We start from the raw sequence: 144,179 nt of genomic DNA on the forward strand, positions 1-144,179 counted from the left end.
TGGGAGTCAAACCTGGGTTGGCCGCGTGCAAGGCAAATGCCCTACCCACTGTGCTATCACTCCAGCCCCTGCTTTTCTTTTTTGCACACCCGGTGCTACTCAGGGTCCACTCCTGGCGGGGCTCAGGGAACATATTTGGTGCCTGGGATCAAACGGCTGATCAACAAGCGCATCCCCGCTGAACATTGCTGCGGCCCCGCTGAGACTCTTGTCCTCTAGAGACGCCTGTGTTCTCTCCCCAGCCTATGCTTCTCTCTAAACCTTTCTAAGTGACTTTCTATAGAAACTATCTTATTGGGACCCCAGGGATGGTCTAGTGGGGAGGGCACACAGCCATGCACACAGCAGACCGGGGTTCGATTGAATTCAGGTATCCTCCACCATTCCCCTGAGCACAACCAGGAGAAATTCAGGATACAGAGCCAGGAATCAGCCCTGAACATTGTGAGTTTAGTCCAAAAAGAAAAAAGAAAATGATCTTGTGTCACACACACACACACACACACAAACACACACACACTTTTTAAAAAATCCAACTAAGCTTCTCTTGACTCTGAACTGCAAGGTCTGTTCCTGCCGCTGGCACACATGTCTCTGTTTACTAACTCCAGTCACTGCTCAGGCCTCACTCAGGCTGCACTCTGTCCCCAGAGGCGTGTGGGTCCTTCCAGCATGCATGGCACCCAAACTCCCACCATATCTATGGGTCCCCCGCTGTCTCCCGTTAGACAGACTCTCTCCTTTTGGCCTGTCTGTGGCCTAATATCATAACTGACCTTCTTCACTTGTTGGAAAATGCTATAGCAGCTTCCTGGCTTCTTCCTGGACCATGGGGCCAGTTTAGTCAGAGGGATACAGGGGGTCAGTGGAACACAGGCTCTGGGTGCTTCCCACCAGTGTCGTTTTTTTTTGGGGGGGGGGTTAAAATAAGCAGTGCTCAGGGGTTTGGGGGCCCCTCCTGGTGAGAGTTAGATGCTTGGGCCTTGACATGCTGAGGGCCGCCAGTGCCATACCTGTGTGTGTTGTGGGGGGTGGGGGATATGTGGTGCCAATGACCAAAACTTGGGCTTTGCATGTAAAACGATGCTCTATGCTTCCTGAGATACCTCCCCAATCCCTGCTCTGGCTCTTGTGGCCTTGTCATCCCAGGATGAAAACTGGAGGCATCTGGGTCTCCCAGAGAGCTTGTGGGCTTTAGGAGAGGTTTGATCCAGCACATATTCTTCAAGCAATGATGGACAGATGGAGCTGGAGGGCAAACACCCATAGTTCTCAGATCCCTGTCAGCCACTGGAAGACAAATCACAAGTGCTGCCTGCCTCACATTGTCTGCCAGATGTCCCCCGTGAAACTGAGTACACCCAATGATGACAATGTCACCAAGCTCCCTTGGGGCCACTTCTCCCAGCTTATCACCACGCACCCTCCCTTCTTGCCCTCGGGGTGGTGAGATAATACTGGAGACTCCTGACTCTCACACAGCGGACCCCAGTTCCATCCCTGGTATCTCAGAGGGTCCCTAGAGCTAGGCCAGGAGTGATTCCTGAGCCTTGCTTTGTGTGGCCCGCAGACAAACAAATCTTATTATTATTAATTTTGCTTGAGTTCCATACCTGGCTGTGATCAGGGCTTACTCCTGGTGAGTCTGAGGAACCCCACAGGGTACCGGGCATCAAACCTGGATGAGCTGCATGTGAGGCACATGCCTCCCCGTTGAACTACTTGTCCGGCCTCACATATCTTTGTTCTTTTAAAGTAATAACAGCTTTATCTGCACCCTCTAAGGAAGGAAGAGAGAGAATGAGAGAGAGAGAGAGAGAGAGACAGAGACAGAGACAAAGACAGAGACAGAGACAGAGACAGAGACAGAGAATGAGATGCAAGGAGAACACGCTAATCTGGGTTCAATGCTCAGCATCCCATATGGTCCCCCAAGCACTGCCAGGCGTAATCACTGAGTGCAGAGCCAAAAGTAAACCCTTAGGATCTTTGGGTGTGACCCAAAAAGCAAAGAGAGAGAGCGAGAGAGAGAGAGAGAGAGAGAGAGAGAGAGAGAGAGAGAGAGAGAGAGAGAGAGAGAGAGAGAGATCAGACAGCCAAGAAAAATTATTCCTTCTCTGTCCTAGAAGATAAGTGTTCCCTTTGCACAGGGGACTCATGGTCTTCATGGTTGAAACATCACGGTTGTGGAGCGATAGCTCAGCGCGTAGGGCGTTTGCCTTGCATGCGGCCAACTGGGGTTCAATTCCCAGCATCCCATATGGTCCCCTGAGCACGGGCAGGAGTAATTCCTGAGTGCAGAGCCAGGAGTAACCCCTGTGCATCACTGGGTGTGATCCAAAAAGAAAAAAAAATAACAAATTTTCTTTCAGGAGCCAGAACAATGGTACAGTGGGTATGACGTTTGCCTTGCATGTAACTGACCCAGGTTTGATCCTGGCATCGCATAGAGTCCGTGAGCAACACTAAGAGTGGCCCTCCCTAAAAATTGCTCCCACCTCACTGAAAATTAAAGTAAAATTTAATCGTACAATATGTACATTTGGAGGTGGGAGACTGAATAAGACAAATTCCTACTTGGATATACCCTAGAGGATTCCCTTAAATTTCCATGCAAATTCCAATGTCTTTTTCTGAAAAATAGCAACTGTAGGATTTCAACTTACATTAGTCGTGTTCTGTTTGAAGAAAAGTAGCTATTATGTTTTCAATTTCCCACCTTCTGGTAGTTATTTACACATAGAAACAGAGAATTATACCAGAATTTCACAATCCTTCCTTCTGGAATAACCATGGGAGCCAGAATTGCAGTCCCACATCTTGAGCTGCTCCTGTCCATGTACCTGGTCACTGTCTTAGACAACCTGCTCACCACCCTGGCCATCAGTCGAGACCCCCACTTCACAAGCCCATGAACTTCTTTTTCTCTGACCTGTCCTGGGTGGACATCTGCTTCATCTCCACCACTGTCACCAAATGCTACAGAACAACCAGACAAAAAGCCAAGCCATCTCCTACAAGGGCTGCATTACCTTGAAGCATTTTCTTATTATATTGCCATACTGGACAACTTCCTGCTGGCTGTGAGATACAATGACCACTTTGTGGCCATCTACCACACCCTGCACTACACAGTCATCATGATATCCCAGCTCTGTGGGATACTGGATCACGAGCGCCCTGAACTCCATACTGCAAAGTTTCATGGTGCTGGGACTGTCTTTCTGCATGGTCCATGAAATCCTCCACTTTTTCTGTGAAATTAATTAATCAAGTGGCTTGACAGGATTGTTCCGACACTCTGCTGAATGACATCATGCTATATGCTTCCATGGGGGTGGTGGACGGTGGACCCCTCTCGGGCATCCGTTATCCCTACAGAAAGATTGTTTCCTCCATCCATGGCATGGCTAAGCTTGGGGCAAGTCTAAGGCCCTTTCTTCCCCACAAGCTTGTTCCAGGGCCCCATTGGGAATGCGGGCAGTAGACACTGTGCCCTGAGCTGTGGGAAAGAGTCATGCCTGAGCCTCACCCATGAAGGCAAGGTGCCTGCAGGCCTCCAGCATCACGTCTCTGTACAGGTGCCTCTAGGCAGGATTTAACAAAGCCCACTCAGCCCAGGTGAAATTCACAGCCACGTCTTCAAAGTATACTGATTCCTGAAACACACACAGATGCCAATCAGCCAGGGCCTCTCTGCATCCTGGGGGGCAGCGGGACTCAGAGGGGCAACTTTAGGATCCTGGGTTTTACTTTAATCTATTTTAAACAATCAGGGTCCCCACAGGAACACCAGGATGTGTGCAAAACACAGGGCTCAGTGGCAAGTGCTGGGAACCACGAACCATGACAGCACCTGGCCAGATATTTATGGAAACTCTGAGGGGTCTTTCGAAAAGAGTGACAAAGGGACAGGGCTGGAGCAAAAGCACAGCAGGGACAACACTTGCCTTGCATGTGGTGGACGTATATTTGATCTCTGGCATCCCTTAAAGCTCCCTGAGCACTGCTAGGAGTGATCCTTGAAAGCAATGCGAGGAGTAAGTCCTGATTATGTCTGGGTGTGACCCCAAAAGCAAAAGTGGGGAGTGATAAAGGGAATATTTGTACGAAGAATGTGGAAACTGACAGCGGCCTGGTGACTAGCCTTCCCCATTTACCCCCAAGAATTGGTGAGTGACCTAACTGCATCATGTGGGGAAACCCACTTCACATTACCAAGACCTAGACAATGTTCCTGTTATAAAGTGATGCCTAAGAGATGCTTCTGGGCATTGGAGAGATATTACAGTGGGTAGGGTGTTCACCTTGCACGTGGCTGACCCAGGTTCGATTCCCAGTATCCCATATGGTGCCCCAGAGCACCGCCAGGAGTAATTTCTGATTGCAAAGCCACTAGTAACCCATGTGCATCGCTGGGTGTGACACACAAAGCAAATAAATAAATAATAAATAAATAAATAAATGAGAAGTTAAAAAATAAATGAAGCTTCTGGGCAACTCCTCAGACCTGAGAGACTCACTGCTCAGACAGATAGTTCTGGGCGACCCGCAGAATTGACTAATGGCCAGGAGAGATCCTGCTGTCTGTCAATGCAGCATAAAGTGGCCTAACCAAGGCCTCTAGGAAGACTTGCTCATGCGGCAGGATAGAGTTGGAAGGACGCTGGCATTGCATGCTTCAACCCAGGTTCGATCCCCAACATGCCATTAGGTCCCTAGGAACCCCAGCCAGATCCTTGAGCTCAGAGTCAGGAGTCATTCTGATGTAGGTGGGCAGGCAGAGAGGAAAGGCTCTTCCACAGGTGATGACAGTAAATTTCCTGGGAAGGAATAGCTCTTTTTCTTTTTGGTGTATTTTTTTCTTTTTGTGTCACACCTGGCGATGCACAGAGGTTATTCCTGGCTCTGCACTCAGGAATTACTCCTGGAGGTGCTCAGGGGATCATATGGGATGCTGGGAATCGAACCCGGGTTGGCCGTATGCAAGACAAACACCCTACCCGCTGTGCTATCACTCCAGCCCCGGAAGGAATAGCTCTTAAGCTGCAAAGGCCACCTTGCAGAGAAACAGGAACTAAGGCTTGAGAGGACCCTCACCTATCTATATCAACAGACCCAGAGAAGCTCTGGAAGAAACAAAGGCCAGGAAGGGAATTTTAAAGAAGATCACCTCACTCCCAACTCCTGGCAACCTCCGTAGTAATAAACTTTTACCTAGTTTGAAGCCCCATCTGGGGACAGTTTGGAAAATCTCCATAGAGGCCACCTTGTACAAAGGAAGGGAGCTCATAGGATGCCCGAGCCCAAAAGCTGCCTGCCCCCACTTGGCCAAGCACACACGGTTCCTGAGCACATGTGTCACCAGCATCTCCCCTCTTGAGATGTGGTTTTTCCTGCTTTCCTGTCTAATGCTGGGATGTGTGTAGGGGCTCTCTCTGGCTTTGGAGAAGCCCTGGTTCTCCATAGAGCACTGTTTCTCTCCACTCTCTCCCACTTTCTCTCACTCCTCCCTTTTGAAACCTCCAAATAAAAACTATAATTTCACTGAACTTCTACTCCTGAAATTCCTCTCGGCAAGACGACACAGGATCCCAGGAACCCTTGGTCCTGGGTGGCAAAGGTGGATGGGGGTTTGATTCCTACATCCTATAGGTCACCTGAGCACCACCAGGAGTAATTCCTGAGTACAGAGCCAGGAGTAACCACTGAGCATTACCAGGTGTGGCCCAAACAAAAGGAAACAAACCAAAAAAGTTGTTCACTCTTAGGTACGTTCAAACAGTTTAATGGAATTGTCGTGCAGACAAATGGGGCAAGTTTGATTCCCTTCACACCACTGGGTCCCCATAACCCTGCTAGAAGTGATCCCGAACTGCAGAGTCAGGGAGAAGCTATGAGCATTGCTGGGTGTGACCTCCCTCCCAAACAATAGGAAAGCTCATTATGGGCCCAGAGCAATAACACAGCGAGTAGGTTGTTTGCCTTGCGTGCGGCTAACCCAGGTTCAATCCCCAGCATCCCAGATGGTCCCCCAAGCACCTCATGGTGTAATTTCTGAGTACTGCCTAAGCGTCGCTGGATGTGAGCCAAAAAAGAAGAAAACGAAAAGAAACTTCATTAATCAGTTCAGTTCTTGGGTCCAGATGCCTCACGTATGATGTCACTAATCCCTCCCCTTCGACTATTCCCACTCCCAGACTCCACCCTCACCTGGTCCCTATTACTTCTTCCTGGCCTCCTGGTCTAATGCCTCATTCCTCCCCTCCCCCTTTTCTACTCCCTACTCCACTCTCACCTGTTCTCATTACTTCTTCCTGGCCGCCTGGTCTAAAATCTAGGCTGTCTTCGTGCTCCCGGCAGTTTCCGGATCTGGAATCTGTCTGCCTTATCGCTCCTCCTTAGGAGCTGGCGTCCGCGCGGGTCCAATGGCCTTGCTTGGCAGAGTTCAGGTAGCCCAGAGCAGGTTCACAGCTGGGGCCTCTTCAGCCACGGTTATCTCCCCGCCCCCACTGCCTATTCTCTACCGCTGATTGGATGACGCTGAGGGCGGGTGAGATGGAAAGGGCCAATCAGATTCATCTTAATTACCTGGCGCCCCACCTTTTCACTTTCTTTTTTTTTTTTAATTTTAATTTTTTTTTATTTTATTAAATCACCGTGTGGAAGATTACAATGCTTTCGGGCTTAGGTCTCAGTTATACAATGCTGAAACAACCATCCCTTCACCAGTGCCCATATACCACCACCAAAAAAAAAAAAAACCCACACAGTACACCTCCCATCCCCCCCCACCCCCTACCTTGTAACTGATAAGTTTCATTTTACATTCTGTTTCCTTTGGTTACATTCAATATTTCAACACAAACCTCACTATTGTTGTTAGGAGTACCCCACTAGATTCAGACCTACTGTGAAGACAAAAAGGTCGCGCGGCCGCAGCGCGCGGTTTTGAATTTCTGTACTTCAAAAAGAAGTCCAGGGAGATTTCTTCCAGATACTAGATAATTGCAGGCTTGAAAACCCAATCTGTGGTCGTCTTAATATGGCGGCCACCACGCCCTTCATCCCCAGAGAGAAAGAGGCGAGAGAGAGAGAGAGAGAGAGAGAGAGAGAGAGAGAGAGAGAGAGAGAGAGAGAGAGAGAGAGAGAGAGAGAGAGAAATACCTTTCCCCTCCTGGGCGGGCACGGGGCCGAGGCTTAGTTCTCAGGCTGGAGACATTCTGCGAGGAGTTGCCCACGCCGAAAGAGGTTTTGCTGGGTCTGGATTCACGCTTGTGCAGCTGCGGAGAGGCCGCACATGCGTGCGGCCCCCGGGATCACATCTCAGCCTTTTTTTTTTTTTTATATATGCATGCACAGATTTAATTTAATTTAATTTATTTATTTATTTTTAAACTTTTTATTAAATCACCATGTGGAAAGTTACAAAGTTCGCAGGTTTATATGTCAGTTATACAATATTCAAACACCCATCCCTTCACCAGTGCCCATATTCCACCACCAGAAACCCCAGTATACCCCCCGCCCCCACCCACAACCCCCTACTGTATAACTAATGAATTTCACTTCATTTTTTCTTTACCTTGATTACATTCCATAATTCAACACAAAACTCACTATAGTTGTTAGAGTTTCCAAGCAAGAGAGACAGACCTACTACATTTGATAATTAGTTTTTCATTGCTGGAAATGAAGAGATATGTAGCCCCACTGCTACAAGTACATAACTCTCTCTCTCTCTCTCTTTTTTTCCCTTTTTCCTTTTCCCTTTTTTTTTTTTCCTTTTTCCCCCTCATCCTCTTTCCAGCGCCTCATAGTATGGTGTACGCCACGCCGCGTCGGCCAGCATGGGGCTTTTGCTTAGTTCACAGTCCAGAGAGCTGGCTGCTATTAAAAACCTTCAAAATTTCAACAAAAACTTACTGTTATTATTTGGAGTTTGCCCCCCAAGTCAGACCTGTTCAAAAGGAACCATTTCACATTGCTGACAATTATAAATGTTAAGTCGCGCGGACGCGGACGTGGTTTTGGATTTCTGTATAAAGTCCAGGGAAAATTCTGCCAGATGCTGGAACCCCAATTCCTAAAGCTGTCTCTGGCTCCCGCTCATTCCACATCCACCGGCTCTGCAGAGACATGGGCACCCGGGCCGAAAACCCGGCCGGCCGGAGCGGAGCCCCGGCCCTGGCGGGGGCTGGCCCTGTATCCCGTGGCTGTTTCAAGTTCAAAGCACACATTTTTTTTTTCCTTGCGCCAAAAGTTCATACCTTCTCAACGGACCCACAAAATGTCGGACACCACGCCATCTCCCGGAGGGGAGAGAGACCAAGAAGGAAGGTTATTTCCTCCATTAGCCGGCGTGGGGCAAAAGCTTAGTTCACAATCTCCATACATGGGTGCAAGCATTTGCTGGAACCCCAAACCCTAAAGCTGTCTCTGGCTCCCGCTCGTTCCACATCCACCGGCTCTGCAGGGGCATGGGCACCCGGGCCGAAAACCCGGCCGGCCCCCACCTTTTCACTTTCACAGACTCACATCCTTCCAAGTCCTTTCAGATATCAGGTAGGAAAAGGCTTAAGGAGTAATGCTTAAGGCATGAAGCATAAGGTCCAGGAAAACATGCAGACAGGCTCTCCTAGATGCTGCCGAGACCCACACCACAGCCGGGGGCCCTTTCCCTTTGTTGGACACGGAGCAGGGAAGGAGCAACTCCATCATGCTTGGTTCCTGTTTCACGTTTTGTTTTACTTAAACCTTTTTGGTTTTCTTAAAACCCTGTTTCCCGTCCCCCATGCGCCCCTCAGCCATCTTCAAGGGAAGAAGGACAACTGGACTGAGAAGTCGGCCTTGGCAAATACTTTCATAATTTCTCTTGACTGTCGATAGAAGCCACCCAGACACAAGCAGGGTGGGTAGCTGCCAGAATGTTCTGAAAACATGTCTAGATCACCTATCTGTAACTGCTTGTTTCTACTATATGAAAGTATGTTTTCTTCTGAATTATGAAATTTGCATTTTTACTTGTGTTTTTGTTAAAATTCATAAGTGCAGGCTATGATGTAAGCACTGAGTATAATATTTGCGGCTTTTTCCTTGTTCAGGGTCTTACTTTGTCCTGCGTGCCTGGAAGCTTGACCCCCACTAGCTGAATTAATAAACTCTGCTTGTGTGTTACATTACTTGCTGAACTCTTTGTGCCATTCACAGAAAGGGAAATTATTGACTCCAGACTCTAACTCCTTGCCCACAGCTGACCTGGGCTCGAGCCCTGTCACCCTACCCACGATAACCACACCAGGAGTGATCCAGGAATGCAGATGCAGGTGTTGCCAAAAACAAAAACAAAATAAAATCTGAGTCCCTGCTCACTTAATCAGTGGTGTCTGGGAAAATCTAGAAGTCCAGCCCATTGGTGAGAAAATCCCTCCAGCTCCTGGTTTCCAAGTGCGAATAGAAATGTGAATAATCACAGGTTTCTCACATGATGTTCTAGTTTGGGAGTGGAGTCAAGTTGGAACCTAAAACACTTCTCAGAATTCTCTGGGTGACATGGGGGGTTCTCAGGAATCACTCTAGGACCAAGGGACTATACGGGATTCCACTCATCGAACCTACGTTCGCTGTGTTCAGGGCAAGCACCCCCTCTCCCCCAACTCGCTATTACTCCAGCCCTCAATTTTAAATAACTGGGAGCAAAGGGTGACTTGCAGAGAATACAGACTGATGGAGAATCAAGCCCTGATCTCAGACAAGATCCTGGATGTAGAAAAGAAGGAGAAAACTGCAGGTCTGTTTATGAGTCAGACTTAGGAAGCCAAAGACTGTTCACCAAGTTGGAGCATATTGACCGACTGAGGCAGAGAAATATTTACATCTCCCTGTAATATTTACATCTTCTCATTACACTCATTTCCCACTGGTTACTCCAGTCTCAAAGGAAGAGATTACATGGGAGAAATTAGCCTACTGAGAAAGGGAGGATCATTTTTTTTTCTTAGTAACTGCAATTCCCAGTGGATAAGAAATGAAGTGGGTCTATGTATGGAAATCCTTCCTCTATCCTCTTCTGCACTTTTTCTCACCTGCCAGAGTTTTCAATTACTAACACCATTCCTTCCCTTGTTTTAAAATTATTTTTGGGAAGGTTGGAGTGATAGAGAAGTGGGTAGGGCACTTGCCTTGCGTGCTCACACTAGAGTTTGATCCCCAAGATTCATAGTGTTCTCTGAGCACTGCCAGGAGTAATTTCTGAGTGCAGATCCTTATGAAACCTACCCCTGAGCATCTCCAGATGTGGCTCAATAGAAAAAAAAAACCAAAATTTTTAAAAACTTAATCACTGCGCTGGAGCAATAGCGCAGCGGGAAGGGCGTTTGTATTGCAGCAGCAGACCCAGATTCAATTTCAAACATCCCAAATTGTCCCCTGAGCACTGCCAGGAGTAGTTCCTGACTGCGGAGCCAGGAGTAACCGCTGTACATCGCCAGGTGTGACCCCAAAAGAAAAAAATGTTGAAATAACCTGAATTTTAAAGTTACCAAGTTATTCATGATTGAGTTTCAGGCATCCAATGTTCCAATGCCAATCCCTTCACTAGTATCCATCCCTCCCCTATTTTCCCAAATGTAGAGGACACCTGTGGGCCTTCGAAGCACTGATTTCTGATGGACACAGTCCTGGTATCCCCAGAAACTCAAACTCTGCTCTTCTACAAGAAGAATAACTGTTTCTATGAGATGAACCGCAGTACCACAGTTCCTGCCTTGTCAATAGTTTCACACAGCTATGAGTTTCATACTCACAAGTTCAACGTTGTAATTTGATAAGTCATTATTTTCAAATATCAAATTCTTTTCTTCTTTATTTTTTTTTATCTTTTTTGGTCACCACATACGATGCATAGAGGTTACTCCTGATCTTTGCACTCAGGAATTATTCCTGGTGATGCTCTGGGGACCATATGGGATGCTGGGAATCAAACCCGAGTTGGCTGCATGCAAGGCAAATGCCCTACCCGCTGTGCTATAGCTCCAGCCCCAAGTTTTCTTTCTTTGGACCCTCAGTGGGAACCCTGTTCTACAATTGACACTGTACAATCTCCCTGACTTATTTTCAAACTTACACCTCCCAAACAGTAGGCACGTTTGTGCCCTTTAAATGTCTAGTGTAGGGGCTGGAGCAATAGCACAGCGGGTAGGGCGTTTGCCTTGCACGCAGCCGACCTGGGTTCAATTCCCAGCATCCCATATGGTCCCCTGAGCACCGCCAGGGGTGACTCCTGAGTGCAGAGCCAGGAGTAAACCCTGTGCATCGCCGGGTGTGACCCAAAAACCAAAATAAAATAAAATAAATGTCTAGTGTATTCATTTGATACAGCACCAATAAGTAGGGTTTGTCTTTTGGCTAACTTGTTTTGTTTAGCTGACTTATTTTGAGGTAAATGAAGAGCCAGGATATGGAAACACCCAAATATCCAATAACAGTTGATTGATAAAGAAGTTATGGTGTCAGAGCAATATTACATTGGGTTGCGCTTTTGCCTTACATACGGCTGACCTGAGTTCAGTTCCCAGCACCCTCTATAGTCCCCTGAGCCCCAGCAGGAGTGATCCCTGAGCTCAGAGACAGAAGTAAGCTCTATCATTACAGCTTGTGGCCCAATACAAAAAATTTATCCAAATTGTTTTTATTAAAAAAAACAAAAACCAGAAACTTGGGCTGGAGTGATAGCACAGCGGGTAGGGTGTTTGCCTTGCATGCGGCCGACCCGAGTTCGATTCCCAGCATCCCATATGGTCCCCCGAGCAGTGCCAGAGGTAATTCCTGAGTGCATGAGCCAGGAGTCACCCCTGTACATCGCCGGATGTGACCCAAAAACCAAAAAAAAAAAAACCAACAAACAAACCCAGAATCTAATATGAACGATATATATTACAGAAGAGTAGTGTTCTTGATTGCATAAAGCCAACGCAGGTTCAGTCTCTAGCATTCCATAGGGCTCCCTGAGCCTGACAGAAATGATCCATCAGTACAGAGTCAGGAGTTAGCCTGAACACTACAAAGCCAGGAGTAATCCCTGAGTGCATGAGCCAGTAATAACCCCTGTGCATCGCCGGGTGTGACCCCAAAAGCAATAAAAAAAATAATAATGCTAGGGGCCGGAGCGATAGCACAGCAAGTAGGGCATTTGCCTTGCACGTGGCCGACCCGGGTTCGATCCTTGGCATCCCATATGGTCCTCCAAGCACTGCCAGGAGTAACTCCTGAGTGCAAAGCCAAGAGTTACCCCTGAGCATCGCTGGGTGTGACTCAAAAAGCAAAATAATAATAATAATAATAATAATAATAATAATAATGCCGCCGAGCACCATGCTGACCTTCCTTTAAAAAAAACAATAAAAGAAAACTTCAAAATCAGAACATAAACTAGGTTGAAGTGACAGTACAGCAGGGCAGGGCTCTTGCCTTGCATGTGACTGGCACTGGTTTCATTCTCGGCACCCCAGAAAGTCCCCCTGAGCACAGAACCAGGAGAAAGCCCTGAATACTGCTGTGTATGACCCCAAAAGCAAATTTAAGAAAGGAATGCTCATTCAATGCTGGTGGGATTGTCTGATTCATTTTCCTTGGGAAATGTTTTGGTGATTTCTCAAAACATTTAAAATAGGAACTTCCATATGAGCCCTGATTCCATTCCAAGGCACCTAATCCAAGAATCCCAACATATTAATCTGAAAGGAATATACACAATCATGTTCATTGCAATATTATTGATAATAGATAAGATATTTTTTTCTTTTTGGGTCACATCCGGTGACGCTTAAGGGATACTTCTGGCTTTTCACTCAGGAATTCCTCATGGTGGTGCTGGGGGGACTATATGGTATGCTGAGAATTGAACCTGGGTCAGCCGTGTGCAAGGCAAATGCCCTACCCATTGTACTATCGCTCCAGCTCCCCCACCCCGAGTTCTTATTAAAGAAAATAAGAGGGGCTGGAGAGATAGTATAGCAGGAAAAGCACTTGCTTTGCATGACGCCAACCCAAGTTTTATCCCTGACATCCCATAGGGTCTCCTGAGCACCTACAGGAGTGATTCTTGAGTACAGAGTCAGGAGTGAAGCTTCAGCATCACTGGGTGTGGCCCCAAAACAAAAAGAAAAACAAAACATAAAAGGAGAAAATAATAGCTAAGAACTTCTCCAAGCTGAGACAGGAGTTGGACACCCAGAAATAAGAGATTCAAAGAGCTCCAAATAGAAGAGACCCAATCAGAACCACCAAGATATACTAGCATACAATGGCCAAAAGCAAAGATAAAAAGCAAACCCTAAAAGCAGCAACAGAAAAGTATTCTTTGCTTAAGAGAACCCCATGAGCACCAGCAGAATTCTCAAGAACCCTCATGAGACTGCCAGCAGAGTTCTCAAGAAACTATAGATCAGAAGGCGGGGTGGTGGTGTGGTATAAAACAGTGCTGAAAGCAGAATATGTCTAACCAAGAATACTCTACACAGTTCACTTAGAATGTAGATTTGAATGCGGACTAAAGAGTTTTTCAGTCAAATAACAGTTCAGAGCATCGATGACATCCCTCCAGATTACCTTGAGGGACTTCTAGGAAAAGAAAAGTTTCTGAACACAGTGGTATAGGAATGGAGCAAACCCCAGAGTGTTGTCTCCCCACTGTGCAAACTTGAATGAGCTCTCAGATGATCACAGGGAAAGAAGCTTAGCTTCTGTTCTCTCTGACTCTTCAATACAGGGTCATCTGGGTGTTTGGGTACACCTAGAAGGGAATGTTGAGCAGATGGTCTTCATGGGCGGGGTTGAAAGATGGGGGTTGGAGCCTAAATCTGCCCAAAACCAGACAGCAGAAAGACATCAGTCCTAAATCAGAGTTAGAATGGCAGACAAAAAAGAAAAAGGATAAACATAAAAGATAGAAGGCAAGAACTTGTTGGAAAGAAAGCACATCGGGTAGGGCACTGGCCTTACACGCTAGTGACCAGTCTTAGATCCCCTGCAATCCATGTGGTCTCCCAAGCACCAGCAGGAACAGACTTTGCAGAAGCTCAGAGTCGAGAGGCTCAGCTGGATTTTTTTAAAAAAAGTGTTTGTGGGGCCAGAGCGATAGCACAGCGGGTAGGGCGTTTGCCTTGCACATGGCCGACCCAGGTTTGATCCCCGGCATCCCATAAGGTCCCCCAAGCACCGCCAGGAGTAATTCCTGAGTGCAAAGCCAGGAGTAACCCCTGAGCATCGCTGGGTGTGACCCAAAAAGAAAAAAAAGTGTTTGTTTGTTTGTGTGCATGTGTGTGAAGCAAGATCATTTTCTATGTTTTTTCTTTCTGGGCTACACCCGCGATGCTTAGGGATAATTTCTGGATCTGCATCCTGGAATGTTTCCTGACTGTACTCAGGGAAACCTATAAGATCCCGGGAATTAAACCTGAATCTGCTGTGTGCAAGGCCAGCACTCTCCTCGCTGTACCATCGCTCAGGCTCCAACAAGAGTGTTTTTTTTTAACCTTTATTGGTAGCTTGTCTTTTATTTCCAGATTTTTTTAAGTGGATCAACATGGAAATTATCATATTATTTTTTTTCAAGTCTCAGTCATACAATGATCAAACACCCATCCCTTCACCAGTGCACATGATCCACCACCAAGAACCCCAGAGACCCTCCCTCCCTCTTCCCCTCTGCCTGTGTGGCAGATGATTTTCAATTAGCTCTCTCATTGCTCTGATAACATTCAATTTTTGACCGAAAACTCACTATCATTATTTGCAGTTTTTCCCCCAACAGTCAGACCTGTCAGAATGGCATCATTAGATAGTATGTTTTCTATTGTTGATAACAATGAGCATATGATGTTGCATGGTCGTGAAATTGGCCGCCAAGTTTTGGGATTCTGGTATTAAGTCCAGAGGTATTTCTGCCAGCAGCCACTGCATTCCAAGATTGGTTTGTGTGCCTCTGAGATCATGGCTGTTCAGGAGTGGGGGAGCTGTTCGTGGGAGGCCATGGGGTCTCATTTGGGCGGGAAACAGGGTTGGTTCTGCAACCCCCAACCCCATCAAGAGATTCCCCATGCGTCCCATTATTGCAAGGTCCTACCTCTCTGTCCATGTGGCACTAAACGGTGGTGGTCGCCATGCTGCCAAGAGGGGAAAAGGATGAGGACTTTCCCTCAACTTTCCCTCCCAGGGCTGCACAGGACCATAGTTAAGTTCAAAGACACGAGTGTAGCTACCAGCAGCCTCTGGGTTTCTGTGCCTCTGATATAATGGCTGCTTAGGTGTGGCAGAGTCATTCCTGAGTGTTTTCTTTGGATACCAAGAAAGGTTGCGTGGCCGCATAAGTGGCTGCCCGGTTTGGACAAATATCCCAGTCCCACAAATTGTAGCCGTGTTAGTAGAACTCAGTGTCGCCGGGACTCCATCTGGAGAAGGCGAGGACTCTGCACCTTCTCTGTCTGGCGTCCCGGTACCAACAAGAGTTTTTATAGACATTTACTTAGAAAGGTTTAGAGAGAAGCACGCGCTGCGGAGAGAGAGCACAGGTGTCTCCAGAGGGAAAGAGGCTCAGCGGGGCCACAGCAATGTCCAACGGGGACAGCGCTGGCCTTGCACGCGTCAACCAGGGTTCGCTCCCTGGTACCCCATGGGTACCCCTGAACCCCTCGAGGAGTGAACCCTGAGCACCGCCGGGTGTGCAAAAACAAAACTAAGTACAAACGGGAGAAATTGCTGGGGCTGGCCGGCCTGCCCCTGGCGTTCCGCTGGCCCCCGATTCCTACCAGTGCACCTGCAGTTCTCCAACGTGGACGGGGACGGCGCCCAGTGAGCGGCGTGCAGCTGACCTTCCTGTACCTGCTGAGGGCAGGCGCCTGGCAGACCTTCACCTGCTTCTGCCTGAACTCTGCCGCCTGGCTGGACGCGACCTCAGGTGAGGGTCATGTGCTGCACTTGCGGTGGCCCGCGGGCCAGACTGGGCCCCAATCAGATAGGGGGACCGTGCTCTGGGTCCCCCAGTACGACTGCCTGGTCCACAGACCATGGGGCGGGAAAGTTAAGGGGGATCCCCGCGCCCCTGTCCCACCCTGCCTGCAGCCCCGCAATTCTGGAAGGGCCACGCTGAGACCCTTCTGGAATTCAGCGCCACCAGGGAAGCGTCCTGCAGTGCTCAACAAGGCAGAAGTTCGCTTCCAGCTGGGGCCCCTCTGCTTAGGTAGCTGAGAGTCTCAGGGATTGTGGAAGTGGAGGACAGACGGGACGCCCCCACGTGGGCTCTAATGAAGCTGAGACTCAAGTCGCCCCATTTATCTTCTGCAACTCCTCACGGTCAGACGGTCAGACAAGAGGAATCTCCTTCCTTTTCAGCCCCAGGGAGATCCCAAACCTCTTCCCTCCTCTCTTGTGGGGCACACCGGAAGTTTAGCTAGAAGTTTAGCACCCCTGTACCCTAAACAAAAAACTTTCAGCTCGGAGCTGGTACAGGCCCCCCTTAACCTGCCTCCTGCCCTATCCCCCCAAAACTCTGGTGCTTCTGGACCTCCTTCTTGACCACTAGATTCCCTCCTGTTCGACAGAGACTGCTCGTTGGCTTCTCCTGACATTTGAGGGAGCTGGACTGATGCGGCGGTCCCTGAGTGAAGGACCAAAGTCGGACCCCAAAAGAATTGGGGGCCCCTGGTCAGAGCTGTGTGCCCCCAACAGCCTCAGCCCAACTCCGGAGGCTGCCACACCCCTGCCTCCGACCCCCTCCCCTGAATCACCGGGCCAGATAAGGGGATGTGGACTGGCTAAGGTGGAGTAGGGGTCAGGGGTTATCCTGGATCCCAGTGGTGCTGTCTTCACTCTTGAAGGATCCGTGTGCCAGAGGAAGCCGCCTCTGGTGGATTCAACTCGCTTACACCTGCCAAGGGCTGGAAGAGATGAAAGAGTCCAGCAACTTCCGGCCCTGCCCGTGCCCTGCCTGGCCTCGAGTCAAAGAATAAACTGGTGAACTCTGTTCAGGTGTCCATGCTGCCTGGGGCTCACCTCACTCAAACTCAGCGTGGAGGGGCACCCAGTGAGCAGTGCTCCAGAGCCAGCTGCCAGAGAATGAACAGAGAGACAGAGGAAATTCAAAATATATCACTTCTGTCTAGGATTTTTTTCTTTTTGGTTACATCCAGCGATGCTCAAGGGTTACTCCAGGCTCTGCACTCAGGAATGACTCCTGGCGGTGCTTGGGGGGTCCCTATGGGATGGCGGGTATTGAACCCGAGTCAGCTGTGTGCAAGGCAAATGCTCTACCCACTGTACTTTAGCTCCGGCACTGAGGATTTTGGGGGGGAGCTTTTGTGTGGACCCGTAGGGGTCTGGTGAGCATTGAGTACCTGGGATTGAATCTGGTCATCCATGACCAGGGCAAGATAATTTTGTTGTTCTCTTCACTTTGAACAAGAAGAGTCTGAACCCGCTTTGCTCTGTTTGACTCAGCCCTTTGGAAAGGCTTCCTGTTATAGTCAACCCCACATACCACCACCTCACGTTCTGAGGGTGGCCTAACGCTCCTCTACAAGGAAGAGGAGGCATGAATAGAGCAAGATACAACTCAGAACACTGCAAGTTGGGGTGAGGGAATCCGCCATCAAGGCTCTGACACTGTTTTGCTTGTATTTGATTTGTTCATGGTTTGGGGGGCAAAAGGCCAGCAACACTCAGGGGTTCTCCTGGCTCTGACTCAGCAATCATTCCTGCATGGAGAGTCTGTTTGGGACTGTGTGGGGAGTCAAAGAAAGAACCGGGATCCTGTGACTGCAGGCAAGAGCCCTAACTGCTCTGCTCCCTCTGCAGCAGCCCAAAATGGCTGGCTTGATCCTTAATGACCCTCTACCTAACACTAAAGCAAAGCAAAGCAAAGGGCTGGAAATCTTAAACTTGGGAAAATCGGTCCGCGTCAGTTCCGCAGAAATGCCACGAGATGGCGCTGTGGGAGTTTCCGTCCCTCCCCAGGGATGTTTCTCTAAAAACTTTTTCCCTTGGTTTTGCTTCAGTGTTAGGTATGGGGTAATTAAGGATCAAGCACACAGCTTCATGGAGTGCAGCGGTAAGCTGATAGGTTAGAACCCTTACCGTTGCCTTCACAGGACCGTCATCCATCCGTTTGCTTCCCATATGGTGCCCCAGTCGTGCCTGGCGGGATTCCTGAGTGCAGTCAGGAGTGTCCCCTGAGCATCTCTGGGTGTGGCCCGAACCGCAAACAAATAAACAGACAAGAAAATAAAAACAAAGCCCCCTCAGTCTCTTGATGGCGAATACCTCACCCGACTTTGTTTCTATTTTTTTTTCTCCTCACCCGACTTTGGGAGTTCAGCTGCACCTGTGGAAGTCGCGTGCTTTATCCTTAACGACCCTATACTAAACATTGAAGCAAAGCCAAGGGTGGAGAAATGAGTCTGGGGAGGGACAGAAACGCCCACCGCGCCATATTGTGGCATTTCAGGGTAATTACCGAGGCTCTTTTCCCACGCTTAAGATTTCCAGCCCCGTTTCTTTGAAGAATGCCATGGGTATCCTTATAGGGATCGCGTTGAATCTGTATAATGCTTTGGGGAGTATTGCCATTTTGACAATATTGATTCTCCCTATCCATGAGCAAGGTATATGTTTCCATTTTCTCATGTCCTCTTTTATTTCATGGAGTAGCGTTTTATAGTTTTCTTTGTAGAGGTCTTTTACATCCTTGGTTAGGCTGATTCCGAGGTACTTGACTTTCTGGGGCACGATTGTGAATGGGATTGCTTTTTTCGTGTCCCTTTCCTCTGCCTCATTGTTTGTATATAGGAAAGCCATGGATTTTTGGGTATTGATTTTGTAGCCTGCAACTTTACTGTATAAGTCTATTGTTTCTAAGAGTTTCTTAGTAGAGGCTTTGGGCTCCTCTAGATATAGTATCATATCATCTGCAAATAGTGAGAGTTTGATTTCTTCCTTTCCTATCTGGATGCCCTTAATCTCTTTTTCTTGTCTAACAGCTATCGCAAGCACTTCCAGTACTATATTGAAGAGAAGTGGTGAGAGTGGGCATCCTTGTCTTGTGTCTGATCTTAGAGGAAAGGCCCTTAGTTTTTCTCCATTGTGGATAATGCTTGCCGTAGGCTTGTTGTAGACGGCTTCGACTATCTTGAGGAAAGTTCCTCCAAAACCCATTTTGGTGAGAGTTTTCATCATGAACGGATGTTAAATCTTGTCAAATGCTTTCTCTGCATCTATTGATATGATCATATGGTTTTTATCTTTACTTTTGTTGATATGATGGATTATGTTGATTGATTTCCGGATTTAGCAATCCTAAAATTCATATGGAACAACAAACGTCCAAGGATAGCTAAAACAATTCTTGGGAAAAAGACGATGGGAGGCATCACCCTCCCCAACCTCAAACTTTACTACAAAGCAGTAACAATTAAAACAGCATGGTACTGGAACAAAGGCAGAGCCGTAGACCAATGGAACAGGGTGGAATATCCCTATACACAACCCCAAATGTAGGACCATCTAATCTTGGATAAGGGAGCAAGAGATGTGAAGTGGAGCAAGGAAAGTCTCTTTAACAAATGGTGCTGGCACAACTGGACAACCACATGCAAAAAAATGGGCGTAGACCTTGACCTGACACCATGCACAAAAGTCAGATCAAAATGGATTAAAGACCTCAACATTAGACCACAAACCATAAGGTACATTGAAGACAAGGTCGGCAAAACCCTCCAGGATATTGAAGATAAAGGTATCTTCAAAGGTGACACGGAACTAAGCAATCTAGTAAAAACAGAGATCAACAAATGGGACTACATTAAACTAAAAAGCTTCTGCACCGCAAAAGATACAGTGACCAGAATACAAAGACTATCCACAGAATGGGAAAGGATATTTACACAATACCCATCAGATAAGGGGTTGATATCAATGGTATATAAATCACTGGTTGAACTCTACAAGAAGAAAACATCCAACCCCATCAAAAAATGGGGTGAAGAAATGAACAGAAACTTTACCAAGGAAGAAATACGAATGGCCAAAAGGCACATGAAAAAGTGCTCTACATCACTAATCATCAGAGAGATGCAGATCAAAACAACCACGAGATACCACCTCACACCACAGAGACTAGCACACATCCAAAAGAACAAGAGCAACCGCTGTTGGAGAGGATGTGGGGAGAAAGGGACCCTTCTACACTGCTGGTGGGAATGCCGACTGGTTCAGTCCTTCTGGAAAACAGTATGGACGATTCTCAAAAAATTAGATATTGAGCTCCCATTTGACCCAGCAATACCACTGCTGGGAATATATCCCAGAGAGGCAAAAAAAGTATAATCGAAACAACATCTACACATGTATGTTCATCGCAGCACTGTTTACAATAGCCAGAATCTGGAAAAAACCCGAATGCCCTAGAACGGATGACTGGTTGAGGAAACTTTGGTACATCTATACAATGGAATACTACGCAGCTGTCAGAAAAAAGGAGGTCATGAATTTTGTATTTAAGTGGATCGGCATGAAAAGTTTCATGCTGAGTGAAATGAGTCAGAAAGAGAGAGACAGACATAGAAAGATTGCACTCATCTGTGGAATATAAAGTAACAGAATGGGAGACTAACACCCAAGAATTTTAGAAATAAGTACCAGGAGGTTGACTCCATGGCTTGGAGGCTGGCCTCACATTCTGGGGAAAGGGCAACTCAGAGAAGGGATCACCAACTATAATGTAGTCGAAGGTCATGTGGGGGAAGGGAGTTGCGGGCTGAATGGGGGCTAGAGACTGAGCACAGTGGCCACTCAACACCTTTATTGCAAACCACAACAGCTAATTAGAGAGAGAGAACAGAAGGGAATGCCCTGCCACAGTGGCAGGGTGGGGTGGGGGGAGATGGGATTGGGGAGGGTGGGAAGGATGCTGGGTTTACTGGTGGTGGAGAATGGGCATTGGTGAAGGGATGGGTTCCCGAACTTTGTATGAGGGAAGCATAAGCACAAAAGCGTATAAATCTGTAAATGTGCCCTCACGGTGATTCACTAATTAAAAATAAATAAATAAATTAAAAAAAAAAAAGATTTCCAGCCCCTCGGGGCCGGAGCGATAGCACAGCGGGTAGGGCGTTTGCCTTGCACGCGGCCGACCCGGGTTCGATCCCCGGCATCTCATATGGTCCCCCAAGCACCGCCAGGGGTGATTCCTGAGTGCAAAGCCAGGAGTAACCCCTGAGCATTGTTGGGTGTGACCCAAAAAAGCAAAAAAAAAAGATTTCCAGCCCCTTTCTTGGCTTCCATGTCAAGTATAGGGTCATTAAGGATCAAGCAAGCCGCTTGGGTCTCTGCAGTCCGAGCAGAGCCTTTAGGGCCCTTGCCTTGCATTCACAGGACCGGGGCCCATTCGTAGGCTCCCTATAGGGTTCTCCAGTCTTGCTGGTGTGATTCCTGAGTGCAGAGTCACTAGAACCCCTGAGCTTTGCTGGGTTTGTGGCCCCCAAACCATGAACAAACCAAATAAAACCAAAGCAGCCTCAGTACCGTGATGGCAGATCTCTCACCCCAACTTGGGGGGTTCTGAGCGGTATCTGGCTGTAATCATGTTCCCTCCTCAGTGTAGAAAAGTTTTGGGGCACCCTCAGAAGATGGGGTGATGGCATCTCTAACAGGAAACCTCTCCAAAGGGCTGGGTCACAGTGAGGTCAGAACTTTTTGTGCTCATAGTGAAGAGAATAGCCATGACAATAACACCCAAAATAGCCTTAATTTGTACATGGATGACTAGGTTCCATCCCACGTACTCATAAGGGTCTCCAGAACCCCACGGGCTCACACCAAACCCCCAAATGGTGTATTTAGAATTTCCAGGTATGGAGATTGCCTGGTCTTAGGCTCATTATTACTGCTTTAACCAAAGTTCTTTTTAACCAGCTCCTGATTTCTCTGATGGAAGATAGTTTCAACTGAAACTTTTAGAGATGCTGGAGTTGAGTCTGGCCTCTGCCACCCTCCTCCACAGAAAACAGAGTACATTTTTTTTTCTTTTTGTGCCACACCTGGCGATGCTCAGGGGTTACTCCAGCATCTCAGGAATTACTCCAGGTGGTGCTTAGGGGACCATATAGGATGCTTGGAATCAAACCCGGGTCGGCCGCGTGCAAGGCAAATGCCCTACCTGTTGTGCTATTGCTCCAGCCCCAGAAAACAGAGGACTTGGGCCTTCTCATATGTATGTGAGATAACTCAAAAACTCTCTCAGGAAGTAAGATGGCACACTTAGAAATGCAGGGTGCGGGCTTATGAGGATGATGGGGCTGGAGAACTATAAGAATGACTAGATTTGGAGAGTTCGCACTGCGGCAAGGCACAATTGTCTACTGTGCTCACACAGAGTTCCGTCTGTCACCATGTAATTCCCCTGAACCCCCGAGAAACTGTTGCAGCCAAGCAGAACTCACACCCCAAATATTGGAGCCTGAGCCACTAGCTTGGCCAGTCAGCGCAGTGGACTAAGGAGAGGGACGAGAATGTGGCTCCACTGTGCAAAAATTCTTTCTTGTTTTCTTATGCAGAAGTTCTGAGGGTCCTGGTAGCTATAGAGAGTTGTGAAGGGAGGTCAGGACCAGGGTGCGGTGGACATTTCTTCGAGAAACGTCCCTGGGAGGCGCAGAAATGCTCCACAGCGCCCTCTCGTGGTGCATCGGTGGAAGAGCCAGGGCCTGACTTTCCTGAGCTCAAGATTCCTAGCCTGTGGATTTGCTTCCATGTTAACGTGCAGATCATTAGGATCAAGCAGGCCGCTTCAGGCCGTGCAGTGGTAGCCGCGCATCGAGAATACTTGCCTCGCATGGGGCCACCCGGGTGTCAGGGACTGAACCCAGAATCATGGCAAGTGCTTTGCTGCAGTAGAATCTCTCCCTCCAAGCCCCAGTATGCGAATGGTTCCTGTACCGGTCATTCTCACACCCTCGCATTTTTCCGTGGAGGAAGGTGATGGAAGCAAGACTCAGCTCAGCATCCCCAAGTTTGGCATGAAGGAATACGCCATGAAAGGCTTTTGTTTGAGTTTTGGGTACCATACCCGGCGATATTCGGGTGTTACCCCTGTTCCTGCACTAAGGAATCGCTCCTGACAGTGCTTAGGGGAGTGTATGGGCTACAAGGATAGAATCCGGGTCACCCGATACAAGGCAAGACCCTTCCTGGGTCAGTATCTGATCTATGGCCCTAGGTTGTGTGCTGGATCCTTAATGACCACATACTGAACATTGAAGCAAAGCCAAGGTGGAAAATTCTTAGAGAAACGAGGCTGGGGAGGGACCGAAACACCCACAGCGCCAACCAGAACTACCGCAGCCTGAATTTTCCCATGCTCAAGATTTCCTTAAGCCCTTTTCTTTGCTTCATTGTTAAGTGTATTATCATTAAGGATCAAGCAAGTCGCTTGGGACTATGCAGTGGGAGCAGAGCGCTTAGGGCTCTTGCTTGCAGTCACATGACTCTGGTTCTTTCTTTGGTTCTCCAAACAGTTCCACCATCATGCCAGAGTGATTCCTGAGTCAGAGCCAAGAGAACCCCTGAATGTTGCTGGATTTGTGTACCCCAAACCATGAACAAAGCAAATAAAAGCAAAACAGCATCAAAGCCTTAATGGCAGATTCCCTCACCCCAACTTGGTGTGTTCTGAGCTGTATCTTGCCGTATTCATCCTCCCTCTTCCTTGTAGAAGGGGGTTGGGTCACCCTCAGAACGTGGGAAGACAGCATGTGCGGTTGAATATAACAGGAAATCTTTCCAAAGAGCTGGGTCAGACAGAGCAAAATGGGTTCAGAACTCTTCTTGTTCAAAGCAAAGAGAACAACAACAAAATAATCTAGCCCTGATCGTGGCCGACAAGGTTCAATCCCAAGTACTCAATGGTTCACTGAACCCTGCGGCTTCACACCCTCACCCCCCCAAAAAAAAAAATTGATGCCAGAGCTCTAGTAGACCGAGTAGAGCATTTGCCTTGCATGCAGCCGACCTGTGTTCAATCCCCGCTATCCCATAGGTTCCCCAAGCACTGCCAGGAGTCATCCCTGAGTGTGGATCCTGGAGTAATACCTGAGCATCGTTATCCTCGGCAGGCAGAAATAATGTTTTTAGAATTTCCATGGAAGGAGATCGCCCAGTCTTAGGCTCATTATTACTGTGTTAATTAAAATTCTAAAATTCTTCTTAACCCACCTCCAGTTCCTCTGACTACTGTGACCGTCACCCCAGACATCTGGAGATGCTGGAGTTGTATCTGGCCTCTATCACCCTCCTCCACAGAGAACAAAGGGCCTGGGACTTCTCCTATGTCTAGGAACCCCAAAACTCCCAGGAAGGAGATGGCATTCTCAAAATGTGTGGTGCTGGGGTGTGGGGCTGAGGGGTTGGAGACCTTATGAACCAGTTTCTTTGAAGGGATAGTTCTGCAGCAGGGCACAGCCTCTCCTGTGTCACCCTGTTTGCTCTCTGGCAGCTGGCACTGGAATACTGCTCACTGGGTGTCCCTCCACGCAGAGAATGAGTGGGGCGAGCTCCAGGCAGCACAGACACCCGGACACAGTTCACCAGTTTATTCTCTGACCAGCAGGGCGTGGGCAGGGGTGGAAGATGCTGGACCCTCTTCCCTTCCAGCCATTGGCGGGTGTAAGCAAGTTGAATCCACCAGAGGAGCCATTCTTTTGGCCCAGGGATCCCTCGAGAATGATAGTGGCACGTGGAATGCAGGGTCATTTCCCAACCTCCACTCCACCACCCCCCCAGGCCATACCTCCTTATCTGGCTGGGTGATTCAGGGGAGGGGTTAGAGGCAGAGGTGGGGCAGCGGCAGAGGCATTCCATCTGGAATGGGGCTGAGGTGGTGAGAGAGGGGGACACACAGCTTCAGGGGTCCCAAGTTACTTCTGGAGTTCGACTTTGGTTGCGACATTTGGGGAACCCCCACCTTCTCTGCTCCTCTAAATGTCAGGAGAAGTCTTCAGCCATCTCGGGCTTAACAGAAGGGAATCCAGTGGTCAACAAGGAGGTCCAGAAGCACCAGTTTTGGGGAAACAGGACAGGGAGGCAGGTTTGGGGGGCCCTGATCAGCTCCGATCTGGAAGTTCTACGTATGGGGCGTAGGGGTGCTAAACGTCGAGCTAAACTTTAGTTGTACCCTTCCCCCCAAAAGAGAGGAGGGGAGAGGTTTGGAGTTTCCACGGTGGCTGAGGAAGGAAGAAGATTCCTCTTGTCTGACCTTGAGGTAGTTGCAGAATATAAATAGGGAGGCTGGGGCTGGAGCGATAGCACAGCGGATAGGGCGTTTGCCTTGCACATGGCCGACCCGGGTTCGATTCCAAGCATCCCATATGGTCCCCTGAGCACCACCAGGAGTAATTCCTGAGTGCAGAGCCAGGAGTAACCCCTGTGCATCGCCAGGTGTGACCCAAAAAGCAAAATAATAATAATAATAATAATAATAATAATAATAATAATAAGGCAGCTGGAGGCCTCAGCACCATTAGTGCCCCCGTGGGGTCTTCCCGTCTGTCCCCGCTCCCATGGCTCCTGAGACTCTCAGCTACTGAAGCAGACTGGCCCCACTGGAAGCCGAACTTCTGGTCGGACTGTCCGACGCAGGTGTCTGCCACTTCGAGCAGCTGCAGGATGTGTCCCCGGGTGGCGCTGAATTCCAGCAGGGTTTCGGCCTGGCCCTTCCATAACTACAGGGGTGCAGGTAAGGGCGGGTCAGTGGCGCAGCATACGGACGCGGGAACCCACCTGCGCCCTCCCATTTCCTGCTCCGAGGACCCGGCAGCCGTCCTGGGTGGCCCGGAGCGAGGTAGCCGTTATGTGATTTAGGCCCAGCTGCTGGACTGCGGTCCCCTGCAAGCACAGTGTGGAGCCCCTGCCCCCGAGGCAGCGTTCTAGCACACCATCCGAGTTCTAGCACAGGCAGGTGAAGGTCTGCCCGTAAGCTGCACGCCGCTTACTGGGGCGCCATCAACGTCCATTTATTAGAATTGCCTGTGTCTGGGCAGGAGTATGGGACACACAGGCTGACAGGGGCAAGAGCCGGCAAGCCCCGGCTCTTCCTCCCGTTTGCACTTATTATTCTTTTTGAATACCTGGCGGTGCTCACGGATGACTCCTGGCGGGGTCAGAGGACATATGGGATCCCCAGGATCGAATCATGGTCCATGCTTGCAAGGCCAGCGCGTCCCCGCTGGACATTACAGTGGTCCTGCTGTGTTGGTCGGAGGTGCTGAGATAAGGAACACGGAAGAAATATGTCTCATGGAGGACCAAAGCTCGCTCTGACTCTTGGCAAAGGCAGAGGGCCTCGTGGATCTCCTTTTATTGATCATGGTACCTCTAAAGGGCACAATACAGTGACGTCATCAAAGGCATCAAAAGATGTTACAGGAAGAACATTGAGGCAACATTATTTCCTTGTATCTGCAGGCCAGTAATTTAGGCCTCTGGAAAGAAGATACAAAACCAAAACCAAAACCTTCTTTGGGCCAAAAGCACTTGGATTTACATCCCAAAGGCAAGGCTGGGCTGCCACAGGAAACCTACATGTCAATTACAAACTAGGCACACCTGAAATCTACATCCCAAAGACTAGGCTGGGCCAGAGCCTACAATTTACAATATCAAAGGTCAGGCCTGGCTAATACTGAGATCTGCATGTCAAAGAACAGCCAGGCTTCTGTGAGAGAAGGAAAAAGTGCCTCTTTCAATAAGCTGAAATTATTTTCTGAAGGCAGCTTGAAGGGGGAAAATGTTCCTGTCTGTAGTACAGTGGACATGGGCTCGCCCTGGTAGCTCAGTCCATTCCCAACACTGCTGCGCCTCTTTCCCTCTACAGATGCCTGTGCTCTCTCGCTAGCGCCTGCTTCTCTCTAAACCTTACTTTTTTTCATTTTTATTTTTTATTAATTCGCTGTGACATACAGTAACAAAAATTTCATGTTTGAACTTTGATCATACGTCATCCAACACCCATTCCTTCACCAGTGCACATTTTCTTTTTTTTTTCTTTTTTAATTTATTTTATTGAATCACCAAGTGGAAAGTTACAAAGTTCTCAGGCTTATATCTCAGTTACACAATGCTCAAACACCCATCCCTTAACCAGTGCCCATATTCCACCACCAATAAAAACAAAAACAAAAGCAAAAACAAAACAAACAAACAAAAGAAAAAACAGTATACATCCCACCCCTCACCCCCCAACCCACCCCGTAGGTGAGTGATAATTTCACTTCCTTTTCTCTTTACCTTGATTACATTCCGGATTTCAACACATTAGAGTTTAAAAACAGACTCACTATTTTTGTTGGAATTTATCCCCTAAGAATACAGCTCTATTAATAGGAAAATATTTGATAATAAGTTTTCCACTGATGAGAATGAAGAGATAAAATGTCGCGCGGCTGCGGTTTACAATTTCTGTATTATAGTAATTAAGTCCGCAAAGATTTAAGTTTGAAAATGAATCATTTCTCTTCCTGGAACAGCATGTAGCCAAAGTTAGTTCACAGTCTCCATACATGGGTGCAAGCACTTGCTGGAAACCCAATTCCTAAAGCTGTCTCTGGTTCCCGCTCGTTCCACATCCACCGGCTCTGCAGGGGCATGGGCGCCCGGGCCGAAAACCCGGCCGGCCGGAGCCGAGCACGGGCCCCGACCGGGGCTGGCCCTGTATCCCGCGGCTGTTTCAAGTTCAAAGCACACATTTTTTTTTTTTTCGCGCCACAAGTTCATACCTTCTCAACGCACCCACAAAATGTCGGATACCACGCCTTCTCCCGGAGGGGAGAGAGGCCAAGAAGGAAGGTTATTTCCTCCGTTAGCCGGCGTGGGGCAAAAGCTTAGTTCACAGTCTCCATACATGGGTGCAAGCACTTGCTGGAACCCCAATTCCTAAAGCTGTGTCTGGTTCCCGCTCGTTCCACATCCACCGGCTCTGCAGGGGCATGGGCGCCCGGGCTGAAAACCCGGCCGGCCGGAGCCGAGCACGGGCCCCGACCAGTGCACATTTTCCACCACCAAAATCCCCAGTATTCCCCACCCCCCTCACTTTGATACCTCCCCCTGCTTGTGTGGCAGACAATTTGCAAGATATTCTGTCTCTACTTTTGTTTCCTTCGATATTTCAAGACCAGTTCTACCTCCCCTTATATCTACTGAAAATACAATTGCTAGACAATGTGTTTTGTCTTGCTTGTTATGGATATAATATAATGTGCAGCCATGAGAGGGGCCACATGCTTTACGAATTCTACGATTTTAAAAATTAGGGTCTGAAGAAATTGCTGCCGCAAGTTGCTCGTGTCCGAGATTCATGTGTGTATCTCTGGATCACGGTCACGTGGGAACTGGTCCTTCTAGCTGGCTTCTATAAAATGGCGACCACTGGAGCTCTCAGAGGGCAGGTGGTGGGACAGCTCCTGCCCCTGACTGGAGCTGCCCAGCAGAGAAGGCCTAATGCAAAGTTCTGGGCCATCTATGCTGCAAGTTGCTCGGGTCCGAGATTTCTGTGTGTGTCTCTGGATCACGGCCACGTGGGAGCTAAACTAGACAGTGGGCAGATGTGGCGTCATCTCTGCATCCCATCAGGTAACTGGAAGGGTGGCATACTCCTCCCCTGTCTTGGAAGACTTGGGATTTACTGTGACCGCGGCTTGTACCTGGTGCTTCTTGCTGGCTTTTATAAAATGGTGAAGGCTGGAGCTCTTAGATGACAGGTGATGGGATTGGAAATGATATGGGCCCCAAACTGAGCTGATATCACTGGGGTGACCCAGATGTGACAGGTGCAGTTTCCCTGCCATCTCCAGATGGGATCCCAGCAACCATGAGCTTCTATAAGCATGGCTCCAGTATGCGGGGACCAGGACTATTTCTCCAAATCACGCGGCCGCATATGCAGCCACGTGACGTTTCCTGATATGCAAAGTGAGCAATGGAAAATAGATGATCTAGCATCTGACCCTAAAAGGCAGGCTTGAATGGTGTTGGGGATACCCAAGCAGAATATAATGCCCCAAACTACGGAGAGTATCTGAACAATCGTCTGCCGTAGAGTCAGGGTAAGGACTGAAATGGAAATGGAGGGGATAATGGGAATATTGGTGGTGGAAAGTTTGCACTGATAGAGGGATGGGCGATCAATCATTGTATTGCTGAATATCAATCATGCAGCTTTTGGCAATAATGCGTCCATTAAAGGGTTGATAACAAGGACATACAATGCACTGGTTGAACTCCACAAGAAGAAAACTGCCAACCCAGTCCAAAAATGGGGTGATGAAATGAACAGAAAATTTTCCAAAGAAGAAATCCGAATGGCTGAGAGGCACATGAGAAAATGTTCAACATCACTAATTATAAGGGAGATGCAGATCAAAACAAAAATGAGATATCATCTCACACCACAGAGACTGGCCCACATCCCAAAAAACAAAAGCAACCGGTGTTGGCGTGGATGTGGGGAGAAAGGGACTCTCCTTCACTGCTGGTGGAAATGTCGACTCGTTCAGCCCTTTTGGAAAACAATATGGACGATTCTCAAAAAGTTAGAAATTGAGCTCCCATTTGACCCAGCAATACCACTCCTGGGAATATATCCCGGAGAGGCAAAAAGGTATAGTAGAGATGACATCTGCATTTCCATGTTCATTGCCGCTCTGTTTACAATAGCCACAATATGGAAAAAACCAGAGTGCCCGAAAACAGATGATTGGCTAAAGAAACTCTGGTATATTTACACAATGGAATACTACGTAGCTGTCAGAAAACATGAAGTCATGAAATTTGCATATAAGTGGATCAACATGGAAAGTATCATGCTGAGTGAAATGAGTCAGAAAGAAAGAGACAGACATAGAAAGATCGCACTCATATGTGGAATATAAAGTAGCTGGAGGGACAAGCTTACAATGTTGCGATTCCTGGCAGACATTTCTCTGGACTTAGTTACTAAAATACAGAAATCCAAAACTATGCTGCTGCTAGTGCGGCCTCCTGACCTCATATCTCTTCATTCTCAGCAATGGAAAACAAATTACCAAATGCTTTCTTTTCAGCAGATCGACTTTAGGGGGGAGAAACTCCAAATCAATAATAGTGAATTTTTTTGTTTAAATATTGAATGTAATCAAAGTAAAGTGAAAGTAAAATGAAATTTACCAGTTACACATGCAGGGTGGGTGGCTGGGGAGGTGGGGGAAAGGGGGGAGCTATATTGTGATTCTTGGTGGTGGAATATGTGCACTGGTGAAGGGATGGGTGTTGCAGCATTGTATAACTGAGACTTTAAACTGAAAGCTTTGTAAGTTTCCACATGGTGAATCAATAAAACAATTAAAAAAATAATGCGTCCATAATATGCATTAGGTTTCCAATGCTGGATCACCCCAGGTGGGAGGGGTTTCGTGCCTTGGCCTTCTTCCCCTGGCAGGTTGGTCAACACTGCCATCTTCCAGAGGCCAAGAGACAGCCAGGCAGGGTTCCGCAGTGATGAGGAAACTGGGATCTTATGGGATGGGGACGGAGCTGGGCCTTGCCCCACTGCCACGAAACCCCGAGTTGCCGCCCACGAATGAGCCCCCTGGCTGCTCATCAAGCTGCTTATCGGCCATGATCTCACAAACTCAAAAACAAAGCTCAGAACCCAGTGGCTTTTAAAGGAAATGTGTCCGGAGTACGCATTAGGTTTCTGGCACTGAACCACCCCAGGTGGGAGTCCCAGGACTCCTGCAAGAAAGACCAGCACCTTCCTATGTGCTATCTCTCTCACAGGTCCTCGTCTTCTACCTCTTATGTTTATCCTTTCTCTTTTTTGTCTGATGTTCTAATTCTAACTCAGAACTGATGGCTTTCTGCTGTGTGGTCTTGAGAAGAAGATTTAGGTTCCATCCTCCACCTTCTAACGCTGCCATTGAAGACCATCTGTTCAATATTCCCTTCTAGGTGCATCCAAACAACCATACCAGCCTGTATTGAAGAGCCAGAGAGAACAGAAGTCAAGAATCGTTCCCTGTGATTATCTGAGAGCTCATCCAAGTTTGCACTGTGAAGACATCACTCTGGGGTTTGCTCAGTTCCTATACCAAGATAAAAACTGTACTTTGCTTTCAGCACTATTTTTATAGCACGCACTTCTACCATCCCGCCTTCTGATCTATAGTTTCTTGAGAACTCTGCTGACAGCCTTCTGGGGGTTCACTTAAGCAAAGAATACTTTTTCTCTTGCTGCTATTAGGGGTCATGCTTTATCTTTGCTTTTGGCCATTGTATGCGAATGTATCTTCTTGGGTCTGATTGGGTCTCTGTTATTTGAAGCTCTTTGAACCTTTTGATTCTGGGTGTTCAACTTCTGTCTCAGATTGGAGAAGTTCTAAGCTATTATTTTCTCCGTTTTTATTCATTTATTTTTGTTTTGGGGCCAAAATCAGTGATGTTGAAGGTTTACTCCTGACTCTGTAGTCAGGAATGACTCCTGGTGGTGCTCAGTGGAGTCTATTGGATGTCAGGGATCGAACCTGGGTTGGCCACATGCAAAGCAAGTTCCTTGCCTGTTGTACTATCTCTCCAACCCCAATTTATTGAATAAGAATTCGTGGGCCTAGAGCGATAGTACAGGGGGTAGGACATTTGCCTCGCACGTGGCCGATCCGTGTTTGATTCCCAGCATCCCATCTGGTCCACTGAGCACCAACAGGAGTTATTCCTTTTTGCAGAGCCAGTAGTAACCCCTAAACATCACTGGTGTGACTCAAAAAGAAAAAACAACAATTCTGGGGTGAGGGGTGGAGGGAGGGATACTGGGGACATTGGTGGTAGGAATTATACACTGAGGAAGGGACAGCTATTGAAACCCAATTATGAACGACTTTGTAACTGTGTACCTCACAGTGATTTAATTTAAAGAAAAGATTTTTGAGAGGGAAGGAGGGGTAACATAAAGAGCAGGATAATTGCCTTGCATGCAACCAACATGGGTTCAATCACAAGCACCCCATGTTGCCCTCCCATCAAACTCCACTAGGAGTGTTCTCTGAGTGAAGATTCAGGATTTACTAAAAAACAAAAAAAAGAGGGGCTGTAGCGATAGCACAGCGGTAGGGCGTTTGCCTTGCACGTGGCCAACCCAGGTTCAATTCCCAGCATCCCATAGGGTCCCCTGAGCACTGCCAGGAGTAATTCCTGAGTGTAGAGCCAGGAGTAACCCCTGAGCATTGCCGGATGTGACCCAAAATAAAAAAAAAAAGAGCTGTATTGATAAGTACAGTAGGGAGTGCGTTTTGTTGCATGCAAATGACCAGGATCCAATCCCCAGTATCCCATATGTTTCCCTGAACAAACCAGGAGTGATTCCTGAGTGTAGTCAGGACTAACCCTTCAGCATTAACAGGTGTGCTCCAGAACCATATATGAACTCTGCCAATTTCATCCTCTTCTTCCTCTGGAATCCCTGGGGTATAGCCTCTGGATTTCCATGTAGTTTACATGGTTTTCATTCTGATGATTTTTAATTACCTCTTTATTTTACCGGTGGGTATGGAGAATTTCCTCTACTGTGCCTTCAAGCTCACTGATTGGGTTTTTCCTTCTTCTATTTTGCTCTGTGCCCTCTATTGTGTGTTCTCAAAAGGCAGCGGGGCTCTATCTCTCCTGCAGCCCACATTCGGTAGTCTCACACAGCTTCTCCCATCCCAGGGAGGCTGATGGAGATGGGCAGGCAAAGGAAGGAACGAGTGCCAGGCTGGTCGGTATCAGTTGCAGCTTATTCCAATCTCTGTTCCCCTTCTGCTTCTCTCTCTCTCTGCTTCTCTCTCTCCCAAGCCCCTTTCGCTCTCACTTATTTCACTTTATACTCTGCTTCTGTGTCTTCCCCCTGCTTGTGTCTTCTTCCTCACTTCTTCTACAGTCTTAGTTTATATAGAAATTACATAGGACGGTAACACAAAGGTGGGTTGGAACATTAAACACATCAACAAAGAGAGGCAAGACCACTCCCCAGGGACAAAATCTCATCCAAGGTGATTACTCAAAATTACTAGGTAATCTGCTCCAGGGTGGGATCCTTGAGCTTCTACTACAATTGCCAAGAGATCATGATGTCCCCATGGCACAGCGACCCACTCTATTTCTGATACATGGAACCTTCACTTCGTTCAACACACAGAGCACAATGAAGGGTCTTTTAGCTCTGAGGGAGGGAGACTCTTCTCCCAATTCCAGGGTCGGGAGAATAAATGAAAATGCTTCCCCTGAGAAATGAAAACACTGACATTCATTATAAACGGACATTTATAGTAGAGTCACTAACATCTGTAAATGTACACACAATAGGGTAAGCAGATGCACAGGTATAAGCAGCTAGGAGGATTCTTGTCCAAATGACCAGCCAACAATGTTTACAACAGTGACCAAAGCTCATGTGACACTGATGTATCCATGATTGTGATTGAAGAAAAACGATATTCGAGGGCATATCTGTGACGAGATTCCACTCTGAGTGTTGAATCAACACCAATCCCTGGACACGTCTGTCTGCCTCCGCTGCCGGCGTTTCTCTTTGTTCGGGTCTCGTGGCAGAACATCGTACTGGCCTCTCAGGGCTGCTGTTAGTCGGTTGAGCCACGGGTATCTTCACTATGGTCAGTGCTAATTTTAATTTTTTTTTTTTTTTTTTTGCTTTTTGGGTCACATCTGGCGATGCACAGGGGTTATTCCTGGCTCTGCACTCAGGAATTACTCCTGGCGGTGCTTAGTGGACCATATGGGATGCTGGGAATCAAACCCGGGTCGGCCGTGTGCAAGGCAAACGCCCTACCCGCTGTGCTATCGCTCCAGTCCCTGGTCAGTGCTAATTTTGCCTCAATCAATGTCACCAGGGCAGTAAGATAGTGGGCAGGAGCCCAGCTTGCATGCAGCCAAACCGGGTTTGATACGAAACAACCTGAACTGTTCCCAGCACTGTCGGAGTAATCCCCGAGTCTATAACCAGAGGTAAATTCTGAGTACCAATCTGTTCCATCTAATAATAATAATAATATTAATAATAATAAAAAAACTCTGTAGTACTTGATCCTTGTAAACCCTACTTGAAACCATCGTGGATAACATGCAGCAGCTAAAATAAAATAAAATTTCAGACCCAGAGCCATATAAAGGTACTGGCCATGCAGCAATTCACCTGGTGGGAACTGGAACATATTACAGGTTCCCCAAAGGCATGCAGGATTGATCGATGAGAGCAGAGCCAGGAATCTGACTGGAGCGGCACCGGGTGTGGGCACCAAGGAAATATAACCACAAGGAACATAACATCACTCAAATAGAATTCCCCACTAGACTCTCTTCAGACGCTCCACATGTCAAAAATGACTTTACAGCATCGGAGATTAGAGTTTTCGGGGGTGATCACAATAGCACAGCAGGTAGGGCAATGGATTTCTAGGTGGTTGCCCGAGGAATGTGTGCACTGGTGAAGGGATAGGTGTTCAAGCATTGTATAACTGAGACTTAAACCTGAAAGCTTTGTAACTTTTCACATGGTGATTCAATAAAAGAATAAATTTTTTTAAAAAAGAAAAACATGATTTAAGAAAGAAATGGCTTTACCCTGAGCTTTGAGTGGGGGGTTAGAAATTGAGGCACAGAGTTGCACCCCACACACTCTTGCAACCCCTACGTTTCTTGCCCCACAGGTTAGTAGAAGACCAGGAGACTATCCTGGCATAGGGCAAAAGATACGTTCATCAGTTCTCCCCAGTGTGAGTTCGGCAGACATGGGTTGCAGCACTGCCAAAACCCTGCCTGCAGTGGTACACAAACAGCTACTCCTCAACAAGCCTTCATGTCGGCGGAGGATTTTGGGGAGGCTGAAGACTCTGCAGCACTCCCTGCGGGTGAGAGGCTGGGTCGCTTTGTGTGTCCGATGGTGGTCTCTGAAGTAGGAATGACTGCGTTACGCCTTGTTGCACTTAGGACACTGGAAGCGACTCTGGATCGAGTGCGTCACATGGTGGTCCCGGTTGGTGCACGGGCTGTGGAAACCTTTCCCACAATGTAGGCACATGTAGAGTCGCTCACACTTGTGGATGCGCGTGTGCTCAGCCCTTGTGTTGCTATGCCGGAATGCCTTCCTGCACTAGGGGCAGTCATACGGCCTCTCCCCAGTGTGGGTCCGGCAGTGCTTACGCAGGTTAGAACAACTCCTAAAGCTTTTCCCACACCGCTCACAGTCATACGGCCTCTCCCAAGTGTGGATCAAGCTGTGCTGTCGCAGACTCGAGCGAATCCTGAAGCTTTTCCCGCACTGCTCACAGTCATACGGCCTCTCCCCTGTGTGGATCATTTTGTGCTGAAGCAGAGTGAAGCGAGCCTTGAAGCTTTTCCCACACTGCTCGCAGCCATATGGCCTCTCCTCACTGTGGGTCCGGCTGTGCCTACGCAATTCCGAGAGAGTCCCGAATCTTTTCCCACACTGTTCGCAGTCATATGGCCTCTCCCCAGTGTGAATTAGTCTGTGCTGATGCAGATTGGAGCGAAACCTGAAGCTTTTCCCACACTGATCGCAGTCATACGGCCTCTCCCCCGTGTGTAACGGGTTGTGCTGATGCAGATTGGAGCGAAACCTGAAGCTTTTCCCACACTGTTCGCAGGCATATGGCCTCTCCCCGGTGTGGATCAGGCTATGCTTATGCAGGACTGAACGAGTACTGAAGCTTTTCCCACGCTGCTCGCAGTCATACGGGCTCTCCCCAGTGTGAGTGCGGCTATGATGAAGTAGAGTGAAGCGAGTCTTGAAACTCTTCCCACACAGCTCGCAGTTATATGGCCTCTCCCCGGTGTGGGTCCGGCTGTGCTGAAGCAGAGTGAAGCGAGTCTTGAAACTCTTCCCACACTGCTCGCAGTCATACGGCCTCTCCCCGGTGTGGATTCGGCTGTGCTTATGCAGGTCCGAACTAGTACTGAAGCTTTTCCCACACTGTTCACAGTCATACGGCCTCTCCCCAGTGTGGGTCCGGCTGTGACTACGCAGGTTTGAGTGAGTCCTGAAGCTTTTCCCACACTCCTCGCAATCATATGGCCTCTCCCCAGTATGAATCAGGCTGTGCCGAAGCAGATGGGAGCGATAACTGAAGCTTTTCCCACACTGCTCGCAGGCGAAAGGCCTCACCCCAGAGTGCACTTTAGCGTGGGCACGCAGCCTACAGGGATACTGGAACCTCTGTGGGCACTCAGGGCACTTAAAGGCGTTCTTGAGGTCACCTGGAGGAGAGCAGTGGGGAAGTATTGGAGGGTCTTGGGGAGAAGAACATTCCGCAGAAGAAGTAGCAGCGGGACTCTGGGGTGCAGAGAGGTTTCGAGTCTGCTTCGAGGTTCCTCTGGCTTGTGTGGGGGCTTGGTGACCATAACCGAGACTCTTTGGCAAGAGGTGTCTGCCATAGATGAGACAAAATGAGCAGAAAAGCAAGATCATACTGACTGCCACAGGAAAGCGAAAGGACAGGGACCGTGCATGAGGCTGCCCCTGATCCATCGCCTTACACCATCAGGTCCCCCAAGCCCCACAGAAGTGATTCCTGAGCATAGTACAAGGAGTCAGGACTAGGCAATGCTCAAACATAAAATAATAAATGAATATCAACAATAAATCAGTACCTTGATAATGTTTTGTTTTGGTTTTTTGGTTTGGGTTGATTTTATCCCTGCTCCTATGGGGCCACACTCTGCAGTGCTCAGGTTCTACTCCTGGCTTGGGACACAGGAATCACTTAGAAGCAAGACGTGGAGGCCCAAAACCATGCTAGAGAATAGACAATAAGCATTGTACTATAGCTTGAGGCCTGACTGTAGGGCTTTTTGGATATTCCTCTTAATAAATACTTGATTCATCATTCATCAAAACAGTACATGAAGGGCCCTGTTTAAGCTTGTAAATAGTGGAGTGGCGTGTTGGGAGTTGGAGAAGGGACTTCTCTCCGAGAAGGATACTGAGTGGAAACCACTTAAAAAGCCAGCGGGGTTGCCAGCCTTGCCCGCAGGATCCTCACCTTACATGACTCAGGGCAATTCGGAACCCATAGGGTGGCCAGAGATTCCTGAGTGCAGAGCCATGAGTCAGGCATGCTCATCACGGGTGTGGTAAATAAAAAAGGCTCTTGAGGATGAAGAGTGTGAAGGGGACACTACTCAGTCCTGCACTAGTTTGACACATGGTTTTACTTCGAAAGATATTGGAGACTCCCAAGGTCTGTCTACCAACCCGCCAACAACATCCTCCTCTCCTCCCCCCTCAGCCATTCCACTCACTTATGTTTCTGCTTCTGAGTTTGGTGCTGGTCACTAACATCAGGGTACATCTGCTTCTCTCCTAAACGATTGCAGGAATCATTGCTCATGTACCCCACAGTGCAGTTTTCACTGAACAACTTATTCTCCAAGACATGCCCAAGAGTACCATTGTCTTTTCCTGGAGATAAACCCTCTGGAAAAAGAAAGAAGACAATTTAGTCCCAAACAGAGGCTCTGGGGAGGGTCAGAAGAATAGGAAAACCGGGATGGCACTTGCCTCGGACACAACTGACCCGGATCACTCCCTAGCACCCAGTGGACTCCTCCAAACAACACGAAGCATCGGCCCTGAGCATCACCAGGTGTGTATATCAAAGAAAAAAGATGCTCTGCAGGAACAAAAAAGAACTGGAATAGGACTTATGTTGCTGGTTTCCTTCAACAGATATGGAAACAGCTGCCTTGAATGAGGTGGGTCAGATTCTCGCACCCCATGAGCACGAACAAGAGTGTCCCTGAGAATAGAGTCAGGGGTCAGCCCCGAGAACCTCCGGGTGTGGGCCCTGTGTCCTCAAGAAGAATCTCCAAGGAAGCACGATGCCTGGCATGCTCCTGGCTCCTTATATGATCGGGGGCACCATCTCCCTCACCCAGCACTGCGGGGTTCAGCCCTGGGCCCCTGATCAGTAGGGGACCAATCAGCAACAACAGGGTCACAGCAAAAGCCAGGGGTGCTGGCAGTGGCCCTGACACCTTGCTCCATCTCACTGTGGCCCCAAATCAGAGAAAAGTCCGTTAGAATCTGTCTCCTGCCCGAGAATGCTCCGAGCCTGGGCTAAAGTGCCTATAGACAGCCCCTTTTTCCCAGAGTCCTGTACTATGGCCCCAGAGAATGCGGGAAGCGGGCTCCATGCCCCGTGCTGTAAGAAAGGGTTGTGACTGAACCTTACCCACGAAGGCCAGGTGCCTGCAGGTCTCCAGCATCACGTCTCTGTACAGGCATCTCTGATCAGGATTTATCAAAGCCCATTCAGCCTGGGTGAAATTCACGGCCACGTCCTCAAAGGATACTGACTCCTGAAACACACACAGATGCCAATCCACCAGGGCCCCTCTGCATCCCGTGGGGGCAGCGGGACTCAGAGGGGCGACTTTAGGAACCTGGGTTTTACTTTAATCTACATTAAACCGTCAGGATCTTCACAGGGAACACCAGGATGTGTGCATAACGCAGAACTCAGTGGCAAGTGCTGGGAGCCATGAACCATGATAGCACCCGGCCCAGACCCGTATGGAAACTCTGAGGGTTCTTTTGAAAAGCGTGACAAAGGGATGAGACTGAAGCAAAGCAGAGCAGAGACAACACTTGCTTTGCACGTGGTGGATGTATATTTGATCTCTGGCATCCCTTAAAGGTCCCTGAGCATTGCTAGGAGTGATCCTTGAATGAAGAGTGAGGAGTAAGTCCTGAGCATCTCTGCATGTGACCCCAAAAGCAAAAGCAGAGAGTGACAAAGGGAATCTTTGTTCGAAGAATGTGGAAACTGACAGTGGCCTTGTGACTAGCCCTTCCCATTCACGCCCACGAAATGGTGGGTGACCTAATTGCATCACGTGGGAAACCCACTTCACATTACCAAGACCTAGATCAAGGTTCCTGTTATAGTGATGCAGAAGAGATGCTTCTAGGGATTGGAGATATATTACAGTGGGTAGGGTGTTCGCCTTGCATGCGGCTAACCTGGGTTCAATTCCCAGAATCCCATATAGTTCCCCTGAGCCCCGCCAGGAGTAATTCCTGAGTGCAAAGCAAGGAGCAACTTCTGTGCATCGCTGGGTGTGACACAAAATGCAAACAAACAAACAAGCAAATACATAAGAAGCTTAAAAAAAGAAACTTCTGGGCAACTCCTCAGACCCCAGAGACTTGCTGCTCAGACAGCTAATTCCGGGAGACCCGCAGGATTGCTTAAGGGACAGGAGAGATTCTGCTGTCCGTCCATGCAGCATTAAGGGGCCAAACCAAGACCTCCAGAAGACTTGCTTATGGGCAGGATAACGGCAGAGTGGGAAGGGCGCAGGCATTGCATGCTCCAACCCAGGTTCGATCCCCAACATCCTATCACATCTTCCCAGACACCCAGCCGAGATCCCTGAGCTCGGAGTCAGGAATCATTCTGATGTAGGTCGGCTGGCAGATAGGGAAGGCCCCTCCCCAGGTGATCACAGTAAATTTCCTGGGAAGTAGTAGATCTGACATCGCAATGCCACCCTTTTGGAGAAACAGGAACTAAGACTTGCCAAGACCCTAATCAATCTATACCAACAGACCCAGAGAAGCTCCTAAAGAAATAACAGGACAGGAAAGGATTTCAAAGAAGACCACCACCATTTCCAACTCCTTGGCAACCTTCTTAGCAATGGACTTTTACCTAGGTAGAAGCCCCAAGCGGGACAGTTTGGAAATCTCCATAGAGGCCACCTTGAACAAAGGAAGGGAGCTCATAGGATGCCCGAGTCCAAGTGCTGCCTGCCCCCTCAGCCACTAATCGCAGTATAGAAGCTGGGAAAAGAGGGGAAGGGCACATAGGACAGTCAGGAGGCAATTACCTTGCATGAGTCCAAAAATGGACACAGGACCCGCCAGGGGTGATCCCAGATTACAGAGCCTGGTGTCAACCCTGAGCATCGCTGTGTGAGGCCCAAAAGACACAATTATCATCATCACCATCATCATCATCATCATCATCATGAAAAACAAATGAGCCCAAACTCACCATCTTACTTGAGCAGTTTGGAAGTCAAGGAACAGCGGATCTGGGCATGTGAAGAAGCTATGTGGGGAACCTTCCAGACATGCTGCAAGAAAAATAACAAGCATGTTAGTGCGCTGGCAGACTAACTCCAGAGTGGGTGGGTTCTTCAGAACTGATCTTAGGACAAAGTTCAGATGCTTAAAAGTTCATGAGTTTTGGGCTGTAGCAATACCACAGTGGCTAGGGTGTTTGCCTTGCACTCGGCCAACCGGGGTTTGATTCACATCATCCCATATGGTACCACAGCACCGCCAAGAGTAATTCCTGACTAAAGCACCAGGAGTAACCCCTGTGCATCACCAGGTGTGACCCTACAAGAAAAAAAATGTTCATGAGGCCTGAGCAACAGTAGAATGAGGAGGGCATGGCCACCAGTTTGATTCCCACATCCTATAGGTCACCTGAGCACCACCAGGAGTAATTCCTGAGTACAGAGCCAGGAGTAACCTCTGAGCATTACTAGGTGTGGCCCAAACAAAGGAAACAAACCAAAAGAATTTGTTCACTCTTAGGTTCCCGGAAACAGGTCAAGGGAATTGTCTTGCAGAAAAATGATGCAGGTTCGATTTCCGTCACACCACTGGGTCTCCATAGCCCTGTCAGAAGTGATCCCGGACTACAGAGTCAGGGAGAAGCTCTGAGCATTGCTGGGTGTGACCTCCCCCTCAGAAAATAGGAAAGTTCATTTTGATGAGTTGCTGGATTCTATTTGCTAGTATTTTGTTGAGGATCTTCGCATCGGTGTTCATCAAGGATATTGGTTTATAGTTTTCTTTGTTAGTGGTGTCTTTGTTTGCTTTTGGTATTAGGGAGATATGTGCCTCGTAGAAACTGTTCGGAAGGGTTCCTGTCTTTTCAATTTCCTGGAAAAGCTTGAGGAGAACTGGCAACAAGTCTTCTTTAAATGTTTGGAAGAATTCGCCAGTGAGTCCGCCTGGACCTGGGCTTTTGTTTTTGGGGAGACTTTTGATTACAGTTTCGATTTCCTTGATATTTATGGGCCTATTGAGGTATTTCATGTCTTCTTGGCTCAGTCTTGGGAGATTGTAGGAGTCAAGGAATTCGTCCATTTCTTTTAGGTTCTCTTGCTTCGCGGCATACAGACTTTCAAAGTATTCTCTGATGATCCTTTGAATCTCATTGGTTTCTGTTGTGATGTCCCCCTTCTCATTTCTGATTCGGTTTATTAGGGTTTTCTCTTTTTCTTTCTTTGTGAGTCTTGCTAGCGGTTTATCGATCTTATTTATTTTCTCGAAGAACCAGCTCTTTGTTTCATTGATCTTACAGATTGTTTTTTGGGTTTCCATATCGTTAATTTCTGCTCTAAGTTTTATTATTTCTTTCCTTCGATATGGTTTGGGTTCCTTTTGCTGGTCCTCTTCTAAGATCTTGAGCTGCGAAGTCAAGCTATCTATATAGGCCCTTTCTTCCTTTCTGAGGAAGGCTTGCAGAGCTATAAATTTTCCCCTTAACACAGCTTTAGCTGCGTCCCATAGGTTCTGGTAGCTTCTGTCTTCATTCTCATTTGTTTCGAGCTATCTCTTAATTTCTTTCTTGATTTCCTCCGTGACCCACTCATTGTTCAGTGACCAGAATACAAAGACTATCTACAGAATGGGAAAGGATATTTACACAATATCCATCAGATAAGGGGTTAATATCAATGGTATATAAAGCACTGGTTGAACTCTACAAGAAGAAAACATCCAACCCCATCAAAAAATGGGGCGAAGAAATGAAGAGAAACTTTACCAAGGAAGAGATACGAATGGCCAAAAGGCACATGAAAAAATGCTCTACATCACTAATTGTCAGAGAGATGCAGATCAAAACAACCACGAGATACCACCTCACACCACAGAGACTAGCACACATCCAAAAGAACAAAAGCAACTGCTGTTGGAGAGGATGTGGGGAGAAGGGGACCCTTCTACACTGCTGGTGGGAATGCCGGCTAGTTCAGCCCTTTTGGAAAACAGTATGGACGATTCTCAAAAAACTAGAGGTTGAGCTCCCATTTGACCCAGCAATACCACTGCTGCGAATATATCCCAGAAAAGCCAAAAAGTATAGTTGAAGTGACATATGCACTTATATGTTCACCGCAGCACTGTTTACAATAGCCAGAATCTGGAATAAACCCGAGTGCCCTAGAACAGATGACTGGTTGAAGAAACTCTGGTACATCTATACAATGGAATACTATGCAGCTGTTAGAAAAAATGAGGTCATGACGTTTGCATATAAGTGGATCAACATGGAAAGTATCATGCTAAGTGAAATGAGTCAGAAAGAGAGAGACAGACATAGAAAGATTGCACTCATCTGTGGAATATAGAATAATAGACTATAAGACTAACGCCCAAGAATAGTAGACATAAGTACCAGGAGGTTGTCTCCATGGCTTGGAGGCTGGTCTCTCATTCTGGGTAACTCAGGGAAGGGACCACCAAGTAAAATGTGGTTGGAGGTCATGTGGGGGAAGGGTGATGTGGGCCAAATACAGACTAGAGACTGAACACAATGGCCACTCAACACCTTTATTGCAAGCCACAACACCTAATCAGAGAGAGAGAACAAGGGGGAATACCCTGCCATAGTGGCAGGGTGGGGTGGGGGGAGACGGGACTGGGGAGGAGGGGAGGGATGTTGGGTTTACTGGTGGTGGAGAATGGGCACTGGTGAAGGGATGGGTTATCGAACTTTGTATGGGGGAAACATGAGCACAAAGATGTATGGATCTGTAACTGTACCCTCACGATGACTCTCTAATTAAAAATAAACTAATAAAAAAAATAGGAAAGTTCATTAAGGGGCTGGAGCAATAGCACAGTGGGTAGGGCGTTTACCTTGTGTATGCCTGACTGAGGTTCAATAACCAGCATCAGTGATGGTCCCCCAGCACCGCAAGCAGAAATTTCTGAGTAATGCCTAAGCATCGCTGGGTGTGAGCCAAAATAAAAAGAAACTTCATTGAACAGTTCAGTTGTTGGGTTCAGATGCGTCGGGTATGATGTCACTCATACCTCTCCTCCCCCATTTTCCACTCCCAGACTCCACCCTCACCTGGTCAGGATCACTTCTTCCTGGCAGCGTGGTCTATTGCCTCATCCCTCTCCTCTCCCTTTCCACTCTCTGACTCCACCCTCACCTGGTCCCGATTACTACTTTTTCTTTAAATTCATTTATTTTTTAATTAGTGAGTCACAGTGAGGGTACAGTTACAGATTCACATATTTTCGTGCTTGTTTTTCCCTCATGCAATGTTTAAGAGCCCATCCCTCCACCAGTGCCCATTCTCCACCACCAATAAACCTAGTATCCCTCCCACCCCCAGTCCCATCCCCCCACCCCACCCCGCCTCTGTAGCAGGGCATTCCAGTTTGATATCTCTCTTTCCTTTTAGGTGTTGTGGTTCCAAATAGGGGTATCGAGTGGTCATTCTGTACAGTCTCTAGTCTACTTTCAGCACGCATCTACCTTCCCACACAGGATCTCCAATCACATATTACTTGGTGTTCCCCTCTCTATCTGGGATGACTTTCCCCCAGCATGTGAGGCCAGCTTCCAAGCTATGGAGCCAACCTCCTGGTATTATATACTATTATTCTTGGGTATTAGTTTCCTACTCTGTTGTTCTATATTCCACAGATGAGTGCAATCTTTCTATGTCTGTCCCTCTCTTTCTGGCTCATTTCACTTAGCATGATACTTTCCATGTTGATCCACTTATATGCAAAGTTCATGACTTCATCCTTTCTAACAGCTGCATAGTATTCGAATGTACCAAAGTTTCTTTAACCAGTCATCTGTTCTCGGTCATTCGGTTTTTTTTCCAGATTCTGGCTATTATAAACAGTGCTTTGATGAACATATAAGTGCAGATATCATTTCGACTATACTTTTTTGTTTCTCCAGGATATATTCCCAGAAGTGGTATTGCTGGATCAAATGGAAGCTCAATTTCTAATTTTTTGAGAATCGTCCATATTGTTTTCCAAAGGAGCTGGACCAGTCGGCATTCCCACCAGCAGTGGAGAAGGGTCCCCTTCTCCCCACATCCTCTCCAACAGCGGTCGGTTGCTTTTGTTCTTTTGGATGTGTGCCATTCTGTGGTGTGAGGTGGTATCTCATAGTTGTTTTGATCTGTATCTCCCTGATGATTAGTGATGCAGAGCATTTTTTCATGTGCCTTTTGGCCATTCGTCTCTCTTCCTTGGAAAAGTTTCTGTTCATTTCTTCAGCCCATGTTCTGATGGGGTTGGATGTTTCCTTCTTGTAGAGTTCAACTAGTGCTTTATATACCCTTGATATCAACCCTTTATCGAATGGGTATTGGGTGAATATCCTTTCTTATTCTGTAGATTGCCTTTGAATTCTGGTCACTGTGTCTTTTGCGGTGCAGAAGCTTTTTAGTTTAATATAGTCCTATTTGTTTATCTCTGTTTTTACTTGATTGCTTAGTTCCGTGTCATCTTTGAAGATACCTTCATCTTCAATATCGTGAAGGGTTTTGCCGACCTTGTCTAAGATGTACCTTATGGATTGTGGTCTTATGTTGAGGTCTTTAATCCATTTTGATCTGATTTTTGCGCTTGGTGTCAAGTCAAGGTCCTAGTCCATTCTTTTGCATGTGGTTGTCCAGCTATGCAAACACCATTTGTTGAAGAGACTTTCCTTGCTCCACTTCACATTTCTTGCCCCCTTATCAACGATTAGATGATCATACATTTGGGCTTTTACGTAGGGATATTCTGCTCTGTTCCATTGGTCTGCGGCTCTGCCTTTGTTCCAATACCATGCTGTTTTAATTGTTACCGTTTTGTAGTAAAGTATAAGGTTAGGGAGGGTGATGCCTACCATCATCTTTTTCCCAAGAATTGTTTTAGTTATCCGTGGGCATTTATTGTTCCATATGAATTTCAGGATTGCTTGATCCATTTCTTTGAAGAATGTCATGGGTATCCTTATAGGGATCGTGTTAAATCTGTATAATGCTTTGGGGAGTATTGCCATTTTGACAATGTTGATTCTCGCTATCCATGAGCAGGGGAAATGTTTCCACTTCCTCATGTCCTCTTTTATTTCATGGAGTAACGTTTTATAGTTTTATTTGTAGAGGTTCTTTACTTCTTTAGGTAAGCTGATTCCAAGGTATTTGATTTTCTGTGGTCCCGATTACTTCTTCCTGGCTGCCTGGTCTAATACTGAGGCTGTCTTTGCACTCCCAGCAGGGCTTCCAGATCTGGAATCTGTCAGCCTTATTTCTCCTCGTCAGGAGCTGGCGGCCCAGTGGGTCCAGTGGCTAAGCTTGGCAGAGCTCAGGGAGCCAAGAACAAGTTTGGGACTGCTGCCTTTTCATTTGCGTTTATCTCCCTGCCCCAACTGCCTATTCTCTACCTCTGATTGGATGACGGTGAGGGCGGGTGAGATAGAAAGGGCCAATCACATGCATCTTAGATTACCTGGTGCCCCACCTTTCCATTTTCGCAGACTCACATCCTTCCAGGTCCTTTCAGATATCAGGTAAGATGAGACTTTAGGAGTAATGCTTAAGGCGTAAAGCATAAAGTCTGGAAAAACATCCATACAGTCTCTCTTAGATGCTGGTGAGATCCCACACAACAGCCGGGGGCCTCCTCTTTGTTGGACACGGAGCGAGGCAGGAACACCTCCATCGTGCCTGGTTTGCTTCACGTTTTGTTTTACTTAAACCTCTTTGTTTTTCTTAAAACTCCACTTCCCCCACCCTCCCACCCCGTCCCGGCCATCTGTAAGCGAAGAACAACTGTGCTGGAAAATGGCCTGGCAAATAGTTTCATAACCTCTATTCACTGTCGATCAAAGACACCCAGACACAAGCAGGGTGGGTAGCTGCCAGAATGTTCTGAAAACATGCCTATAGCACCTATATGTAACTGCCTGTTTTTACTATTTGAAAGTATGTTTTCTTCTGAATTATCAAACTTGCATTATCACTTATGTTTTTGTTAAAATTTATAAGTGCAGGCTATGATGTAAGCACTAACAATAAAATTTGCGACTTTTCTCTTGTTCGGAGTCTTGCTTGGGCCTGTGTGCATAGAAGCTTGACCACAACTAGCCGGCTTAATAAACTCCGCTTGTGTGTTACATTACTGGCTGAACTCTTTGTGCCGATTCGGAGACGGGAAATTATCAACTCCATACACTAACACCTGGCACAGATGACCTGGGTTCGAGCCCCGGCACCCTCCAAATGAGAACCACACCAGGAGTGATCCACAAGTGCAGAACCAGGTGTGGCCCAAAAAAACAAAATGAATGCAGTGTCTGTACTCACTTTATCTGGGAAAATCTAGATGTCAAGCCCATTACAAAGAAAATTCCTCCAGCTCCTGGTCTCCAAGTGCAAATGGGAATGTGAAGAATCAGTTTCTTCACACATTTTTTCTAGGTTGAGAGCATGGTCAAGTGGGAACCTAAGACACTACTCAGAATTCTCCAAGGGAGAGGGGTTCACACTAAGCAGCACTTAGGGTTTACTCCTAGCTCTGCTCTCAGGAATCACTCTAGGACCAAGGGATTATATGGATTCCGCGCATTGAATCCAGGTCCACTGCATTCAGGAAAAGCGCTGCCTCTCCTCCAACACACTATTATTCCAGCCCTGAATTTTAAATAACTGGGAGCAAAGGGTGGCTTGCAGAGAATATGGTATCACACACCTCTTCACCATAAACCATCTTGGTAAATATGATTTCATCAGTGGTACCCAAGAGTAGTACAAATGATAGGGCAAGTGCCTTTCTTGCAACTGACTCTGACTCAATCCCCAGCATCCCTAAGGACCCTGAGCAGTGTCAGGAGTGATCCTTCAGCAGAAAGAGGCATAATACCTGAGCGCTGCTGGGTATAAGTGGAGCAATCCCCCTGACCCTTGTCTCTACTGTCCTTGGGTGTTAGTTGAGACCATCTTCAAATGACTGGTGAGTACACTGGAGTCCTTGGATACCACTGAATATATTGCGATGGGGTGATGCTGGGGACAGAGCACAGGCAGCACTTATGTATCGAGAGTGCAGGGACAATGAGAGGGGATTGGAAATGGCTCTGCAAAGAGGTTTTAATCTTTCACCTGCACCCACCGGATGGAATAGGTAGGGTTGGGAATGAGACCTGTTCCCCCTAGCGGTTTGCCCCACTGGACACACGGGTGCTCAGAGGGCATCCAAAATGGGAGAGCACGGGGGAGCTTCCCTTGTATGTGACTAGCTAGGTGGGCACAGGTGACATTTGGCAGCACCATCTCAGCTTAGGCAGCTCCCTATGCTCAGATCACAGAGCAGGGTGTGGGGAGGGCAAGAATCCTTTCCAACATGGCTCTGCCGAGGGCTTAGGGGTGGTTCAGTCATCTGAACATGGACAGCAGAGTTGTGGGGTGGCAGTCGGGGTGGGCTCAGTTCCAGCTGCTCCAGCACCTGGAGCATGGGTGAGGTAGGGGTCTGTGGTCCTCCCTGCCATCCACAGTGAGATGAAGCTCAGACAGCACTGGCTCTTCCTCTGCTCTCCCACGCTTACAACATGCTGCTGTGTCTGAAAGCCACCAGCAAGGGCCCTAGGGTCCTCCTCTTGACAGGCATGTGGTCAAGACTGAGTGGGGCAGGAGTGGTGCCAGATGGGCTAGAGAGGCTCCGGTGCATGCAGAATGTTCTGAAATGCTTCTGTCTGAAGCATCGGAGTCCTTCCTTCAGTGTCTGGGATGCCTTTAGGCCATCCGACTATGGCCAGTTTCACTCAGGCAGCCGCGGTGCACTCAGCATCCTGAATGGGGTCCTTGGGAGGGTTTGGGTGCTTATTTGAGCTCACCTGGATGAGGAGCCATTGCAGGGGGTAGGGTGGCCGAGCTGTGGTTGCTGGGCTGAGCAAGTCCAGCAAACAGAGGAGCATGTGGGAGTTGGGACACGGTTATGGCGAGCAGGCCTGAACGATAGTGCAGCAAGAAGGGCCCTGGCCTTGAACACAGCGAACCTGAGTTCGATTTTGGGCATCCCACAGGGTCCTCTGCGCACCGCCAGGCATGATTCCTGAGTGTAGGGCCAGGAGTGAGCCTGAGCATGATTATGTATGGCAGTAACTGCCCAACAACATAATAAATTAACAAAATAGATGACCGGTGATGGCTGGGAACTTACTGGCACAAAGGAAGGAAGGAGGCAATTCAGAACAAAATTCTGCATGCATTTACTGGATGAGAAGTGGGTGTGGTTGGGCTCTGCTTAGGCAGCCCAGAGCACACAGTGCAAAGGGATGCAGAGGATTTTAAAATACCGTTGGATCAGTTGCAGTTCTCTTGCAAGATAGAGCCTGGATGGGGATAGTATTTGGACAGGGCTGGACTGTCTGTGCCTGGGCAGCCCGCAGTGCTCAGTAGGGGGTTTTGCCTCCTGCCTGTGTGCTTTAGGCGAGGGGTGCAGCTGCGTAATCCTGATCTGCTGTTTCCACTCAGGCAACCTTTGCAGCCGGAGAGTGTGGGAAAATAGGGTGTCAGTGTTAAGAGGTGCCAGGAGAGGTGCTGGGGTCCTCTTCCTACAGGAGGAGGTGGGATGGAGTTAGGGGATATGGATGGGTCAGACGCTGCATTCACAGAGCGCTGGGGATGAAATGGTTTCCCATTGTGGCTCTTGTGAAGGTGTTGGGGTCATTCCCTCACGTGCACCCAGATTGCATACGAGTGGGCTGCAGAGCTGGGCATGACTCAGACCAAACCACTCAGCACAGACTGGCACAGAGCCCGGCGGAAACAGTGTTAGGTAGAGGCTACAGCAGAGGCGTTGGGGTCCCTTCTTGCATGCAGCTGGATGGGATACATTTGGGGCTGGAGGTGAGACTGCTCTGGCCCAGCACCACTTCTGCACGAAAGCTTCCTTTTTCAGTTGGTGTTTTTTTTTTTTTTGAGCATTTGTTTTTATTTTGGGTCATATCCAGTGATGCTTGGGGCTGGCTCTACACTCTAGATCAGTCCTGATGGACTCTAGGAACACCTGGAGTGCCAGAGCTCAAGGTGTATAGCCACGTGCAATGTCCAAACGAATAGACTATGTCTCTGGCCCTGCATTTTTAATTTATCGACAAAAGGGTTCAAGCTTCGCGCTGGCACCCATGGATTCTCACAGGGTAATGGGAATTTGTGGCCTCAAAAATGGCGGTTTTTTTGGGGTCCTTCATACGCTCAAACCCTCATGGGCTCCAGATGGGTCAGGCTGGGGCCAGCTCACTCAGTCACCTAAGGGTGCAGAGGGCCAGGGAGAAGGGGCTCAGAAATAGCACGGCAGGGGAGTTTGCCCCCTTCCCGCATGTTTTTGGGGAGGGAGTGCAGCTGGGTTACCCTGTTTTGCTGATTCTGCTTAGGCAACCCTGGCAACCAGAATGTGTGGGGAAATAGGGTGTCAGTGAAAGAGGTGCCAGGTAAGATGCTGGGGTCCGTTTCCTACAGACAGGACTCTAACTGGGTGGAATGGAGTTACGGGGTATGGGTAGGCCTGGCTCTGCACCAGTGGTTCTTTTTTTTTTTTTTTTAATAATTTTATTGAATCACCATGTGGAGGGTTACATAGTTCTCAGGATTATGTCGGTTATACAATTCTCAAACACCCTTCCCTTCACCAGTGCCCATCTCCCATCACCAACCCCCCTAGTATACCTGCCACCCCCTCCCACCTCCCCAGTCCCCACCCTTGTACATGATAAGTTCCACTTCGTTTATGCCTTATCTTGATTACATTCCATGTTTCAACACACAACTCACTACCGTTGTTGGGGTTTCCCCCAAAAAAGGAAAGCAGTCCTATTGCCAAGGAGGCATTTGATAGTTCTCCACTGCTAAGAATATAGAGATATTAAGTCCCGCTGTTTGTTACATAACTTTTCTTTTTCCCCCTTGCCCCGCGCCACCGAGTTCACGCCTGTTTGGTAATCGCCACGCTGCCTGACAAGGGAAAAAAAACCGAAAAGGATGGTTATTTCCCGTCATCGGCAGGCGTGGGGCTCTGGCTTAGTTGATAGACTAGTAGAGTTTCTGCAAGCAGTTTCTGGAACCGAAGGGCTTGCGCTGGTATCGGCTCCGGCTCGAGATTCCACCAGCGTCCCACTGTTCCATGTACATAATTTTTCCCCTTATATCCCACTCCCACGCCACCAGGTCTGTTTGCTTAATGGACATCACACTATGTTTGACACCACGCCGCCTTTCTTCCCGAGAAAGAAGGATATTTCTTCTCAGCCGGCGTGGGGATATAGCTTAGTTCAGTCTAGAGAGATGGCTACCACTTTGATTGCCTTCAATATTTCAGCAACAGACTTACTATTCTTGTTAGGATCTCCCACAAAAGTCCGACCCATTAAAAAGGGGCATATTACATATTGCTGATGCTAAGATGACATTAGGTTTTGGGTTTCTGTATAAAGTCCAGGGAAAGTACAACCAGAAATAACATCACTACAAACTTTTACCCTTTTATGGTGCTCATAAGATGGAGAAGCCTAGAGAGAGGCTCGGCGTCTCTATTTTGCGCTCAGGAAAACCGCGGATCCTGCGCTGTGCTCAGGGGGGAGGTGTGGAGAGAGAGAGAGGTTAAAAGAATTGGGGGATGCCCGGCTCCCACTGTTTCAGCGCACCGTGGGGTCTCTGGTCCCATGCCGGAGTTAGTTCAGTGGGCTGTTTGGAGTCCAAGGGCGCTTCCTTGGGCTCTTCCATCCTGCTCGCTCCACAGCAGGGTCCAAAGGGAGGCACACGTGGGGGAGGTGGGTTTAAGTATCTATCTGCTGTGGGCGGGGGTCGCCGCCCCCGCCCCCTGGGGCCTCCCGCAAGCGCGCGCGCCTCCTGTTTCAGCTGGATCGCCGTCTCCATTTTGCGCTCAGGAAAACCGCGGATCCTGCGCTGTGCACCAGTGGTTCTTGCACACACATGAGGGGCTGTTCGGTTTTTGTAAACAATACAAGCGTGAACGGGGAAGGATGATGTGTGTTCGTGGGCTCTTGGGGCATCTGTCTCTCTCTGTCTCTCTGTCTGTCTGTCTCTCGCTCTCTCTCGCCACTCACATTCGGTGCTCTTGAGCAATTGTATACGGACTAGATCAGAATGGCTCCGCTTTTGTGCTCAGCTTCTGTTTGTGCTGCTGTACGCTCTTCTATCTGTGTCTCTATCTCTGACTCTGCCCCTGTAGTCTCTCCTCTTGTCTCTTCCGACCTTTCTCTTTCATTGATGTCTCTCCTCTGGTCCCTTCCGATCTCTCTTCTTCAGATCTCTCTCCGTAGCCCCTCTGCTACAGTCTCTGGAACCCCACTTTCTCTCACTTCTGACTCTGACTCTCACTCCTTCGCTTTTACAGTCTTAGTTTATATAGCAATCACATAGGGTGGTGATACAACGTGGGTTGACATTAACAAACCAATAAAGAGTTGTAAGACCACTCCTCCAGAAGATTAACTCAAGGACCAAATGTCACCTAAATACATTACTCCAGATTAAAAGGAGATCTGCTTAAGTGTGGGATCCCATCCAGGGTGTGTCGCTTTTTCCTTTCCTCAACTAGTAATCCATTAAAATAGAGTAAATTTACTTCCAATATTTCTAGCAATGTCATCTGTGTGAGCACAGTAAGAGATATATCAAACTTAAACTTTGGTTCTTCCTGAGGACATGTCAGTATATTTTCCTAGATCACAGTCCTCAGGTCAGGTTAGTCTTCCTGACCCCAGCAGGGTCCTAGTTTCATCGTTACTTTTGGATCATGACAGCATTTGTCTATGATCATGCTCTCCACTTATAGTTGAGTACTGTGGCGCTTTGGCCTGGCCTATTTTGATGCCAGGGTACCTAACAGCTTGCCCTGGGTCCATTCTGTCCCCCGTTGAGATGCTGCTTTTGGGGTGCTAGGAACTAAGGGCAACTGAGTGGAGAAAGCAGATGCAAGAGTAAATATTGGAGTCAATCAGCTCCCATGTTACAAAGCATAATATTAACTGTCTTCCTGTGTCCATACAGAAAGGACATTGCTTTAAGGTAAACTAAGTTCCCTGTGGCAAGACTCAAAGGACAAACCCAATGTTATCCTACAGGTTTTGTTTGTTTTTGTTTGGGGGCCACATTCAGAGGTTGCTCAGCACTGGCTTTGAGCACAGGGATCACTGCTGACAATGCCCAGGAGTGCTAGGGATTGAACCCAGGTGTAATGGAAGTAAGTGCCCTGTCCACTTTAATATATGCTGTCTTTTTCTTTTTTTGGACTGCTGTTGAGGTTGCGGATTGCTCTACCTGGATGGGATGCAGTTGCCAGGGTCAGGCTGGGGCTGCTTGTCTGTATCCATTCAGGGAACCACAGAACATTTGGGAATGACTCTGACGATGACTATGGGACATTCACTTTTATAAGCCTGGATGAGTCCCATATCAGGTGCGGGATTGGCATGCTTGGCTCCACACAGGAATCCTCGGGCACATAATTGTGGCAGAACAGCGCACTCTGAATTATCGTTGGCGAGAATTTAGGGGGATTTTCCCGATATGCATCTGGAGCACACACAGGGACCCGGGAGAAAAAAAATGCATTATGGGGTGGTTCTTGAAAAAAGCTGTGGGACCCTTTACCAAAATACACCAAAGTGAGTGGAGGGAGATACTGACTTACCTCTGGCAGACCCCAGGGATGATTAGGGACTTCAGAATGACTCTGGCATGAGTCCTGGGATCCTGCCCATCGATGCACCTCCCTCCTTATCACACGTAAACCCACACAAGTGCATTTTCATCTCCAAAACCCGGAATCTAAATATGCAGGAAGGCCTGACTTGTCTACTTATCTCTTGGAAATCTGTATGTCATTTTTTTCACGGAGGGTTGATCCTTTGTGCAGTCGGACACATGTAAGTCTGCCCGTGCCATAGTGACCTCACACTAGCAATGTAGTGACCTTGTAGTAGCAGTGATGTTCTTCCAGGATGCTCGGCCTATTTGGCAGGACTCAGAGCTCTGCCCAGAGTCCTATAGGTAAGTGAGGGCGAGTCAGTTCATCTTAGAGACTCTGAGTATATATTTCTATATTTTTTATGATTTACACATTTATCATTGAGTTTTAGGCATAGTTTTCCAGCCCCAAACCCAGTGACAACTCTCCTCCGCTGGGACCCCCAGTTTCTCTCCTGTCCTCCAGCCTGCCTCTTTGACAGGAACATTTTGAAATTTGCTTATTGTACATTGGATCGCAAGCTTTTAGTTTTTATTGGTCCTGTGGTTCAGGTAGTTATCTCACGCCTCTACACCCCCAATGTATTTGAGGCCCTGTCCTGTTAACTGCCACTTCTCTCGCTCCTCATCTGCCTCTTCTTACTCACCTTCTCAGCCCTTAGTTTCTCCTTTTAAAAAAAATTCAGAAAAAATTTTTTTCTCTTTGGTCTATAAATGTACTAGTGTTTATTCTTATTATTGCTACGGTGTCATTCTGAAGTACAGGGGCTTCTGCTATGGACAGTCAGTCCCGCTGGGTGTGTCTCTCAGCTTGGTAAAATAGGACAAAGCTTTGTGTGGTGACCCCAAAGGATGGCAATCACATCCTGGGATGTTAGGAAACAAGAGGGCAGGTCAGGGAGTACAAAGGTCAAGAAGGTCACAGAAGCAGACTCAGTCAAGGCCTTTCTCACTGCTCAGATACTGGAGGTACCCGCTCCATCCTAAGTGAGAGGAAACATCACAGGCATTAGTTGAAGGGTATGGAGAAAGGGAAGGGTGTCTTTGCCGCTACCCCAATCTCACCAAGAGAGAATACCAGGGGCTTCCACAACTCTCACAGACTCTTATTTCCTCAGTCATTTGGTTTTGAGTGGAAAAATAATCGGGTTTTATTGATCTGATTGTTTGGGGGCCACACCATTCTTGCTCTGAGCTAACTCCTGGCCTTGAGCTCGAGGATTACTCCTGGGGTGCTCGAGCGGGATCCAACTCAGGTTGGCTGTGTGCCTGGCAAAGGCCTTACCTGCTGTACTGTCACTCTGGCCCCAGGGACTTAGGTCTGGAGGTGCATATGTCAGACATGAGAAATCTGAGCTCTGCAATAACCCCCACGGCACCTGGGTTCCCAGCTCATTAGAGGTCCAGAAACACTTGTTCCAGACTCCTGGGGGTCCTGGCTCCTGAACTTGACTAAGTTCCCCCACAAACTGATTTTCAGATCTCCCAGTGTTGTCCTGCCAGTCATAAATTATTTTACATACCTCAAGTGTCTCCCTCATGCCTGACACCCTGAGTCCTGTAACTCCAGAGAGCATCTGACCCGCTGTCAGATAAACTGGCTCAGCTGCTGTAAATAGCATCAATTTCTTGATCCGACTGTAATCAGGGAACATGGGGACCCCAGGAAAACTCAGCGCCTCCCTTTGTCAGCAGGAAGTCCATTTCGAACATGGAACTTTGCTCTTGATTCTGAAAGGAATTTGGGTGCCAGATGTCGGGGTATAGTGTGTGTGTGTGTGTGTGTGTGTGTGCATGTGTGTGTGTTTGTATGTGCGTGCGCATGCGTGTGTGTGGAGAGAATGCTTCAGTGGGAGAGAAGGTTGAAACCACCAGGACAACTGAATGTTTTAATGCGTTTTCAGTCTTGCTTGCTGTAATATTATCCTATCACAACATATCATGGAGAGATGGGAGCGGGGGACAAAGTAGCATATAACAGGAAACACCCCCTGCTCTCCAGAGCTGGGCAACACTATCTTTGCCCCTTTCCCAGAGTCACAGAGAGACCAGGGTAGCAAATGTCTGTGCCCACATGTACGTGACTGTGACTAGACAATGGGAACATCAGGGGCCAGGGAGCTTGTAGGGGACAGTCCCAGGCAGGTCCAGCAGAAGAAGCAGTAGGGGCCATCATGGGGGTCAAAGGTGACAGATTTCAGACCAGGGCAGACATGGGGACAGAGACAAGACCAGGTCATCGTGCACTGGAGACGAGCAGATGGCGAGAGACAGGACCAGGTCATCGTACTCAGGACTGGCCATCAAGGGACAGGACGAGTGATGTCCTATATGGACAGAAGGAGATACTTGGATTTTGGGGCAGGCAATGTACAGTTTTCTTTTCCTTGAATGACTTGAATGTATAGTAAGCTGGCTTCTTAAGCCTTATGAATTTTGGGTGGAAATGGTTCATTGATTTGTCAAAAACCTACAGATTCAGGAATGAATCTATAACCTAAAAGAAAAACCAAAAAAGTTTTGGGGCTGGAGCGATAGCACATCGGGTAGGGTGTTTGCCTTGCACGTGGCCGACCTGGGCTTGATTCCCAGCATCCCATATGGTCCCCTGAGTTCGGCCAGAGGTAATTCCTGAGTGCAGAGCCAGGAGTGACCCCTGAGCGTCGCTGGTTGTGACCCCAAAAGAAAAGAAAAAAAAAAAACCAAAAAAGTTTTTATCTAATTAATAGTGCCTCTGGCTTTTGCCAAATGGCTGCAGATTAGAAAGTGCTGGAAGGTCAGACCTCCAGTAACACAGAACCAGCAGGAAGATAGAAGCAAAATGAATATTCGGCCACTTTTAGGGGTTTGCTTTTGGATTTGGAATGCACACTCTGTGGAGCTCAGGTTTATGAGGGACCCTTCAATGCCCTTCCCATCACCTCTGGCTCCAGAGCACACAACAGTAAAAGCCTTTCCCCACCTGTCACTACGCCCCCTTGCTGGACACACCCGGGTCACTCCCAGCTCCAGCACAGTCTTTAGACTCGGCCAACCAGCAGAAACAGCAGCACTGGGACCCAGTTGTGAGACGGGGCCATTTAACAAACCCAGGGTCGACTCCAACTAGGCACAACAGGAATTGGGAAATAAGAGGAACTGGAGAGAAAGGCCAGCGGGGGGAGCACTGACCCTGTGGGCAGATATTTCGAGTTAGATCCCCGGTACCCACAGGATTCCCTGACCACTGTCAGGAGTGATCCCTGAGCATCCCTGAGTGTGGTGGAGACCAACAGGCCCTCCCCCCACCAGAGAAACCTCAAAGTTCTTTTCAGAAATGTCAGGTATCGGGGATGATAGTGTCCTGGTTAGGGAGCCTGCCTTACACTTGTCTCACCCCAACTCAATGCCCAGTATCCCATAGGGCCCCATGATGCCAGAGGAGTGAACTCTGAGCACAGAGCCAGGTGTCAGCTCTGATAAACTGGGTGTATATGCCCCCTCCAAAAAAATAAGAAAACTCGGCACTCAATGACTGCAGTCAGGCTGCCCCACCATAATCGGTAGGTCTGGGCTCAGGTTTCTCCTGGACCACACCCCACAAACTTATGGGTAACTCAATGTGGTCATCATTTCACTGCAATACTCATGTGCATTAGCCAATATCCAGAAAAAACAAGAAGAGGATTATTCATGGGATGCTTGAAAGGGAGCATGTTCTTTGGTGGAGACCCACAGAGAACAGAGGCTGGGGACTCTGCCCCTTGGTTTGGGGTCACATCCAGTTGCTCAAGGGAGGCTTATGAAATGCCAGGGATCGAACCTGAGGTGGCCATGTGCCAGGCCAGCACCAACCCTGCTGCACTGTCTTTCCCACCAAGAAACTCCTACCACGCTTGCCAAGAGAGCAAGTCGTCCCCCTGGCACAGGGACCAACTCCATTTCTCACACAGGCAAACTTCGCAGCGCTCAACACACATAGCACAATGAAGGGGTCTCTCTAGCTCTGGAGGGAGGGAGATTCTCTTCTCCCATATCCAGGGGCAGGAGAATAAACCAAGGTGCTTCCCCTGGGAAATGAAAACACTGACATTCTTTATCAATGGACATTTATTGGAGAGTCAGTAACGTCTCTAAACATTGACACAGTAGGCTAAGCAGATGCACAGGTCTAAGCGGTTAAGAGGATTACTGTCCAACAGACCAGCCACTGATGTTTACCTTAGTTGCCAAGCTAATGTGACATTGATGTAACAGAGACTCTATATGAAGAAAAACAAGTTTCTTCAAAGCTGAGATCTGCAAAGGGATCCCACTCAGTGTGTGATGAACACCAAGCCTGCATTGAGGTCGGCTGCACCACGCGCACCATCACTTGGTCAGTGCCAGATTTACCTCCCTCAGTGGAGCCAGAGCAATAAGACAGTACGAGAGAAGTCCAGCTTGCATCCTTCCTCCCTTCCTTCTTTCCTTCCTCCCTACCTTCCTTCATCCTTCCCTCCCTCACTCCCTCCCTCCCATTCTCCCTCCCTCCCTTCCTTCCTCCCTCCCTCCCTCCCTCCCTCCCTCCCTCCCTCCCTCCCTCCCTCCCTCCCTCCCTCCCTTCCTTCCCTTCCTTCCTTCCTTCCTTCCTTCCTTCCTTCCTTCCTTCCTTCCTTCCTTCCTTCCTTCCTTCCTATTTTCTCTCTCTCTCTTTCTTTCTTTCTTTCTTTCTTTCTTTCTTTCTTTCTTTCTTTCTTTCTTTCTTTCTTCTCTCTCTCTCTCTCTCTCTCTCTCTCTCTCTCTTTCTTTCTTTCTTTCTTTCTTTCTTTCTTTCTTTAAAAAAAGTTGAATTAGGGGCTGGAGCAATAGCACAGCGGGTAGGGCGTTTGCCTTGCATGCGGCCAACCCGGGTTCTAATCCCAGCATCCCATATGGTCCCCTGAGCACCGCCAGGGGTAATTCCTGAGTGAAGAGCCAGGAGTAACCCCTGTGCATCGCCGGGTGTGACCCAAAAACCAAAAAAAAATTTTTTTTAAAAAGTTGAATTAAAGGAGGGGATCAATAGCATAGCAGGTATGGCGTTTGCCTTGCAAGTGGCCGACACGGGTTCCATTCCCAGCATCCCGTAAGGTCCCCTGAGCACTGCCAAGAGTAATTCCTGACTGCAGAGCCAGGAGTAACCACTGTGCATCGCCGGGTGTGACCAAAATGAAAAAGAAAGTTGAATCAACCTGAATTATAAAGCTTCCATGTTATTCATGGTTGAGTTTCAGACATACAATGTTACAATGCCAATTGCTTCACTAGTGTTCACCCCTCCCTATGTCTCCAAAATGTAGTGGACACCTGTGGGTCTTCAAAGCACTGATTTGTGATGGACACGGTCCTGGTATCCCCAGAAATTCAGACTCTGCTCTTCTACAAGAGAAAAACTGTTTCTGAGATGAACCCCAGTACCACAGTTCCTGCTTTGTCAATAGTTTTACGCACTATGAGTTTCATACTCACCTGTTCAAAGTTGTCATTTGATATCGCATTATTTTCAACCACCAAATTATTTTCCACGATGTAGAATGTATGTATTTCGGGATACATCTGGTTGTGTTCAAGCTGACTCATAGCTCTATACTCAGAGATTACTCCTGGCAGACTTGGGAAACCCTTATGGGATGCTAGGGATTGAATCTGGGTTGGCAACATGCAAGGAAGAGTCCAACTCTCCTGTACTATGTATTGCTCATATCAGTTTCTGTTATTTTTTAAATAAAAACAATTAGGACGAAAGATTTTTTTTGGTATTGGGCCACAGGCTGTGATGATCAGAGTTTATTCTGGCTCTGAGCTTAGGGATCACTTCTGATGGGGCTCAGGGGACCATAGAACATGCTGGGGATTGAACTCAGGCCAGCCATATGCAAGGCAAACACCCTAACCAATGTACTATTGCTGTGACCCCATAACTTCTTTATCCATCTACTATTGTTGGCTATTTGGATTGTTTCCACATTCTGGCTCTTCATTTACTTCAAAAGAAGTGAATGAAACAAACCAAGTTGGCAAATGAGAAACCCTACTTATTGGTTGTGTATTGCATTAATCCAGTAGACATTTAAAGGGCACAAATGTGCCCACTGTTTGGGAGGTGTAAGTTTGAAAAAAATCAGGAAGTTTGTACAATGATACCCATAGAACAGGGTTTCCACTGTGGGTCCAAAGAAAGAAGTCAAAATCAGAACAGAGGAGCTGGAGTGATAGCACAGCGGGTAGGGCGTTTGCCTTGCATGTGGCCAACCCGGGTTTTGTTTCCAGCATCCCATATGGTCTCCTGAGCACCGCCAGGGGTAATTCCTGAGTGCATAGCTAGGAGTGACCCCTGTGTATCGCCGGGTGTGGCCCAAAAGGCAAAGCAAAAAAAAAAAAAAATCAGAACAGAAACCAGGTTGAAGTGATAGTACAGCAAATAGGGCTCTTGCCTTGCGTGCGACTGACAATAGTTTGATCCACAGCTTTCCATAAATTCCACCTGATCACAGAGCCAGGAGAAAGCCCTGAATACTGCTGGCTATCACCCCAAAATAAACTTTAAGAAGGAATGCTCATTCACTAGGAGCCCTGATTCCACTTCAAGGCATCTAATCCAAGAATCCCAACACATTATTGATAATAGACAAGATTCTTCTTTCCTTTTCTTTTTTCCTTTTCTATTTTTTTCTTTTTTTCCTTTCCTTTCCATTTCTTTAGTTTTTTATCCTTTTTATGGTCATACCCAGCGATGTACAGGGGTTACGGCTGGCTATGCACTCTGGAATTACTCCTGGCGGTTCCCAGGGGACCATATGGGATGCTGAGAATTAAACCTGGGTTGGCCGAGTGCAAGGCAAACATCCTATCCGATGTACTATTGCTCCAACCCTCCACCCCCAAATTCTTATTTAAACAAAAGAATTGGGGCTAGAGAGATAGTACAGCAGGCAAACCACTTGCTTTGCATGCGGCCAACCCAAGTGTGATAACTGATATCCCATAGGGTCCCCTGAGCCTCACCAGGAGTGATTCCTGAGTGCAGAGCCAGAAGTAACATGACATTGCTGTGTGTGAGACAAAACAAAAATGAACAAACAAAAAAGTTTGGAGAAAGTAACAGCTAAGAACTTTTCCAAGCTGAGACAGGAGTTGCACATCCAGAACCATAGGTTCAAAGAGCTCCAAATAGAAGAGACCCAATCAGACCCACCAAGATACATTAGCCTACAATGACAAAAAGCAAAGAGTGAACCCTACAATCAGCAAAAGAAAAGTATTCTTTCTGAAGAGAATGCCTACAAGACTGTCCACAGAGTTCTCAAGAAACTATAGATCAGAAGACAGGGTGGTGGAGGTGATGTGGTATCAAAAAGTGCTGACAGCAGAATATGTCCCACCAACAATACTCTACCCAGTTCACTAAGAACGCAGACCTCAATGAACAGTAGAGTCATTCAGTCAAATAACAGTTCAGAGGATCAATGACCACCAAACATGCCTTCCAGATTACTTTAAGGCATGTTTAGGGAAAGAAAAGTGCCCCTGGGTCATAAGGGGCAGAAATGTACATGCTGGCATAGGAACCAAGCAAACGCCAGAGTGATGTCTCACCACATTGCAAACTTGACTGAGCACTCAGATGATCATAGGGAAAGATTCTTGACTTCTGTTCTCTCTGGCTCTTCACTACAGAGCCATCTGACTCTTTGAATGTACCTAGACGGGGATTTTGAGCAGACGGTCTTCATGGGCAGGGTTAGAAGGTGGAGGATGGAGCGGAAATCTTCCCAAGACCCAGACAGCAGAAAGACATCAGTCCTGAGTCAAATTTAGAATGGCAGACAAAAAAGAGAAAGGATAAACATAGAAGATAGAAGACGAGGACCTGTCAGAAATATAGCACATTGAGGATGGCATCTGACGTACACAAAGGTGACCAGTCTTTGATCCCCACAACCCATGTGTTCTCCGAAGCACCAGCAGGAATTGTTCCTGAGGGCAGGGCCAGGAGTAAGGCCTGAGCATCACCTGGTGTGTCCGACCATCGCCCCCACTTCCAAATCAAAAGACAAAGACCTTCTCCTGCCCAGCCCAAGATGAGCTAATTGCTCACAATATTTACTCCTGCATCTGCTCATGAGAGACCTTGGTGTGTTGACCTTCAAGCCCGTGAGTCCCCAGTGCAAAGGGAGCCCTTATCTTCTAGGACAGAAAAGGAGTCTTTTCCCTTGGCCCTCTGATTTCCTCTCTCTCTTTGCATTTTGGGTCACACCCAGCAATACTCAGGGGTAACTTCTGGCTCTGCACTCAGAGTTACTCCTGGAAGTGTTTGGGGGACCATATAGGATGCTGGAGATAGAACCTAGACCCGCATGTTCTCTCTTGCATGTCTCTCTCCCTCTCTCACTCCCTTTTTCTCCCTCTCTCTCTACCTGTTCATCTTCCTCTTCCTCCTTCTCTCTCTCTCTCTCTCTCTCTCTCTCTCTCTCTCTCCTTTCTCAGATCTTTTAGATAAAACTTGTCTTTACTTTAAAAGAACAATGATATGTGGGGCCGGAGAGATACTTCAGTGGGGAGGCACTTGCCTGACATGCAGCTGGAATAGGTTTGATCCCCGGTACACTGTAGGGTCCCTCGAGTCAGCACTGAACACTGCCATGTATGGACCTCAAACAAAATTAATAATAATAAGATCTGTTTTTCTGCAGGCCGCACATAACAACGCTAAGGGATCGTTGTTATGATCCCTTCTGGCCAGGCACTGGGAACCCTCTGAGATACCAGGGATAGAACCCGAGTTGGCTGTGTGCAAGGCAGTCTCTAATATAATCAAGCCACCAGGAGGGTAAGAGGGGAATGGTGGGTGGTGACAAGCTGGGAGAAGAAGTCTTTAGGGAGTGTTGGTATACAACATCCCATAATCTCAGGCCTAGCTAGGCCTGGATGTAAACATCCTTTTCTGTTACTGTTACTGTTACTGTTACTTTAACTGACTTTGATACTGTTTCCGTTGGCTAAGTTAATTTGCATATTCTGCCTATGTGGCCGAATATCATTGGTTAGTACATCAACCTACTAAATAAAAGGGGGTTGAACAGGCTGCTCTCCTGCAGGCCATAACTCAAAAAACCTCCGGAAACAGTCATGTGATCCTCCCCCAAAAAGTATATTTCTTCTGCCAGTGAAATGCCTCGGACTGTCAAGTAAAACTGCAACATTGTTGCAACATATGGCACCCAATGTGGGAAGACTTTTGATTCCAGAGACCTAAAACATTTGGGCATCCAACGCAGCTTCTTACAGCAATGCATTGGGACTGTGAGCTGGGCTACAACTTCGTGCTGCCCGGGGATGGATCTTTCCTCTCCACCCTGTCTCTCTGCACGGAAAATGGCAGTGGCAGCAACATCCACATGGCAGGAGCCACCTTCTAAGACTCCTAACCCAGAGGTATACGGTTTTTACACTTGGGGCTCCTAGGGAATCATGGGAAGTGGGTGTAACCGGCACGCCCTGGACCCAGATAAAGCAGGAGCTGTTGAATGCTAAATGGACCCTCTGCGCCAAAAGACTTTGATTCCAGAGACCTAACACATTTGGGCATCCAGCGCAGCTTCTTACAGCAATGCACTGGGACTGTGAGATGGGCTATGCAATTTCTGGCAGAATTTTCCCTGGACTTTATACGGAAATCCAAAACCTTAACATCTCTTAATTGTCAGCAATGTGAAATGGTTCCTTTTTAGCAGTTCTGACTTGGGGGGGAAACTCCAAATAATAATGGTGAGTTTTTTGTTGAAATAGTGAAGGTAATCAAAGTAGCAGCCATTTCTCTGGACTGTGAACTAAGCAACAGCCCCACGCCAGCCGAGAAGAGGAAATATTCCTCTTTCCCGGTTGTTTCCCATTTTCGGGGAGAAACGCGGCATGGCGTCCACAATACTATGAGGCACGGGAAGGGGGATGAGGTAAAAAAAAAAAAGAAAGGAAAAGGAAAAAGGGAAAAAAAAGAGTTATGTACTTGGAGCAGTGGGGCTACATATCTCTTCATTCTCAGCAATGGAAAACTAATTATCAAATGCTTCCTTGGTAATAGGGTTCTCTTTCTTGGGGGAAAACTCCAACAACAATAATGAGTTTTGTGTTCAAATATGGAATGTAATCAAGGTAAAGAGAAAATGAAGTGAAATTCATCAGTTATGCTGTTGGGGGTGGGGAGCGGGGGCGGAAGGTATACTGGGGTTTTTGGTGGTGGGTTATGGGCACTGGTGAAGGGATGGGTGTTTGAATATTGTATAACTGAGACATAAGCCTGAGAACTCTGTAACTTTCTACATGGTGATTCAATAAAAAAAAAAACCTATAATATTAAAATAAATAAGTATAAAATAAAAAAAAGAAATGTAAAAAAAGAAAGGAAGGAAAGAAAAAGAGTAAGGGAATAAAGAAATATAGAGAGAAAGAAAGGAGAAATATAGATAAGGAAGAAGAAAAAAAGAAAGGGAGAAAGAAGAAATACAGAGAGAAAGAAAGAAAGGAAGTAAAGAAATAGGAAGGAAGAAGAAAAAGAGAAAGAGACAGAAAAGAAATAATTAAGGAAGGAAGAAGAAAGGGAGAAAGAAAAACTATAAAGGAAGAAGAAAAAGAGAAAGAAATGGAGAAAGAAATATAGATAAGGAAGGAAGAAGAAAAAGAAAGGGAGAAGGAAGAAATATAGATAGAAAGGAAGGAAGCAAAGAAAGGAAGGAAGAAGAAAAAGAGAAAGAAAGGAAAAAGAAATATACATAAGGAAGGAAGAAGAAAAAGAAAGAAAGAGAAAGAAAGATAGATTTGGAGAAAGAAAGATAGGCAGGAAGGAAGAAAGAACGAAAGAAAGAAAGAAAGAAAGAAAGAAAGAAAGAAAGAAAGAAAGAAAGAAAGAAAGAAAGAAAGAAAGAAAGAAAGAAAGAAAGGGAAAAGAAGAAAAGGAGAAAGAAAGGGAGAAAAGAAATAAAGAATAAAGGAAGAAAAAGAAAAAGGGGCAATGGGCAATTCTGTAACTTCTCAGCAGGATGCTTATGTTGACACTTTGAAATCTCTAACAAAAGCAGCTGATCTGCCTTTAAAGGAACAGATAATAAGATGCCTCCTTGAGAGGATACAAAGGTATTGTCATTGGTTTAAGCCAAAAAATATAGAACAATTCAATCTAGATTTATGGATAAAAATAGGGAGAGAACTGTGTTATGCATAGAAAAATGGAGATTTGATCCCAGCAAAGGAATGGAGGGCGTACAATTGTATTGTTGCTGCCCTGAATTTTTCAGGTTGACTTTGAGTATGAGGAGCCTTCTCTTTCATCTTCTCATAAGTCTCTCTCCACTGATTCATCAACTCTTTAGTCTTCTCATACGGCTCTCTCCACTAATTCATCAAATTCTAAGGCAAATTACAGGGAAGCTCCTGTGCTAGAGGAGAAAAGTGGGGAAGAATCTTTGATATTGCCAAAATTTTGTGCCGAGTCAACAACATCTGTCTTGTCTGGTGAATCTTACCAAATTGATGATTCACCTGCCCAGTCTGAGTGTGACAGCGTCAAGTCAGACACAGAAAATTCAGTTTTAAAAGAGGATGTACACTCCCAAGAGTTGAGAAAAGTTCATGAAAAATTAGATAAATTATTTAGACAAATGAAGTACTTTGAGATGCACCTCCCTTCTGAAAGAAGGATAAAGCCTGCTGTACAGGGTATCACTGATCCTGACCCTTTGGCAGTTCCTTCCCCTCAATTATATAAGAATAGGGAAGAGGAATCTCTGTGTTGCCATTTGAAGCTTACTCCTGAGTTGCATTCTCTGGTGCAAAAATATGAAGCTCCTTTATATAAAGCAAAGTTGAGTCAGCAGCCCCCTCAGTTTATGACTCTTCCAGTTGTTTGTAATCCTGATATACAAAGAAAAAGACAGGCAGGGGAATATGAGCCTGTTCCTTTTAAGTATCTTTCCTTGCTTTAGCAAGCTGTGACCACCTATGGTGTTCCTTCTAACTATGTGCTAGCCCTTCTAGAAAATTTTGCAGAAGCTAATACTGCAATTCCGTTTGATTGGCAAATCTTGCAAAGGCAGTCTTAGAAAATTCTCAATATGTACAATTTAAATCCTGGTGGAGAGAATAGGTTGAGAAATGTGTGAGAATTAAAACACCAAAACAAGTTGATAACACTGTGAACCAGATTTTAGGCACTGGCAAGTGGGCTGTAGCAGAAGAACAAGTCTGTTTAGAGGCAAACATTTTAGAAGCTGTCAATAAGACCTGTCTAAAGGCATGGCGTTATCTTGAGGCCTCTGCAAAACATACTATGTCATTCACAAAAATCTTTCATGATTTTATTGCCAGACCCCAAGACTCTCTTGAAAAGGCTATACCTAATGAAGGCCTTTGTGAAATGCTTATGCTAACTTTAGCAGTGGAAAATGCTACAGCAGACTGCAAAAAGTCAATTCAAACTGCTAAGCTAATGGGAAAAAACTCTCTGGATGATTTTATTAATGTATGTAGGGAAGTGGGAACACCAACTCATCAGGCGCAAATTTTTAAAGGAAGAAGAAGAACTAGACAATTAATAGGGGGCGATCCTACTGAAATTATTGTACCATTGACTAATGAGCAGATTCAAAAGCTATGGGAAATTGATGAAGATTGGCAAATTGCTTGCACTGATTATCTGGACAAAATTCATAACAACTTTCCAAAGCAAAAGATATTTCAATTTCTTAAATTTACTAATTGGATTTGGCCTAATATTATAAAGGCTGAACCTATTGAGTCCGCTGTTACATTCTTCATAGATGCTAGTAAAGAAGGAAAGGCTGCTTGTACTGATATGAAAAATGACAAGGTTTTACAAACTCCATATAAATCAGTTCAAAAGAATGAATTGCTTACATTTCTCTTTCACAAAATTATTCTGAACCAGTAAATATTGTAATGGACTCTCAATATGCATCTTGGACTGTTCACCTTGAATTTTTTGAATTGCTCTGATGAAATGACATCGGCGGAAAAACACTGGAAAACTCAGGATAGCTCAAGAAGAAATAAGTTCTAATAGAATTAAAAATGATTTAGATAAAACTAATAGGAGACTTGAGGTCCTTTACAGGGACCCAGTCTCTGGGAGTTGGATGCCAAGCCAGGTGGAAAGGTGGGGACGAGGTTTTGCTTTTATTTCAGCAAACAGAAACCACTTTTGGTGTCCTACTAAAGCTTCTCAGTGAATAATGCATAGCAAATGAAAACATTGCAGTATGGATTCCTTTTTCATGGATTTTTGCCGGCTTTGTAAAAACAGAAGCGCTTCTCTCTTTTTCTTTTTGGATCCAATTCTACAAGCAGGAGACAGGTTAGCTGGACTGAGAAACAGGGGAGAATCCCAATCAGCCGACAGGGAAATTTTTACCCTGGCGACTGCCCTTCCTTTCTCTGTCCATCAGTTTTTCTTCCCTGGTTCTTGGAGGGTCAGAATGAGGATCAGGTAGGTATGAATGCACATGCCTGTGCATGTGATTTTGTTGTCTTTCTGTATGTCTGTCTGTGTTCAGTGTTTAAATATTGAAGTCAGATTGAAATCAGAAGTGGCAATCCTACTCCAAAAAATTGTTAAAAGTTTGAGTGTTTTTTTGAGCTTATTAAGAGTTGTAAAATTAGAGCATGAAACCAAGGTGAAAACTGTTAAAGATTAATATAAAAGGTTCATGATTTAAAATATCTAAAGTATAAGAACTATTAAATGAGCTGTTAAAAGAGAATTGAAATAATTGTATATAAAATAGGTTCAAAGATATTGGTTAGAACAACAGCACAGCAGGTAGGGCATTTGCCTTGTACATGACTGACCCAGGTTCAATTCGAAGCACCCCATATGGTCCCCTGAGCACCACCAGGTGTGATTTCTGAGTAAAGAGCCAGGAGTAATCCGTAATCATTGCTGGGTGTGACCCGAAAAAGAAAAAAAAGAATTTGGGGGAGCGAAGTAGAGGGAGGGAAACTGGGGACATTGGTGGTAGGAAATGTACACTGATGTAGGGATGGCTGTTGAAACCTAACCATGAACAACTTTGTAACTGTGTTTCTCAGAATGATTTAAATTTGTTTAAAAAGAAAAGATTTTGAGAGCGATGGAGGGGTAATAAAGTGAGTGAGGCACTTGCATTTCATGCAGCCACCATGCAGTCACCAGCACCCATAATGCCCCCCCAACCAAAGCCCTCTACGAGTGATCTCTGAGTGAAGATCCAGGAGTGACTAAATAAATAGGAGCTGGAATGATATGTACAGTGGGGAGGGCGTTTGTCTTGCATGTATATATCCATTTTGGGTCACCCAGTGATGCACAGGGGTCATTCCTGGCACTGACCGTGCAAGTGAAAGCAAACATACACAAATGGGACTACATCAACCAAGAAGCTTCTGCACTTCAAAAGAAACAGTGACCAAAATACAGAAGAGTCCACAGAATGGGAAAGAATATTTACCCAATATACATCTGACAAGGGATTAATATCCAGGACATACAAGACACTAGTAGAACTGTATAGAAAAACCTCCAACTGCATCAAAAAATGGGGAGAAGAAATGAACAGAAATGTCCTCAAAAAAGAAATACAAATGGCCAAAAGGCACATGAAAAAATGCTCCACATCGCTAGTCATCAGGGAGATGCAAATCAAAACAACATTGCGATATCATCTCACACCACAGAGACTGAAACACATTCAAAAGAACAAAAGAAACCAGTGCTGAGGGGGATGTGGGGAAAAAGGGATGCTCTTTCACTGATGGTGGGAATGTGGACTGCTCTAGCCTTTCTGGAAAACAATATGGACAGTCCTTCAAAACTAGAAATTGAGCTTCCATATGACCCCCGCAATACCACTTCTGGGAATATATCCCGAGGATGCAAAAAACCATAGTAGAAATGACAACTGTACCTATATATCTTGTGTGAATGTTCCCGTGGTCAGAGGCGCTGAGACTAGGAACCTGGAAGAAATGTATTTATTTCATTGAGGGTCTGGTTCTCTCTGACTGTGAGACAAAGGTAGAGAGCCCCATGATCTCCTTTTCTTAATCATGGCACCTCTAAAGGGCACAATACAGTGATGTCACTAAAGGCATCAAAAGAAGTTACAGGAAGAACACTGAGGCAGTAGAATATGCATTATTCCCTTGCATCTGCAGGCCAGGAATCTTGGACTCCAAAAAGGAGATACAAAAACCAAGACTGAAACCTTTCTTGGGCTAAAAGCACTTGGATTTACATAACAAAGACAAAAGTGCCCCCCACCCACCTGAAATCTACACCCAAAGACTAGGCTGCACCAGAGCCAGCAATTTACAATATCAAAGGTCAGGCCTGCCTAACACAGGAGATCTGCATATCAAAGGCCAGCCAGGCTTCTGTGAGAGAAGGAAAACTGCTCTTTTCAATATACTGAAATTATTTTTCTCAAGGCAGCTTGAAGGGGGAAAATGTTCAGCTTCATCCAAACCAGTCAGGACACACAAGAAATCTCGCCCATTTTCATGGGTCTCTATGTTCCTGTCCATAGTACAGTACAGTCTACATGGGCTCGCCCTGATAGCTCAGTCCAGCCCCAACATATATATTCATTGCAGCATTGTTCACAATAGCCAAAATCTGGAAACAACCCGAGTGTCCTAAAAAGATGACTGGTTAAGGAAACTTTCGCATATCTACACAGTGGAATACTATGCAGCTGTTAGGAGAAATGAAGTCATGAAATTTCCTTATTAATGGATAGACATGGAGAGTCTCATGCTAAGTAAAAGAGTCAGAGAGAGGGACAGACATAGAAGGATTGCACTCATTGTGCAGAATAGAATAAAATGACATGAGGCTGACACCCAAGGACAGTAGATACAAGGGCCAGGAGGATTGCCCAGAGCTGGAAGACTGTTTCATGAGTGGAGGGGAAAAGACAGATGGAATAGAGAAGGGATCACTAAGAAAATGATGGCTAGAGGAACAAGTTAGGATAGGAGATGCATGCCAAAAGTAGATAATAGAACAAACATGATGACTTCTCAGTGTCTGTGTTGCAAGCCATAATGCCCAAAAGTAGAGAAAGAGAATGGGGAATATTGTCTGCCATGGAGACCGGGGGTGGGGGGTGGGAAAGGGGGGTATACCCGGGATATTGGTGGTGGGGAATGTGCACTGGTGGAGGGATGGGTGTTTGATCATCGTGAGATTGTAACCCAAAATTGAAAATTTGTAACAATCTCTCAGTGATTCAATAAAATAAAATTTAAAAAAAAAAAAGGATTTTAAGGGCTGGACCTATAGTACAGCGGATAGGGCATTGGCCTTGCACGCTTCCAAATCAAGATCAACCCCTGGTATTCCATATGGTTCCCCCAAGGAACCCCAGGAGTGACTCCTGAGTGCAAAGTGAGGAGTTAACCCTGCTGTTTGCTGGGTGTGACTCAAAATAAAGATAAAATAAAATTTATTTCAAGACTGAATGCCCTAAACAAACATGATGATCTCTTAGTACTTGTATTGCAAGCCAAAATGCAGAAAAGGAAAAGGAGAGAGAGAGCAAGAAGGAAAGTGTCTGCATGAAGGGAGGCTGGAGGTGGGATTGAGGTACTGGGGGATGGTGGGATGGCAACAGGGGACATGGTGGTGGGAAATGTACACTGGTCGAGGGATGGGTGCTGGATTATTCTACGACTGAAAGCTAATAATGAACAAATTGTAATGGTCTTGCTCACGGATATTCAATTACAAATTTTATAAAAGTTATGTGGAGTTCATGCCTGCTTTATTCTGCTTCATCAGTGGCTATTAAAGTAACAGTGCTCCTACATAAAAATCATTTTCAGAGCCAGGGTGATAGTACAGTGGCTGGAGTACTTGCCAACAGATGAGCGAGGTTTGATCCCTAGGCTCCCCTATGGTATCCCAAGCAGTGCCAGGAGTGATTCCTGAGCACAGAGGAGAAGAGTAAGCCCTGAGCACTGCCAAAGTGGTCCATGACATATCCCTTGCATGTGGCTGACTCAGGTTTCATTTGCCGCATCCCATAGGGTTTCTGAGCACCACCAGCTATGTCCCTCCCTAGAAATGGTTCCCATAGCACTGAAAATCAAAGTAAAATTTAATCATACAATACATACATTTGGAGGTGGAAGATTGTGAATAAGACAAATTCCTACTTGGATATGACCTAGGGGATTCCCTACAATTTCCATGCCAAAATGCCAATGTATTTTCCTGAAAAATCGCAACTGTAGAATTACCCTTCTTACATTAGTCATGTTCTGTTTGGAGAAAACTACCATTATGTTTTCAATTTCCAACCTTCCTGGTAGTTATCTACACATGGAAACAGAATTATACCAAAATTTCACAATTCTTTCTTCTGGAATTATCAAAGGAACGAGAATTGCAGTCCCACATCTTGAGCTGCTCCTATCCATGTATCTGGTCATGGTCTTAAGGAACCTGCTCATCATCCTGGCCATCAGTCAAGACCCCCGCTTCCACAACCCCATGTACTTCTTGCTCTCTGACCTGTCCTTGGTGGACATCTGCTTCATCTCCACCACTGTCCCCAAATACTATAGAACATCCAGACAAAAATCCAAGGGCTGCATCACTAGAAGCATTTTTCTCATCTTCTTGCCATACTGGACAACCTCCTCTGACCGTGAGGGCTGATGACCACTTTGTGGTCACTACCATACCCTGCACTACACAGTCGTCATGAACCCCAGCTCTGTGGGATACTGGATCACGTGCGCCCTGAACTCCATACTGCAAAGTTTTATGGTACTCCGATTGTCCTTCTCTATGGTCCTGGAAATCCCCCTTTATCTCTGAAACTAATCAAGTGGCTTCAGAGGCTTGTTCCCACACTCTCTTGAATGACATCCTGCTGTATGCCACCATCAGGGTGCTGGGCGGCGGATACCTCACGGGCAACCTTTACTCTTACACTAAGGTCGTTTCCTCCATCCACGGCATGGCCAGGCTCAGGGCAATCCCAAGAATCCCGTAACTTTCTGAGCAAAAGGACAGGGGTGTTACCTTAGCACTGCTGGGTGTAACCTAAAAGAAAACAGTTTGTTACACTGAGTTCCTCTGGCTGTTACCAGATTAAAAAGTGCTGCAAGTTCTCACCTCCAGCAACCCAGATCCAGCAGAGTCTGGACTTCCCAAAAAACAGAAAGAGCAGCATCTCGAACAAAGTGCAAGATGGGGTCATTTAACATCCCAGGATCACCCATCTCTAGGCACAACAGGAATTGGAAAAGAGCAGGGACTGGGGAGATAAGCCAGCGGAGGAGAGCACTGGCCAGGCAGGCAACCATTCTAAGCTAGATCCCCGGTACCCAAAGGGTTCGTGAACACTGTGATGAGAGACCCCTAAGAATCTCCGGGTGTGGGTCGCCCACAAGCCCTGAAAAAAAAAAAAAAAAACCCTCAAAGTTGTTTTCAGAAACCTCTGGGAATGGTAGTTCAGTGGTTAGGGAACATGCCCTATGCGTGGCTGACCCCAATTTAATCCCTGGCATCCCATATAGGCCCTCCATCCACCAGGAGTGATCAGTGAGCCTCAAGCCAGGAGTTAGCCCTGGAAACAGTAGGTGTGCAACGCCCTCACCCCCAAATAAGAAACCCCAGTACTAAATGACTTGCGTCAGTCTGCTCCACCCTAATCAGAGGGTCTGGGCTCAGGTTTAACCAGGCCTCCCTCCCCCACAAACCTATATGGAACTCAATGTGGCCATTATTTCACTGCAACTCACCTGAGTTAGTCAACACCCAGGAAAAACTGAAAAGGGTTTATCCCAGTTCCAAGGACAACATAGAATACAGGACAGGCAGCAAGTTCTTTGGTGGAGACTGACAGAGAAAGTGGTGGCTCTGTGCCAGGCCAGCACCCTCCCCACTGTTTTCTCTTTCAGTGAAGAAACTCCTACCACAATTGCCAAGAGAACAAGTTGTCCCCATGGCACAGCAACCCACTCCATTTCTCAAACATGGAACCTTCACTTCTTTCACACACATAGCACAATGACGGGGTCTCTCGAGCTCTAGAGGGAGGGAGATTCTCTTCTCCCATATCCAGGGTCGGGAAAATAAATCAAGAAGCTTCCCCTGGGAAATGAAAACACTGACATTCATCACGAACGGACATTTTTTGTCGAGTCACTAATGTCTCTAAATGTTCACACAATAGGGTAAGCAGATGCACAGGTCTAAGCAGCTAGGAGCATTATTGTCCAATTGACCAGTCACCAATCTTTACTATAGACCTAAGCTCATGTGACACTGGTATACCAGTGATTTGTGATTGAAGAAAAACGATCTTCTTCAAAGCCCAGAGCTGTGAGGAGATTCCACTCTGGGTGTTGAATCAATACAAATCCCTGCACACGTCTGTCTGCCTCTGCTGCAAACCTCAAATATAATTCCCCACTCTTTGTCTGGGTCCCGTGGCAGAACATCATACTGGCCTCTCATTGCTGATTTTACTCGGCTGAGCCACAGGCATCTTCACTCGGGTCAGTGCTAGCCTTGCCTCCATCAGTGTCACCAGAGCAGTAAGACAGTAGGCAGGGAGCCCAGCTTGCATGCAGACAATCCAGGTTTGATATGCAACACCCCAAACAATCCCCAAGCACTCACTGGCATGGAAATCTCAGCCACTAACTGCAGTATAGAAACTGGGTAAAGAGGGGAGGAGCAGGTAAGACAGAGGGGAGGCAATTATCTTGCAAGAGGCCAAACCAAATTCCTCTCTACCATCCCATATGGGCACTAGGACCCTACAGGGGTAATCCCCGATCACAGAGCCTGGAATCAGCCCTGAGCACCACAGTTTGAGGCCCAAAAGACACAATCATCATCATCATCATCATCATCATCATCATCATCATCATCATTATCATCATCATCAATAAGCCCAAAATCATCATCATCATCATCATCATCAATAAGCCCAAGCTCACCATTTACTAGAGCAGGTCGGTAGTCAGGGCACAGCGGATTTGGTCATATGAAGAAGCTATGTCGGGAAGTTTCCAGACTTGCTGCAAGAAAAATAACGAGGATGTTAGATGACGGCAGATTCACTCCAGAGTGGGTGGGTTCTTCAGAACAGATCTGCAGACAAAATTCAGAAGCCTAAAAGTTCATGAGTTTTGGGCTGGAGCAATAGCACAGTGGCTAGGGTGTTTGCCTTGCACGCAACCAGCCCGGATTCAATTCCAAGCAACCCTTATGTTCCCCCCCCAAAAAAAAACCACCGGAGTAATTCCTAAGTGCAATACCAGGATAATTCCTGTGCATCACCAGGTGTGACCCTACAAGCAAAAAGAATAAAAAGTTCATGAGGCCTGTGCAACAGTAGAATGAGGAGGGCTTGGCCACCAGTTTGATTCCCACATTCTATAGGTCACCTGAGCACCACCAGGAGTAATTCCTGAGTACAGAGCCAGGAATAACCTCTGAGCATTACCAGGTGTGGCCCAAACAAAAGGAAACAAACCAAAAAAAGTTGTTCACTCTTAGGTACCAGAAAACAGGTCAAAGGAATTGTCTTGCAGACAAATGAGGCGGTTCGATTACCATCACCCCACTGGGTCCCATATCCCTGCCAGAAGTGATCCTGGACTACAGAGTCAGGGAGATGGTCTCAGCATTGCTGGGTGTGACCTCCCTCCTGTAAAATAGGAAAGTTCCTTAAGGGAATAGAGCAATTGCACAGTGGATAGGGTGTTTTTTTGCCTTGCATGCGGCTGCCCCAGGTTTAATCCCCAGCATCCCAAATAGACCCCTAGCACTGCAAGGAGTAATTTCTGAGTAATACTCTTAGGGTGCGGATCGATGTCTTCCTATAATGACAAAGAGACTCCAGAGACTGCAAACAGCAAGCAGGGTTTATTGTAAGACTGGTTAGCCAGGCTCCAGCCGCCTACGTGGACACGCAGGTCCAGCAGGATGGGCAAAAGACCCCGAGCTTCTCCAAAGGAGATCTTATATAGGCCTTCCCTGGCCATTACAGCCGAGTCTTTTCATAGCCAATAGATTTGTAATGTTATAAACTTTCTTAACCAATCCATTTAAAAGGACATCACTCCTTAGCCTATGGTTTTAGAGATCAGTATTCCCACCAATATTCAGGAATGTCCCGGTTCTGGGGGCAGTCCTCAGTCTTGTGATATGGGTTTTGTGATATGGGTCTGGTTATCTGGCCTGACCACCACCCTTCTGGCTGAATTCCTTGCTCAGGGACAGAAAATCAAGTTATTCTGCCATGCGGGCTCATGTAAAAAAGAGTCTTGAGAAAGCTAAATTGATTCCTGTGGTCTGTTTTGGGCCAGTTCCTCACATTCCTCCCTTTCCCTGCTATATAGTGAGGAATCTTTCACTATGCCCAGCCTCTAGACTGAAGAATACCCTTCCCTGGGCACTGCGGGGGTCAGAGGCTGGTATTGCTGTCTCAGAACCAGCAGTTGGACTGCATTAATGAGATCCCTAAAAAACGCTACTAGCTCATTCTGGTTTCAAGGGGTCCATGGTCAGGAACAAAAGGCAGGAGTACTAGGGGTCCCAGGTGGGATGGGATCAGGGTAAACAAGTTGACTTTCCCAGTTTCCTTTCTATTACAAGATACCTGTAGGATCATCTTTGCCATAAAACACAATTCAGAAGTACTGGAATTGGCAAGGTAGGAGGGGAACAAGCAAGGGGTTACATACAAGCAAGCCAAGTATTGTTGGGGCCGGTATAGGGGTTCTTCTAGCTAACCTGTAGTATAGATGCTGGGAAGCCACTGTATAGTTCTAGTTACAATAGGCTCAATAGGTCCCTGATCCAACACACATCCCAGCATGGGTCATAACGGGCAAAGACCAAGGTTAATTTTACATGCCTCAATATCAAAAACTACCCAGTGCCAAAACTGGGGCAGTTAAGGAGCTCGCTTTACAGCTTTCGCTACGAGCATACGGAAACAGAGAATAACCCATGCCCTTCCCATGGTTCCTTTAAGTCACTTTCATCAGTCTTATCTTGAGGGGGTCGTCTCCCATTGTCTGGACATGCCACTAGTCGATGTCATTTTGATTCCAAGTGGGGAGGCAGCTTTTTGATTCCATCCTCCTTCAGAGCAGTTGGTGTGTTCGGGATCAGTGTGAGGACCTCTCCAATGAGGTTCGTGGGTGGCAGTCTTATGTCACCTGACTCAAACCAGATCTCCCAATGCATATGGTTGAGGAGTTTACTCTGGCAGTGTGCTCCAAGCCCTGCATGGAGCTGGGCCTTGATACCTGTAAATGCTAGTAATAACTGGAAGAGAGAGAGCATACATTCTGGCCTACACTTCCATTTCAAAGCGAAGTTGGAATAGTGGCAGTTGACCCAAAAGAATTTCAAAGAGAACAGAGTTCCTCCGTTAATGGGGTTCACACTCACAACAGGGCAGTTGGGATTTTCAAGGTGGGATGGGCTTCTTAATCTATCTACTTCGAATTCCCCCAGAGATTCCACCACCTTTAATCCTTTAAGGGAAAATGGTTGGAGGTCCATCTTCTGGAACTGCTTCTTGCTGACACAGGGATGCTGATGAACCCTGCCTGCACAAGGGGTGAAATCTCAAGCTGCCTTAGTTTTTAGTGGGCCCCAGGCAATGAATTTGAAAAATCACATCCGTTAGTCTAAGAAATGCTACTTCGAAATGCCCAAATCTTGGAGGCAGAAGAACAAATGACAAATGGTCAAGCGCTCAGAGTACAAGAACAAATTATCAATGACATAGGACGTACTTTACTTTCTTAGTCTAGGGGTCTGTAATTTTCAGTGTCCCTTTGGCAACCTTGCTCCAATACCTATTCTTCCTCCTCTTCTGCAGGGTGTTCTGGCTTAAGGGAGCTATTCTGTAATGGGCTATTAACCCCATGATGAAACAAGAATTGAGAGCTGTTATGTACTAACTAAGAGTGAAGACTTAGAACCAATTTAGATCACCACTCTCAGGTCTTTAATCAATTTACAGGTTGGGGAAGCAATTGATACTTTAAGCTGAAGTTCCCCCACTTTGGTAAAGCTCTGGCTCCTGCTTTTCTGGCCAGACTGGTGACAGCATGCACAACATTTGAGTATCTTTATAGACTAGACAGCTTACTTACTAAATTACCCAATTATTCAATCACCTTTGCATAACTAGAATCTGATTCTCACAAAAGAGGCAAATTACAGAAGCATGGTTTTCTCTCCTCCTCCATTTTAAATTTGCCAGACAGCTTAACAAATCTGGCTTGCTCTTTTGCATAAACATAGCAAGTTTGGAGAACTCTCCACTTGGGGTACCCCATTACTTACTGAGAAGTCCTAGGCACTAGCAAAGACAGAGCAGGAAACACACCAATAACAGCATTTAATGTCCTTAACTCACATCAGGGATAACCCAGGCTTGGCCATAAGATGTTAAGATCAGGGGGCTGGAGCGATAGCACAGCGAGTAGGGCGTTTGCCTTGCATGCGGCCGACCCGGGATTAGAATCCCAGCATCCCATATGGTCCCCTGAGCACCGCCAGGAGTAATTCCTGAGTGTAGAACCAGGAGTAACCCCTGTGCATCACTGGGTGTGACCCAAAAAGCAAAAAAAAAAAGAAAAAGAAAAAGAAAAAAAAATGTGAAGATCAGGTCCCATGAGGAACTTAAAGGTAGAGCCTTCAGGTAGAACAAAATTTGGCCTCAGGCCTCTCCCCCTCCATAGCAGTGTCCTGCAGTCAGGAGCTCATCCCATACAAGGAGGGTGGGGCTCAGGCTGAGTCAGTCATTGCAGATTTCCAGCTTCCTCATTTTCCCTGGCACAGACCATGTCCAGTCCTTCCTTGAGCCAGCCTGCCTTCAGGGTCTCCCTGAGGTTAGTAGAGTACTTGAAACAATAACTGTTAAATACCTGCTCCAGTCATTTAGACCAATCCTCTGACTCCTTCCCTGAAGGAGGGTTTTTGGGGTCCCATAGCTGGTTTTCCTGTCTGCTCCAGGATAGGCCCTATTGCAGAGAGGAAAAAGTCTTGTCTGAGTTTATGCAAACATAATACCTTTATGTTTCATGGCACTGAGGGGAGAAAAGCAAACATTTCCCTTACTCACAATGAGATCTATCCATTTACTATGGGTCCTAGTCAAATGAATGTTCTGTAGAGATAGAATATACAGTTTAACAACATCAGATCTAACTTACTTAGTCCCAAATTAAAAGCCTTGATTTTCAATTATCTAAGAGCACTGTAACAGGAGTCTTATACTAGAACTATTCTTCAGATCATTTAAGGAGTTTCTTATTAACAGTATAGTTTAATTACAGTCTTCTTTCTTAAAACACAACCTCAAACCTACACACATATTTCTTCACATACTCAAGCCTTCTACACATTCCTTTACATTCATTCTGTCCTGTTCCTCAAAACCAGTTTCACTTTTACAGGGTTCCTTTCTCCTTTTTTCCCCCCACTAATGATACCTCCAACCATCATCCTTTTAACTTAGAATACACACTTACTTCCCTTCCTTGTTGTCATATCTCTCCGGTTTTAACCTTATTTTTATTGAACTTAATATAGTTAGATCTACCAAGAAATTTGGAAACAAGTTGATAATCATTACTTCAATTACCAAGACTAAGCTATACTCTGCAGTAATCTTTTAAAAGCATTACATCAATCCCATAGATATTCAAAAGGTTCATAAAGATCTTATAACATAGGTTCCCAAATTCTTAAAATACTCACAAGATTCATATATTTCATTAACCTACATATTCCTTCAACCTTTGCCCACTTCATCACTTCCAGTGGACTGCATTTTTTATTTCATTTTCTTTTAAATGATTTTAACCTCATTTTTTACTCTCTTTCCAGTACACAACTCAAATACTCACATATGCACTTTAAATTTGTATTTTTAAACAATCCTTGAAAATTACAAAATATAGAGAAAGGGACCAAAATTTTTAATCATCTATATTTTTCTTAGTATGAGGTCAAATATTCCTTTTCATAACTTTTGAGACTAAATTCTGCCAGAATGCATTAAAACTTAAATTCTTTCCTGCCACAAATACACACACAGACACATATATATACATATATACATATTTTGGATATTTCAATTAAAAAAACATTCAAAACTTTTAACACTTAGATATTAACTTCCTAACTTCAAGCCTGGAATCAGCATAACATTGTGATAAGTCACCATTCTCAGCTCTCACTTGCCTCTGCTGAGAAGGGGAAGGGGTCGGGGGCAGCCCCTTGGATTCACAAGAAAGCCTAATATCTTTAAACTCTGATAGGATAAAAGTTTTGCAACCAATTTTATAACTTTAGAAACTCACATTTTAAACTCATTACTCTTTAAACTTGTTTTAGTATACCACAATAATTTCTACTCACATTCTGATAATATAATACAAATACAAACAAATATATATACATTAACACACTAGCATAACAAAACCCTTAAACCATCATTTCTTATGAAGCATAGGAAAACCTTCTTTGGCTTAAGTTCAATAGTTCTTATACCTTAGTTATTTCAAATCATGAGCTTTCTAACTTAAACAATTCCACAATACAAACATGCTTTTGACATAGAAAGAGCCCTTTAGGTTTTTGTTTGTTTTTTTTTTTTTACCAAACCTTTAAATTAGCATAGAAAAAAATACTTGGACTATCAATGTTTATGGAAACATAAGAAAACGTTTATTTTGATGGCTTCTGTACCTCCGTTTCTTGTAAAACAGCTAAATTCCTCATAAAAATTGGCTGAGGCTTGTAAGATAAAGCCTTATATTCTCTGAACTCTTATTTCACTTTAGTTTTAGGCACTACTTCTGCAGCTCTTCCTAGATAATACACATTCTGAATTTCAGAAGAATTACAACTCTTAAGAGCCATTAATGTTCTTCCAGTAAGAAATCTAGATTGAGAATTTTGCTTTCTTTCTAGGCTCAACATTCTGATAAGAAATCTTTGTTTAAACCTGGTCTAACAAGTTCCAAAATCACATAGATCCTTTAAATTGCTGAACTGCATATCACTCTGATTTCTTGAGACAAACCTGCTTTCCCCAGGCCTAATTTTACTACTGATTTTCACTCTGGCTCCAGCACTCAAGTGTTGCACATAGAGAGACACAGACAGACAATGAACTGACTAAACACACCACTACATGTGCACACATCTGGAGTTGATCGAATCGATCTGACCCTACAAAATTGGCAGGGAAAAAAACTGATAGACTGAGAAAGGAAGGAACAAGTCCCCAAAGGCAAAGTTAAGCCCTGTCGGCCGATTGGGAACATTGCCAAAGGAGAAAAATGAAAGTAACTTCATTAAACTGTTCAACTGTTGGGTTCAGATGCCTCGGCTATGACGCCATTCATCCCTCCCCTCCCCCTTTTCCCACTCCCAGAATCCACCCTCACCTGGTCCCGATTGCTTCTTCCTGGACGCCTGGTCTATTTTCTAGGTCGTCTTTGCACTCCCGGCAATACTTCTGGGTCTGGAATCTGCCTTATCGCTCCTCCCCAGGAGCTGGCGGTCCCGCGGATCCAGAGGCCACGCGGCAGTGTTCAAAGGGCCAAGAGCCGATTCAGCTCTGGGTCCTCTTCGGCCGGAGTTATCTACCCGCCCCCTATGCCTATGCTCTACCTCTGATTGGTTGAAGGTGAGGGCCGGTGAAATTAAAAGGGCCAATCAGATGCATATTAGATCACGTGGCGCCCCACCTTTCCCCTTTCACAGACTCACATCATTCCAGGTCCTTGCAGATAACAGGTAGGATAAGGCTTAAGGAGGAATGCTTAAGGCATGAAGCATAAGGTCCTGGAAAACATCCAAACAGGCTCTCCTAAATGCTGGTGAATTCCCACACCACAGCCGAGGAGCCTTTCCCTTTGTTGGACACGGAGAGGGCAGGAGCAACTCCATTATGCCTGGTTCCTGCTTCACATTTTGTTTTACTTAAACCTTTTTTTTTTTTTTTTTTTTGCTTTTTGGGTCACACCCAGCGATGCTCAGGGGTTACTCCTGGCTTTGCACTCAGGAATTACTCCTGGCAGTGCTTGGGGGACCATATGGGATGCCGGGGATCGAACCCGGGTCGGCCGCGTGCAAGGCAAACGCCCTACCCGCTGTGCTATCGCTCCGGCCCCTTTTTTGTTTTTCTTAAAACCCACTTCCCCTGCCCACCCCTATCCCCTCTTCCACCTGCCATCTGTAAGGGAAGGACAACTGGGCTGAAAACTCAGCCTTGTCAAATAGTTTCATAAGCGCTATTCACTGAGTATCGAAGCCACCCAAACACAAGCAGGGTGGGTAGCTGCCAGAATATTCTGAAAACATGTCTAGATCACCGATCTGTAACTGCTTGTTTGTACTACTTGAAAGTATTTTTTCTTCTGAATTATAAAATTTGCATTTTCACTTATGTTTTTGTTAAACTTCATAAGTGCAGGCTATGATGTAAGCACTGAGTATAAAATTTGCGGCTTTTCCCTTGTTTGGGGTCTTACTTGGGCCTGTGTGCCTAGATGCTTGACCCCGGCTGTATTTCTATTGTTCATCTATTTGCTCGATCGGGCACCAGTACATCTCCATTGTGAGACTTGTTGTTACTGTTTTTGGAATATCGAATATACCACGGGAAGCTTGCCAGGCTCTGCTGTGCAGGCGGGATACTCTCAGTAGCTTGCCGGCCTCTCTGAGAGGAACTTAGGAATCAAACGAGGGTCGGCTGCGTGCAAGGCAAACCCCCTACCCACTCTGCTATCACTCCAGTCCCCAGCTAGCCGGCTTAATAAACTCTGATTGTGTGTTATATTACTGGATGAACTTTTTGTGTGGGTTCAGAGAGGGGGAAATTATCGACTTCAGAAATTAACACCTTGCACACAGCTGACCTGGGTTTGAGCCCTGGCACCCTCCGCTCAAGAACCACACCAGGAGTGATCCATGAGCGCAGAACCAGGTATGCCCCCCCCCAAAAAAAAAAAAACAAAATAAAATCTCAGTCCCTGTTCACTTAATCAGTGGCATCTGGGAAAATCTAGACACCCAGCCCATTAGGGAGAAAATCCCTCCAGCTCTGGTCTCCAAGTGCAAATGGGAATGTGAAAAATCACAGTTTCCTCACATATTGTTCTAGGTTGGGAGCAGGGTCAAATGGGAACCTAAGACACTTCTCAGAATTCTCTTGGGGAGAGGTGGGGTCACACTAGGCAGTGCTCAGGATTTACTCCTAGCTCTGCTCACAGGAATCACTCTAGGACCAAGGGTCGATATGGGATTCCACGCATCAAAACCAGGTCTGCTGCATTCACGGCAAGCACCCCTCTCCCCCAACTCACTATTGCTGCAGCCCTGAATGTTAAATAAGTGGGAGCAAAATGTGGCTTGCAGAGAATACAGTACCACACTCCTCTTCACCATAAACCATCTTAGTAAACATGATTTCATCAGTATTGTACTACCCAAAAGTAGTACAAATGATAGGGCACTTGCCTTGCATGCATCTGACTATGACTCAATCCCCAGGACCCCCTGAGAACCCTGAGCAGTGTCAGGAGTAATCCTTGAACACAAAGAGTGTGAGGAACTGGCCCAGAACAGACGTGAGGAATTAGTTTAGCTTTCTCAAGATTCTTTATACAGAAGCCCGCATTGCAGAACAACTTATTTTTCTGCCCCTGAGCAAGGAACTCAGATACAGGCGCCCCAGCTTGCAAGTCAGACCAGATAACCAGATGCCTCTTAGATGCCTCCTACAAAACCCATGCCACTAGACCCATAACTGCCCGAAAACCCAGGACATTCCTGAACATTGACGCAAATGCTGATGTCTAAAACTATAGGCTAAGTAGTGATGTCCTTCTAAATGGATTGCTTGGGAAAATATGTATCATTACAAATCTACTGGCTATGAAATGTGCGGGCTCTGCTCTACCGGCCGGTGAAGGCCTATATAAGATCTCCTTTGAAGAAGCTCAGGACCTTGCCTCGCAGACAGGACCTGCATGTCACTGTGTGCGTATGCACGACCCTGGCTAGCCAGCTTAATAAACTACCCGCTTGCTCATTGCATTCCTGTGTGGTCTTTGCCTGCGGTCGGAGATCCAGAACCGTGCCCTAACACAGGTATCTGGGACGATAGTATCGTGATTAGGGAACCTGCCCTACTCGTGGATGATCCCAACTCAATCCCCAACAGCCTCTAGGGCCCCATGATGCCAGAGGAGTGAACTCTGAGCACAGAGCCAGGAGTCAGGCCTGAAAAACTGGATGTATATGCCGCCTCAAAAAAAATAAAATAAATTTTTAAAAAGTGGTACTCAATGACTGTGGTTAGACTGCCCTACTTTAATCAGCAGGTCTGGGCTCAGGTTACTCTTGGGCCTACCACCCCCCAAACCTATGTGTAACTCAATGTGGCCATCATTTCACTGCAATACTCATGTGCATTAGCCAACGGCCAGGAAAAACTGAAAGGATTATTAAAGTTCTGAGGGCTACATGGGATGCTCGAAAGGGAGCAAGTTCTTTGTAGGTGGAGACCTACAAAGAACAGAGGCTGGGGACTCTGCCCCTTGGTTTTGGGGTCACATCCAGTTGCTCAAGGGACGCTTATGAAATTCCAGGGATCGAACCTGAGGTGGCCATGTGCCAGGCCAGCACCAACCCTGCTGCACTGTCTCTCCCACCAAGAAACTTCTACCACGCTTGCCAAGAGAGCAAGTCGTCCCCCTGGCACAGGGACCAACTCCATTTCTCACACAGGCAAACTTCGCAGCGCTCAACACACACAGCACAATGAAGGGGTCTCTCTAGCTCTGGAGGGAGGGAGATTCTCTTCTACATGTCCAGGGGCAGGAGAATAAACCAAGATGCTTCCCCTGGGAAATGAAAACACTGACATTCATTATCAGTGGACATTTATTGGAGAGTCAGTAACGTCTCTAAACATTGACACAGTAGGGTAAGCAGATGCACAGGTCAAAGCTGCCAAGAGGATTACTGTCCAACAGACCAGCCACTGATGCTTACCTTAGTGACCAAGCTAATGTGACATTGATGTAACAAAGACTCTATATGAAGAAAAACAAGCTTCTTCAAAGCCGAGATCTGCAAAGGGATCCCACTGTGTGTGATGAGCACCAAGCCTGCATTGAGGTCGGCCAAGGTGCGGGCATTGTCACTTGGTCAGTGCCAGCTTTGCCTCCCTCAGTGGAACCAGAGCAATAACACAGTTTGCAGGAAGCCCAGCTTGTAACCAACCTTCCTTCCTTCCTTCCTTCCTTCCTTCCTTCCTTCCTTCCTTCCTTCCTTCCTTCCTTCCTTCCTTCCTTCCTTCCTTCCTTTCTTCCTTCCTTTTAAAAAAATTGAATCACAGGTGTGGGTTAGGTGGTGGCTGGAGTGTTAGCTCAGCAAGTAGGGCGTTTTCCTTGCACAAGGCCAACCTGGGTTCAGTTCTCAGCATTCCATATGGTCCCCTGAGCACTGCCAGGGGTAATTCCTTAGTGCAGAGCCAGGAGTGATCCCTGGGCACCGTCCTGTGTGACCCGAGAAAAGCAAAAAAAAAAAAAAAAAAAGAGTTGAATCACTGAAGGGGAGCAATAGCAAAGCAAGCAGGTATGGCATTTGCCTTGTAAATGGCCGACAATGGTTCAATTCCCAGCATTCCATATGGTCCCCTGAGCACTGCCCTACCTACTGTGCTGTTGCTCCAGCCCCAACAGGAAACATTTGTAAATGGCTTGGTCACACAAAGCAAAGTCGGTTCAGAGTTTTTTTTTTTCTAAGAGCGAAGAGAACAACAACAACAAAATAGATGAAAATAACCTTGCCTTGCTCATTCCAGACCGGGATCAAACCCCTGTACACTCCGTTGTCCAGAGATCAATCTCTGGAACAACCTACTCGAAATCAAGAGGAGATTCAGCTACGTACCCCACAAAGGTCTGGAGGTGAGTTTTGAAACCTGGTCAGTCGCGTGAAAGACAAGCACCCCCAAGATTCTCCTACCGCTGCACCTATGGAAGCTGCGTGCTTGATTCTTAATTACCCCATACTTAACATTGAAGCAAAGCCAAGGGTGGAAAATTCATAAGAGAAACGGGCCTGGGGAGGGACGGAGGCGCCCACAGCGCCATCTCGTGGCCTTGCACCAAAAATACCGCGGCTAAATTTTCCCACGAATAAGCTTGCCAGCCTTTTCTTTGCTTCAATGTTAAGTATAGGGTCAGTAAGGATCAAGCAGGCTGCTTGGGCCTATGCAACAGGAGCAAAGTGGTTAGAGCTCTTGCCTGCAATTTCAGGACCCTGGTTCTTTTGGCTCTCCATACAGTCCCACCATCATGCCGGAGTGATTCCTGAGTCGGAGCCAGGAGAACCGCTGAGTGTTGCTGGGTTTGTGTCCCGTAAATCATGAACAAACCAAATAAAAACAAAACAGCGCCAGAGCCTTGAGGGTGTATTCCCTCACCTCGACTTGAGGTGTCTGAGCTGTATCTTGCTGTATTCATGCCTCCTCTTTTTGTAGTGGAGTGTTGGGGCACCCTCAGAATGTGGGGTGATGGGGGCCGGAGCGATAGCACAGTGGGTAGGGCGTTTGCCTTGCATGCGGCCGACCCGGGTTCGATCCCCGGCATCCCATATGGTCCCCCAAGCACTGCCAGGAGTAATTCCTGAGTGCAAAGCCAGGAGTAACCCCTGAGCATTGCTGGGTGTGACCCAAAAAGAAAAAAAAAAAAGAATGTGGGGTGATGGCATGTGGGTTGACCGTACCAGGAAATCTTTTCAAAGGGCTGGGTTAGACAGAGCAAATTGGATTCATAACTCTTCTTGTTCAAAGAGAAGAGAACAACAACAAAATAATCTTGTCCTATTGTGGCTGACCAGGTTTAATCCCCGGTACTCAATGTTCCCCAGAACCGAGTAGGCCCACACCAACCCCCCCCCAACATACTTCTGTGCCAGAGCTCTAGTAGACTGGGTAGGTCGTTTCCCTTGCACGCTGCTGACCCAGGTTCAATCCCTGGCATTTCACAGGGTCCCCCAAGCACCACCAGGAGAGATTTCCTGAGTGCAGAGCCTGGAGTAACCCTGAGCATCGCTGGGTGTGGCCAAAAAGCAAAAAAGAAAAGAATCCTCGGCAGAAGTGATATATTTAGAATTTCCAGGAAAGGAGATTGCCCCATCTTAGGCTCATTATTTCAGTGTTAATTAAACTTCTTGTTAACCCACCCCAACTTCCTCTGACGGCTGTTGCCTTCACCCTAGACAACTGGAGATGCTGGAGTTGAATGTGGCCTCTGCCACCCTCCTCCATGGAGAACAGAAGATACAGGACTTCTCTTGTGTCTAGGAACCTCAAAACACTCGGAATGGAAGATGGCATCCTCGGTGATGTGGGGTGCTGTGGTGTGGGGATGTGGGGTCTGGAGACCTTTTGAACTGAGCTGGTTGGAGACATCGTACTGCAGGAAGGCACAGCCTCTTCTGTGTCACCCTGTTCCCTCTCGGGCAGCTGGCTCTGGAGCACTGCTCACTGTCCACACCTCTGATTTGGCTGGGTGATTCGGAGAGGGGGTGGTCAGAGCAAGTACTGGGCAGTATCCGGCGTGTGGATGTGGCAGTGGGGGGACCCACACAGCTCTGCCAGGGGCTCCCACTTCCTTCAGGAGTCCAACTTTGGTTACTACACTCAGTAACCCGCCCTGCGCCCCCAATTGCCAGGGGAAGCTGTCCACTGGTCTCGGCCAAACAGGAGGGAATCCAGTGGTCAACAAGGAGGTCCAGAAGCATCAGAGTTTGGTGGGACAAGGCAGGAGGAAGTTTGGGGGGGGAAGGGGCTGTATCAACTCTCAGCTGGAAGTCCTTTCTATGAGGTGCAGAGGTGCTAAACTTTCAGCTAAACTTTGGCTGCATCCCCCAAGAGACGAAGGGAGAGGTTTGGAGTCCCCCCAGGGGTTGAAGAAGAAAGAAGATTCCTCTTGTCTGCCTTCAGGCAGTTGCAGAAGAAAATATTAGGGCAACTAGAGGCCTTAGCACCATTAGTGCCCCCATGGGGGCGTCCCTTTACCACTCCTCCCGCGATCCCCAAGACTCCACTACTACAGGGGACGGGCCCTAGCTGGAAGCCGAACTTCTGGTCAGGTCGAGGTGTCCTAAGCCAGCAGCTGCCACGTCAAGCAGTGGCAGGACACTTCCCTGGGCAGCGCTGAATTCCAGCAGGGTTTTGTTCTGCCCCTTCTGAAACTGTGGGGTGCGGGCAGAGCAGGTTGGGGCACGATACGCTGGAGCAGAGACCCCCCCTGCTCCCTCCTGCTGCCCGCTCGACGGACCCAGCAGTCATCCTGGGGGCTAGGAGCACAGCCGCCGCTGTCTGGTTGAGGCCTAGCTCCTGGCCAGCGGCCCCCTGCAAGCACAGCGCTCAGCCCTGACCCCCCGTGGCCGTGTCCAGCCCTTTGGACTACTTCTGGCACAGGCAGGTGAAGGTCTACCAGGCGCCAGGCTCAGCAGGGATAGGAAGGTCAGCTGCACGCAGCTCACCCAAGCACTGTCCGCGTCCACTTAGGAGAACTGTGGGTGCATGGGCAGGAGTCAGGAGCATGTTGGCTGCCAGGGGCAGGGTGGCCAGCACCGATTGTTCTTCCCATTTGCATTTGTTTTCTTTCTTTTTTTTTTTTCCTTTTTGGTCACACCTGGGGATACACAGGAGTCATCCCTGGCTCTGCACTCAGGAATTACCCCTGGCGGTGCTTAGGCGACCATATGGGATGCTGGGAGTCAAACCTGGGTTGGCCGCGTGCAAGGCAAATGCCCTACCCACTGTGCTATCACTCCAGCCCCTGCTTTTCTTTTTTGCACACCCGGTGCTACTCAGGGTCCACTCCTGGCGGGGCTCAGGGAACATATTTGGTGCCTGGGATCAAACGGCTGATCAACAAGCGCATCCCCGCTGAACATTGCTGCGGCCCCAACTGAGACTCTTGTCCTCTAGAGACGCCTGTGTTCTCTCCCCAGCATATGCTTCTCTCTAAACCTTTCTAAGTGACTTTCTATAAAAACTATCTTATTGGGACCCCAGGGATGGTCTAGTGGGGAGGGCACACAGCCATGCACACAGCAGACCAGGGTTCAATTTCAGGTATCCTCCACCATTTCTCTGAGGACATCCAGGAGAAATTCCAGGATGCAGAGCCAGGAATCAGCCCTGAGTATAGCGAGTCTAGTCCAAAAAGAAAAAAGAAAATGATTTTGTGTCACACACACACATACACACACACACACACACACACACACACACACTTTTTAAAAAATCCACCTAAACCTCTCTTGACTCTGAACTGCAAGGTTTGTTCCTGCCGCTGGCACACATGTCTCTGTTCCAAGTCACTCACTAACTCCAGTCACTGCTCAGGCCTCAGTCAGGCTGCACCCTGTCCCCGGAGGCCTGTGGGTCCTTCTGGCATGCACGGCCCCCAAACTCCTACCATGTCTCTGGGTCTCCCGCTGTCTCCTGTTAGACAGCCTCTCTCCTTCTGGCCTGCCTGTGGCCTAATGCCATAACTGACCTTCTTCACTCGTTGGAAGACGTTATAGCAGCTTCCTGGCTTCTTCCTGGACCATGGGGCCAGTTTAGCCAGAGGGATACAGGGGGTCAGTGGAACACAGGCTCTGGGTGCTTCCCACCAGTGTCCTTCTTTTTTTGGGGGGGTTAACCTAAGCAGTGCTCAGGGGTTTGGGGGCCCCTCCTGGTAAGAGCTGGATGCTTGGGCCTTGACATGCTGAGGGCCGCCAGTGCCATACCTGTGTGTGTTGTGTGTGTGTAGGGGGGAACATGTGGTGCCAATGATCAAAACTTGGGCTTTGCATGTAAAACGCATGCTCTATGCTTCCTGAGATACCTCCCCAATCCCTGCTCTGGCTCTTGTGGCCTTGTCATCCCAGGATGAAAACTGGAGGCATCTGGGTCTTCCAGAGAGCTTGTGGGCTTTAGGAGAGGTTTGATCCAGCACATACTCTTCAAGCAATGATGGACAGATGGAGCTGGAGGGCAAACACCCATACTTCCCAGATCCCTGTCAGCCACTGGAAGACAAATCACAAGTGCTGCCTGCCTCACATTGTCTGCCAGATGTCCCCCGTGAAACTGAGTACACCCAATGATGACAATGTCACCAAGCTCCCTTGGGGCCACTTCTCCCAGCTTGTCACCATGCACCCTCCCTTCTTGCCCTCGGGGTGGTGAGATAGTACTGGAGACTCCGGACTCTCACACAGCGGACCCCAGTTCCATCCCTGGTATCTCAGAGGGTCCCTAGAGCTAGGCCAGGAGTGATTCCTGAGCCTTGCTTTGTGTGGCCCGCAGACAAACAAATCTTATTATTATTAATTTTGCTTGAGTTCCATACCTGGCTGTGATCAGGGCTTACTCCTGGTGAGTCTGAGGAACCCTACAGGGTACTGGGGACCAAACCTGGACAAGCTGCATGTGAGGCAAATGCCTCCCCGCTGAACTACTTGTCCGGCCTCACATATCTTTGTTCTTTTAAAGTAATACCAGGTTTTATCTGCACCCTCTAAGGAAGGAAGAGAGAGAATGAGAGAGAGAGAGAAAAAGAGAGAAAGAGAGAGAGAGAGAGTGAGATGCAAGAGAGAGAGAGTGAGATGCAAGGAGAACACCCTAATCTGGGTTCAATGTTCAGCATCCCATATGGTCCCCCAAGCACTGCCAGGCGTAATCCCTGAGTGCAGAGCCAAAAGTAAACCCTTAGGATCTCTGAGTGTGACCCAAAAAGCAAAGAGAGAGAGAGAGAGAGAGAGAGAGAGAGAGAGAGAGAGAGAGAGAGAGAGAGAGAGAGAGAGAGAGAGAGAGAGAGAGAGAGAGATCAGAGAGCCAAGAAAAATTATTCCTTCTCTGTCCTAGAAGATAAGTGTTCCCTTTGCACAGGGGACTCATGGTCCTGATGGTTGAAACATCACGGTTGTGGAGTGATAGCACAGCGGGTAGGGCGTTTGCCTTGCATGCGGCCAACTGGGGTTCAATTCCCAGCATCCCATATGGTCCCCTGAGCACGGGCAGGAATAATTCCTGAGTGCAGAGCCAGGAGTAACCCCTGTGCATCGCCAGGTATGATCCAAAAGGAAAAAAAAATAACAAATTTTCTTTCAGGAGCCAGAACAATGGTACAGTGGCTATGACATTTGCCTTGCATGTAACTGACCCAGGTTTGATCCTTGGCATCCCATAGAGTCCATGAGCAACACTAAGTGTGGCCCTCCCTAAAAATTGCTCCCACCTCACTGAAAATTAAAGTAAAATTTAATCGTACAATATGTACATTTGAAGGTGGGAGACTGAATAAGACAAATTCCTAATTGGATATACCCTAGAGGATTCCCTAAAATTTCCATGCAAATTCCAACGTCTTTTTCTGAAAAATAGCAACTGTAGGGTTTCAACTTACATTAGTCGTGTTCTGTTTGAAGAAAAGTAGCTATTATGTTTTCAATTTCCCACCTTCTGGTAGTTATTTACACATAGAAACAGAGAATTATACCAGAATTTCACAATTCTTCCTTCTGGAATAACCATGGGAGCCAGAATTGCAGTCCCACATCTTGAGCTGCTCCTGTCCATGTACCTGGTCACTGTCTTAGACAACCTGCTCACCACCCTGGCCATCAGTCGAGACCCCCACTTCACAAGCCCATGAACATTTTTTTCTCTGACCTGTCCTGGGTGGACATCTGCTTCATCTCCACCACCATTGCCAAATGCTAAAGAACATTCAGACAAAAAGCCAAGCCATCTCCTTTGAGGGCTGCATTACCTAGAAACATTTTCTCATCATCTTGCCATACTGGACAAGTTCCTGCTGGCCGTGAGATACAATGACCACTTTGTGGCCGTCTAACACACCCTGCACTACACAGTCATCATGATACCCCAGCTCTGTGGGATACTGGATCACGAGCACCCTGAACTCCATACTGCAAAGTTTCATGGTGCTGCGACTGTCCTTCTGCATGGTCCTTGAAATCCTCCACTTTTTCTGTAAAATTAATTAATCAAGTGGCCTGACAGGATTGTTCCGACACTCTGCTGAATGGCATCATGCTATATGCTGCCGTCGAGGTGTTCGGCGGTGGACCCCTCTCGGGCATCCGTTACTCCTACAGAAAGATCATTTCCTCCATCCATGGCATGGCTAAGCTTGGGGCAAGTCTAAGGCCCCTTCTTCCCCACAGCCCTGTTCCAGAGCCCCATTGGGAATGCGGGTAGTAGACACTGCGCCCTGAGCTGTGGGAAAGGGTCATGCCTGAGCCTCACCAACGAAGGCCAGGTGTCTGCAGGCCTCCAGCATCACGTCTCTGTACAGGCACCTCTAGGCAGGATTCAGCAAAGGCCACTCAGCCCGGGTGAAGTTCACAGCCACGTCCTCAAAGGATACTGAGTCCTGAAACACACACAGATGCCAATCAGCCAGGGCCCATCTGCATCCCGGGGGACAGCGGGACTCAGAGGGGCAACTTTAGGATCCTGTGTTTTACTTTAGTCTATTTTAAACAATCAGGGTCCCCACAGGAACACCAGGATGTGTGCAAAACACAGGGCTCAGTGGCAAGTGCTGGGAACCACGAACCATGACAGTACCCCGCCCAGATATGTATAGAGACTCTGAGGGGTCTTTCGAAAAGATTGACAAAGGGACGGAGCTGGAGCAAAAGCACAGCAGGGACAACACTTGCCTTGCATGTGGTGGACGTATATTTGATCTCTGGCATCCCTTAAAGCTCCCTGAGCACTGCTAGGAGTGATCCTTGAATGCAATGCAAGGAGTAAGTCCTGATTGTTTCTGGGTGTGACCCCAAAAGCAAAAGCAGGGAGTGATAAAGGGAATATTTGTACGAAGAATGTGGAAACTGACAGCGGCCTATTGACTAGCCTTCCCCATTCACCCCCAAGAATTGGTGAGTGACCTAACTGCATCATGTGGGGAAACCCACTTCACATTACCAAGACCTAGACAAGGTTCCTGTTATAAAGTGATACCTAACAGACGCTTCTGGGCGTTGGAGAGATATTACAGTGGGTAGGGTTTTCACCTTGCTCGCGGCTGACCCAGGTTTGATTCCCAGTATCCCATGTGGTGCCCCGGAGCACCACCAGGAGTAATTTCTGATTGCAAAGCCACTAGTAACCCATGTGCATTGCTGGGTGTGACACACAAAGCAAATAAATAAATAATAAATAAATAAGTAAATAAATGAGAAGTTAAAAAAAATGAAGCTTCTGGGCAACTCCTCAGACCTGAGAGACTCGCTGCTCAGACAGATAGTTCTGGGCGACCCGCAGAATTGACTAATGGCCAGGAGAGATCCTGCTGTCTGTCAATGCAGCATAAAGTGGCCTAACCAAGGCCTCTAGGAAGACTTGCTCATGCGGCAGGAGAGAGTGGGAAGTGCGCTGGCATTGCATGCTCCAACCCAGGTTCTATCCCCAACATGCCATTAGGTCCCCCAGGAACCCCAGCCAGATCCTTGAGCTCAGAGTCAGGAGTCATTCTGATGTAGGCGGGCAGGCAGAGAGGGAAGGCTCTTGAACAGGTGATGACAGTAAATTTCCTGGGAAGGAATAGCTCTTTTTCTTTTTGGTGTTTTTTTTTCTTTTTGTGTCACACCTGGCGATGCACAGAGGTTATTCCTGGCTCTGCACTCAGGAATTACTCCTGGAGGTGCTCAGGGGATCATATGGGATGCTGGGAATCAAACCCAGGTTGGCCGTATGCAAGGCAAACGCCCTACCCGCTGTGCTATCACTCCAGCCCCGGAAGGAATAGCTCTTAAGCTGCAGAAACCACCTTGCAGAGAAACAGGAACTAAGGCTTGAGAAGACCCTCACTTACTTATAGCAACAGACCCAGAGAATCTCTGGAAGAAACAAAAGACCAGGAAGGGAATTTTAAGGAAGACCACCTCACTCCCAACTCCTGGCAACCTCCTTAGGAATAAAATTTTACCTAGGTTGAAGCCCCAAGTGGGGACAGTTTGAAAAATCTCTATAGAGGCAACCTTGGACAAAGTAAGGGAGCTCATAGGATGCCCGAGCCCAAAACCTGCCTGCCCCCACTTGGCCAAGCACATGCGGTGCTTGAGCACATGTGTCACCAGCATCTCTGCTCTTTTTTTTTTTTCTTTTTGGGTCACACCTGGCAATGCACAGGGGTTACTCCTGGCTCTGCACTCAGGAATTACCCCTGGCTGTGCTCAGGGGACCATATGGGATGCTGGGATTTGAACCCGGGTCCGCCGCGTGCAAGGCAAACGCCCTACCCGCTGTGCTATCTCTCCAGCCCCTGCATCTCTGCTCTTGAGATGTGGATTTTCATGCTTTCCTGTCTAATGCTGGGTTGTATGTAGGGGCTCTCTCTGGCTTTGAAGAAGCCCGGGTTCTCTCTTGACCGCTGTTTCTCTCCACTCTCTCCCACTTTCTCTCACTCCTCCCTTTTGAAACCTCCAAATAAAAACTATAATTTCACTGAACTTCTACTCCTGAAATTCCTCTCGGCAAGACGACACAGGATCCCAGGAACCCTTGGTCCTGGGTGGCAAAGGTGGATGGGGGTTTGATTCCTACATCCTATAGGTCACCTGAGCACCACCAGGAGTAATTCCTGAGTACAGAGCCAGGAGTAACCACTGAGCATTACCAGGTGTGGCCCAAACAAAAGGAAACAAACCAAAAAAGTTGTTCACTCTTAGGTACCTTCAAACAGTTTAATGGAATTGTCGTGCAGACAAATGAGGCAAGTTTGATTCCCTTTGATGTAGGCAGGTAGATAGGGAAAGGCCCTTGGCAATGAAAATTGAGATTTAACAGAGTCTCTGGGAAGGGGACTCTTAAGATGTGCAGATTCAAGAAAACAAAAGACCCGGAAGAAACCATCAGCAGACCCTGAGGACAATAGACCCCTCCCCAGGGGGTTCCCCAAAGAAGGCCATCACCACTCCCAACCTCCCTGGTAACCTCCTTAGCAACGGACTTTTACCTGGGAAGAAGCCCCCACGTGGGGGCAGGTTGAAGAAACCCTATAAAGGCCACCTTGAACAAAGGAAGGGCGCGCATATGCTGCCTGAGCCCATGTGCTGCTTGTGCCATGTGGCCGAGCACATGTGTCGCCCGCATCTCCCGCCTTGAGATGTGTACTTTCATGCTTTCGTGTCCAGTGCTAGGGTGTGTGTAGAGCTCTCTCCATCTTTGGAGGAGCCCGCGTTCTTTCTTGAGCGCGTTACTCCTACTGGTTTTCCTTTTCCACTTATCCCTTCCTCCTTCCCTCAGAAACCTCTAAATAAAATCTGTTACTTCACTGCTTGTCTACTCCTGAAATTCTTTTCCGCGAGCGAGACAAGAACCCAGTTACCCTGGGTCCCGGGTGTTAGAGGCGGTTGGAGAGAAAGTGACCGTCTTTCTCCTCCCCGCTTCACGTAAGTCACCCGTGGGGCCCACCGACATCACCTTCACACCACTGGGTCCCCATAACCCTGCTAGAAGTGATCCTGAACTGCAGAGTCAGGGAGAAGCTATGAGCATTGCTGGGTGTGACATCCCTCCCAAACAATAGGAAAACTCATTATGGGCTCAGAGCAATAGCACAGCGAGTAGGTTGTTTGCCTTGCGTGCGGCTAACCCAGGTTCAATCCCCAGCATCCCAGATGGTCCCCCAAGCACATCATGGTGTAATTTCTGAGTACTGCCTAAGCCTCGCTGGATTGAATGACGCTGAGGGCGAGTGAGAAGGAAAGGGCCAATCAGATTCATCTTAGTTACCTGGCACCCCACCTTCTCACTTTCACAGACACACATCCTTCCAAGTCCTTTCAGATATCAGGTAGGAAAAGGCTTAAGGAGCAATGCTTAAGGTCCAGAAAAAGATCCAAACAGGCTGTCCTAGATGCTGCTGAGATCCCACACCACAGCCAAGGGGCCTTTCCCCCTGTTGGACACGGAGCAGGGCAAGAGCAACTCCATCATGCTTGGTTCCTGCTTCACGTTTTGTTTTACTTAAACCTTTTTGGTTTTCTTAAAACCCTGTTTCCCAGACATAGAAAGACTGCACTCATCTATGGTATATAGAATATCAGAGTGGGAGACTAATACCCAAGAACTGTAGAAATAAGTACCAGGAGGTTGACCCCATGGCTTCGCGGCTGGCCTCACGTTCCGGGGAAAGGGCAACTCAGAGAAGCGATCACCAACTACATTGTAGTTGAAGGCCATGTGGGGGAAGGGAGTTGCGGGCTGAATGAGGGCTAGAGACTGAGCACAGCGGCCACTCAACACCTTTATTGCAAACCACAACAGCTAATTAGAGAGAGAGAACAGAAGGGAATGCCCTGCCACAGTGGCAGGGTGGGGTGGGGTGTGGGGGAGATGGGATTGGGGAGGGTGGGAGGGACGCCGGGTTTACGGGTGGTGGAGAATGGGCACTGGTGAAGGGATGGGTTCCCGAACTTTGTATGAGGGAAGTATAAGCACAAAAGTGTATAAATCTGTAACTGTACCCTCGCGGTGATTCTCTAATTAAAAATAAATAAATTATAAAAAAAAAACTGGAAAAAGCTATAAAATATAAAAAAAAAATAAAAACTAGTATGAAACTAAAAAAAAAAAAAAAACCCTGTTTCCCTCCCCCCGTACCCCCCTCAGCCATCTTCAAGGGAAGAAGGACAACTGGACTGAGAAGTCGACCTTGGCAAATACTTTCATAACTTCTCTTGACTGTCTATAGAAGCCACCCAGACACAAGCAGGGTGGGTAGCTGCCAGAATGTTCTGAAAACATGTCTAGATCACCTATCTGTAATTGCTTGTTTCTACTATATGAAAGTATGTTTTCTTCTGAATTATGAAATTTGCATTTTTACTTGTGCTTTCGTTAAAATTCATAAGTGCAGGCTATGATGTAAGCACTGAGTGTAATATTTGCGGCTTTTTCCTTGTTCAGGGTCTTACTTTGTCCTGCGTGCCTAGAAGCTTGACCCCCACTAGCTGACTTAATATAACTCTGCTTGTGTGTTACATTACTTGCTGAACTCTTTGTGCCATTCGCAGAAGGGGAAATTATCGACTCCAGACCCTAACTCCTTGCCCACAGCTGACCTGGGTTCGAGCCCTGTCACCCTACCCACGAGAACCACACCAGGAGTGATCCAGGAATGCAGATACAGGTGTTGCCAAAAAAATAAAATAAAATAAAATCTGAGTCCCTGCTCACTTAATCAGTGGTGTCTGGGAAAATCTAGAAGTCCAGCCCATTGGCGAGAAAATCCCTCCAGCTCCCGGTCTCCAAGTGCAAATGGAAATGTGAATAATCACAGGTTTCTCACACAATGTTCTAGTTTGGGAGTGGGGTCAAGTTGGAACCTAAAACACTTCTCAGAATTCTCTGGGTGAGAGGGGGGGTTCTCCAGAATCACTCTAGGACCAAGGGACTATACGGGATTCCACTCATCGAACCTACATTCGCTATGTTCAGGGCAAGCACCCCCCTCTCCCCCAACTCGCTATTACTCCAGCGCTCAATTTTAAATAACTGGGAGCAAAGGGTGACTTGCAGAGAATACAGACTGATGGAGAATCAAGGCCTGATCTCAGACAAGGTCCTGGAGGTAGAAAAGAAGGAACAAACTGCAGGTCTGTTTATGAGTCAGACTTAGGAAGCCAAAGACTGTTCACCCAGTGTGGGGCATATTGACCGACTGAGGCAGAGAAATATTTACATCTCCCTGTTATATTTACATCTTCTCATTACACTCATTTCCCACTGGTTACTCCAGTCTCAAAGGATGAGATTACATGGGAGAAATTAGCCTACTGAGAAAGGGAGGATCATTTTTTTTCTTAATAACCTCAAGTCCCAGTGGATAAGAAATGAAGTGGGTCTATGTATGGAAATCCTTCCTCTATCCTCTTCTGCACTTTTTCTCACCTGCCAGAGTTTTCAATTACTAACACCATTCCTTCCCTTGTTTTAAAATTATTTTGGGGAAGGTTGGAGTGATAGAGAAGTGGGTAGGGCACTTGCCTTGCGTGCTCCCACTAGAGTTTGGAGTTTGATCCCCAAGATTCAGTGTTCTCTGAGCACTGCCAGGAGTAATTTCTGAGTGCATATCCTTATGGAACCTACCCCTGAGCATCTCCAGATGTGGCTCAATAGAAAAAAAATCAAAATTTTTAAAAACTTAATCACTGGGCTGGAGCAATAGCGCAGCGGGAAGGGCATTTGTCTTGCAGCGGCAGACCCGGATTCAATTTCAAGCTTCCCATATGGTCCCCTGAGCACTGCCAGGAGTAGTTCCTGACTGCGGAGCCAGGAGTAACCGCTGTACATCGCCAGGTGTGATCCCAAAAGAAAAAAATGTTGAAATAACCTGAATTTTAAAGTTACCAAGTTATTCATGATTGAGTTTCAGGCATCCAATGTTCCAATGCCAATCCCTTCACTAGTGTCCCTCCCTCACCTATTTTCCCAAATGTAGAGGACACCTGTGGGTCTTCAAAGCACTGATTTATGATGGACACAGTCCTGGTATCCCAGAAACTCAAACTCTGCTCTTCTACAAGAGAATAACTGTTTCTATGAGATGAACCGCAGTACCACAGTTCCTGCCTTGTCAATAGTTTCACACAGCTATGAGTTTCATACTCACAAGTTCAAAGTGATAATTTGTTAACTCATTATTTGCAAAAACCAAATTCTTTTCTTTTTTTTTTCTTTTTTCCCCTGCCTTTTGGGGTCACCCCTGGCGATGCACAGGGGTCATTCCTGGCTCTGCACTCAGGAATGACCCCTGGCTGTGCTCAGGGGACCATATGGGATGCTGGGAATTGAACCCGGGTCAACCGTGTGCAAGGCAAACACCCTACCCGCTGTGCTCTCGCTCCAGCCCCTCTTTTTTTTTCTTTTTCGGTGACCTCATACGATGCATAGTCGTTACCCCCGACTTTACACTCAGGAATTATTCCTGGCGATCCCCAGGGAATATATGGCATCCTGGGAATCGAATCGAGGTTGGCCACATGCAAGGCAAATGCCCTACCTGCTCTACTGTAGCTTCAGCTGCCCAAAATATTTCCAGTGATGTAAAAAGCATGTTTTTTTTTTTTTTTTGGGAAGGGGACACATATGGTAGTGTTCAGGCTAACTCCTGGCTCTGTACTAAGGGATTATTTCTGTCAGGCTCAGAGAACCATATGGGATGCTGGATACTGAACCTGGGTAGGCTGCATGCAATCAAGAACCCTAATCTCCTATAATATATATCGTTCATATCAGTATGTTTTTTTTAATAAAAACAATTTGGATAAATATTTTTTGTATTGGGCCACAAGCTGTGATGTTAGAGCTTACTCCTGGCTCTGAGCTCAGGGATCACTCCTGTGGGGCTCAGGGGACTATAGAGGGTGCTGGGAACTGAACTCAGGTGAGTCTTATGTAAGGCAAAAGCGCTACCAAATGTACTATTGCTGTGACCCCATAACTTCTTTAATCATCAACTGTTATTGGATATTTGGGTGTTTCCAAATCCTGGCTCTTCATTTACCTCAAAATAAGTCAGTTAAACAAACCAAGTTAGCCAAAATACATAAACTACTTATTGGTGCTGTATCAAATGAATACACTAGACATTTAAAGGGCACAATTTTGCTTACTGTTTGGGAGGTGTAAGTTTGAAAATAAGTCAGGGAGATTATACAATGTCAACTGTAGAACAGGGTTCCCTCTGCGGGTCCAAAGAAAGATAACTTGGGGCTGGAGCGATAGCACAGCAGGTAGGGCATTTGCCTTGCACGCAGTCGACCTGGATTCGATTCCCAGCATCCCATATGGTCCCCCGAGCACCACCAGGGGTAATTCCTGAGTGCATGAGCCAGAAACAACCCCTGTGCATCGCCGGGTGTGACCCAAAAAGCAATAATAATAACAATAATAATAATAATAAGGATAATATCGCTGAGCACCAAGTTGATCTTCCTTTAAAAAAACAAAAACAAGGTGACCGGGAAAGGGGGTCACAGAACGATCTGGAGCCATGAAGCTGCTGACCAGAGCTGGATTTTTCTCGAGGTTTTATTCCCTCAAAGTTGCTCCTACAGTGAAGCCCGCGGCTGCGCCCCCTGGAGTGGCTCTGCATCCTCAGGATCTCGAGTTTACCAAGTTACCAAATGGCCTCGTCATTGCTTCCATGGAAAATTACGCTCCTACGTCAAGGATTGGCGTGTTCATTAAAGCAGACAGTCGCTATGAAGACGCCAACATTTTGGGAACCTCTCATTTGCTTCGCCTTGCCTCCAGTTTGACAACAAAAGAGCTTCTTCTTTCAAGATAACTCGTGGAATTGAGGCAGTTGGTGGTAAATTAAGTGTGACCGCGATGAGGGAGAGCATGGCGTACATGGTGGAGTGTCGGTGGGACGACGTTGACATTCTCATGGAGTTCCTGCTCAGTGTCACCACTGCACCAGAGTTTCGCCCTTGGGAGGTCTCGGTCCTGCAGTCCCACATGATGGTTGACAAAGCTGTGGCTTTTCAGAACCCCCAGGCTCAAGTCATTGAAAATCTGCATGCTGCTGCCTACAAAACTACCTTGGCTAATTCCTTGTACTGTCCTGATTATAGGATTGGGAAAGTGAAGTCAGAGGAGTTACATTTCTTCGTTCAGAACCACTTCACAAGTGCAAGAATGGCTTTGATTGGACTCGGTGTGAGTCATCCAGTTCTGAAGCAAGTTGCCGAGCAGTTTCTCAACATGAGGGGAGGGCTTGGTCTCTCTGGTGCCAAGAGTCAGTACCGTGGAGGTGAAATTCAGAAACAGAACGGAGACAGTCTTGTCCATGCAGCCCTTGTCGTAGAGAGCGCAGCCATCAGAAGTGCAGAAGCCAATGCCTTCAGTGTCCTCCAGCATGTCCTGGGGGCCAGACCCCATGTCAAGAGAGGCGGCAATGCCAGCAGCAGTCTGTACCAGACTGTTGCCAAAGGAGTGAACCAACCATTTGACGTTTCTGCTTTCAATGCCAGCTACACTGACTTGGGGCTCTTTGGGATTTACACCATCTCCCTGGCTGCAGCTGCTGGAGACGTCACCAAGGCCGCCTATAACCAAGTCAAATCCGTCGCTCAAGGAGGCCTTTCCAGCACAGACGTCCAGGCTGCCAAGAACAAGCTTAAAGCTGGCTACTTAATGTCAGTGGAGTCATCAGAAGGCTTCCTGGATGAAATCGGGTCCCAGGCTCAAGTCTCTGGTTCATATGTGCCACCAACCACCGTCCTTCAGCAGATTGACTCAGTCACCGATGCTGATATCACCAAGGCTGCAAAGAAGTTTGTTTCTGGCCGGAAGTCAATGGCAGCAACTGGCAATTTGGGGCATACACCTTTTCTTAATGAGTTATGGTGCGGAAGAAAAGAGCTGAACATTTTCTCAACCCAGAGTAGCAGACAAATACACATTTCTCTGTTTTTCCAAACAAGGTGGAACAATCTTAACACTTAAAGTGTAGGTCATCATTCTTAGTTGACCTGAAGTGAGTAAAACATTCTAATAAAAAAATTAAAAAATAAAACACTCAAAATCAGAACATAAACTAGGGTGAAGTGACAGTACAGCAGGGCAGGGCTCTTGCTTTGCATGTGACTGGCACTAGTTTGATCACCGGCACCCCATAAAATCCCCCTGGGCACAGAACCAGGAGAAAGACTTGAATACTGCTGTATATGACCCCAAAAGCTAATTTAAAAAAGGAATGCTCATTCACTGCTGGTGGGACTGTCTAATTCATTTTCCTTGGGAAGTGCTTTGGTGATTTCTCAAAACATTTAAAATAGGAACTTCCATATGAGCCCTGATTCCATTATAAGGCCCGTAATCCAAGAATCCCAACATATTAATCTGAAAGGAATATACACGATCATGTTCATTGCAACATTATTGATAATAGCCAAGATTATTTTTTTGGGGGTCACACCCGGTGATGCTTAAGGGCTACTCCTAGCTTTTCACTCAGAAATTCCATGAGGTGGTGCTTGGGGTACCATATGGTATGCTGAGAATTGAACCTGGGTCGGCCATGTGCAAGGCAAATGCCCTACCCGTTGTACTATCGCTCCAGCTCCCACACCCCGAGTTCTTATTAAAGAACACATAGGGGCTGCAGAGATAGTACAGCAGGCAAAGCACTTCCTTTGCATGTGGCCAACCCAAGTTTGATCCCTGACATCCCATAGGGTCCCTTGAGCACCTACAGGAGTGATTCCTGAGTGCAGAGTCAGGAGTGAACCTTCAGCATCACTGGGTGTAGCTCCAAAACAAAAACAAAAAACATAAAAATAGCAAATAATAGCTAAGAACTTCTCCAAGCTGAGACAGGAGTTGAACACCCAGAACCAAGAGGTTCAAAGAGCTCCAAATAGAAGAGACCCAGGTAGACCCACCAGATACACTAGCACACAATGGCCAAAAGCAAAGATAAAAAGCAAACCCTAAAAGCAGCAACAGAAAAGTATTCTTTGCTTAAGAGAACCCCCATGACCACCAGCAGAATTCTCAAGAACCCTCATGAGACTACCAGCAGAGTTCTCAAGAAACTATAAATCAGAAGGCAGGGTGGTGGCATGGTATAAAACAGTGCTGAGAACAGAATATGTCTCACCAAGAATACTCTACACAGTTCACTTAGAACGCAGATTTGAATGCGAACTAAAGAGTTTTTCAGTCAAATAACAGTTCAGAGCATCGATGACATCCCTCCAGATTACCTTGAGGGACTTCTAGGGAAAGAAAAGTGGCTAACCACAGTGGAATAGGAATGGAGCAAACCCCAGAGTGATGTCTCCTCACTGTGCAAGCTAGAATGAGCTCTCAGATGATCACAGGACAAGAAGCTTAGCTTCTGTTCCCTCTGACTCTTCAATACAGGGTCAGCTGGGTGTTTGGGTGCATCTAAGAGGGAATGTTCATGGGCAGGGTTGGAAGACAGAGGATGGAGCTTAAATCTTCCCAAGACCAGACAGCAGAAAGACATCAGTCCTAAATCAGAGTTAGAACGGCAGACAAAAAAGAAAAAGGATAAACATAAAAGACAGATGGCAAGGACCTGTTAGAAAGACAGCACATCGGGTAGGGCATGGGCCTTACACGCTGGTGACCAGTCTTAGATCCCCGGCAATCCATGCGATCCCCCAAGCACCAGCAGGAACAGACTCTGCAGAAGCTCAGAGTTGAGAGGCTCAGCTGGATTTTTTAAAAGTGTGTGTGCATTTGTGTGTGTGTGTGTGTGTGTATGTGTCTGTGTGTATGTGAAGCAAGATCATTTTCTATTTTTTTTCTTTCTGGGCTACACCCGCGATGCTCAGGGCTGATTCCTGGCTCTGCATCCTGGAATATTTCCTGGCTGTACTCAGGAGAACCCTATGAGGTCCCGGGAATTAAACCCGAATCTTCTGTGTGCAAGGCCAGCACCCTCCTCGCTGTACCATCGCTCAGGCTCCAACAAGAGTGGTTTTTTTTAACCTTTATTGGTAGGTTGTCTTTTATTTCCAGATTTTTTTTAAAGCAGATCAACATGGAAATTATCATATTTTTTTCAAGTCTCAGTCATACAATGATCAAACACCCGTCCCTTCACCAGTGCACATGATCCACCACCAAGAACCCCAGAGACCCTCCCTTCCTCTCCCCCTCTGCCTGTGTGGCAGATGATTTTCAATTAACTCTCTCATTGCTATGATAACATTCAATTTTTGACCAAAAGCTCACTATCATTATTTGCAGTTTTCCTCCCAACAGTCAGCCCAACAGTCAGACCTGTCAGAATGGCATCATTAGAACTTATGTTTTCTATTTTTGATAACAATGAGCATATAATGTTGCACGGTCGTGAAATTGGCCGCCTAGTTTTGAGATTTTGGTATTAAGTCCAGAGGTATTTTTGCCAGCAGTCGCTGCATTCCGAGATTGGTTTGTGTGCCTCTGAGATCATGGCTCTTCAGGAGTGGGGAAGCTGTTTGTGGGAGGCCGCTGGGGTCTCATTTGGGCAAGAAACAGGGTTGGTTCTGCACCACCCCCTTCCCCGATTTCGAGATTTCCCCATGCGTCCCATTATTGCAAGCTCCTGCCTCTCTGTCCATGTGGCACTAAACGGTGTGGTCGCCATGCTGCCGAGAGGGGAAAAGGATGAGGACAAAAACCCTTTCCCTCCCGGTGCTGCACAGGACCCTAGTTAAGTTCAAAGTCCACAAGTGTAGCTGCCAGCAACCTCTGGGTTTCTGTACCTCCAGTATATTGGCCACTTAGGTGTGGTGGAGCCATTCCTGACTGTTTTTTTTTTTTTTTTGGATATCAGGAAAGGTTGCATGGCCGCATATGCTAGGAGAGTTTGGAGAGATATTGCAATCCCACAAAATGGAGCCGTGTTAGTAGAAGCTCAGTGTCGCCGGGATTCCATCTGGAGAAGGTGGGGACGCTGCGCCTTCTCTCTCTGGCGTCCCGATACCAAGAGTTTTTATAGACATTTCCTTAGAAAGGTTTAGAGAGAAGCACGCACTGGGGAGAGAGCACAGGCGTCTCCAGAGGGAAAGAGGCTCAGCGGGGCCGCAGCAATGTCCAACGGGGACGGCGCTGGCCTTGCATGCGTCAACCAGGGTTCGCTCCCTGGTACTCCATGGTGCCTGCTCAACCCCTCCAGGAGTGATCCCTGAGCACCGCCAGGTGTGCAAAAACAAAACTAAGTACAAACGGGAGAAAGAGCTGGGGCTGGCCGGCCCGCCACTGGCGTCCCGCTGGCCCCCGATTCCGGCCCATGCACCCGCAGTTCTCCAACGTGGACAGCGCCCGGTGAGCGGCATGCAGCTGACCTTCCTGTCCCTGCTGAGGGCAGGCGCCTGGCAGACCTTCACCTGCCTGTGCCCGAACTCAGCCGCCTGGCTGGACGCGACCTCAGGTGAGGGTCGCGCGCTGCGCTTGCGGTGGCCCGTGGGCCAGGCTGGTTCCAACCAGATAGGGCGGCGCTCTGGGCCCCCCAGTATGGCTGCCCGGTCTGCAGAGCATGGGGCGGGAGGATTAAGGGGGATTCCCGCGCCCGCGCACCCTTGTCCCGCCCTGCCCACAGCCCCGCAGTTCCAGAAGGGCCAGGCCGAGACCCTTCTGGAATTCAGCCCCACCAGGGAAGAGTCCTGCAGCTGCTCAACAAGGCAGGCGCAGGCTTCAGACAGGACAGCCCGACCAGAAGTTCGCTTCCTGCTGGGTCCCTTCTGCTTTGTTACCTAGGTGTCTCGAGATTGCGGAAAGGGGCGAGGGGGCGGGGGGCGGACAGACGGGACGCCCCCATGTGGGCTCTAATGGAGCTGAGGCTTAAGTCGCCCCATTTATCTTCTCCTGCAACTGCCTCAAGTCAGACAAGAGGAATCCCCTTCCTTATTCAGCCCCCAGGGAGACCCCAAACGTCTCCCCTCCTCTCTTGGGGGCGCAGCGGAAGTTTAGCTAGAACTTTAGCAGTCTTGTACCCCCTAAAAAAGACTTTCAGCTCGGAGCTGGTACAGGCCCCCCTTAACCTGCCTCCTGCCCTGTCCCCCCAAAACTCTGTTGCTTCTGGACCTCCTTCTTGACCACTAGATTCCCTCCTGTTCGACAGAGACTGCTCGTTGGCTTCTCCTGACATTTGAGGGAGCTGGACAAAAGGAACATGGGTCCTCAGGTGGAGCTGTGTGCCCTCCACTGCCTCAGACCAACTCCGGAGGCTGCCACACCCGTGCCTCGACCCTCCGTCCTCTGAATCACCTGGCCAGATCAGGGGTGTGGACTGGCTAGGGTGGAATGGGGTTCAGGTGTTACCCCGGATCCCAGTGGTGCTGCCTTCATTCCTGAGGGATCCGTGTGCCAGAGGAAGCCGCCTCTGGTGGATTAGACTGGCTTATACCCGCCTAGGACTGGAAGGGATGAGAGAGTCCAGCAACTTCCGGCCTTGCCGGCGCCCTGCTGGACCTCGGGTCAAAGAATAAACTGGTGAACTGTGTTTGGGTGTCCATGCTGCCTGGGGCTCACCCCACTCACTCTGCGCGGAGGGACACCCGGTGAGCAGTGCTCCAGAGCCAGCTGCCTGAGAATGAACAGAGGGACACAGGAAATTCTAAATACATCACTTCTGCCTAGGATTTCTTTTTTCCTTTTGTTCACATCCAGCGATGCTCAAGAGTTACTCCAGCCTCTCCACTCAGGAATGACTCCTGGATGTGCTTTGGGGACCCTATGGGATGGCGGGGATTGAATCCGGGTCAGCTGTGTACAAGGCAAATGCCCTAACCACTGTACTTTAGCTCCGGCACTGAGGACTTTTGAGGGGGACTTTGGTGTGGGCCCGTAGGGGAGCATTGAGTACCTGGGATTGAACCTGGTCATGACCAGGACAAGATAATTTTGTTGTTCTCTTCTCTTTGAACAAGAAGAGTTCTGAGGGGCTGGAGTGATAGCACAGCATGTAGGGCATTTGCCTTGTACGTGGCCGACCCGGGTTTGATTCCCAGCATCCCGTATGGTCCCCTGAGCACCGCCAGGGTGATTCCTGAGTGTATGAGCCAGGAGTGACCCCTGTGCATTGCTGGGTGAAACCCAAAAAGAAAAAAAAAAAAAGAAGAGTTCTGAACCTGCTTTGCTCTGTTTGACTCAGCCCTTTAGGAAAGGTTTCCTGTTGTAGTTACCACCACCTCACGTTCTGAGGCTGCCCCAACGCTCTTCTACAAGGAAGAGGAGGCATGAATAGAGCAAGATAAAGCTCAGAACACCCCAAGTTGGGGTGAGGGTATCCACCATCAAGGTTCTGATGCTGTTTTCTTGTATTTGATTTGTTCATGGTTTGGGGGTCACAAACCCAGCAACAGTCAGGGGTTCTCCTGGCTCTGACTCAGCAATCACTCCTGCATGGAGAGTCTGTTTGGGACTGTGGGGAGTCAAAGAAAGAACCGGGGTCTTCTGACTGCAGGCAAGAGCACTAACTGTTCTGCTCCCTCTGGAGCAGCCCAGAAGGCTTACTTGATCCTTAATGACCCTATACCTAACACTAAAGCAAAGCAAAGGGCTGGAAATCTTAAACTTGGGAAAATCGGGCCGCAGCAGTTCTGCTGAAATGCCACCAGATAGCACTGTGGGCGTTCCCGTCCCTCCCCAGGGATGTTTCTCTAAAAACTTCCTCCCTTGGGTTTGCTTCAGTGTTAGGTATGGGGTAATTAAGGATCAAGCACACAGCTTCATCCAGTGCAGTGGGAGCTGAGAGGTTAGAACCCTTTCCGTTGCCTTCACAGGACCATAATCCGTCTGTTGGCTCCCCCTGTCGTGCCTGGTAGGATTCCCGAGTGCAGAGTCAGGAGTGTCCCCTGAGCATCTCTGGGTGTGGCCCGAACTGTAAACAAACAAATAAACCAACAAGAAAATAAAAACAAAGCCCCCTCAGTCCCTTGATGGCGAATTTCCTTACCCGACTTTGGGAGTTCAGCTGCACCTGTGGAAGTTGTGTGCTTGATCCTTAATTACCCTATACTTAACACTGAAGCAAAGTCAAAGGTGGAAAATTCTTAGAGAAATGAGCCTGGGGAGGGACAGAAATGCCCACCGCGCCATCTTGTGGCATTTCAGCGTAACTACCGCGGCTCGATTTTCCCACGCTTAAGATTTCCAGTCAAGGAGTGATGGCACAGCAGGTAGGGTGTTTGCCTTGCACGCGGCCGAACCGGGTTCAAATCCCAGCATCCCATATGGTCCCCTGAGCACCCACAGGGGTTATTCCTAAGTGCATGAGCCAGGAGTTACCCCTGTGCATCGCTGGGTGTGGCCCAAAAAGCAAAAAAAAAAAAATGTCTATCTTAAGTCCCCGTTACAAAAGTCTGGCAGGCTGAAGCTCTCCTTCTAAGATAGTCAGCTGTGCCAAAGCTCTAGAGGCCCCCCACCATTGCTTCATTCTGTCCCACATTTCCCTAGAACTGACCAAGGCACCCCTGCCTCACCCACTTGACCAAACAAGACATACATTTCATGCCTTTGTCACCCAGATACCTAAAATTGGTCACTCCCTTCCTGGGATTGGCTTAAATTATTTCACATACATTATGTGATCTCTGTAATGACTGGCTTAGAATATTTTGGAGTTGATTCAAATGACTACATGTATTTCTTGTTCTTTTTATGTGGTTAGCTTAGAATATTTTTATAGATAAGTTACTGTCCCCCCAAATTGTGTATCTGTCCCCTCCTTACCCCAACCCCAAATTAATATATAGAAAACTGAAGCTTCCCATCTAGAGTACCTCATATTATACTATAAAATGTATCCCATACTATAATTTTTTAATAAACTTGCTTCACTTTGCTTAAAAAAAAAAAAGATTTCCAGTCAAGGGGCTGGAGCGATAGCACAGCGGGTAGGCCGTTTGCCTTGCACGCAGCCGACCTGGGTTCGATCCCTGGCATCCCATATGGTACCCCAAGCACCGCTAGGAGTAATTCCTGAGTGCAAAGCCAGGAATAACCACTGAGCATCGCTGGGTGTGGGTGTGACCCAAAAAGCAAAAAAAAAAAAAAAAAAAGATTTCCAGTCTTGGCACAGCAGTAGGGCGTTCACCTTTCACAGGGCCCACCCGTGTTCGATTCCTCTGCCCCTCTTGGAGAGTCTGGCAAGCTATCAAGAGTATCGTGCCCCCACGGCAGAGCCTGGCAAGCTACCCGTGGCGTATTTGATATGCCAAAAACAGTAACAATAACTCCCACAATGTGAGACGTTACTGGTGCCCACTTGAACAAATCGATGAGCAAAGGGATGACAGTGAGAGGGACAGTGAAGATTTCCAACCCTTTTCTTGGCTTCCATGTTAAGTACAGGGTCATTAAGGATCAAGCACGCCGCTTGGGGCTCTGCAGTCTGAGCACAGCCTTTAGGGCTCTTGCCTTGCATTCATAGGACCCGGGTCCATTCGTAGGCTCCCCATAGGGTTCTCCAGTCTTGCTGGTGTGATTCCTGAGTGCAGAGCCACTAGAACCCCTGAGCTTTGCTGGGTTTGTGGCCCCCAAACCATGAACAGACCAAATAAAACCAAAGCAGCCTCAGTACCGTGATGGCAGACCTCTCACCCCAACTTGGGGGGTTCTGAGCGGTATCTGGCTGTATTCATGTCCCCTCCTCCTTGTAGAAAGTTTTGGGGGCCCTCAGAAGATGGGGTGATGGCATCTCTAACAGGAACCTCTCCAAAGGGCTGGGTCACAGAGCAAAGTGGGGTCAGAACTTTTCGTGCTCATAGCGAAGAGAATGACCATGACAATAACACCCAAAATAGCCTTATTTTGTTCACGGTTGACTAGGTTCCACCCCAAGTACTCATAAGGTTCTCCAGAACCCCGCAGGCTCACACCAACCCCCAAATGGTGTATTTAGAATTTCCAGGTATGGAGATTGCCTGGTCTTAGGCTCATTATTACTGTTTTAATCAAAGTTTTTTTCAACAAGCTCCTGATTTCTCTGATGGTAGTTTCACCACAAACATTTATTTATTTATTTTTTATTAAGTTTTTATTTTATTGAATCACAATGAAAAGAATTACAAAGCTTTCAGGTTTAAGTCTCAGTCATATACTGATTAAACCCCCATCCCTTTACCAGTGCACATGTTCCACCACGAAGAATCCCAATATACCCCCTTCCACCCACCCCCCGCCTAAGTAGCTAATGATCTTCACACTATTCTCTCTATAATTTGAATGCATTCAATATTTCAATGGAGAACTCACTATTATTTTTGGAATTTTCGCCCAACAATCAGAACTGCTAAAAAGGCATCATTTAATAATTTCTTTTCATTGCTGAGAGTGAAGACTGAGTTCTGTCGTGGCCCCGCAGTTTTTGGTTTCTGATATTTTAGCTCAGTTCACAGTCTAGATGCATGCTGGAAGCAGCCGCTCTGAGTGCCAAAATGGGTTAGAAGACTTCTCGATCAAAGTGTTTAGGAGCAGGGGCCGGAGCGATAGCACAGCGGGTAGGGCGTTTGCATTGCACACGGCCGACCCGGGTTCGATCCCCGGCATCCCATATGGTCCCCCAAGCACCGCCAGGAGTAGTTCCTGAGTGCAAAGCCAGGAGTAACCCCTGAGCATCGCTGAGTGTGACCCAAAAAAAAAAAAAAAAAAGCAAAGTGTTTAGGAGCAGAGGGTCCATTTCTCGAGATGCAGCTCCGGATCATATCTGGGCGGAAGGCGTGCCGGTAACGCCCCCCCTCCCGGGACCACCTACAGGCTACGTCACTAAAAATTCCTACCTCTGGGTCTCTGGGTTGGGGGTCTTAGAGGGTGTCTCTCGCCACCTGGATGCTGCCGCAACCGCCATTTTCTGCTCAGAAAAAGTCACCCCATACTTTTAGAGATGCTAGAGTTGAGTCTGCCCTCTGCCACCCTCTTCCACAGAAAAAAGGCACTTTTTTTTTCTTTTTGTGTCACACCCGGCATTGTTCAGGGGTTACTCCTGCATCTCAGGAATTACTCCAGGCGGTGCTTGGGTACCATATGGGATGCTGGGAATCGAACCCGGACACATGCATGGACACATGCAAGGCAAATGCCCTACCTGCTGTGCTATTGCTCCAGGCCCAGAGAACAGAGGGCTTGGGACTTCTCATATGTATAAGAACCCCAAAACTCTCTCAGGAAGTAAGATGACACCCTTAGAAATGTGGAGTGCAGGGTTATTAGGATGATGGGGCTGGAGACCTATAAGAATGAGTAGAGCCCTTTGGACCCTGCTGCGGAGCGAGCATGATGGAAGAGCCCAAGGAAGCGCTCTTGGACTCCAAACAGCCCACTGAACTAATTCCGGCATGGGACCAGAGACCCCACGGTGCGCTGAAACAGTGGGAGCCGGGCATCCCCCAATTCTTTTAACCTCTCTCTCTCTCCACACCTCCCCCCTGAGCACAGCGCAGGATCCGCGGTTTTCCTGAGCGCAAAATGGAGACGCCGAGCCTCTCTCTAGGCTTCTCCATCTTATGAGCACCATAAAAGGGTAAAAGTTTGTAGTGATGTTATTTCTGGTTGTACTTTCCCTGGACTTTATACAGAAACCCAAAACCGCGCGGCCGCTGTCGCGGCTGCGCGACCTAATGTCATCTTAGCATCAGCAATATGTAATATGTCCCTTTTTAATGGGTCGGACTTTTGTGGGAGATCCTAACAAGAATAGTAAGTCTGTTGCTGAAATATTGAAGGCAATCAAAGTGGTAGCCATCTCTCTAGACTGAACTAAGCTATATCCCCACGCCGGCTGAGAAGAAATATCCTTCTTTCTCGGGAAGAAAGGCGGCGTGGTGTCAAACATAGTGTGATGTCCATTAAGCAAACAGACCTGGTGGCGTGGGAATGGGATATAAGGGGAAAAATTATGTACATGGAACAGTGGGACGCTGGTGGAATCTCGAGCCGGAGCCGATACCAGCGCAAGCCCTTCGGTTCCAGAAACTGCTTGCAGAAACTCTACTAGTCTATCAACTAAGCCAGAGCCCCACGCCTGCCGATGACGGGAAATAACCATCCTTTTCGGTTTTTTTTTTTCCCTTGTCAGGCAGCGTGGCGATTACCAAACAGGCGTGAACTCGGTGGCGCGGGGCAAGGGGGAAAAAGAAAAGTTATGTAACAAACAGCGGGACTTAATATCTCTATATTCTTAGCAGTGGAGAACTATCAAATGCCTCCTTGGCAATAGGACTGCTTTCCTTTTTTGGGGGAAACCCCAACAACGGTAGTGAGTTGTGTGTTGAAACATGGAATGTAATCGAGATAAGGCATAAACGAAGTGGAACTTATCATGTACAAGGGTGGGGACTGGGGAGGTGGGAGGGGGTGGCAGGTATACTGGGGGGGTTGGTGATGGGAGATGGGCACTGGTAAAGGGAAGGGTGTTTGAGAATTGTATAACCGACATAATCCTGAGAACTATGTAACCCTCCACATGGTGATTCAATAAAATTATTTAAAAAAAAAAAAAAAAAAAGAATGAGTAGATTTGGAGAGCTCGCACTGCGGGAAGGCACAATTGTCTTTTGTGCTCACACTGAGTTCCCTCTCAGTCACCGTATGAGCTCACCCCCTGAGCCCCTGAGAAACTGTTGCAGCCACCCACAGCCCACACCCCAAATATAGGAGCCAGAGCCACTAACTTGGCCAGTCAGCGCAGTGGACTAAGGAGAGGGATGAGGATGTGGCTCCACTGTGCAGAAATTCTTTCTTGTTTTCTTATGCAGAAATTCTGAGGGTCCTGGTAGCTATAGAGAGTTGTGGAGGGAGGTCAGGACCAGGGTGCGGTGGACATTTCTTTGAGAAACGTCCCTGGGAGGCGCAGAAACACTCCACAGCGCCCTCTCGTGGTGCATCGGCGGAAGAGCCATGGTCTGACTTTCCTGAGCTCAAGATTCCCAGCCCCTGGGTTTGTTTCCATGTTACCCTGCAGGTCACTAGGATCAAGCAGGCCACCTCAGGCCATGCAGTGGTAGCCGAGCATCGAGAATGCTTGCCACCCGGGTGTCAGGGATTGAACCCAGCATCGTGGCAAGTGCTTTGGCTGCAGTAGAATCTCTCCCTTTAAGCCCCAGGACGCAAACGTTTCCTGTACCGGTCATCCCCACACCTTCGTGGTTTTCCCTGAGGAAGGTGGTGGAAGCAAGACTCAGCTCAGCATCCCAAAGCTTGGCGTGAAGGAATCTGCCGTGAAAGGCTTTTGTTTGAGTTTCGGGGACCACACCCGGCGATATTTGGGGGTTAGCCCTCACCTTGCACTAAGGAATCACGCCTGATGGTGCTTGGGGAGCGTATGGGCTACTGGGATAAACCCCGGGTTACCCTATACATGGCAGGCACCTTCCCGGGTCAGTATTCGATCCATGGCCCTAGGCTGTGTGCTGGATCCTTAATGACCACGTACTGAACATTGAAGCAAAGCCAAGGGTGGAAAATTCTTAGAGAAAGGAGCCTGGGGAGGGACCGGAGCACCCACAGCGCCATCTTGTGGCATTTCACCAGAACTACCGCAGCCCGAATTTTCCCACGCTCAAGATTTCCTTAAGCCCTTTTCTTTGCTTCATTGTCAAGTATAGCATCATTAAGGTTCAAGCAAGTTGCTTGGGACTATGCAGTGGTAGCAGAGCGGTTAAGGCTCTTGCTTGCAGTCACATGACTCTGGTTCTTTCTTTGGTTCTCCTTATAGTCCCACCATCATGCCAGAGTGATTCCTGAGTCAGAGCCAAGAGAACCCCTGAGTGTTGCTGGATTTGTGTACCCCAAACCATGAACAAATCAAATGAAAGCAAAACAGCGTCAGAACCTTAATGGCAGATTCCCTCACCCCACCTTGGTGTGTTCTGAGCTGTATCTTGCTGTATCCATGCTCCCTTTTCCTTGTAGAAGAGGGTTGGGTCACCCTAGGAACATGGGAAGACAGCATGTGGGGTTCAACATAATAAGAAATCTTTCCAAAGAGTTGGGTCAGACAGAGCAAAGTGGGCTCAGAACTCTTCTTCTTCAAAGCAAAGAGAACAACAACAAAATAATCTAGCCCTGATCGTGGCCGACAAGGTTCAATCCCAAGTACTCAATGGTTCACTGAACCCTGCGGGTCCACACCCTCCCCCCACCAAAAAAAATCCTCGGTGCCAGAGCTCTAGTAGAGTGGGTAGGCCATTTGCCTTGCATGCAGCAGACCCATGTTCAATCGCCGCCATCCCATAGGGTATCCAAGCACTGCCAGGAGTTATTCCTTAGTGTAGATCCTGGAGTAATCCCTGAGCATCGTTATCCTCGGCAGACAGAAATAATATTTTTAGAATTTCCATGGAAGGAGATTGCCCAGTCTTAGGCTCATTATTACTGTGTTAATTAAAATTCTTCTCAACCCACCCCCAGTTCCTCTGACCACTGTCACCGTCACCCCAGACATCTGGAAATGCTGGAGTTGAATCTGGCCTCTGTCACCCTTGTCCATGGAGAACAAAAGGCCTCGGACTTCTTATATGTCGAGGAACCCTAAAATTCTCAGGAAGGAGATAACATTCTCAGAAATTTGGGGTGCTGGGGTGTGGGGATGAAGGGTTGGAGACCTTGTGAACCGGTTTGTTTGGAGGGATGGTCCTGCGGCAGGGCACAGCCTCTCCTGTGTCACACCGTTCACTCTCTGGCAGCTGCTCTGGAGCACTGCTCACGGGGTGTCCCTCCATTCAGAGAGTGAGTGGGGTGAGCCCCAGGCAGCACCGACACCCGGACGCAGTTAAGCAGTTTATTCTCTGACCAGCAAGGCATGGGCAGGGCTGGAAGATGCTGGACACTCTCTTCCCTTCCAGCCCTTCGTAGGTGTGAGCAAGTTGAATCTACCAGAGGAGCCCTTCTCTTGGTCCAGGGATCCCTGGAGATGATAGTGCCACATGGGATTCAGGACCATTTCCCAACCTACACTCCACCCCCCAGGCCACACCTCCTTATCTGGCTGGGTGATTCAGAGGAGGGGGTTAAAGGCAGAGGTGGGGCAGAGGCAGAGGCATTTCATCTGGAATGGGGCTGAGGTGGTGGGGGAGGGGGGCACACAGCTTCCTTTCTGGAGCTCTTAGAGGGCAGGTGATGGGATCAGAGAATGCTCCGGGCCCCACACTGAGCTGATATCACTGGGGTGCCCCAGATGGAGCAGGTGCAGTCTCCCTGCCTTCTCCAGATGGAATCTCACCAATCATGAGCTTCGACAAGTATGGCTCTGGTATGTGGGCCCAGGATTATTTCTCCAAAACACAGCCGCATAAGCAGCCATGTGACCTTTCCTGATATGTAAAGTGAACAATGGAAAATAGATGATCTAGCATCTGACCCTAGAAGGCATACTTGAATGGTGGTGGGAATATCCATGCAGAATATAATGCCCAAAACTATGTAGAGTATCTGAACAATTGTCTGCCATAGAGTCAGGGTAAGGACTGAAATGGAAACGGAGGGGATAATGGGAATATTGGAGGTGGAAATTTTGCACTGGTAGAGGGATGGGCAATCAATCATTGTATTGCTGAATATCAATCATGCAGCTTTTGGCAATAATGCATCCGTTATATGCATTAGATTTCCGACCCCAGACCACCCCATGTACTACTTTCTCTCCAACCTGTCTTTCGTGGACATCTGCTTCATCTATACCACCATCCCCAAGATGCTACAGAACATCCACACAAAAAGCCAAGCCATCTCCTACAAGGGCAGCATCACCCATGCATTTTGTCATCATCTTTGCCATACTGGACGACTTCTTTCTGACCGTTATGGCTGATGACCACTTTTGTGGACATTTGCCACACCTTGCACTATACAGTCATCATGATCCCCCAGCTCGGTGGGCTACAGGCTCACGGGTGCCCTGGACTCCATACTGCAACCTTTCATGGGGCTGCGATTGTCCTTGTGCATGGTCCTGGAAATCCCCCATTTTTTCTGTGAAATTAATCAAGTGGCTTGACAGGCTTGATCTGACACTGATGAATGTCATCATGCTATACGCCATCATCGAGGTGCAGGGAGGCAGACCCCTCACAGGCATCCTTTCCTCCTACACTGAGATTGTTTCCTCCATCAGCGGCATGGCTAGGATTGGGGCAAGTCTAAGGCGTTTTCCACCTGCGTCTCGCACATGTCCGTGGTCTCCCTCTTTTACTGCATGGGCATAACTCAGGGCATGTACCTGAGTTACGTCGCCTCCCACAACTCCCACTCCAGCGACATCACCTCGGTGATTTACACGGTGGTCAGCACCATACTGAGTCCCTTCATCCACAGCCTGGGGAAAAAGACTAAAAGAGGGCTCTGAAAACAAATCTTGGCGCAGTGAGTGCCTGAAATGCCCCTTGTCCCGGAGCTCGGAATGGCCTGTGATGACAAGATGCAGAGGCAGGAAATTGCTCTCCTCACATCCGATCTTCATTATAACTGGATTCCTAATCTCCAAGAAGGTTCGTTTACTTGGAATGACTTCTGTACACACTCAGCATTTCAGTTTGTTGGGTTTTTTTAAATTAAAAATATCTGGGGTGGGGTGAGGGCATACCTGGCTTTGCACAGGGCTGACTTCTGCCTCCGAACTCAGGGCTGACTCCTGGCAGGGCTCTGTGGACCATAATAGGATGCCGGGGATCGAATGTATGTCGGCCTTGTGCAGGCGAAAAGCCTTTCCTGCTGTTCCAGCCCAAGATCAATTTATTAAGTTTCTTCTCTGATGCAAAAATTTGGGGGTCACACCCAGCAATACTCAGGACAGACTCCTGGCTATGCACACAGGGATCACTCTGTCCATGCTCTGTGGATCCTGTGGGATGCCAGGCTTTGAACCCAGGTCAGCCATGTGCAAGATAAGTGTCCTATTTGCACTGGGCCCACAGGAACATTATTTTAACCATCTAGTTGGGGTATTTCCCAAAGTTACTTTCCAAGCTTTGGATCAAGGGAGGTTGGACTCTTTCACGGACACCTGAGATTTTGTCACACTCACTTCTCATGCCTAATGATTTACCCTTATTTCCGTTCACTAACTATCACTTGATTTGAAAATATTACACCCTACACCTAAGGTTATTTCTTTAACTTTCCCCTAGAGTTACCTGAAAATGCTTTTCATTTATAAAACCTCAACTCCTGCTGTGATGAGTAGCCCTCATTCAGTTTAAACATATGGATAGTGATATTCTCTTACTTTTGTTTGGGGCCTCACTCAGTGATGCTCTGGGATTCGTCCTAGCTCTGCCCTAAGGAAATCACTCCTGGCAGTGCTCAGAGACCATAAGCGATACCAGGAATCCACCTCGGGTCAGCCATGTGAAAGGCAAGTAATTTCCATACTGTACTATTATTCCACCAGTAGATAATGATATTCTTGAACACAAACAGGGAAACATTCACACCTGGGGAGGAGTCACCCACAATTTCAGCTGATGGGGAACTTGCCTTGCATGCAACTGACTGTTTCAATCCCCGGTACTGCCTAAACTTTTGAGTAAAAAGCCAGGATCAATACCTGAGCACTTCTGGGTGTAACCCAAATGAAAAATTTATTAAACTGGGGTCCTCTGGCTTTTACCAGATTAGAAACAGCTGGAAGTTCTCACCTCCAACAACCCAGACCCAGCAGAGTCTGGATTCCCCAAGAGAAACAGAAACAGCAGAATCACGACCAAAGTGCAAGATGGGGTCGTTTAACATCCTAGGATCACCCCTCACTATGCACAACAGTAATGGGAAAAGAGCGGGGAATGGGGAGAAAGGCCAGCAAAGAAACACTGGCCAGGTAGGCAGCCATTCTATGCTAGATCTCCGGCACCCATAGGGTTCCCTGACCACTGTCAGGAGTGATGCCTGAGTATCGCCAGGTGTGGGTACCCACAATCCCTGAAAAAAAAAATCCTCAAAGTTGTTTTCAGAAACCTGAGGGAATGGGGTGGTAATTCAGTGGTTAGAGAACTTGTCCTACACGTGGCTGTTCCCAGTTTAATCCCTGGCATCCCATAAAGGCCCCCATCCCACCACAAGTGATATGTAGCATCAAGCCAGGAGCTACCATTAAAACATTAGGTGTATAAAGCCTCCCCTTCAAAAATAAGAAACCCCAGCGCTCAATGACATTTGTCAGGCTGCTCCACCCTAATCAGAAGGTCTGGGCTCAGGTTAATCGAGGCCTCCCAATCCCACAAACCTATATGTAAATCAATGTGGCCGTTATTTCACTACAAATCACTTGACTTAGTCAACATTCTGGAAAAACTTAAAAGGATTTATCAAAGTTCCAAGAACTACATGGAATATGGGACAGAGAGCAAGTTCTTTGGTGGAGACTCACACAGTACATGGTGGCTGTTGCCAGGCCAACACCCTTCCAACTGTTCTGTCCTACGATGAAGGAACTTCTACCACAATTGCCAAGAGATCAAGATGTTCTCATGGCACAGTGACCCACTCCATTTCTGATACATGGAACATTCACTACGTTCAATACACAGAGCACAATGTAGGGTCTCTTAGCTCCAGAGGGAGGAAGACTCTCTTCTCCCAATTCCAGGGTCGGGAGAATAAACAAAGACGCTTCCCCTGGAAAATGAAAACACTGACATTCATTATGAACGGATATTTATAGTAGAGTCACTAACATCTGTAAATATACACACAATAGGGTAAGCAGATGCACAGGTATAAGCAGCTAGGAGGATTATTGTCTAAATGACCAGCCAACAATGTTTACCATAGTGACCAAAGCTCACGTGACACTGATGTATCCATGATTGTGATCGAAGAAAAACTATACTCAAAGGCAGATCTGTGACAAGATTCCACTCTGAGTGTTGAATCAACACCAATCCCTGGACCCGTCTGTCTGCCTCCACTGCCGGCATTTCTCTTTGTTCAGGTTCTATGGCGGAACATCGTACTGGCCTCTCAGGGCTGCTGTTAGTCGGCTGAGCCACGGGTATCTTCACTATGGTCGGTGCTAGCTTTGCCTCCATCAGTGTCACCAGAGCAGTAAGATAGTGGCCAGGAAGCCCAGCTTGCGTGCAGCCAAACCGGGTTTGATACACAACACCTGAATAGTTCCTGAACACTGTAGGTGTAATCCCCGAGTCGAGAACCAGAGAGAAACCTTGAGTACCAATCTGTAGTAGTACTTGATAATTGTAAACCCTACCTGAAACCATCGTGGATAACATGCAGCAGCAAAAAGAAAATAAAATTTCAGACCCGGAGCCATTGTAAAGAGCAAAGTACTGGCCATGCAGAAATTGACTGGGTGGTAACTGGAACATATCACAGGGTCCCCAAAGACACGCAGGATTGGTCGCTGAGAGCAGGGCCAGGAATCTGACCGGAGCAGCACCAGGTGTGGGCTCCAAGGAAATATAAACACAAGGAACATTATATCACTCAAATAGAATTCCCCACTAGACTCTCCAGATGCTCCACAAGTCACAAATGATTTCACAGCATCCGAGATTACAGTTTTCGAGGGCGATCACAATAGCGCAGCAGGTAGGGCACTGGACTTCTATGTGGCTGACCCAGGTTTTGATCCCGGCATCCCACAGGATCCCCTAGAACCACCAGGATTAACTTGCTGCGAAAAGAATCTCAAGTCATTCCTGAGCATCATCATTGTAGCCCCAACATGATTTAAGAAAGAAATGGCTTTACCCTGAGCTTTGGGGCAGGGTGTAAGAAACTGAGGCACAGCTTACCCCCACACCCTCTTGCAACTCCAAGGTTTCTTGCCCCACAGGTTGGCAAAAGACCAGGAGACTATCCTGGCATAGGGCAGAAGATATGTTCAGCAGTTCTCCCCAGTGGGAGTTCGGCAGACGTGCCTATGCAGGGTTGCAGCACTGCCAAAACCCTGCCTGCAGTGGCACACAAACAGCTGCTCCTCGACATGCCTCCTGAAGTGCCGGCGGAGGATTTTGGGGTGGCTGAAGACTCTGCCACAGTCCCCGCAGGTGAGAGGCTGGGTCGCCTTGTGCATCTGCTGGTGGTCTCTGAAGTAGGAGTGATTATGTTACGCCTTGTTGCACTTAGGACACTGAAAGCGACTATGGATTGTGAGCATCACCTGGTGGCTCTGGTTGGTGCCCAGGCTGCGGAAACCTTTCCAAAAAGTGGGCATATGTAGAGCCGCTCGCCCTTGTGGATGCGCATGTGCTCTGCCCTTCAGTTGCTACACCAGAATGCCTCACCGCACTAGGGGCAGTTATATGGCCTCTCCCCAGTGTGGGTCTGGCAGTGCTTGCGCAAGTCCGAACAACTCCTAAAGCTTTTCCCACACTGCTCACAGTCATACGGCCTCTCCCTGGTGTGGATCAAGCTGTGCTGACACAGATTCCAGCGAGTCCTGAAGCTTTTCCCACACTGCTCACAGTCATACGGCCTCTCCCCAGTGTGGATCAGGTTGTGCTGAAGCAGAGTAAAGCGAGTCCTGAAGCTTTTCCCACACTGCTCACAATCATACGGTCTCTCCTCACTGTGGCTCTGACTGTGCCTAAGCAGTTTCGAGCGAGTCCCGAAGCTTTTCCCACACTGCTCGCAGTCATACGGCCTCTCCCCAGTGTGGATGAGGTTGTGTTGAAGCAAAGTCGAGCGGGTCCTGAAGCTTTTCCCACACTGCTCACAGTCATATGGCCTCTCCCCAGTGTGAATCAGGCTGTGGTGATGCAGATTGGAGCGATACCTGAAGCTTTTCCCACAGTGCTCGCAGTCATACGGCCTCTCCCCAGTGTGGATCCGGCTGTGATGATTCAGGACCGAACGAGTACTGAAGCTTTTCCCACACTGCTCGCAGTAATACGGCTTCTTCCCAGTGTGGATGAGGTTGTGTTGAAGCAGAGTCGAGTGGTTCCTGAAGCTTTTCCCACACTGCTTGCAGTCATAAGGCCTCTCTCCACTGTGGGTCCGGGTGCACTCAGGGCAGTTAAAGGCCTTCTTGAGATCAACATGGATCCTGCTGTGAGCCTGCAGGTACGTGGGGTAGCGGAAGCCCCTCCCACAGAGCTCAGACACATACAGCATCTCCTCGTGGTGCTCCCTGAGGTGACACATCAGCAGGTTGGCGACACTGAAGGTCTCCCCACACACTTTGCATTCTTGGGATGTTGGGCTCCAGATGCCAGTACCCCACAGAGAGTATCGTCTTAAGGCCCCCAAGTTGGGAGAGGGCGTCCCATTTACAGCCGGGCAGCTGATGCCCCCCTGAATGAGGTCACCTGGAGGAGAGCCGTGGGGAAGTATTGGAGAGTCTTGGGGAGAAGAACATTTTGCAGAAGAAGTAGCAGCAGGACTCTGGGGTGCAGAGAGATTTTGAGTCCACTTCGAGGTCCCTCTGGCTTGTGCGAGAACTTCATGACCATAACCGAGACTCTTTGGCAAGAGGTTTCTGCCATAGATGAGAGAAAATGAGCAGAAAAGCAAGGTCATCCTGATGTACGAGGCTAGAGGAAAACCAAAGGGCAGGGACCGTGCATGAGGCTGCCCCGGATCCATCCCCTCACACCATCAGGTCCCCCAAACTCCCCCAGGAGTGATTCCTGAGCATAGGACCAGGAGTCAGGACTAGGCAATGCTCAGACATAAAATAATAAATGAATATCAACAATCAATCAGTAACTTGATCATGTTTTATTTTGGTTTTTTGGTTTGGGGTGATTTTTTCCCCTCCTACTATAGGGCCACACTGTGCAGTGCTCAGGGTCTACTCCTGGCTGTGAACACAGGAATCACTCAGAAGCAAGACTTGGAGACCCAAAACCATGATACAGAATAGACAATAAGCACTGTACTGTAGCGTGAGGCCTGACTATAGGGCTTTTTGGATAATCCTCTTAATAAATGCTTGATTCCACATTCATCAAAACATTACATGAAGGGCCCTGTTTAAGCCTATAAATAGTGGGGTGGCGTGTTGGGAGTTGGAGAAGGGACTTCTCTCCGAAAAGGATACTGAGTGGAAACCACTTAAGAAGCCATCGGAAGTTGCCAGCCTTGCCCGCATGATCCTCACCTTACATGACTCAGGGCAATTTGGACCCCATTGGGCGGCCAGGAGAGATTCCTGTGCAGAGCCAGGAGTCAGCCATGCTTATCACGGGTGTGGTAAATGAAAGAGGCCCTTGAGGGTGAAGAGTCTGAAGGAGACACTACTCAGTCCTGCACTAGTTTGACACGCTGGTTTTACTTCCAAAGATATTGGAGACTCCCAAGGTCTGTCTCCTACCCCACCAACAACACCCTCCTCTCCTCCCCCCTCAGCCATTCCACTCACTTATGTTGCCGCTTCTGAGTTTGGTGCTGGTCACTGACATCAGGGTACATCTGCTTCTCTCCGAAACGATTGCAGGAATCATTGCTCATGTACCCCACAGTGCAGTCTTCACTGAACAACTTATTCTCCAAGACATGCCCAAGAGTACCGTTGTCTTTTCCTGGAGAGAAACCCTCTGGAACAAGCAGGAAGAAAATTCAGTCCCGAACGGAGGCTCTGGGGAGGGGCAGAGGAATAGGAAAGCCGGGATGGCAATTGCCTTGGACACAACTGACCCGGATCACTTCCCAGCACCCAATGGACTCCTCCAAGCAATGCAAAGCATCGGCCCTGAGTTTACAGGTGTGTATATTAAAGAAAAAAGATGCTCTGCAGAAACAAAAAAGAACTGGAATTGGACTTATGCTGCTGGTTTGCTTCAACAGACATGGAAGCAGCTGCCTTGAATGAGGTGGGTCAGATTCTCGCACCCCATGAGAATGAACAAGAGTGATCCTGAGAATAGAGTCAGGAGTCCGCCCCGAGAACCTCAGGGTGTGGGCCCCGTGTCCCCAAGAAGAATCTCCAAGGAAACACGGGCCTGGCATGCTCCTGGCCCCGAATATAATCGGGGGCACCAGATCCCTCACCCAGCACTACGGGGTTCAGCCCTAGGCCCCTGATCAACGTGGGACCAACCAGCAACAATAGGGTCACAGCAAAAGCCGAGTTGCTGGCAGTGGCCCTGACACCTCGCTGCATCTTTCTGTGGCCCCAAATCAGAGAAAAGTGAGTTAGAATCTGTCTCCTGCCCAGGAATGCTCCGAGCCTGGGCTACAGTGCCTATAGACAGGCCCCTTCTTCCCCGAAGTCCTGTACTATGGCTCCAGAGAATGCGGGCAGCGGGCTCTGTGCCCTGAGCTGTAAGAAAGGGTAGCGACTGAACCTTACCCACGAAGGCCAGGTGCCTGCAGGTCTCCAGCATCACGTCTCTGAACAGGCATCTCTGATCAGGATTTACCAGAGCCCATTCGGCTTGGGTGAAGTTCACGGCCACGTCCTCAAAGGATACTGACTCCTGAAACACACAAAGATTTCAATCAGCCAGGCCCCCTCTGCACCACGGGGGGGCAGTGGGACTCAGAGGGGCGACTTTAGGATCCTGGGTTTTACTTTAATCTATTTTAAACCATCAGGATCTCCACAGGGAACACCAGAATGTGTGCATAACGCAGAGCTCAGTGGCAAGTGCTGGAGGCCAGAAACCATGATACCACCCGGCCCAGACCCGTATGGAAACTCTGAGGGGTCTTTTGAAAAGCGTGACAAAGGGCCGAGACTGAAGCAAAGCACAGCACAGACAACACTTGCCTTGCACATGGTGGACGTATATTTGATCTCTGGCATCCCTTAAAGGTCCCCAAGCATTGCTAGGAGTGATCCTTGAATGCAGAACGAGGAGTCAGTTCTGAGCATCTCTGCATGTGACCCCAAGGGCAAAAGTGGGCAGTGACAACGAAAATCTTTTTCAAAGAATGTGAAAATTGACAGTGGCCTTGTGACTAGCTCTTCCCATTCACGCCCAAGAAATGGTGGGTGACGTAACTGCATCACGTGGGGAAACCCACTTCACATTACCAAGACCTAGAGCAAGGTTCCTGTTATAGAGTGATGCAGAAGAGATGCTTCTAGGGGTTGGAGATATATTACATTGGGTAGGGTGTTCACCTTGCACGCGGCTGACCTGGGTTCAATTCCCAGAATCCCATATAGTTCCCCTGAGCCCCGCCAGGAGTCATTGCTGAGTGCAAAGCCAGGAGCCTAAACTCACCATCTTACTTGAGCAGTTGGGAACTCAAGGAACAGCGGATCTGGGCATATGAGAAGCTACGTGGGGAACCTTCTGGATTTACTGCAAGAAAAATAACAAGCATGTTAGTGCCCTGGCAGACTGACTCCAGAGTGGGTGGATTCTTCAGAACTGATATGCAGACAAAGTTCAGATGCTTAAAAGTTCATGAGTTTTGGGCCATAGCGATACCACAGCTGCTAGGGTGTTCGCCTTGCACGTGGCCAACCTGGGTTCAATTAATATCATCCCATATGGTACCACAGCACCACCAGGAGTAATTTCTGAGTGCAGCACCAGGAGTAACCCCTGTGCATCGCCGGGTGTGACCCTACAAGAAAAAAAAAGTTCATGAGGGGGGCTGGATCGAGAGCACAGCGGGTAAGGCGTTTGCCTTGCACGTAGCCGACCGGGTTCGAATCCCAGCATCCCATATGGTCCCCTGAGCACCGCCAGGGATGATTCCTGAGTGCATGAGCCAGGAGTAACCCCTGTGTATCGCCGGGTGTGACCCAAAAAGAAAAAAAAAAAAGTTTATGAGGCCTGAGCAACAACAGTAGAATGAGGAGGGCGTGGCCATCAGTTTGTTTCCCACGTCCTATAAGTCACCTGAGCACCACCAGTAGTAATTCCTGAGTAAAGAGCCAAGAGTAAACTCTGTGTATTACCAGGTGTGACCCAAACAAATGAAACAAACCAAAAAAAAATTGTTCACTCTTAGGTTCCCTGAAACAAATCAAGGGAATTGTCTTGCAGACAAATGATGCAGGTTCGATTCCCTTCACCCCACTGGGTCCCCACAGCACTGCCAGAAGTGATCCCAAACTACAGAGTCAGGGAGAAGCTCTGAGCATTGCTAGGTGTGACCTCCCCTCAAAAAGTAGGAAAGTTCATTAAGGGGCTGGAGCAATAGCACAGCGGGTGAGGCGTTTACCTTGCGTGCGCCTGACCCAGGTTCAATAACCAGCATCCCTGATAGCCCCCCAGCACCGCAAGCAGTAATTTCTGAGTGATGCCTAAGCATCGCTGGGTGTGAGCCAAAAAAGGAAAATAAAAAAAGGAACTTCATTTATTTTTATTTTATTTTATTTTATTTTTTGCTTTTTGGGTCACACCCAGCGATGCACAGGGGTCACTCCTGGCTCTGCACTCAGGAACTACCCCTGGCGGTGCTTAGGGGCCATATGGGATACTGGGAATCGAACCCGGATAGGCCGCGTGCAAAGCAAACGCCCTACCCGCTGTGCTATCACTCCAGCTCCAAAAAAAAAAAAAAAAAAAAAAAAAAAAAAAAAAAGGAACTTCATTTAACAGTTCAGTTGTTGGGTCCAGATATGATGTCACTCATTCCTCCTCTCCCTCATTTCCCACTCCCAGACTCCACCCTCACCTGCTCCTGATTACTTCTTCCAGGCAGCCTGGTCTAATGCCGCATCCCTCCCCTCCCCCTTCCACTCACAGACTCCACCCTCACCTGGTCCGATTACTTCTTCCTGGCCGCCTGGCCTAATGCCTAGACCGTATTCGCGCTCCCGGCAGGGCTGGAATCTGGAATCTGTCAGCCTTATTTCTCCTCGCCAGGAGCTGGCGGCCCAGTGGGTCCAGGGGACAAGCTTGGCAGAGCTCAGGGAGCCAAGAACAAGTTCGGGGCTGCAGCCTCTTCATTTGCGTTTATCTCCCCGCCCCCACCGCCTATTCTCTACCTCTGATTGGATGACGGTGAGGGCGAGACAGAAAGGGCCAATCACATGCATGTTAGATTACCTGGCGCCCCACCTTTCCGCTTTCACAGACTCACATCCTTCCAGGTTCTTTCAGATATCAGGCAGGATAAGACTTGAGGAGTAATGCTTATGGCATAAAGCAAAAAGTCTGGAAAAACATCCATACAGGCTCTCTTAGATGCTGGTGAGATCCAACAACACAGCCGGGAGGCCTCCTCTTTGTTGGACACGGAGCAGTGCAGGAGCACCTCCGTCATGCCTGGTTCCTGCTTCACATTTTGTTTTACTTAAACCTTTTTTTTTTTTTTTTTTTTTTTTTTTTGCTTTTTGGGTCACACCCAGCGCTGCTCAGGGGTTACTCCTGGCTTTGCACTCAGGAATTACTCCTGGCGGTGCTTGGGGGACCATATGGGATGCCGGGGATCGAACCCGGGTCGGCCGCGTGCAAGGCAAACGCCCTACCCGCTGTGCTATCGCTCCGGCCCCCCTTTTTGTTTTTCTTAAAACTCCGCTTCCCCCCGCTTCCCGGCTATCTGTAAGGGAAGAACAATTGTGCTGGAAAATGGCCTGGCAAATAGTTTCATACCCTCTATTCACTGTAGATCAAAGCCACCCAGACACAAGCAGGGTGGTAGCTGCCAGACTGTTCTGAAAACATGCCTAGATCACCTATCTGTAACTGCCTGTTTCTACTATTTGAAAGTATGTTTTCTTCTGAATTATCAAACTTGCATTATCACTTATGTTTTTGTTAAAATTCATAAGTGCAGGCTATGATGTAAGCACTGACAATACAATTTGCGACTTTTCTCTTGTTCGGAGTCTTGATTGGGTCTGCGGACCTAGAAGCTTGACCACAACTAGCCGGCTTAATAAACTCCACTTGTGTGTTACATGACTGGCTGAACTCTTTGTGCTGATTCGGAGATGGGGAAATTATGGACTCCATACCGTAAGACCTTGCACACAGCTGACCTAGGTTCGAGCCCCGTCACCCTCCCTATGAGAACCACACCTGATCCATGAGTGCAGAATCAGGTGTGGCCCAAAAAAACAAAATAAAAGCAGTGTCCCTACTCACTTAATCTGGGAAATCTAGATGCCCAGCCCATTACAAAGAATATCCCTCCAGCTCCTGGTCTCCAAGTGCGAATGGGAATGTGAAGAATCACAGTTTCCTCATACATTTTTTTCTAGGTTGAGAGCATGGTAAGAGGGAACCTAAGACACTACTCAGAATTCTCCGAGGGAGAGGGGTTCACAGTAGGCAGCGCTCAGGGTTTACTCCTAGCTCTGCTCTCAGGCATCACTCTAGGACCAAGGGACTAGATGGATTCCATGCATCGAATCCAGGTCCAATGCATTCAGGACAAGCGCTGCCTCTCCCCCAGCACACTATTACTCCCGCCCTGAATTTTATATAACTGGGAGCAAAGGGTGGCTTTCAGAGAATACAGAACCACACTCGTCTTCACAATAATCCATTTTGGTAAACCTGATTTCATCAGTGGTACCCAAGAGTAGTACAAATGATAGGGCACGTGCCTTGCATGCAACTGACTCTGACTCAATCCCCAGCATCTGCTAAAGACCCTGAGCAGTGTCAGGAGTGATCCTTCAGACAAAAGAGGCATAATACCTGAGCCCTGCTGGGTATTAGTGGAGTAATCCTCCCGATCATTGCCTCTACTGTCCTTGGGTGTTAGTTGAAGCCATCTTTAAATGACTGGTGAACACACTGGAGTCCTATGATACCCCTGAATATATTGCGATGGGGTGATGCTGGGGACAGAGCACAGGCAGCACCTGTGCATCGAGAGTGCAGGGACAATGAGAGGGGATTGGAAACGGCTCTGCAAAGAGGTTTTAATCTTTCACCTGCACCCACTTGATGGGATAGGTTGGGTTGGGAGTGAGACCTGTTCCGCCCAGCGGTTTGCCCCACTGGACACACGGGTGCTCAGAGGGCATCCATAATGGGAGGGCACGGGGGAGCTTCCCTTGCATGTGACTGGCTAGATGGGCACAGGTGACATTTGGCAACACCATCTCTGCTTAGGCGGCCCCCTGTGCTCAGATCACAGAGCAGGGTGTGGGGAGGGCAAGAATCCTTTCCAACGTGGCTCTGCCAAGGGCTTTGGAGTGCTTCAGTCATCTGCACATGGACAGCAGAATTGTGGGGTGCCCAGTCGGGGTTGGCTCAGTTCCAGCTGCTCCAGCACCTGGAGCGCGGGTGAGGTGGGGGTGCTGGGGTCCTCCTCGCCATCCACAGTGAGACGCAGCTGGAAATTCAGACTGCACTGGCTCTTCCTCTGCTCTCCCAAGCTTACAAAATGCTGGTGTATCTGAAAGCCACCAGCAAGGGCCCTGGGGTCCTCCTCTTGACAAGCATGTGGCCAGGCCTGGGTGGGGCAGGAGTGGTGCCAGCTGGGCTAGAGCAGCTCTGGTGCATGCAGAATGTTCTGAAATGCCTCTGTCCGAAGCATCGGGGTCCTTCCCTCAGTGTCTGGATGCCTTTAGGCCATCGGACTATGGCCAGTTTCACTCAGGCAGCCCCGGTACACTCAGCATACGGAAGGGGTCCTTGGGAGGGTTTGGGGGCTTTTCTGAGCTTACCTGAATGTGGAGCCGTTACAGGGAGTTGTGGTTGCTGGGCTTAGCAAATCCAGCAAACAGCAAAGCATGTGGGAGTTGGATCACGGTTATGGAGAGCAGGCCTGAGCGATAGTGCAGTGAGAAGGGTGCTGGCCTTGTACACAGCCAACCTGAGTTTGATTTAGGGCATCCCACAGGGTCCTCTGCGCACCACCAGGCACGATTCCTGAGTGTAGGGTCAGGAGTGAGCCTGAGCATCATTATGTATGGCAGTAACTGCCCAACAACACAATAAATTAACAAAATAGATGACTGGTGATGGCTCGGAACTTACTGGCACAAAGGAAGGAGGCAATTCAGAACAAAATTCTGCATGCATTTACTGGATGAGAGGCAGGTGTGGTTGGGCTCTGCTCAGGCAGCCCAGAGCACACAGCGCAGAGGGATGCGGAGCATTTTGAATTATCATGGATCAGTTGCAGTTCACTTGCAAGATTGGGCCTGGATGGGGATGTTATGTGGGCAGGGCTGGACTCTTTGTGCCTGGGAAGCCCCTGTGCTCAATAGGGGGGTTAGCCTCCTTCATGCGTGCTTTAGGCAAGGGTTGCAGTTGGGTTATCCTGATCTGCTGTTTCCACTCAGGAAAACCTGGCAGTCAGAGTGTGTGGGGAAATAGGGTGTCAGTGAAAGAGGTGCCAGGTAGGTGCTGGCGTCCGTTTCCTGCAGACAGGACTCCATCTGGGTGGGATGGAGTTCGGGGGTATGGGTATGCCTGGGTCTGCACCAGTGGTTCCTGCACACATGAGGGGCTGTTCGGTTTTTTATTTTTATTTATTTATTTATTTATTTAAAATTTTATTGAATCACCATGTGGAGGGTTACATAGTTCTCAGGATTATGTCAGTTATACAATACTCAAACACCCTTCCCTTCACCAGTGCCCACATTCCATCACCAACCACCCCAGTATACCTACCGCTCCCTCCCACTCCCCCAGTCCCTGCCCTTGTAAGTGATAAGTTTCACTTCGTTTACGCTTTATCTTGATTACATTCCATGTTTCAACACATAACTCACTATTGTTGCTAGGGTTTCCCCCCAAAAAAGAAAAGACAGTACCACTGTCCAGGAAGCATTTGATGGCTCTCCATTGCTGAGAATGTAGAGATATTAAGTCCCGCTGTTTGTTACATAACTTTTCTATTTTTTTCCCCCCCTCGTCCCGCGCCACCGAGATCACGCCTGTTTAGTAATCACCACGCTGCCTGACAAAGGGAAAACAAACCAAAAAAGATGGTTATTTCCCGTCATCAGCCGCCGTGGGGCTTAGTTGATAGTCTGGTAGAATGTCTGCAAGCAGTTTCTGGAACCAAAAGTAATATGCTGGTATCGGCCCCGGCTCGAGATTCCACCAGCGTCCCGCTGTTCCAAGTACATAATAATTTATTCCCTTGTATCCCATTCCCACGCCACCAGGTCTGTGTCACCTTAATGGACATCATACTATGGTTAACGCCACTCCGCGTTTCTTCCCGAGAAAGAAGGATATTTCTTCTCAGCCGGCGTGGGGATATGGCTTAGTTCAGTCTATAGAGATGGCTACCACTTTGGTAGCCTTCAATATTTCAGCACAAGATTTACTATTCTTGTTAGGATTTCCCACCAAAGTCCGACCCGTTAAAAAGGAACCATTTCATATTGGTGATGATTAAATGACAATAGGTTGCGCGGCCATGGCAGTGGCCTCGCGGCTTTGAATTTCTGTATAAAGTCCAGGGAAAGTACAGCCAGAAATTACACGTCGCTACAAACTTTAACCCTATTATGGTCCTCCCAAAGTCCAACCCATTACAAAGGAACCATTTCATATTGCTGATGATTAGATGATATTAGGCTGCCGCGGCCGTGCGGTTTTGGGTTTCTATATAAAGTCCAGGGAAAATTCTGCCTAAAATTCTATCGCTACAATCTTTTACCCTTCAACAAAAAACTCAGTACTATTGTTTGGAGTTTCCCCCCACGGTAAGCCCTGCCAAAAAGGAACATTTACACGTTGCTGACAATCAAGAGATATTAGGTCGTGTGGCTTCGATAGCAGCCGCGTGGTTTTGGATTTCTATATGAAGGCCAGGGAAAATTCTTTTGGTAATTGCATCACTCGCTGGCAGCGCCTGGGCCAGTAGCTCCGAGCACACAGTTTGGAGGCATTTTGGGGGCGCCGCTCGTGTCCAAAGTGGTTCAGTTGCCTCCGGGGTCAATCTCGCGCGTGGCGGAAAAGGAGCGTCCCCACATGGCTCTGTGCTTAAATGTCGGCCAGCATGGGGCGGATCCGGAAGTCCCGCCCATCGGCTTTCCCGGGCTTCCTGTATAGTCTAAAAACCGGCTATTGCCTCGCTGCATTCAAAAAGAAAGAGTTGAGAGAGAAAAGACCATACCCCGCTGGCAGCGCCTGGGCCAGAAGCTCCGCGCACACAGTTTGGAGGCATTTTGGGGGCGCTGCTCGTGTCCAAAGTGGTTCAGTTGCCTCCGGGGTCGATCTCGCGCGGGGCCGGAAAGGCTCTTCGGTTTTTTAAAAAATACAAGTGTGAACGCGAAAGGGTGATGTGTGTGTGATGTGTGTTCATGGGCTCTTGGGGCTTCTCTCTCTCTCTCTCTCTCTCTCTCTCTCTCTCTATCTCCACTCACGTTCAGTGCTCTTGAGCAACTGTATATTGACCGGATCAGAATGTTTCCGCCTTTGTGCTCTGCTTCTGTTTGTGCTGCTGTACGCTCTACTATCTGTGTTCTCTATCTCTCACTCTGTCTCTGTAGTCTCTCTTCTTGTCTCTTCCGACCTCTCTTTCACTGTTGTCTCTCCTCTGGTACCTTCCGATCTCCTGATCTCTCTCTCCGTAGCCCGCCTGCTTCAGCCTCTGGAACCCCACTCTCTCTCACTTCTGACTCTGACTCTCACTCTCACTCCTTCACTTTTACAGTCTTAGTTTATAGAGTAATAACATAGGGTGGTGATACAAAGTCGGTTGACATTAACAAACCAATAAAGAGTTGTAAGACCACTCCTCCAGGAGATTAACTCAAGGACCAAATCTCATCTAAATAGATTATTCCAGATTACTAGGAGATCTGCTTAAGGGCGGGATCTCATCCAGGGTGTGTCGCTTTTTCCTTTCCTCAACTAGTAATCCACTTAAATAGAGTAAATTTACTTCTAATATTTCTAGCAATGTTATTCTGTGTGCACACAGTAAGAGATATATCAAACTTAAAGTTTGGTTCTTCCTGAGGACATCTCACTATATTTTCTAGACCACAGACCTCAGGTCAGGTTAGTCTTCCTAACCCCAGCAGGGTCCTAGTTTCATCGTTCCTTTGGATCATGACAGCTTTTGTCTATGATCATGCTTTCTACTTATAGTTAAGTATCTTGGCATTTTGGGTCATTTTGATGCCAGGGTAGCTCACAGCTTGTCCTGGGTCCATTCGATCCCCTGTCAGGACCATGCTCTGGGGGTGCTAGGAACTAAGGGCAACTGAGTGGAGAAAGCAGATGCCCAAGAGTAAATAATATTGGAGTCAATCAGCTCCCATGTTACAAAGCATAGTATTAACTGTCTTCCGGTGTCCATACAGAAAGGACATTGCTTTAAGGTAAACTAAGTTCCCTGTGGCAAGACTCAAAGGAAAAACCCAATGTTATCCTACAGGTTTTGTTTGTTTTTGTTTGGGGGCCAGATTCAGTGGTTGCTCAGCACTAGCTTTGACCACACTGATCACTCCTGACAGTGCTCATAAGTGCTGGGGATTGAACCCAGCTGTAAGGGAAGTAAGTGCCCTGTCCACATTACCATATGCTCTATTTTTCTTTTTCTTTTTTTGGACTGCTGCTGAGGGTGCGGACTGCTCTACCTGGATGGGGTGCAGTTGCCGGGGTCAGGCTGGGGCTGCTTGGCTGCATCTGTTAAGGGAACCATAGAGCATTTGGGAATGGCTCTGCTGATGGCTACAGGACATTCACTTGCATGAGCCTGGATGAGTCCCATATCAGCTGGGGTATCTGCATGCTAGGCTCTACCCAGGAATACTCTGGCACATAGTTGTGGCAGGACAGGACACTCTGAATTATCATTGGCGAGAATTTAGGGGGATTTTCCCAATATGCATCTGGAGCACACACAGGGACCTGGGGAGAAAGGCCAGCTGAGGGAGCACTAGCCTTGCCATTTCTAGTTAGATCCCCGGTACCCATAGGTTTCCCTGGCCACTGTCAGGAGTGATCCCTGAGCATCCCTGGGTGTGGTGGAGACCAACAGCACCCCCGGCCCAAAAGAAACCTCAAAGTTCTTTTCAGAAACCCCAGGTATCAGAGACGATACTATCATGGTTCGGAAACCTGCCATACTCATAGATGACCCCAACTCATTAGCCAGCATCCTATAGGGCCCCATGATGCCAGAGGAGTGAACTCTGAGCACAGAGCCAGGTTTCAGCCCTAATAAACAGGATGTATCTACACCCTCCAAAAAATAAGAAAACCCAGTACTCAATGACTTCCGTCAGGCTGCCCCACCTTAATCGGCGGGTCTGGGTTAAGATTCTCTGGGACCTCCCACCCCACAAATCTATATGTACCTCAATGTGGCCATCATTTCACTGCAATACTCCTGTGCATTAGCCAGTATCCAGGAAAAACGGAAAGAGGATTATTAAAGTTCTGAGGGCTACATGGAATGGTAGAAAGGGAGCAAGTTCTTTGGTGGAAACCCAGAGAGAACAGAGGCTGCGGACTCTGCCACTTGCTTTTGGTGTATGTGACAACATACACTTCCTCAAGGGAGGCCTATTAAATACCAGGGATCAAACCTGAGGTGGCCATGTGCCAGGCCAGCACCAAACATTCTGCACTGTCTCTCCAACCAAGAGACTCCTACCACGCTTGCCAAGAGAGCAAGTTGTCCCCATGGCACAGGGACCAACTCCATTTCTCACAAAGATAATAGACAAGATATTTTTCTTTTCTTTTCTTTTTTTTCCTTTTAGGGCCACACCCGGTGATGTACAGGGGATACTGCTGGTTTTATCTGCACGCTCTAAGGAAGGAAGAGGGTGAGAGAGACAGAGACAGAGAGTGAGATGCGAGGAGAACAGGCTGATCTGGGTTCAGATCTTTGACATCCCATATGGTCCCTCAAACACTCACTGCCAGGAATAATCCCTGAATGGAGAGCCAGAAGTAACCCCTGAGCATCTCTGGGTGTGACCCAAAAACCAAAGAGAGAGAGAGATCAGAGAGCCGAGGGAAATGATTTCTTCTCTGTCCTAGAAGATACGAGTTCCCTTTGCACAGGGAACTCACGGTCTTGAGGTCAAAACACCAAGGTCCCTTATGAGCAGGTGTAAGAGCAAATGTTTCAAGCAATTAGCTCATCTCTGGCTGGGCAGGATAAGGTCTTTGTCTTTGGAGGAGGGGGTGGTGGTTGAGTATATCCAGTGATACCAGGGCTTGCTCCTGGCTCTGCACTCAGGAACAATTCCTGGTGGTGCTTGGGTGACCAGATCGGTAGAGGGGGGATCAAAGACAGGTCACCTGCATGTAAGGCCAGCAATTCCCGATGTACTATCTTTCCAACAGGTCCTCGCCTTCTATCATTTATATTTATCCTTTCTCTTTTTATCCTTTCTGCTATTCTAATTCTGACTCAGGACTCATATCTTTCTGCTGTCTGGTCCAGGAAAGAAGATGTAGACTTCATCCTCCACCACCCTACCCTGCCCATGAAGACAAACTGCTCAACATTCCCTTCTAGGTGTATCCAAACACCCAGATGAGCCAGAGAGAACAGAAAACAAGAATCTTTCCCTGTGTTTATCTGAGAGCTCATTCAAGTTTGCACAGTGATGAGACATCAGTCTGGGGTTTGCTCCTTTCCTATAGCATTGTGTTCAGTCACTTTACTTTTCCTAAAAGTCCCTCAAAGTAATCACGGAGGGCTGGTTTGGTGGTCTTGAATCTTCTGAACTGTTATTTGACTGAAAAACTTTACTCCTCATTCAGATCTGCATTCTAAGTGAACTGAGTAGAGCATTCTTGGTGGTACATACTCTGCTTTCAGCATTTTTTTATACCATGGTACCTCCAACACCCCGCCTTCTGATCTATAGTTTCTTGTGAACACTGATGATAGTCTTGTAGGGGTTCTCTTAAGCAAATAATACTTTTTTCTTGCTGCTCTTTATCTTTGCTTTTGGCCATTGTATGCTGCTGTACCTTGGTGGGTCTGACTGGGTCTGTCTATTTGGAGCTCTTTTTTTTGGGGGGGGGTGAGAGGCTAACTTAATTTTTTTTTTATTGAATCACCATGTGGAAAGTTACAAAGTTCTCAGTTATACAATATTCAAATACCGGTCCCTTCACCAGTTCCCATATTACCCGAATGGCTGAGAGGCATATGAGAAACTGCTCAACATCACTAATCATCAGGGAGATGCAGATCAAAACAACAATGAGATATCATCTCATACCACAGAGACTGACCCACATCCAAAAAAACAAAAGCAACTGGAGTTGGTGCGGATGTGGGGAGAAAGGGACCCTTCTACACTGCTGGTGGGAATGCCGACTTGTTCAGCCCTCTTGGAAAGCAATACGGACGATTCTCAAAAAATTAGAAATTGAGCTTCCATTTGACCCAGCAATACCACTCCTGGGAATCTATTCCGAAGAGGCAAAAAGGTATTGTAGAAATGAAATTTGCATTTCTATTTTCATTGCAGCACTGTTTACAATAGCCAGAATCTGGAAAAAACCTGGTGCAAATCTTAATGCTGCTGCAGGTGTCGTTCTGCCCTCGCGTGGAGATCCCACACGTCTGTGAACTCAATCAGATGCTCCAATTTGCCTGCTCAGACACCTTTTTAATAACATGGTGATGTATATCACAGCATTCTTCTGGGCGTTGGCCCCTTTGCCTGGATCCTATACACTTACTCGAAGATTGTTTCCACCGTTCAGAAAATCCCATCAGCTCGGGCAAGTATAAGGTTTTCTCAACCTGTATGTCCCACTTCTCCATGGTATTACTGTATGGTCCTCAGAGTGTATCTCAGCTCTATATTATTTTAATTTCCAGGTCTTTTACACCTTAAACTTGATATGTAGATGCATCTTGAGGTGGCAACATTTATGTTTCTTTGGTTTTGGTTTGGGGGCCACGTCCCGAAATGCTCAGGGTTTGTTCCTGACAGATAGAGGGAATCATATGCAGTGCTGGGAGAGAACCCAGGATGTCACATGTAAGGCAAGCTGCTGTACAGCCTCTCTGGCCCAGAAAATTAGTTACTATTTTGTCTTTCTTTCAGAGGTAAGTATTGAATTTCTATGAAGATTTTAAGGGCTGCACGGCAAGTATAATTCTCAATGAGGAAAACTAAAAGCCTTCCCTCTAAGATCGGTCACAAGGCAAGCTTGCCAGCTTTCGCCACTCCTATTCAATATAGTACTGGAAATTCTAGCCATGGCAGTTAAACAAGAAAAAGATATCAAGGGCATACAGATAGGAAAGGACGAGGTCAAGTTATAACTATTTGCAGACGATATGATTCTATGCTTGGAAAACCCTAACGACTCTACAGGAAAACTCTTAGAAACAATAGGTCGACATAGTAAAGTGACAAGCTACAAAATCAACACCCAAAACTCCATGGATTTCTTATATACAAACAATGAAAGAGAAGAAAGAGACATAAACAATGTACCATTCACAATAGTACCTCAGAAAAATCAAGTACCTTGGAATCAGCTTAACCAAAGAAGTGAAGGACCTATAGAGGGAAAATTACAAAACATTACTTCAAGAAATAAAAGGGGACACTAGGAAATGGAGGCACATCCCCTGCTCATAGATAGGGAGAATTAATATTATCAAAATGGCAATACTGCCCAAAGCACTATACAAATTTAATGCGGTTCCTATCAGGATACCCATGACAGTTTTCAAAGGAATAGACAAGACACTCCTGAAGTTCATATGGAACAATAAACCCCCACGAATAGCTAAAGCAATCATTGGAAAAAAGAAGATGAGTGACATCAACTTCTCCAACTTCAAACTCTACTATAAAAACAGAAGGAATTAAAACAGCATGGTATTGGGATAAAAACAAACCCGCAGACCAATGGAACAGAGTTGAATATCCTGTCGTACACCCCCAAATATATGGCCATTCATCTTTGACAAAGGAGCAAGAAATGTGAAGTGGAACAAGAAAAGCCTCTCCAACAAGTGATGCTGGGAAAACTGGATAGCTACCTGCAAAAAAATGAACTTTGACGTCTGTCTAATGCCAGGCATGAAAATCAGATCAAAGTGGATCAAAGACCTCAATATCAGACATGAATCTATAGAGTACATAGAAGAAAATGTAGGCAGAACTCTCCATGACATTGAAGCTAAAAACATCATTAGGGATGAAATAGCACTGACTGTGCAAGTGCAAGAAAACATACACAAATGGGACTACATCAAACCAAGAAGCTTCTGCACTTCAAAAGAAACAGTGACCAAAATACAGAAAGAGCCCACAGAATGGGAAAGAATATTTACCCAATGTCTCTCTGATAAGGGATTAATATCCAGGATATACAAGACACTAGTAGATCTGTATAAGAAAAAAACTCCAACCCCATAAAAAAGTCGGGAGAAGAAATGAACAGAAATATCCTCAAAAAAGGAATACAAATGGCCAAAAGTCAAATGAAAAAATGCTCCACATCACTAGTCATCAGGGAGATGCAAATCAAAATAACATTGAGATATCATCTCACACCACAGAGAATGGCACACATTCAAAGGAACAAAAGAAACCAGTGCTGAGGTGGATGTGGGGGAAAAGGGACGCTCTTTCATTGATGGTGGGAATGTTGACTGCTCTAGACTTTCTGGAAAACAATATGGACAGTCCTTCAAAAACTAGAAATTGAGCTTCCATATGACCCCCGCAATACCACTTCTGGGAACATATCCTGAGGATGCAAAAAAGCACAGTAGAAATGACATCTACACCTATCTATTCATTGCAGCATTGTTCCAAATAGCCAAATTCTGGAAACAACCAGAGTGCCCTAAAACAGATCACTGATTAAAGAAACTTTTGCATATCTACACAGTGGAATACTATGCAGCTGTTAGGAGAAATGAAGTTAGGAAATTTCCTTATAAATAGATAGACATGGAGAGTATCACGCTAAGTAAAATGAGTCAGAAAGAGAGGAACAGACATAGAAGGATTGCACTCATTGTGCATTATAGAATAACATGACATAAGGCTGACACCCAAGGACAGTAGATACAAGGGCAAGGAGGATTTCCCAGAGCTGGAAGACAGTTTCATGAGTGGAGGGGAAAAGACAGATGGAATAGAGAAGGGATCACTAAGAAAATGATGGCTGGGGGAACCAGTTGGGATAGGAGATGCATGCCGAAAGTAGATAATAAAACAAACATGATGACTTCTCAGTGTCTGTGTTGCAAGCCATAATGCCCAAAAGTAGAGAGAGAGTATGGGGAATATTGTCTGCCATGGAGACAGAGGGAGAGTGGGAAAGGGGGGGTATACCCGGGATATATGTGGTGGGGAATGTGCACTGGTGGAGGGATGGGTGTTTGATCAGCATGAGACTGTAACTCAAACATGAAAGTCTGTAACTATCTCATGGTGATTTAATAAAATAAAATTTAAAAAAAGATTTTAAGGCCTGGACCAATAGTATAGCAGATAGAGCATTGGCCTTGCACGCTTCCGAGTCAAGATCAATCCATGGCATTCCATACGGTTCCCCCAAGCACCCCCAGGAGTGACTCCTGAGTGCAAAGCGAGGAGTAACCCCTGAGCATTGCTGGGTGTGACTCAAAAAAAAGATAAAAATTTCATTTCAAGACTGAAAGCTGTGAACAAACATGATGATCTTTTAATAATTGTATTGCAAACCAAAATGCAGAAAAGGAAAAGGGGAGAGCAAGAAGGAAAGTGTCTGCCATGGAGGGAGGCTAGAGGTAGGATTGAGGTACTGGGGGATGGTGGGGTGACAAGATGTGGCATTGGTGGTGGGAAATGGACACTGGTCGATGGGTGCTTGATCATTCTATGACTGAAAGCGAATAATGAACAAATTGTAATGGTCTTTCTCATGGATATTCAATTACAATTTTTTTTAAGTTATGTGGAGTTCATGCCTGCTTTATGCAGCTTCATCAGTGGCTATTCAAATGACAGTGCTCCTACATAAAAAATTATTTTCAGAGCCAGAATGATAGTACAGTGGCTGGAGTACATGTCTTGCCAGCAGCTGAGCTAGGTTTGATCCCTAGGCTCCCCTATGGTATCCCAAGCACTGCCAGGAGTGATTCTTGAGCACAGAGAGAGAGGAAGCCCTGAGCACTGCCAAAGTGGTCCAAAAACAAAAAGAAAAATAGTTTAGTTAAAAAACAATAAATTTGGGGACTGGAAAGATAGCACAGTGGGTAGGACATTTGCAGCACGTGGCCGACCTGCATTCAATTAACAGAATCCCATATGGTCCCCTGAGCACAGGCTGGAGTAATTCCTGAATGCAGAGCCAGGAATAACCCCGGTGCATCGCCAGGTGTCATCCAAAAGAAAAAAAATAACAAATTTTCTTTAAGGAGCCTGAACAATTATACAGTGGTTATGACATATCCCTTGCATGTGGCTGACTCAGGTTTCATTTGCAGCATCCCAAGGGTCCCTGAGCATTACCAGGTGTGTCTCCTTAGAAATGGCTCCCACCCTCTGAAAATCAAAGTAAAATTTAATCAGACAATACATACATTTGGAGGTGGTAGAATGTAATAAGACAAATTGCTACTTGTATATGACCTAGGGGATTCCCCACAATTTCCATGACAAAATGCCAATGTATTTTCCTGAAAAATCGCAACTGTAGAATTTAAACGTACATTTGTCATGTTCTGTTTAAAAAAAACTACCATTATGTTTCAATTTCTCACCTTCCTGGAAGTTATCTACACATGGAAACAGAAAATTTTACCAGAATTTCACAATTCTTTCTTCTGGGATTATGAAGGGAACCAGAATTGCAGTCCCATATCTTGAGCTGCTCCTATCCATTACCTGCTCATGGTCTTAAGGAACCTGCTCATTATTCTGGCCATCAGTCGAGACCCCCACTTCCAATATTCCATGTACTCTTTCTCTTTGACCTGTCCTTGGTGGACACCTGCTTCATTTCCACCACCGTTGCCAAAGGCTACAGAACATCCAGACAAAAAGCCAAGCCATCTCCTACAAGGGCTGCATAACCTAGAAGCATTTTCTCATCATCTTGCTACACTGGACAACTTCCTGCTGGCCGTAAGGGCTGATGACCACCTTGTGGTCATCTACTCATCTACCGCACCCTGTACTACACGGTCATCATGAACCCTCAGCTTTGTGGGATACTGGATCACAAGCACCCTGAACTCCATATTGCAAAGTTGTTTTTTTTTTAATTTTTGTTCTTTTTGACTAGATTGTTATAATTATCACCTTTATTTTTTTATATATTTTTTATTTTGATTTTTGGGTCACACCCAGCGATGCTCAGGGGTTACTCCTGGCTTTGCACTGAGGAATTACTCCTGGCGGTGCTTGGGGGACCATATGGGATGCCGGGGATCAAACCCAGGTCGGCTGCATACAAGGCGAACGCCCTACCCGCTGTGCTATCGCTCCGGCCCCATATTGCAAAGTTTTATGGTGCTGCAACTGTCCTTCTGCATGGTTCTGGAAATCCCCCATTTTCTCCGTGAACCTAATCAAGTGGCTTGACAGACTTGTCCCGACACTCTGCTGAATGACATCCTGCTGTATGCCACCATTGGGGTGCTGGGCGGAGGATACCTCACAGGCAACCTTTACTCTTACACTAAGATCGTTGCCTCCATCCACGGCATGGCCAGGCTCAGGGCAATCCCCAGCATCCTGTAACTTCCTGAGCAAAAAGCCAGAAATATTACCTGAGCACTGCTGGATATAACCTAAAAGAAAACAGTTTGTTACACTGAGTTCCTCTGGCTGTTACCAGATTAGAAAGTGCTGCAAATTCTCACCTCCAACAATCCATATCCAGCAGAGTCTGGACTTCCCACAAGAAATAGAAACAGGGGGCTGGAGCAATAGCACAGCGGGTAGGGCGTTTGCCTTGCACGCGGCCGACCCGGGTTCGATTCCCAGCATCCCATATGGTCCCCTGAGCACTGCCAGGGGTGATTCCTGAGTGCAGAGCCAGTAGTAACCTCTGTGCATTGCCGGGTGTGACCCAAAAAGAAAAAAAAAAAAAAACAGAAACAGCAGCATCTCGAACAAAGTGCAAGATGGGGTCGTTTAAGATCCCAGGATCACCCATCTCTAGGCACAACAGGAATTGGAAAAGAGCAGGGACTGGGGAGATATGCCAGCGGAGGATCACTGGCCAGGCAGGCAACCATTCTAAGCTAGATCCCCGTCACCCAAAGGGTTCCGTGAACACTGTGATGAGAGACCCCTGAGAATCTCCAGGTGTGGGTCGCCCACAAGCCCTGAAAAAAAAACCCTCAAAGTTGTTTTCAGAAACCGCTGGGAATGCGGATGGTAGTTCAGTGGTTAGGGAACCTGCCCTATGCGTGGCTGACCCCAATTTAATCCCTGGCATCTCATAAAGGCCCTCCATCCACCAGTAGTGATCAGTGAGCCTCAAGCCAGGAGTTAGCACTGAAAACAGTAGGTGTGTAACGCCCTCCCCCCCAAATAAGAAACCCCACTACTAAATGACTTGGGTCAGTCTGCTCTATCCTAATCAGAGGGTCTGGGCTCAGGTTTAACCATGCCTCCCTCCCCCACAAACCTATATGGAACTCAATGTGGCCATTATTTCACTGCAACTCACCTGAGTTAGTCAACACCCAAGAAAAACTGAAAAGGGTTTATCCCAGTTCCAAGGACAACATAAAATACAGGACAGGCAGCAAGTTCTTTGGTGGAGACTGACAGAGAAAGTGGTGGCTGTGTGCCAGGCCAGCACCCTCCCCACTGTTTTCTCTTTCAGTGAAGAAATTCCTACCACAATTGCCAAGAGACCAAGTTGTCCCCATGGCACAGCGACCCACTCCATTTCTCAAACATGGAACCTTCACTTCTTTCACACACACACAGCACAATGACGGGGTCTCTCGAGCTCTAGAGGGAGGGAGATTCTCTTCTCCCATATCCAGGGTCAGGAAAATAAATCAAGATGCTTCCCCTGGGATATGAAAACACTGACATTCATCATGAACGGACATTTTTTGTCGAGTCACTAATGTCTCTAAATGTTCACACAGTAGGGTAAGCAGATGCACAGGTCTAAGCAGCTAGGAGGATTATTGTCCAATTGACCAGTCACCAATGTTTACTATAGAGACCAAAGCTCATGTGACACTGATGTACCAATGATTTTTGATGGAAGAAAAAAGATCTTCTTCGAAGCCCAGAGCTGTGATGAGATTCCATTCTGGGTGTTGAATTAACACCAATTCCCCTTCCCCACACGTCTGTCTGCCTCTGCTGCTGACCTCAAATACAACTCCTCACTCTTTGTCTGGGTCCCGGGGCAGAACATCATACTGGCCTCTCATTGCTGATTTTACTGGCTGAGCCACAGGCATCTTCACTCGGGTCAGTGCTAGCCTTGCCTCCATCAGTGTCACCAGAGCAGTAAGACAGTAGGCAGGGAGCCCAGCTTGCATGCAGCCAATCCAGATTTGATACGCAACACCCCAAACAATCCCCAAGCACTCACTGGCATGGAAATCTCAGCCACTAACCGCAGTATAGAAATTGGGAAAAGAGGGGAGGAGCTTATAGGACAGAGGGTAGGCACTTAATCTTGCAATAGGCCAAACCATATTCTTCTCTACTATTCAATATGGGCACTAGGACCCACCAGGGGTGATCCCCTATCACAAAGCCTGTAATCAGCCCTGATTACCACAGTGTGAGGCCCAAAAGACACAACCATCATCATCATCATCATCATCAATAAGCCCAAAATCATCATCATCATCATCATCATCAAGCCCAAAATCATCATCATCATCACCATCATCATCAATAAGCCCAAACTCACCATTTACTAGAGCAGGTCAGAAATCAGGGCACAGCGGATCTGGAGATATGAAGAAGCTATGTGGGGAAGTTTCCAGACTTGCTGCAAGAAAAATAACGAGTATGTTTTCCGAGCCGCACGGCCGCTTTAGCGGCCGAGCGACCTTTTCTAAAAACTAAAAGCATACAATCTTTTAATGACAAACCAATTATCAAATGCTTCCTTACTACGGCTGTCTTCCTTGGGGGGAAACTCCAACAACAATAGTGAGTTTTGTTTTGCAATATGGAATGTAATCAAGGTAGAGAGAAAATGAAGTGAAATTCATTAGTTATACAGTTGGGGAGGGCTGTGGCGGGGGGTATACTGGGGATTTTGGTGGTGGAATATGGGCAGTGGTGAAGGGATGGTGTTTGAATATTGTATAACTGAGACATAAACCTGAAAACTTTGTAACTTTCCACATGGTGATATAATAAAAATTAAAAAAAATGTACACACACACAAAAAAAAAAAAAGAAAAAGAAAAATAACGAGTATGTTAGACAACGGCAGATTCACTCCAGAATGGGTGGGTTCTTCAGAACTGATCTACAGACAAAATTCAGAAGCCTAAAAGTTCATGAGTTTTGGGATGGAGCAATAGCACACCAGATAGGGTGTTTGCCTTGCACACAACCAACCCGGGTTAAATTCCAAGCAACCCATATGTTCCCCAAAAAAAAACCACCAGAGTAATTCCTGAGTGCAGTACCAGGATAATCCCTGTGCACCGCCAGGTGTGACCCTACAAGCAAAAAGAAAAAAAAGTTCATGAGGCCTGAGCAATAGTAGAGAGAGGAGGGCGTGGCCACCGGTTTGAGTCCCACATCCTATAGGTCACCTGAGCACCACCAGGAGTAATTCCTGAGTACAGAGTCAGGAGTAACCTCTGAGCATTACCAGGTGTGGCCCAAACAAAAGGAAAAAAACCAAAAAAAGTTGTTCACTCTTAGGTACCAGAAAACAGGTCAAGGGAATTGTCTTGCAGACAAATGAGGCGGTTCTATTCCCATCACCCCACTGGATCCCATGGCCCTGCCAGAAGTGATCCCGGACTACAGAGTCAGGGAGACCATCTCAGCATTGCTGGGTGTGACCTCCCTCCCGTAAAATAGGAAAGTTTCTTAAGGGAACAGAGCAATTGCACAGTGGGTAGGGAGTTTGCCTTGCTTGCGGCTGCCCCAGGTTTAATCTCCAGCATCCCAGATAGACCCCTAGCACCGCAAGGAGTAATTTCTGAGTAATGCTTAAGCATCGCTGGGTGTGAGCCAAAAGAGAAAAATGAAACTAACTTCATTAAACTGTTCATCTGTTGGGTTCAGATGCATCGGGTATGACGCCATTCATCCCTCCCCTTCCCCTTCTCCCACTCACAGAATCGACCCTCACCTGGTCCCGATAACTTCTTCCTGGCCGCCTGGTCTATTTCCTAGGCCGTCTTTGCGCTCCCGGCAATACTTCTGAATCTGGAATCTGCCTTATTGCTCCTCCCCAGGAGATGGCGACCAGGCGGGTCCAGAGGCCACGCTTGGCAGTGTTCAAAGAGCCAGGAGCCGGTTCAGGGCTGGGGCCTCTTCGGCCCGAGTTATCTACCCGCCCCCCACGCCTATGCTCTACCTCTGATTGGTAGAAGGTAAGGGCCTGTGAAATGGAAAGGGCCAATCAGATGCATCTTAGATTACCTGGCGCCCCACCTTTCCGCTTCGACAGCCTCACATCTTTCCAAGTCCTTGCAGATAACACGTAGGATAAGGCTTAAGGAGGAATGCTTAAGGCATGAAGCATAAGGTCCTGGAAAACATCCAAACAGGCTCTCCTAGATGCTGGTGAATTCCCACACAACAGCCAGGGAGCCTTTCCCTTTGTTGGACATGTAGAGGGGCAGGAGCAACTCCATCATGCCTGGTTCCTGCTTCACATTTTGTTTTACTTAAACCTTTTTGTTTTTCTTAAACCCCGATTCCTCCGCCGACCCCCATCCCCCCTTCCACCTGCCATCTGCAAGGGAAGGACAACTGGGCTGAAACTCAGCCTTATCAAATAGTTTGATAACAGCTATTCACTGTGTATCAAAGCCACCAAGACACAAGCAGGGTGGGTAGCTTCCAGAATGTTCTGAAAACATGTCTAGATCACTGGTCTGTAACTGCTAGTTTGTACTATTTGAAAGTATTTTTTCTTCTGAATTAATGAAACTTGAATTTTCACTTATCTTTTTGTTAAAATTCATAAGTGCAGGCTATGATGTAAACACTGAGTATAAAATTTGTGGCTTTTCCCTTGTTTGGAGTCTTACTTGGGCCTGTGTGCCTAGAAGTTTGACCCCAGCTTTACAACTGTTGTTCATCTATTTGCTCGATCAGGCACCAGTAGCGCCTCCATTGTAAGACTTGTTACTGATTTTGGAATATCAAATATGCCATGGAAGCTTGCCAGGCTCTGCCGTGCAGGCGGGATACTCTCGGTAGCTTGCCAGGTTCTCTGAGAGGGACGGAGGAATCAAACTTGGGTTGGCTGCGTGCAAGGCAAACCCCCTACCCGCTATGCTATTGCTCCAATCCCCAGCTAGTCGGCTTAATAATCTCTGATTGTGTGTTATATTACTGGATGAACTTTTTGTGTGGGTTCGGAGAGGGGAAAATTATCAATTTCACAAAAAAAGTATAGTCAAAATGACATCTGCACTTATATGTTCATCGCAGCACTGTTTACAATAGCCAGAATCTGGAAAAAATCCGAGTGCCCTAGAACAGATGACTGGTTGAAGAAACTTTGGTACATCTATACAATGGAATACTATGTAGCTGTTAGAAAAAAGGAGATCATGAATTTTGCATATAAGTGGATTGGCATGGAAAGTATCATGCTGAGTGAAATGAGTCAGAAAGAGACAGACAGACATAGAAATATTGCACTCATCTGTGGAATATAGAATAACAGAATAGGAGACTAACACCCAAGAATAGTAGAAATAAGTACCAGGAGGTTGACTCCATGGTTTGGAGGCTGGCCTCACATTCTCGGGAGAGGGCAACTCAGAGAAGGGATCACCAAGTATAATGCGGTCTGAGGCCATATGGGGGAAGGGTGATGCAGGCTGAATGTGGGCTAGAGACTGAACACAGTGGCCACTCAACACCTTTATTGCAAACCACAACAGCTAATTAGAGAGAGAGAACAGAAGGGAATACACTGCCACAGTGGCAGGGTGGGGTGGGGGGAGATGGGATTGGGGAGGGTAGGAGGGATGCTGGGTTTACTGGTGGTGGAGAATGGGCACTGGTGAAGGGATGGGTTCTCGAACTTTGTATGAGGGAAACATGAGCACAAAAATGTATAAATATGTAACTGTACCCTCACAGTGATTCACTAATTAAAAATAAATAAATTTTAAAAAATGATCGACTTCAGACCCTAACATCTTGCACACAGCTGACCTGGGTCCGAGCCCCGGCACCCTCCACTCAAGAACCACACCAGGAGTGATCCATGAGCGCAGAACCAGGTGTGGCCCAAAACACAAAATAAAAGCAGAGTCCCTGTTCACTTAAGCAGTGGCGTCTGGGAAAATCTAGACATCCAGCCCATTAGGGAGAAAATCCTTCCAGCTCTGGTCTCCAAGTGCGAATGGGAATGTGAAAAATCACAGTTTCCTCACATATTGTTCTAGGTTGGAAGCAGGGTCAAGTGGGAACCTAAGACATTTCTCAGAATTCTCTTGGGGAGGGGGGGTCACACTAGGCAGTGTGCAGGTTTTACTCCTAGCTCTGCTCTCAGGAATCACTCCAGGACCAAGGGACTAGATGTGATTCCATGCATCAAACCCAGGTCTGCTGCATTCAGGGCAAGCACCACCTCCCCACAACTCACTATTATTCCAGGACTGAATGTTAAATAACTGGGACCAAAGGGTGGCTTGCAGAGAATATGGTAGCACACTCCTCTTCACCATAAACCATCTTGGTAAACATGATTTCATCAGTAT

General features: G+C 47.4%; 2 protein-coding genes across 4 annotated transcripts; one reads left to right on the top strand and one right to left on the bottom strand.

The window, feature by feature from the left end:
• Nucleotides 1-32,361: 32,361 nt before the first annotated feature.
• LOC129402509 (zinc finger protein 850-like) lies at nt 32,362-79,599 on the bottom strand. 3 transcript variants are annotated; one of them, XM_055129366.1, is made up of 7 exons: nt 79,402-79,599; nt 76,870-76,965; nt 72,913-72,993; nt 40,140-40,221; nt 38,313-38,439; nt 37,381-37,555; nt 32,362-36,506 (listed from the first exon to the last, which is right to left on the bottom strand). In XM_055129366.1, the coding sequence occupies exons 4-7, from the start codon at nt 40,140-40,142 to the stop codon at nt 35,213-35,215; spliced, it is 1,599 nt and encodes a 532-aa protein (XP_054985341.1). In that variant the 5' UTR covers nt 40,143-40,221; nt 72,913-72,993; nt 76,870-76,965; nt 79,402-79,599; the 3' UTR covers nt 32,362-35,212. The 3 variants fall into 3 exon arrangements, with proteins under 3 accessions (XP_054985341.1, XP_054985340.1, XP_054985342.1); XM_055129365.1 differs by lacking the exon at nt 76,870-76,965; XM_055129367.1 differs by lacking the exons at nt 37,381-37,555; nt 76,870-76,965.
• An 18,455-nt stretch (nt 79,600-98,054) lies between these two features.
• On the top strand, nt 98,055-113,889 carry LOC101544373 (cytochrome b-c1 complex subunit 2, mitochondrial-like). Its single transcript, XM_055124664.1, is given in 5 exon segments — nt 98,055-98,347; nt 98,350-99,433; nt 102,850-102,978; nt 113,151-113,298; nt 113,755-113,889. Coding segments are annotated over 5 exon segments (1,770 nt in total). The 5' UTR covers nt 98,055-98,073.
• The last annotated feature ends 30,290 nt before the right edge of the window (nt 113,890-144,179 follow it).

This window comes from Sorex araneus, chromosome 2, assembly GCF_027595985.1.
Source record: "Sorex araneus isolate mSorAra2 chromosome 2, mSorAra2.pri, whole genome shotgun sequence".
Classification (NCBI taxonomy): domain Eukaryota; kingdom Metazoa; phylum Chordata; class Mammalia; order Eulipotyphla; family Soricidae; genus Sorex; species Sorex araneus.

Bases quoted from the DNA above. Each gene is read 5' to 3' on its own strand.
- LOC129402509 (XM_055129365.1), bottom strand. The intron at 37,556-38,312 runs GTAAGGTTCAGT...TTCTTTTTCCAG, and splicing joins CAGGCACCTGGCCTTCGTGG to AGGGTTTATCTCCAGGAAAA. The intron at 36,507-37,380 runs GTGAGTGGAATG...CATCTATGGCAG, and splicing joins ACTCAGAAGCAGAAACATAA to ACACCTCTTGCCAAAGAGTC.